At 41.2% G+C, this 144,179-nt stretch overlaps 1 long non-coding RNA gene across 1 annotated transcript; it reads right to left on the reverse strand.

Annotated features, from left to right (window-relative positions):
- Nucleotides 1–45,489: 45,489 nt before the first annotated feature.
- LOC146430854 (uncharacterized) lies at nucleotides 45,490–119,225 on the reverse strand. The gene is made up of 3 exons (XR_014855239.1): nucleotides 119,134–119,225; nucleotides 47,720–47,810; nucleotides 45,490–45,974 (listed from the first exon to the last, which is right to left on the reverse strand). It is a non-coding gene; the product is annotated as an uncharacterized LOC146430854 (long non-coding RNA).
- Nucleotides 119,226–144,179: the final 24,954 nt, after the last annotated feature.

The raw sequence follows: 144,179 nt of genomic DNA on the forward strand, positions 1-144,179 counted from the left end.
CTCCCTTTGCTTGAAATGTCCAAAATACAGACATTTACAGATAAACTGTTTGAACCTCTGCTCCCTGAAGGAAAGGAAAAGAAAACATAACTCACATTTAAGCCTTTTCTCTGGGATTAAATTACTTGCAACCTGCAAATGACTTTTAAGATAACTTCAATGTAGCCTGAATATGAAGTATTCAAACTTAATTATACGCACTGAAGAGCAAACAAAACTGTCTAAACAAAAGCTATCTCCCACGGTATCATTTCCCCGTTACTCACATTGAAGGGATATTGTTTTCTTTCAGCCATTGACTCTTGAGATACAAAATTTCTGGACCAAAGCATCCATGCCAGAGAGTGGATATTATTTGTGAACAAGCAACATATTTTTCACTTCATTGGTCAGACCTTTCCTATTACAGAAAGACATTATGATAGCTGCCCCAGTGGCAGGTCATACAGCTCACATAATTTTCAGTGTATGAACCCTGGGTCAGCTTCCTATGGAAGTGCTTTGTCCTCCCAAACACCACATGGACAAACAGAGTCACACACACAGAGACACATTCAGCAGCCTCAAGGCCACAGAGAAATCTGTCATTTCCCTTACAGCTATACCACTGATTTAGCAAAGAAAAAAGCTTTCAGAGGGCCCCACCAGGTCAGAACCAGCCTCTGGGCAGCTGTGGGCTTTCCCCTGCCTGCAGCCAATTTGGGAAAGTTGGAGGAGCAGCGGGTGCCTTTGCCTATTACCTGGGTCAGCAATGTGAAAGGTGTGTTCAAAACCCTTCTGGGGTTTCCACAGAACTTGAAAATTCTCCAGGGAGCAGAAAATTTCTGCCTTCTGGTGCCCTAGCATGTGCTGCTGGGAGTTTTTTTCTGCAAGCTTTTGGCCTATGGCCCACTTTCATTTTCCTTCTGTCTGAAGATATTTTATTTGAGTTTGCAAACAGCTCCTGCACACACTAAACTTTGAACAAGCTTATTATTTGAAAACTTTTTTCACCCAAGTTTCCTGCCCACACCTCCTGTGATCAGCACAGTCAGATGCCTTTTTTACAGTAAACTGCTGTTTTACAATAAACAAGCATCTTGGTGTAAAAAGAACTCCATAAAATTCATCCTATTAGATGCACCCCTCTGTACATGGTAATCCATTTTTGTTGTAATCAAGCACAATTTCTGGCTTTCCTAACACCACAGATCAGGCTCAGAAGCTGTTTGTCCTCGTGTTTGTGACCTAGAATGCAGCTCCCAAAACTATATGTTTTTATGCATATATTCTGTAATTTATGCTGATGGTGCAGGAAGCCAGAAGGATCCCCTTCCGTGCCTCAAAGTCATGCACCAAGTTTGTTTTCTCCACATCCCTGCCTGCTCCAAATACAAGGAAAGGTATCAGAAATGTTTGCTAATCAGTTTTTCCTGCAGTGCCTTTTCAGAACAAGTGATCCAGGACAGTTTTTGCCCATCTGGCTCTTCAAGAAAATGCCCTTCCTGGATGATGGCTAATTAGGCAACAGAATAGTTTATCCTCCTAATGAACTGATTTACTCAGCAAAGCAAACACTGTGCTGGTGTATTTACTCGTGGCATTTATGTAACTGTTTGCACATAGGTATTTCAGTGGCTGTGAAATAATTATGATATTGAATTAGCATAAACGTTGCATCTCTCAGCTCACGAAGCATCCCCTTTTGATTTCGGGGGCAAAAAGAAGTGGGAGGATGCTTAAACATTTGAGAATGAAACACACTCATTAACTGTAGCTCAGTTTATGAACTTCAGAGGTTAAGCATTAGCTACAAAAAATCTTTTAATCAAGATGGATCAAGCTTCTCCACTTAAACGCATTATCCAAATTTGCAGTCTTCTCTAGTTAATGAGTCAGTCTGAATTAGCCTTTCAAAAGAATTAAGGGAAAAGAATCAACACTTTGATGGTGTTTGAAGCACAAGTTGAAGTAATTGAATCAATGTGTTAAATCTTAGACGAGATCTTTTAATCTGTAAAACAGTGATCGAGAGCTATGTGACTGAAACCAGATGCAGTGGCTAATTCGGATGAATTATTCTGTGCAGGGAGGTCCCCCTCAATAGCAGCTTGCCTGAAAGCAGAATTTGCTTATATTCACCCCGCTTGGAAAGGAACAATTGGGGTTGAAAAGTGCCAGTTCTTGCTGTTACATTGCCCTGTGACTTTAAGGTAGATTTTTGTTTTTCAGGTCAAGGCTCATACCCGAATGTGTTGTGAAAACAAGACTTTGAGTGAGTCTCTTGGGAGTCCACCTGGAGGGATAATAAAACTTTTATCTTTCCAGGTCTCTGGGATGAGGTCAGTTAACAGATAGGCTCACTGCATTCACGTTGCAAACCTACTCTGAAGTTTAACCAGATCATTAATTTGGGAAATTCCTATAGCAGCACATGAGGAGAAATCCTGTCTCTTCAAAGAGACTATTTTAACATTTAATGGACAAGATCCCTCACAATTCTGAGATCCTGAATGTGTAGGTATATAAGGAACTATATGAGCATTTTTCCACCAGAATAACTTGTTAAAAGGAGAAGTCATCAGTCTCTCTGGGTCCTTGCATTAGTCCTTGTCCCCTGGCTGCCCACTCTGTGTGTGAAACTCCCTTTGAAGCAAAGAGCACATTACTTTTGTTAGAAATTTCATTAGCGGTCAGAGTCAATTTCTGTAATTAAGATGTGATGAAACAACCACCAACCAAGCATTTTTTTTCAATAGAGTATTAACTTCAAAGCTATTTATATGCTTAAATGTGACCCATAAAACCACCCATCCTTTGATGTTCTCCAACTGCAAGTGACTCTACTCAGTGACAAAGCTCAAAGGACAAACAAAAATGGGCATCAAAATCCAGCTCTGAAAGAAGTACAGCTGTGTTCAAGAAGGGATAACTGTTCTCTTTATGGCTGCTGATAGCTGCAGAAATGCACAGAACACTTCTGAACTAGGAGCTCCTTAAAAGCTGCGTGTTAAACCTGCCAGCTGGGGCTCTTACCCAAAATGAAATACAGAAAACAGTCGAGCACAAAGCTGGCCTGGGGTGTTTCAGCCACAGGAGGGGTGGAAGTGAAGCACCACCATGCTCAGCCCAGACCATGCTCAAGTCAAGTCCCTGCACACCTGGGACTGAAATCAGGAGCTGAGGGATGAGCCAGGGATGTGTGTGACATCAACACACTGAGCTTGTTTGATATTCATACAACAGTTTGCATTCATTTCCTCACTTGTTTTCCTTATTTTTTGCCCTCTTCTAAATTGTACCTAATCAGAATTCTGAACCTGAGCACCCAGGGGTGCCTGCCTGTGGCTGTGGAGCTCCTCACCCTCTGCCCAGAGACCTTTTGGGGATGCCTGCCCTACAAATGGGGATTTGCTGTCCCAGAGACACAGGTGAAGGACAACAGACAAAGCTTCAGGCACAGTTAAAAGCAGTTTTTCCTTCCAGCAGAGGGAAGGGATAAATAAAAAAGGGGGTGGCAAATGCCATGCAGAATAAAGAAGATCTGAAGAAAACACCACATAATGTAACCAGATTTTTGTGTGGGAGAAATAAGCATTGACAAAATTCACATGTCTGAAGGGAATTTAATTGAAAGATTAAACATAAGTCAATACTCAGAGGCCCAAAAGCCTCTGCTTTAATATCATGCTTTAAAAGCAGCAAGTCATGCCCTTGCTTAGAAGAGACTGTGTTTAAACACGTGCCTTGTACTGGCACAGCCTGATTAAACTGCTTATAAGAATCTGAGGCCTCATTAACTAAGAATTTTTAAAGTTTGTTTTTTATAAAAAGACAAAGTACATGTCAAAGCAGGTACAAGATGGTTATAGCCAATCTCTTTCCAGCAAACACAGATATGCTCCACTGATCACTGATATAAAAAAAATAAAGAAAATAGACTGCACTGGGTTTTAGAGGTGAGAAATGGAAAAGATCTATTGGGTCAGCTTGCCCAGCTCCCAGCTAAAGTACACAGCTTTTGCTGTGGATTGTTTACCCAGGTTTCTAGAAAACTTTCCCTTGGACTAAATAAAGTGTTGTGTAATGTTCTCAGTATTATCAATATCTTCCCTATGCTGAAATAGCTGGATGCATTTCTGTGTGTTTAAAATATTGTGTCCCTGGTAGATATGGGTATAAGGTTCCCACAGCTTAAGAGTCTAAAACCATCTCACATGGCTTCTTCTAAAAACTCAGCTGGCACTGACAGCCCTCCTTCCTCATCTCCTAGAGGAGAGGATTTCAGGGACATTTCGAGCTCGGCAGCTCAGAGAACCCCCAAGCAAGGCTGGGCCAGGGAACCAGCTATGGCTGGGGATGGACACCTGCAGCAGGGTGGTCACACCCCAGGACAGCCCCTTGTCCCCCTCTGGGCACAGGCAGGGACAAGTGCCACAGGCTCCAGGTACTACAGCAGCCTGAGAACAGCCCCAGAGCCAAACAAGGGGGAAATCAGGTGATTCAACCTTCACAGGCATGTCCACGGTCATTGCAGGAGCTTTGCTCAGCACAGCAAGGTACTGTTGAGAGAGAAAGAAACCCTCAAAATTAATATTAAATCTTACGGAGTTTTCTTTAAAGAAGCATTTTAATATTGTGCTTCAGAGTTAGCAAAAGTATTATAAACAATTGCTGAGCAAACTAGTGGTTTGATGCATGAGGCAGTTTCCAGCAGCCCTGGGTGCAGCCCCACCTGGCCCCAGAAGGTTCCAGGGAACAGTAAATCTGTAATTCCATTTGTTTCAGATTGCTTTCTTAATAAGGACAAGGAACGAGATCAAAGTTGCAAGGGTAAAGAGCTGAACTGTTAGCAAATGACTTCTGTAATTACATTAATGAAATGTCAGAGGATCCAGGTCTGGACATAATAAGAATATTGAAATTGAAATAATGCTTCAAGCTGTGAGGGTAACTAGAAAAGCAATGACATATTTTTGCAAATATTTTCTTTATCTGTAATGACAGAAAAATATTAACAAAACAATGTTGTCTCCATTTATTTTCTCCCTTAAACAAAACTGAATTGCAATGAAAGTTCATATTTCAGTTTTGTTGAGGTAAAACTAGTGGTAAATTGATATGAGTACAATTCTTACCTTTCTTTTGATGCCAGGAGACTTGTTTTTTAACAGTGAAAATCTAATATATTTGAGTAACTAATTTAGCAGGGAATTATTGCACTGCTGATTGAATATTTTTATAAGTAGCAGTTATTAGTTGTCTTGTGTCTGCTTTAAAACTGCCAAATTAATTTAACAGTAGATAAATAATGATACATAATTACAATACAAATATTACTGTGCAATGACACAAACACCTGTAAATCCTAGAAAGGATATTTATGTTGCTGAAATAAGTAATTTTAAGGGTGACTAACTTTACTCCTGGCCATGGAATTCGCCATCAGTAATGAGATTCTTACCAATTTTTACAATTTAAAAAACTCTCAGTAAAACATCCACAAAACCCCTCAGAATTTTACAGTCACTTCTCCTGAATTTTTGATTCTAAAAATAAAATCAATTTTGTCCACACCACAATTCAGACCTGAGAATTTCTGTATACCTGGAAAAAAAACCACAATTGTGTGATATAGTGGATAATTTTGGTCTATCATACCAAGCATCTATTAATAGCCCATAAAAAATAATCACAGAAAAATAGCTCCATGTTGCTGTTTTTCCTTATAAAGCAGCTAGGGCCATGTGGCAGCAGCTGATCCCCAGGGATGCAGCCTGCAGGCAGATAGATCCCTGCTGGAACAGTCTGGCACTGAGCAGCTGCTGCCTCCCTTCCCCTGCAGGATGAGCAGGCAGCCTGAGAGTCCCGGGCTGCTCTGGTCACTTGTTGGGGCCATTGCTCTGTCTCCACCTTTCCAACGTGACTCCTGCCCTGCCTGTGGCTCTGCTGAACACAAATCTGCATCTTGTGCTGCTCCAGGCACGCTGAATCCTCAGTGGGGTCCGGGGATGGGACAACCACTGGGGCTGTCCTGGGGGCTGGAGGATGCTCTGCAGTGCAAGGGTGCATGGCAATGAGATTTGGCACATTCCAGCTGCTGCTCACCCCTTCGTGGGGAGGTTCATGTCCCTGGCTGCCCTGTGAATGTGCACACAGAGAGGATTCCAGCCTCACCACCACAGCACAGCTCACAGGCAGCCCCAGAGCTCCTGGTTGCACTAGAGAGCTGCAGCTCCTTCACAGCTTCCCATCCCCTGGCACTCCTGCACGAAGGGAGACTCTCCCTGCCATTCCTTGGGGTGAGAGTGGCCAGCAGAGGAGCTGCAAAGGGAGCTCAGAGCAGCTTGCCTCACTAATCAGGGCATTTGAAAGCAGTGTCACAGTGGGAATAAAATCCTTGGACCAGAGCTAGGGAAGTGTTATCCCTGCCTGGCTGTCCTGAGAGCCCTAGGCCATGGCTTGGCAGAGGCTGGAGGTTCAGCATAGCTGCAGCCACAACCTTGCTGTGGAGCAAATGCTGGTGGTGGCAGGGCCAGCAGTGCTCTACAAATGCTGTCATCATGGCTCTGGGAAAGTTTTCTTCTTAATCATCTCAGTATCTACTAAAATGAGAATTGCCATGGCAATTAAGACTAATTAAAATAAATAATAAATTATAATTAAGAGACCAACATGATCTATTTCAATGAAATGAAATAGAAGGTTTTACTTATTACTCATTATGGCCTAGTTAAATATATTCATTTATCAGGAAATGCAAGACCCCTTGTTGCAGGAGGATAGCTACCTCACAAGTTTTATCTCCTTTCTCTCTGTCTTGAAAAGACAAATGCTGTTGTAGTCAATCTCTTCAAAAAAATGCTGAAGAAAAAGACAGGAATAATTAGATCTGATGGGGCTGTAAATATTTTTAGAGAAAAACAGAATCCCCTTCAGAAATCATCAAAGTAATTATTACACTACAGGAGCTCTAAGCTAGAGAACAAAGTATTGGAGGTTATTCTATTTTGGTCAGAAGTTGCTGCATAATCTGTTTCTTATTTTCCTTTATTAATGTTCTTTGCAGCATGGTATTAACCTCCACTAAACAGTCCCTTAGTCTGCTCTTTGCTGTTCAAAATAAACTGCACCTGTTTCTACTCACATATCACTGTCAGAGATTGTGTTGCCTTGATTACAGACAGACTTTTGGGTGCAGGAGCAGTGCCAGAACCACACTGACTTGGGCCACAGCATCCCAACAGTGCCACGGCCTCTGGCTTGCAACTCATCACACAGGGAAAGGCAAAGGAGCCATGGAATGAGCTTCACTCCCAAGTCAAGATCAAGAGATTTCAAGGATGCACAATTCACAAGAATACACTATTTTGATGTTATGAACTCTCTTACGAAATGTGTTTATAAAATACTGGCGAATATTCAGCATATTTCTGATATCAAGGACTTGAGGACAAAATTTTCAAACAGTTACCATATTCAGGAGCAGCCACCTTCAACCCAAATTTCCCAGAATCTTAGGATACAGCCATTGAAAAGTACCTTTCAAGTTCTAATGCATTTTGCCTCTCCCCTAATGGTCAAGTCTAGATAATATTTTGGGGCTTTTCTGATTTCATTCCCACTTGAGCTGAACAAACATGCCCAGACAGACCTATCTGTCTGAGTCCTTGCTCTGGTATCAAAGGGTCTGTCTGCCTGGGTTTATTGCAACAAATAAAAATCAATGCATTTTAAATGGAAAATCATTTCCACCTGAATTGCTGTAGATACAGATGTGGAAACAACATTAGTCACAGCTTGCTGAATGACAGGCATTTTTGCCTTACTGCTGTTTTGTGACTAACACTTCATGAGCAAACCACTGCTTTCATGCAAATAAAAAGCCTCAATCTCCCCAAGTACATGGAAACCATCAATGCAGAATGGGAATGACTCACATTAATGCACTGCATTTCATAACAGCCCTGTGAGATACAAAATTGTCAGATGATAAGGATGTGAGGCGTGGAGATTAAATGATTTAACTAACTCCTATAGACTGCTTTTTGACAGAGCCAGAAAATTAACTCAGAATTTCTCAGTCCCCGTACAATATTTTAATCTCAACATTAGTATTAGCAATATTAGAGTAACTTCTCTTCCCAGCTCAGTGATAGAGGATGCAACAGGCCATGAGGGATTGCTGCAGATATCAAATCCCCTCTCCAGGAAGGGCTTTGTGTCTTTTCTTTCAATCTGTGCACACACTGGACATAGCCAGACCAGGCACAGAAAGACAGAACAGCAATGTCAGGCCTCCAGCTCTTGGGCCAAGTGTTAAACAATTTTTAAAACGTAGATGAGGCTTTGGCTTTCCTTTGAGTCTGGCAGATGAGACTTTCACCAGCATAATGTCCCACAGGGTTAGACAGGGCCTTTCTTTGCCCTTCACCACAGAGGAACTTTCCAGCTGCTCTCTCCCTGCTCCCAGGAGGTCTCTGCCTGTCCCAGCCTCACCTTTCCCAGCTGTGCAGTGAATTTTGCGTGACACAGCTCTGTGGCTCAGACCATTTGCCTGCAATTCCCGGGGTCTGTGCTGTGTTTCTGGCTGCTTCACTGATTTTTCTGAGCCTTTCTTCCCTCCCTGTTATTTCTGGGGGGAGAAAAAGCCCCATTTCCCTGGTGTTCACAGTGGTGAAGGGTCTGGCAGTCCCTGCACAGCACTGAGCATGCAAAAGTTACCATGAAGAGCCCCTGACATGTTTGTTTTAAAAGCCAGTCATTTGGAAAAATAGATTGTGGTTTTTTTCAGCTGAAATAGTTCTAATTTATTTCTAGATTGGAGTAACAAATAAACAGAAATGAACCTGCCAGGTGCAATCTCTTCAAAAGAGGTTCAGAAGCTGGGTTTTAATTGTTTTAGCTCTTAAGCAAGCAACATTGACTACATAAAACTATAAATCACTGGATTTTAATGACTTATGTAATATTTTTCCACAATGCACACAGAAAAAGGCAACAGCTAAAATAACTTCAACTGTGGAGCAGCTATTTCTTCATCCCATTTATTTGCACTATTCAGCAAAATGAATAGAAGTTTCCAGACTACCTTGCTGATATCACATTCAAGTTTACTGAGCTTTCTGCCTTGAAAGGTGTATCAGATCAAGACATATTTGCAGAACCTTTGGAAAACAATGTCCTGGTTTCAGTACATCTACTGAACCTAGCAGTGGCTGATTGACTCCAAGAGGTGCAGCTCAATCTCACACTGATTTGATTAATGTTCAACTAGTACCAGTATTTATCAGCCAATACAAAGCCTGGGATTTTTTAAATTATTTTAACCAATGTCAAGATCTCAGTGTTTTGCAGCATTGCTGGCTGCAACATTTCCAGAGCTGCATTGGTAGTTTTTTTCTTTTTTTTCCTCAGGTAAATAATCTGGTTTGCTAAACCAGCCTGTTTAAAAGGAAGGTATTGATTCAAACTTTTTGATGGAAACGTTTCTGGGGAGAGTAAGGAAAAAAAAGAGACTCTGAATAAAATGTCTGACCCTCTTGAGTTGCAAAATGGGTGCTTTGACTAAATCCTGCTCCAAAAATATGTTTGAAAATGTGAGTGGAAAATGGTATGGAAATAGAAAAAGAAAAGTCTACCAAAAAAGTCACAAATTGAAATTGCCATTCTTCAGCCATCTCTGCTTCTGGAGGCTGTTATATGTGGACTAAAGAATGGCATTATGAATCATAAAGTTCTTAGAATAGAAATATCAAAGAATTCAGATCAAATAAGTGGTAAGTGCCCTCCAGTAAGATTAAATGAAATTCTCTTTTGACAATTACAGTTCAACAGCACAGCAGAAATTTTATGCAATTCTATAATAATTTGTAATTTTGCAGTAGATGGTTATCAAATAAATTTTTCTTCTGTAGACAAATTGACTTCAAAGAGATTGTTGCCAAAACACCTTTTTATTTCCTTTTATGTTCGATTATAAAGAATCCCAAAAGATCCATTCATTAGACTTAGTCAAATTGTTCAGTGTTGAAAAGGAATCAGGAAACAATTCTATAAAAGCTGAGATTAGTTATGACTAAAAATCTGAGCAGAAATTCAAAGTGATAAACCACTGGTGTGTCTTCCAACATGTATGAAACCTCCTATCTGAAGTGTCACAGCATTTTCAGTGATGCTGGTTTGAGAGCAAGCCTTACTTTTTCAAAGGCACACCTAAATACACTTATATAGAGCATATTTTAAGTAAGAAACATCTATGAATTAGCTGTAATACAATTTTCTATGCCATAATCTGTGTGTATGGAACAAGATTTTAAGCAAGATCTAAACAGTATTGTGTGGAGGAACTTTGTGGTATCCCAGCTTTGTGCCTTTATTCTTGGCTAAATCTGTTTGCATTAGTGGGGTTTGGCTTATTTGGTCTAAATAATTGGAATTTATAGAGGTACCTTTTGTACAACTCCTGGAGAAAAGCAATTAACTGACAGTAGATTAGGAGGTTTAGATGTTCAGCACCATCCATAGTCCCAGTGGAGAAGCAGTCTGCATTGCAAGGAAAGAAAATGTTACTAATTCAGGGAACCCATGCCAAAACCCGAGGTGCCTGCTTTTTGTACTGTCACAGGTGAGCAGACTTTGAATAACTTGAATTCATGCTTAGAAATCTGCTCCAGTACTTCCAGATCAGATGGCTGAAATAAAAATATTGTAATCAGCAGTAGGTTACAGTAAACTGCCTTTCGTTAGAATAGAGAGGGTACAAGTAAGTCAGATCTTGCACTGAAATGTCAAATGGCAGCTGACATCATTCACCATAGAATTGAAAGCTGCTCATAACACAGGAACAGAAATTTAATTTCAACCTATTTCAATGTAAATTGCTCTTTAAGGGTCATTATGGAAAATAATCTTTAGAAATGTGGTTCTAAACATGCCCAGAAACAGCTATTAGAGCCTTTGCAAATGACATCTTTATTTGATGAAGGGAAGTTTATATAACCTGATACAGAGCTGTTCACAGCCCTGGTAAAATTAATGCACAGGGGTGTAATTTTCAACTCAAAAGGTTTTTTAATTTGTGTATTATGCAGGGACAACAGTGGAGGATCTGCATAAGTTACTACTTTACCATCTGTAAATAAGGACTCAAAGCTACATCCTGTGCACACACCTCCTGCATAATCTGTGTGGAGGTCTGACTGATAAACAGTAACTCTTTTCTAAGGAGCCTTTGAAAGGGAGTTTTGTCTCTTCTCTATCGATCATATTCTCACACTTTTCAAATCTTCTTGTTTTTTAACTGAACTGCTAGAAGTTTTGCATGTCCACAATGTTTACATTATGGAGTATCTTCCCTTGTTATGACCACTCTGACTCAAGTTTGGCTGCGTCCCAGAAACAGAGCAAGCCTTTCTTGCTGCACAGGTAATTAGCAGCAGTCTAATTTCTCAGGAGAGAAATCTCATCTTGGTCAGCCCTGGGACCCATCAGAACATTTTCTCACTCCAGACACAGGCAAGCATGCAAGCCTAGAAGACAGCAGAGAAATGGCTGTCATATATTGTTCTCAAAACTTAGCAGGAAGCCCTTGTTTACCTCCCATAATTAACAGAGAAGAGCCCCTGGTGGCTCTATCACACTGCTGGCAGATAGAGAGAGGGAGGGGGAAAATAAATCTGCCCTGCGTGTGCTTGGCATTGTGCAATTCACAGCTGAAAGCCTGTGGCAGAGGCAGTAATGAACCGTTCAGGGCGCAAGCGAGAGCTAAATGAAACCCACTGCTGGTGGTTTTAACTTTCAGCGCGCAGAAAATGAGGACAGAAAAGACGACAGTCTATGTGACAGCCCCGAATCAGTTCGATCTGGCCAACAAGTAGGCTCCCTGGATGGAAGCCGCAGCTCCTTGCCAGTACTCGGAGTCCTTGGCACTGCTCTGGGCTGGGGGGGCACTGGGCACCCTCTGTGCCTGGGCTCGCTGCAGTGGCAGTGCAGAGAGCTTTGTCTGCAGGTCCTGCTGCATCCCAGCCCTGCATGGCAGCCCTGCTGCATGCCAGCCCTGCACAAACAGTCCAGCCCTGCACAAACAGCCCAGCCTGGCCCAGCTCCAGCCCTGCCTGGGTGCCCTGGGCATGGCTGTGTGATTTCAGCAGCCAGAGCTCCTTCCTCCCAGCCTCGTGGCCAGGGGAAGGCAGAGCAGTGCTGGCTGCCTTGGAGCAGATTGTGCTTCTGCAATGGCCACATGTACAAACACACTCTCAGGCTTGGTCTGGGGGCAGCAAGGGAGGTCCAGGTTTTGCCAAGATATCTGTGGCAAACCCAAACATTGTTTATTGAAAGGTTTCTCTCCTCTGAGAACTCTGATTTCTCATCCTGAATTGGAGTCCAGTTAAGAGTAATTTTACCATTCATTAGTGTTTGCATCAGCCGTTAATCTTTTGTGTGGCAGTTTGTCAGATGCTTTCAAATTAGTAATTTTTAAGTACCCATCATCTGCTCAGTTCCACTTCTCTGGCATAACTGCAGTTCAGGGATCAAATAACAGGAAATCAGGAAGGGCAAGGCTTGCGGTACTTGGAGATGAATATTGTTTTAGGGATGTTGTGCATATCCCCAGTCACTCAGATAACAAATGAAAGTCAGTTGCTGGAATGTTTGGAGCAGAAATCAGTCATGAATAACTGAAACACTGAAATAAAGATTTCACTGGTGCTATTTTCATTTGTCTGCTTCTTTTTTGAAAAATTAAAGGGAGGAAAGAACAAAGCAGGAAAGGGAATATTAATTTACAAGATCTCAGACTGTAGTGGAAAATTAGCTGAGAGGTGTGAAAGACTGATAACTTGTACAGCTCCAAGCACTCCAACTGAAACACAGAGAGCAACCCAAATACCCGTGCAGGAACAGCACATCCAGCAGCAAAGGGATCTGCAGTACAGCAACACAGATTATTCTCAGTGAAAACAGGGGAGGACAGAAAGAGCAAGAAGGATGAGAGGTAGAATAACATTCACCTCTCAGACTGTTTTCGTCAAATCTGAATTGCTAACACGGAGAGGGGAGTCATTCTGTGCTTCATTCATCACCATTCCTGCCATGCTCGTAACATGTTTTAACTGCTATTACAGTAATTGAATGAGTGAGGCTGTTTCCAAAACAGAGTTGATGTGTTGATGCAGGAAGTTGAACAGCAACGACCCAAGAGAGCACACAAGGAGCTGCAGTGAGGGAGCTCAGGGGCTCAGTCCATCCCATCCCATCCCATCCCATCCCAGTGGGCTCTCGGAGCTTCAGCTCCAGGGTTTCTTGTGCTGCATCTCCTTTGCTGGTTCTAAACACCTGGAAGCATCAGCTGTGCAGATAGGATCCTGGGGGGTTGTTTGGCTCATTTCTCTTTTTCCTTTTTTCTTCCTTTTTTTCATTCCCCCCTGGCCTGCTCCTCTCTCACAGACACTCTTCCATCCAGATGTCACACATGTGGCAGCTTTAGCCCCCCAGTGTTGGTACAGAAAGGAAGGGCAGCACTGGGAGCTTCTGCCACTGCTGCCACAACCTGAGCCAGTTTGCCCAGCACAAAGTTGAAAACAGACAAGAAGCTGAAGTTTATGGTTTGTGTGGGAGGCTTCTTGTTTGTTTGCTCTGTTGGTTTTTTTTCTTAATTGAAAGTGCTGCATGTGAAGCCACCAAAAAATAATGGAAACCTTTGAAATCTTTGCAATATTAAAGACATGAACTGAAGTCCTGGGGAATGCTCACAAGTTGTGCTGACATTACTTTGTGCACTGGTTTTCATCTGTTTACTGATGCTCTCTACTTTGTTGATGCCCTTTCCACAGTGTGATTCTGAACAGAGGAAATCTCCAAGCACCTCAGGGAAAAACTCTGAAGACTGTAGATTTCAAAAAGCTTTTTTAAAATCGCTCTTCCTCCCTCCCTCTCCCACCTTACCAAATGCTTTCTACGAGTCTATTAGCTTCATTAAAGAGTCAAAAGAAAATCCATCAGCACTCTAAGTGTTTTCTCTCTAGTGATTCTGAGACATTTATGGACTTGAAAGATGCACATTTAGGACACCCCAGATAGTGATAAGAATGTATAGACTTAACACTCTCCATATTTTTAACTTCATGAGTTAGAAAGATTTATCTATTAATTAGTTGATAACTATTAACTGGTCCTGCTAACACACAGTAATTTATACTCTTTTCCAAATCATCTTCAGTTTTAGCAAAGTATATAATAGCTAATACAGCACCTTCTGTGAGAGAAATGTCTTTAGTGCTGAGGATTATTGTGTCTCAGAAATGGTGCCTCATGCTACGTGCACAGAACCAGTGAGTGCTCTCCAAGCAGCCTGTTAGCTTTCAGCATTAAAACCTCCCAACTTCCAAAGATTAACTCTTCTCCAAAGGTGACTGTGCCACCTGTGAAGGGCAGCTGTGATTAAAGCACTAAACACTGCTTGTCTGTGTGAGCTGTGGGTAGGAGACCAGAGCACATGGGAGATTGATGGATATTTCTCATTTCTCGTGTGCCAGTTGCCAGGAGCAAGTAGGGTTCAAGGGAAAACACCCCTGGCCTTTGCCAGGCAAATGTAGGATGAAGTCTGCCAATGCTGAGCAGCTATTTCCAGACAACACAAGAGAGTTGTGCTTAGCTCTCTCACTTTTTGAATCAATGGATTTTACAGAGGTATGTGTGATCTAGTTCACAGAGTGGCTCTGGAGCAAATCAAACAATTATTTGATGCAGTGCTCACCAGGGAAATTGCTAGTCCATGGCTAGATGAAGACATTGAGGACACCTCTTGTTTGTCAGCTCTTCCATGTTTGATAATTTGGATTTTTGTTTGTTGGTTCAACTGTTTCCAGTTTCCATACGAAGTGCATGGCATCGAGCTGGGAACATGGGGAATTGGCTAAGCTCACTGACTGGCTAATGCATTTTCCCTCTTTGCACTCCCATAATTGCAGCCTGTGACATTTGCAGTCCCTTGGTAAATAATCTAGCATGCTCCACAACTTCCTCTTTAAGTACTATACTGAAGCATAAATGTAATATCTTCCATCCATATAAAGTCTGTCATTGAAGCAAATCCTATAATAGTTGAGAGATTTTACTAGGAGCACAGATTTCTTGACATTTACACCCTGTATGAGCAGCTTCACTTACATGGGTGTGCAGACACCTTTTAGGCTGTATTAACAGCACAAAGAGGGGCTTTGCAGGAGTGAGGAAACACACGTTAAGTGACAGGAATCCTCTTGGCAGCACAGCATCCTGCTATTGCCTGAAGTGGATTTCATGTGGTTAATCCATGGTAGGAATATTAATTTAAATGGTACTTTGAGGATTTGAACGACAGCAAAGTATCTTAATCACCTATTTGACACTGCGAGACGAATTCCCTGCTTGCACCTTTCCTGCTTCAGAGGGGCCACTGCAGCTCAGCCCCCCAGCTCCAGCAGGGCAGCCAGCACTGCCTTCTGCAGCCACACAGGCTGGTGGTCAACCAGTGACCTCTGCCAAACCTGTTTATCTTACCATTTCTGCCACGAATTGCCGCTTGAAGGGTTGCATCAAAGCAAATCCTCAAATGACATTAGCCTTGTGTCTATTTAAAGATTGAAACAGGAATAAACTTGTAGTGTCATGCACCAGTGACAAGGGCCAAGGTCATTTCAGAGGGAGCTGCTCTGAACATAGACATAGTTCTAATCTCAATTAACACTTATAGTGCATAACGTAATGATTAAAGTGCTGAAGTTTTATTGCAATCACTAGTATTGCAAGGAAAAAAAAATATCATTAAGCTCTTTGCTGTGACAAGTTGCTACAATCTTACCAGGAGAGAGTTTTAATCTTCTACCTGCAGTAGTAATCAGGGAGAAATTTCATTTTTTAAGATGAGCTTTCACCTCACTGAAAATGAATTTCAAAGCAGCTTTGCAAGTTCCACTGTTTTCCCTCGGTCCCTAAGTAGAGAGCAATTATTGATTGAACTAATTTCTTAGGAAGATAGGTCAAGTTTCAGGTTAAACTGCATCTTGTAAGAAATGTAGTGTCATGCAAAAGAAGAGACTGAGAGGGATTAGCAGTTTACAATTCACTTTCCTACAGGTACGTGTTCTGTGTCAGCACTTGCTCACCCTAAGTCAGTGTGGTTGGTGTGTAACAAACTGCATTTGGTTCCTTGCTGATTTAGAAAATATAAATAACACTTGGGAAACCACAGGCACTGGAGCCCCTGGAGCCTCTGAGCACATGCCTGAGGTCCTGCTCCACCTCCCTGTGTCCCACAGCCCCACCACTCATCACTCCATGGAAACCAGCAGCTTCACAGGCAAAACATTCTATTTCAACCTGTGTTTTTTCACTAAGTATATGAATGTGTTCTTATGACTGCAAAACATCTAGGTCTTGTTAGCTTTTCACGCACCATATTTACTTCTTGGCTTCTAAAGGCAGTGAGAGGAATTAATAAGAATCCTCTGACCAGTAGCATTATTGATAATGCTGGCAGCTGGTATAATAATCCGTGTGATATTCAGGGTTACAGCAAAGAGTGTGAAGACTTCAGTAGGGCTGTCCCTGGGCTGAAATGTGGAGGTCAAATACTAAGGCTGGGGAAAGGTTCCTTCTGTAGGTGTTTGTGTATAAAGTACTCCTTAAAAACAGCTTTTGATTTTTTGTTACTTTTTCAAAGTACGTTGTACCTATACTCTAAGGCTGAGAACACATCCAACCAAGAGCATCTATTTATACTGCTGAGGGGACAAATTCCAGTGAAAAGGGATCACTGTGGCTTTGGGGAAACTGGTTCTCTTAAAGCTTTCTCACAGCTCTGGAAAATTGCATCTCTTGGTTTTCATTACTGATCCTCAAAACAGTCTGGTCTCAAAAACAGGGATTTTGGAAGACATCCTTCTTCCTGGATGTACTGCATTCTCTTAGTTTTCTTTCTCGATTAACCATAATCCAGCAATATTAGGAGAAGATCTTCCTTGCTTATCTTCCAGCTGTGTGGCTCCTCTCAGAAGGATATTAAGAAAAATTGTCTGAAGAAGACAAGTTGCCTCACCCAGTGCCATTATCCCTCCAGAAGCCAAGATAATACCAGCATCAAGACAAAGCACTTGAAATTCAGGTGGCTGAATGGGAGCAGCAAATCAGCAGCTGTGGACAAGCACAGCTCCCTGAGAGAGAAAACCAGAGGGGCTGCAGGGAGGGTGTTTGAGCCAGAGGGACAGCAACACCTCCCACCTCCCTTTGGGCCAGGAATACAGCAGGGTCACCTCTGCCAGCTGCCAAAAACAAGGTGGGGAGGGCTGTAAGATATTTATGTACCTGAAGTCATGTTTCTTGTACTTGCTAGTCCCCAGTGTAGGGAGCTATAAAATATCAAAATATCAGAGCATCTACGAAAAGAGGATGTTGAGTCAGGCTCCAACCCATATTTGGGACTATTAAATTATGGAGTAGCACCGATGTTATCTGCTGACATTTCATTCAGCAGAAAAACTTACTTAAGGCAAGAAGCAATGCTGCAAAAGAAATTGAGGTCAGCGTGACTAGAGACCTGCAAGAGGAAAGTGTGGGTGCAGTGTGGGGTGCCAGCTTGCCGTGGGTCAGGTGTTGATGGAAGGCTCTGGTATCAGAGATAGCTCTGAATTTAAATGGAGTCCATCTGACAGGGTACAACAGCACCTGGAAAACCCAGCAAGGTGGGAACTGGGAGGCCCCGTCAGCCACACAAACTCCTCCAGCCACCTGCAGAGGGAACCTGGCAGTGTATTAATCTGCTGCACAGTCACATCCAGCCCACACAGAGCTGCTTTTTATAACCAGCTATAATCCAGGTCGCCCACTTCCTCCTAACAACCTCAGCTTTCTCTTTTTCTCTCTTTTCTCTTTTCGCTCTCCTGCTCCCGACCAGAATGTGCTGTATTGCCACAGACTCAGTTTGGAATCAAAGCAGAGGCCGTTCCTGCCACGTGCACAGAGGAGCTCCACAAAGACAGGGAGACCAGGGAGCCAAACTGATCTGACAACAAAGAGTAGCATCAGATCTAACAAGCCAGCGGGAATGGGAAGTGATCGGAGGGACAGACTTTAAAATGCTCTCTGCAGGTGTGAGTTAGACATGCTGCATGTTTTGACTCCTGAGGGTTGACACTACAAACATTTTGAATTATAGCCACTTTAACTGTCACAGGAATCTCTCAGCCTGAATCTGAGAATCCATGAATTAAGGATGCACACAGAATGAACTTTCAGAGACTTCTCTGCTCCTTAACTTTTAGCAATTAAACCTCCCAGACAATGAAAGATTATTTTGGATCTATTCTTTTACAGAGAATGTGATACAGCCGGGCAGGGAGGATAGAGGTTCCCTCAGCCCTCTGAAGTCTAAGGGACCTCAAAGTCCAGAGTTAATATTCCAGTCTAGTTTAATGCTGTGCCATGGAGGGTCACAGGCACAGCTGTAATCTTTCATCCTCTCCACTGTGTGTGTTGTACCACAGCCCCACGCTGAGTCCTTCTCACTGACAGGAGAGGATTTTATCACTGCTCTGCAGACCTTTGGCTGTGTTTTGTGCTTGTACAGAACAGGTTCCCCAGCACCTCACACCTCACACAGAGCTGCCCTTAATGCAAAGTGCCAGTTTAAGAGGTTGGTGCTTCTGTGCTCTCCATAGAAATTGCTTTGCCGCCTACACTCGCACTATAAACCTGGTTATTGTAACTCTCACAACTCGTACAAACAGCCAGTTACCCATAAGAAGAAAAATAATCACAATGAAGGGTTGATTCCTGCTGCTTTATAACCTAATTACAATTAATTTTTAAAATAGTTATTTACTTCTAACACCATTATTTCCCTTAAATCAGCATTTCTTGTAGTATCACATACAACAGATCTCAAATGTGAAGTGGAATATTATCTTCAGCTATAGAAACAGCAGCCTAAAAAAATCAAGCTCCTTAATAGACCAGGAATGGTGTACATGCTTATGGCAAAGACACCCAAGCAAGTAAGACACAGCATGCTTACAATGATACAAGAGTTCCATTTGCAGAAGTATAATTTCCTTTGATGACTTTTGCAGAGTTATTTCCTACCTTGCAAGTGATAAAAGCACATTTGAGACCTCCAAAATGTTGATGCTGTTTGCCATAAGGGAACAGATGAGCTGATTGGAAGCTTGCATGCTTTCAATTCCTAGCTGCAATACTATTGTATTATTAAAGAGTTGTTTGAGGTCTTTGTGCTTTTAAAAGAAAGAATATGAAGAGCCTTACTTATGACATGAAAGTTTTTGTTTCAAGCATTCCAATATTTATTCAATGAAGTTGAAAGGTAAATACTGAGTGGTGTTCCATGGTTTTCTCAGTTTAATACAAGGTGAAAAACCAGACTCATTGGGGAAATGGAAACCTCCTCACAATTAATATCCCTGACCCTTCTGTGGTGACTATCTTGCAATAAACCTGCTACTGACCCCGAAGTGAGCAGTGCTCAGTCTCTGTTTGAATTCTACAAGCCAATTTTCCACTTTCAATACTCTGTTGCTAATTTAATTCTTATCTAAGCTCACATAGTAGGATTATATGGATTATAGCTGTGAGAAAAATGTAGTTTCAAACCTGTGGAAAGGGGGAGTGATGGCAGGAGCCAAAACCCTCCAGAGAACTAAGGTTTGGTGTTACTTCAAGGGAAGGACTGGCACAAGAATATTTTCTTTATTCAAATAGTTTCTCCCATTCACTGTCAAAAGACTGATTTGGTTCAAATTCAAGTGGTTTTCACCATCAGAAATAACAGTAAAGTAAAACACACAGATTCCTCTGGTTTCTCAAGCCAGGCAGGGGCTTGACCACCTCTGCAGACCCTGCTCACACCCACCCTGCACTGTATTTGTGGCAAGGTGCAAGAAGAGCTTTTGCTCCCTATTTACACAGTTACTATTCTGAACCTTCCCATAAATCCTCAGGAAGGTTTTCATTATCCCAGCTCACACATGCACCAGCAGCCCATACCAGTCACTCCATTTATCTCTCAGTGTGCTGCCCTGTGTTGCCATGTTTTCCAGGAAAGGCCCAGTATATTCAGGAGTAGGTCTGACAACTCAAGTTTACCTGAACAAAATCTTTAATTCACTTTTGTACCTTGTCCTCATTAGCCTTTCCTCATCCTCCCAGCCAGAGCTGCCTCTGTATTCATTGCTGAATTTCCACAGCATTTCTGGATTTTCAGACTCATCCCCCCTTCCCTTCCCTGGTAATTATCACACCAATGTCAAACTAAGAGTCCAGTTTTCTGCATTTCCAGCTCCTAACCAGCTCCTTGCCACCTCATCTGTCTCTGAGCTCCTCCAAACCTGCAAGCCCTGCTACTCCTTTTCCAGTGCTGTTCCTGTTGAGTCTCACTCTGAGCCCTTGTAGAGCTCCCTCAGTCTGACCCTAGGTAGCTCCTCTTGTCACCTGATAATTATAAAAATTAAAAAACTGAGTCTTTATATTTCACATATTTAATTGCTGACTAATAGTCCATAAAAATTATTGTAAATATTTTAAATCAATTATTTTTCCTATTACATATACACACACTATTGTACTCAATTAATGCTAGAAAGAACGAAGTACGAAGAGATGATCTGCATGAAGGAGAGCACAACATAAAGAATTTATATTGGCAATGGGAGAGGTGACATCTTACTGGATGGGCAGATGAAGCTGGGAAAGGAACAGCCATTCTGAGCACACAGTGCCTCAACATACATCGAGTTTAACTTGATGAGGTTAAGCTGCCAAATCCCCTGCAAGGAAGGGCCAGGGAGAGGGAGGATGGGAAAACTGAGTAAAGAGAGAGCTGCAAATGTGTCCCTGTGCTGTTTCTGCATGGGGACTATTTATGGAGCTACATGAAGCATTGCTGAATGTAAATGTATCCTCCAAAAGGATCTATTAAAAGAATTTTATTTTGAATTCTAGCTCTTAGCAAAATGGTCGGAGTGTTGCGTTTCCAAGCAGACATTCAGCCTGTGGATAGTCAAGTTCTCCAGAAGTGCTGGTCCTTCCCAAGGCTCCCAGAGGAGCTCTTGGGGTCACCACCACTGCACTGCACCCAAGGAGGAGCTGTGGGATTTCCCAGCTCCCAGTGAAACCAGCCAGCCAGCTTTATGGCACATCTAACACAATCACTGCATGGTTAGCACTGACTGTTGTGATCCTGAAACCCCTTGAACACTTACAGACCTGTAAACCATGAGATTTTTCAGACAAGGGTGTATGATCACCTGCTGGGTGGTTCTGGCCCAAAAGCAGCTGGGGTCAGCAGGAGATACCCTTCTGGCCACAGCTCAATTGAATTACATCTCTTTCAAGTCAAATCAGGAAAATAAAATACCACCACATACTTTGCTTTATGCAGCTGGATTTTTTACTCCTGAGGCTCAGAAGGGTGAAAATCTTGCATCTCAAGGGCAGGGTTAGGTTCAGGACAGATGTGTGGGTGCTGTTCTGCCTGGCCATGACTCAACACATTGCCAACACCTTTCACCTATGCTCATGTAAATAAATAAGCACTGCAGGCATTTTCCTTTTGCAAAGGTGTATTAGTGAATTGGAAAGAGGCATTAAAATGGAAATCACAAATAGTTTTAACCTTTGGCCTTCTGTTGATGTGTGCTTCAACCATTGTTTTGTTTCCTATAAAAACTTGTGACTGTCATGACACCGATGGATGCAGATAGTTTTCTCTTTTTGAATTATACCACCTTGACCATACCTTGGTGCTCATAATCCCACTTTTCCCCCTGATATTAACACCATATCTCCCAGTTGACACAGTGAGAAGTAGGAAAAGTTGGCTTGGCAGGAGAAGACACAAAAAAATATGTTTGGATTAAAACACTGCCAGTAAATTACTATGGTTGAAGCAGGCTCAGATAACTCAGGAAACACCAAAAGAAAAACTGTCTTTAAAGTCAGTGAGCAAAGTTTGCAGCTACTGTTTATTACAAGAGGCCCACTCTCCCTGTGAGCCCCAGCCATGCCTGCTCTCAGCTCCACCTCTCCAGCACTGTATTTATCCAAGAGCATTCACTGCTCTGTGAAGAAACAGCTGTATTTGGGTCTTATCCGTATTGCAGCTATGCCTGGAGGGCTGGCAGAGGCACCGTGCCAAGGAAGAAGTCTCCTGGCCTGAGCTCTCAAGAGGATAAACGTGATGGAGGTGGATGGCAACCAAAATGGAATCAGTAAGTGAAAGAAGACTTTCCTGCTTTATGCTTCCTAGCAGGCCCATTCAGCACTTTCCTATTTCAGCTGCTTCTCAAGCTCATAATAAATGAGGTTTTAGTGAACTGAAAGCCTTTTATTTTGAGATGTGCTTCTCTCTTTTACACTATGTTGTCTGGGCTTTTGGCTAAGGTACAATTTAGGTAAAACAGATAAAATATTCATCTTTTAGGGCAGCATTTCTTCCCCTTTCGACCCTTCTCTTTCCCTACAGCTGTCTGTGCCTGCCATATAAATGCTCTCATCTCTATCCTAGTGATCTAAGACCATCCCTTCTCACACCTGAGCAGAACATTCTTAGCTGTAATTAATTTTACTCAATATTGTGCAAAACCATACATGCTGTTTCACTGTTTCTCCAGAACATACCTCACAGAGATGAGCATTCCTCCAGACTACATCAACCACTACACCTCCAATTCCACCTTTTTTAAGAAAGACAAAGTGCTGCTGCAGCAGCAGAGAATCAGCACTCCTGGGCCTAAAAGCAGAGTTTATTGCCAAAGCCAAGAGAGATCCTTTCTTCTGTGCAAACCAAAACAAGCACAAAATTCTCTGAGTGTCTCAGGCAGTGGGAAGCAAAGTCCTCACATGATGGGAGGAGCAGGACTTGTGGTGGGTACAGGAAATCCCATGGCATGCTCCTGACCCTCTACAGCACCATGCTTGATGCACAGATGGGGTCATACACCTTCTGTGCCTCAGGCTTCCTGCTGCACAGTTGGTTTTCATGGTTTTCACGCTGAGCCAGTGGTCAGGCAGGTGTTTGTGCCCAACTCTCAGCAAACAGCACATGAGGGTGATCTCTAACTCCGGGAAGAGCTCTTGCTTGTTGCCCCAGGGCAAAAGGCTGGGAAGGAGATTTCAGTTGTTTCCATGAGCTTCCATCACTGCCTCACAGTCTGCAGAACAGAGATCACCTCCACACTTTGGGACTGTTTGGAAGCTCTGGCAGACATGCCCCAGTGCTGGGACAGATAACCTTCACCTCACCTGAGGAGCCTCTCTGTAGCATGTGATTTATAACTTATCAGTGTCCCCAGACAGGAAGCACAGTGCAGCAAACTCCGAGATAAGCTTCCGCAGCCCATCTACTCTGCTTCAATCATTGCCTGGATTTATCATGGGGAGTTAAAGGATGGATAACTTGGTGACCTTTTCAATCTTGCCTCCTTGGCTAAGGTTGCCAATCACAAGGCATGCACTAACCAGAGCTCTAAGCCATACAAATCCAGAAAATCAATTTCTAATTATAAATCTGAAATTTGATTGTGCCTCGATTCCAGCTGAAAGGGGCACAGAAATGCACTTCTGAGAATATGGCACAGAGAGTACAGATTGCTTGGGAAGCCCTGTTCTGTGCAGCAAAGGGACAGCACCTCCTCAGTGCCATTGAATCTCACAGGGCACTGAAATACCTTTGCATTTCATGGTGCCTCTCCAGTGAGCTGGTCATTAATGTCCAGCAGGAAGACATGCTGACAGCATTCCATGAAAACTTCTCCATGAAATTAACCTTTCTATTCATCTAGGCTCTCCTTTTGCTGTCAGAGCCTCGAGAGTGACTTTGCAATAATGTTTATAACAACACTAATAGGCCTGTAATTTGAAAAGTGTGAGGACAACTTCTCAAACCTGATGAGGTAAATTGCATGATAAATGCCCACATGAGATACTTCTTTCAAGTTTTAAAACTTTACTCATCACTTGGTCTAAGTGTATTCTATAACCCCAAAACATAAAAGCCATCTGGTTTTGCTTCATTTGACTTGGGAGACCATAGAGTCATAAACAAGTAAGTGCAGAATTTTGCTATGGCCTTATTTAAATAGTGTTGTTATTTCATTCCACAATTTTCTCTTCAAATTGTCAAAAGAACTCCATTCTCAAAATATTTACAGAATAAATATATTCTCAAAATATATGCAAAATCTAATATTTACCACTACATTAACTACAGTTGTTAACATCAAGTGGAAATCAAATATGGGGAAGCTGAATGTGCCATTTTGCTATTGATTAAAATGATGAAGCCTAAAAATCCATTACTTTAACATTCAGGATATCAAAGCAGATAAACACTGGCAATAAAGTATTTGAGACTCACATGGAAAAAAATAAAAAACCTCAGTAAACAGACAGAAAATCACATTTGAGCAAGATGTAGACCAGTGGTTTATCTTTAGTCAATACACTTAAATCAGTGCTGCATCTTCTGAGAGCCACAAATGGGAGCAGTGTCCATCCACAGCACAGTGACTCACTGAAAAGGAGATTTGTTATAGATTACCCCATGTTTCTAAAGCCACCTGCTGAGTTTTGCTACCTCTACTGCTCATCCTTTTAATGACTAGACAAGTTGTGAGCGCAGCTCAGAGGGACAGCACTCGGGAAGGCAGAGCACAGCACATTCCTGGACTACAAACACCAGCCTCTCTTCCTCACTTAAATCCCACTAGCAGAAGATGATCTCCTGGCCAGGCCTGGCTTGCCAAGTGGCAAATGCAGTGGTGGTAGAGCTGGGCAGTGCTGCAGGTGCTGATCCATGGCCGGCACTGTCCGTTCCCATCAGCCAGCCCGCCGGAGCGCCGGGGAAAGGCAGGGATGGGGGAAGCTGTCAGCACAGATCACTGCCAGAGCCCTCAGCCTGACGAGATCCCCCCTGACATTGCCACGGGCAACCTGCCTCCATTTATAGCCAGCCGCACCGCCACAGCGCTGCTGATCACTTCGGAGTAAAAACTTTAAATGATTGAGCACTCCACTTGGAAAGAGAAGGCTTTTTGGTAGGTCGTTAATAATGCAGGGATTTAGACACTTTATTGTCTTAAGAGACGTGCTGGTTTGAACAGCATGGGGAGGGAGCTTTCCATGCCTCCCTTCTAGACTGACACGTCTGCCTTGGAGAGATGGAGATGCAGTGCTCTTCCCAAATGAGGTACAACTGTGACTCCTCACTGAGAAAGAAAAAGATGGATGTGATCCTAGGGGGTTCACTTTGCAGACTGCTGTGCTTTATTAGCTGCACACTGCTGTGAGATTGCACCTCAAAACATTAGGAGCTGTTTTCAGTGAAGCAGTTCAAATTACTTGAAGAATATCAAGTTAACAAATGCAAAATGACTGTTTACAAAGTTGGAAAAACACCCCTGAACTTTGGACAACTTTTGAGAAACAAAAAGCACGTTCTTGTTTCTGAAATATTAGGAAAATATCTTAATTTTTTATAAGTTATTTAAAGGTAGTTTCCTGACTGCCACTCTTACAGTACAGCAGAAAATGGTTGATTACAAACACAACTGCATCTGCTTGGCTCTATTTCATAAAAATATTAGAGAGAGAATCAATTATTTTCCTTGTACTGTAGTCATGGATGATATACCTAGAGGAAAATACACCTCTTTGTATAACAAAGGCATAAAACATGGCATATATAATTGCAATGAATACAAATAGATAGGAAAATTACTTTCTCTGACAAAATGCTGCATTTAGCTTAAGTAGAAAATGTGCAGCTCAGTATGAAGTCTCATTAATAATCTTCTAAATTTCTACTGGTCACAATTGAAAAGTAACTTTCACAGCGTTTCAAAAATTTCTTCTACATCCCCCTTGTAATAGCTTGAAGCAATCCCTCAACATGCTTTTGCCTTTCTGTAAAATATCATACAATTATAGAAGAAAAGGGCAATTTGGTGAATTATGCGATATTCCTCTATGACTAACACAGAAGATTTTTTTCAGTTTCCCTTTGCTTCTGTTTCTTTTAGGGAAAGGTATTTAAAGATAAAAAAAGAATTCCTCAGGAAAAGGGGCAAGAACAAAACCCAAGGACCTGAACGACAGCCTCGCTGTAGCAATAATTTAGCAGTAGCTGCACACAACCACCTCAGCAAACGCACATTCCAAGTATTAAAACAATAATGAGCAGGTTTTAAAGAGGTGGTTTTATGTCTATTCAATCTAATTATATGCTTCTCTCCTATCACCATATTCAGTAAACCAGCTAATTTCTTTCTATTTTTCCCCTCAGGCCATTAAAGCTTTCATATATAACACAAATCACTAAATCTTAGAGCAAATATTCTCTGATCAGTTAATTTAAGAGGAACAGGCTTCTTTTTCTCTCATGCCAGATCATTTGCTGACATTGAAGAATTCTGTCAGCTCTTGATGCGATGTGTATTTTCCAAGTGGGGAGAAGCCCATACAGATAGATGACCTAAAGAAAGGTATTCTTACTAAAAACTGTTAAATTTCAGAAGTAAATAGCATATTTTTATTGCAGTCATAGACCCTGACAGCTTAGCCAAGGCACAGGTGTACTGAATCATGAGAAAGGTCTCACAGCCTGCATGGAAAGAGCTGGTGAGAGGAAGATGGGAAAGGAGGGACTGTGAGATGCTGTGGCAGAAGCTGGAGCACACCTTGCCCAAAGCCTGGCAGAGCTCTGCAGCTCAGCCTCTGCTGCCTACAGCTTTGTGTCTAACATCTGCAGCGCATGGATTCTAGAAGAGACATGAATTACAAGTGTGGAGCTGGAAATTGCTCTCATTAGCTCTAATAGTTTACTTCCAGCAGCAGATATGCAATTGCAAAGTACAGATTGTTCCAGGAAGAGCACGTTCATTCACCAATGGCTGACAGAAAAGCTTTGTTTGCCGCCTCGCAGAAAGCTGCTACAGAATTACTGCAAATGTAAATATCTATTTTTGTTATCTCTGCTGGCATATGACTTGACATATGCATTTGGTGAAATGTTGTCCTCTTCCCATGCTTCTGGAAGCCACGTCCATCCCATCTGCTTCATTCCCAAATACTTAAATTCGCTTTGTCTTCAACATCAACAACTCAAAATAAATAACACATATCCTTTGTCTGTTGATATGGCTGTCAGCCATTTACTATTTCTTACTCCATCTGTGTCCTCCCAGCTGTTCAATCCCAGCACTTTTTCCCAACCATGCCATTCCTCAGTGGCACTGAGAGCACGGAACATGAACATGGAGCCCTTTCCTGCCACGTGCTAGGGCTGGGGCAGAGAGCACTGCTGTCACTGGCAGGGATCAGGGTTAGGGTTTCACAGGACATGGCACTGGACAGGCTGCATCCCAGACTGCTGATATATTTGATTCATGGCAGATGATGCTGACATTTGAAAAGCTGTGGTGAACCATCCTCAATGAAAAGCACAGGGAACTCCAGGTGGGGCAGTCTAACCTCACTTCTTTCACAAAACTCTGCAGCACACCCCCACAGAAACTACTGCCAAATATATGGAGGACAAGACACAGAGGAGAAACAGTTTGGATTTACCAAGAGGAAACTGTTCTTGCTCAGCTTGGCCAGCTATCATGGAACAACCCACTCTGAGGAGATCTGTGCATGCAATTTTCTTTAATCTTAGCAAAGGCTATGAAAAGATATCCCAAAGATCCCCTGTACTCAAAGAGGGCCAAGGAGACTGGATGGCCAGGCTACAGGCAGGCTGAAAACCAGTGGGACAGTTGGTGTCAAACAGCAGTGGCTGTTGGTTAACAGTGAATGTTTTCCTTTCCAGAGCAGAGCTGCTCAGGGCAGAGCAGCAGGGTGACACCCCCAGCAGGGTTGCAGGTGGCACTGAGCTGGGTGGGAGCACAGGAAGGCTGAGCTCCTGCTCACAGGGACCCCAAATGCTGCAGGAATGGGCTGAGAGGCACCTCAAGAAGCTCAGCAAACAGAAATCAGAAGTCCTGAGCCTGGGATGGAACAACCCCATGCAGAACAAGCTGGGATGGTCCTGCAGGAGAGGCTCTGGGGGCTGCTGCTGCCAACGAGCTGAGCAGGAACCAGAAAAGCCTTCTCTTCCAGTGTTCTCAATTTTTACAGCCATCAGCCTTTTGATATCACAATAACAGATTCATCTCGAAATTCTAAGACCTTTTAAAAAAAGAATTACATTAAAAGGAGCAGATGGTTTGAGTGGGGTTGTAAATAAGTGTATTATCTAAATGTGAGGATTCCATTTGGGATAACAGAAAAAGCTCAGAACAGTCACATAAAGAGGAAGTTTATTGTGCTAATAAGTTGTCATCTAGAGCAAAAAAGGAAAAAAAAAATCAAAACATCTGTTTGATTTTAAACAAAAGTCTTTTGGGAATAACACAATGGAATGCCATTAAAAATTGTATGGATTTTCAACTTCCAGTGGGAAAATAGAATTCCAAGAGCCCATAAAAAAGTGAGGAAATTTTAAGATTTTGCAGCCACTTGCATGTAGGTGAGGGATGGTAGGATAGATACACAGTTTCTAGTCCAATATTTCTCCATCTGTGATCCACAAAATACCAGAAAAGCCTATATAACACAGTTGTAAAAACAAATAAAACCTGGTTTATTCCACTCCACATGCAAAAATGCTATGAAATGAAAGGTGGTTAAAGAAATATAATGCTTAGGTATATAAGGTTCTGTTTCATCTGGTTGTAAATGAAAAATATTATAGCAATGCTGTTTTAGTTGATTCTCTCTTTTTTTTATTTTTCACCAGGTGTTTTTATGTGCTTGTTAAGACAAGTGTAAACCATCAAAGGGAGCTGGGTCAATTAACATATTGCTTAAAAGGCAGCTAAAATGTTTTTATTGCTTTGTCCTCTACTCAGAAAGATAAGAAATAAATGTGCACCCTAAAGGTCTTCCTGAAGGAGAATGGGAATGATGCAGGTGTGATAGAATTCTGAGTCTGTAGGAAAGAGAAATTTCAGCTTGAAAAGCTGAAATCTGACCGTTGCTGCAGCTACTGCAGGCTCTATTGTGCTTGAAAAGGCAGGAGAAACTCTGACTCTACCTAGAACTCTTGTGAAACAGCCTCAGATGCAGGCTCTGGGTACAACCAACAGCCAGGGAGCACAGGGCATTGATTTTAAAAGGAATTGAGCATCCAGAATTCTTGTCCATTCCAACCTCTTGGGAGTTTGGTATGTAGCCTACCCAGAACACCAAAAAGCCTTCATTTGGTATTTCCATACAAATGGCAATGAAAGACAGTGTGCCCAGTAAAGCACATGGATGTGGAGGATTGAGGAGTAGCAGTGCTGTGCATGAGTGAGAGCAAACTGGAAGGATCAGGACATCACCAATTTCCCAATGGAAAATTAACATTTTCTTCACTTGTTACAAAGCCTTGAAATTTTGACAAAAAGACTTGAAAGGAACTAAAAAACTTCCAAGTCGGTGATTGAAGTGACCTACTTGATATCGTTTACTCAAGGCCAAATTTTGCATGCATTATGCTTCTTAGTTAAATGATACATTTGCATGCATCTATTTTTGATAGTTCTCCTTCTGAAAGAGTTGGGGGAAATTAATAACTCCAGACAAACTCACTTCAAGCATTACAGGCTTCAGGGCTAGGAAATGATTGAGAGCAGAAAACTTCTGCTTTTGACAGGAGGCTCCTAGAAGGATTCTACCGTCCTTGGCTTTGAAAGAGAGAATATTTCAGAGCAAGAAAGGAACAGGCTGGGTTTGGGTTTTTTGTTTTAGTGGCAATATTAAAATAACAAAACTCCAGTACTGGTAATTCTCAAGTTTTTTGGCAAAATGGGATAAGTTAAGATTTCTTGTTGCATTAACATTCTTTCAAAGTTTAAAATTTTGTGTTTGTATTGATCCCAGTAGTATCTTTCCATTTCCCCTTTTGAAAATCAGGGTTGGTACATAAATGGAAAATAACATTCCAAAACAAAATTATTTGCTTTGCCAATGAACTGCTTTGGAAATCTGCAGGTTTTGTTCAAATTCTGGTTTTGTGGAAGCTCCTAGAGAAAGTCAAGCCAGATTAAACACATTTTTATCCCCTTGCCTGCAGTTATTTACTTTGTGAATGACAGGATTCTGCTAGCAGTGGCTCTTCAAGAGCCCATGATGGAAGATGCCCAGCCTGTCCTGCAGACCTTCCAGCTATCATTCCAGAAATCCACGTTTATCCCACAGTCTGAGTGGATATTTCTAATGCCCCTGGGGGTGTGAAGATAAATCCAGAGCTGAATATTTGGGGTGGGAGGGAGGAATTTTTCCATTCCATAAGTCTAGGGCTATAATTATTAATGCTTAGACTATTCTAGAAAACCAGATGAATCGTTTTTTGTTAGGCTATTATCAATAACTAATCTTCATCTTTTCAGGGAAAATCCCTCAGCTTTGGACATCATTGCTTATATAATCTCTTTAAATATTTATTCAGAATAAATAGGTTTTACATATCCCTACAGTGTCAATCTAAATATAATTTTGATTGACAGAGATACTTCAGCAAATTATACTGAGTTGAGCAGAAAACTACAATTACCCAGTTTTATTTGCTAATCACCACCCTATATTTATTGAAGTGGCTAGAAAGATTGGATCACTTGATCTCTTGCCTTCATAAAAATTGCTTTGAAACGCTGCCTTTGACTCCTTCAGTTATTTTTATTGCATATCACCAGCCTGGCCACTTTGATCATGGAAGAATGACAAGTTGTAATTATTGGTGTTTTTCTCTAAGGGCAGAACAATGGCCCTGGTAGCAGTAAATGCCCTGAGCCTCCTCTCTCTGCAGGCATTTTGGGGCTGTGCCTGGGGCCAGCTCTGCAGGACAATTTGGCCATCCTTGGGGTCTTTGAGAAGGACTGAGATCTTCCCACACCAGGGAGCTCTGCCAAGCTGCAAGGTATCTGTTCTCTTCAGAAATCCTTTAATTCTTCATATCCAAGAAAAAGAAATATCCCCGTCAGTTTTACCCATGGGTACATACTCAAGGAATAAAGGAAAAAAGGAATAAAGCTAAAATCTGACAGTGCAAGGTACATCACGTTCATTTATGATCCAGGCATGCATTTGAAAGTTTTATTGTTTCTCAAAATTTAGGTTGGAAAAAAAGTATTGCAGCAGCATATAAACAGATAATGAATATCAATAGATAATGAATATAGCTTGCTTGTTTTCTCAAGAATAAAATGACTTCACCTCTGAGTCAGGCTTGGTCTACCTGGTTTACTGATTTTAAGGCACTTTTAACACCTGGGCTTTGTCGTGGTGTGTATAAATAGTAAATGAAAGAGTCTTTTGTTCTGAAATTTATAGATGTTAATGGATAAATAAGTACATGGGAAACTTCACCAGGAAGACCACAGTAGGCATAAAATTATCAAAACTATTAGTTACACATTATCTCCTTGCTGTAGATATTTCCAAAAATTCTGTGAAATATTTCACTTCCTGAAGCTGCAAAGGAACAAGAGCAGAAATGAGAGATTGTGTTCCAGGCACAGAGTGACCTTTTCGAAAGGGAAAGCATATGTCCTCAAATTCAAGTTGTCTAGTCTTGCTGAAATTCCAGTTTTAAAGTCAGCTCCCAGGATGAATTATGTCTTCTGGTAAAATAGGAAACAGAAGTCTGACAGCTGACTGCAATCTTAAATTTTATGGAAAATAGCAGAGCACACTTATGGCCTAGGGTATCTTCAGCTTACAGCAAAACCCTTTTGGTGCAGGGCCAAGGCTTTCCCAGAAGAACAAAAATATCACAGGTCTGTTTTCATCTGAAATAAATGGAGTGGTTTGGAAATGTATGAAAAGTCCTAATGATACATTCAAAACACTTTTGGCCACAAACATTACTGAAATGTAAAGCTTGCTAGTGACTCTTTTCTCAGAGAAAGGCTCTTTCTTTTCATCTTTCCATCCATCCATCCATCCATCCATCCATCCATCCATCCATCCATCCATCCACCAGTTTGCAGTCCTAAAATATCATTGTAATACCAACGTGTTGTAGAATCATTAAACAAACACCAATTTTCTCCCATTTAGGCTTATCACTTAGGAAAACCTTCAGGAGTGGGGAAAAGAAAATAATTGCATTAACTTATCCAGAAATCCAAAAGTTACCTACAATAAGAAGCTTTTATTTGGCCCCACATTGTTTCTAAATCACATGCTGGGAGCTTCATCCATCTGACCAACCCATTGGAAGCTGTAACCACATTCTTATAGGGCATCAGTCCTTTCCCTGTCCAGCCTTGTAAGCCTTTCTTTCAGCTTTTAGGAATGTAGTTTTCTATTTGGCTTTATTACTTTTCCACCACATTAATAATTTCTGTTATTTTTGCAGTTTTGCAAGAAGTGTGGTGCGTTGGGAATACCAGGATGGGCAGGGAGAAAATGAAAAGGTTTGCAGAATTAAAGAGTTTCTGGAGTTTCAGAAGGTGCATTTTTAAACCTGTGAATTGTCCCTTAGTGCTGAAAGGGAAATTAAAAGAAACAGAGAAAGGGTGTCTAAAAAAGGCTATGGTTCTGTTTTGTGCCATGTGGGATTTAGCTGAACCCTTTTCTTGTCTCAGGAGAGTTGAAATGCAGATATTGCAAAAGGAATAGCAATGAACAGCCTTTGGTGTGTGCTATTGTGGTGTTTTGTCAGTAGAGCCAATTTAATGCTGTTAAAGTAGGTAGGAAAAACTGGGAATGGATAGTGACTTTCCCATTGCTAGCAATTTTCTCCTAAAAAGTTAGGCTTTAAAATATCACCAAAGCACCAAATCCCTGCTCCCTTTGCATGATGCCATTACCAGATGCTACTTTTCCCCTCTCTCAACCATTGCCTTTCTGCAAAGACGCTGCTGGAAAACTTAAAGGCTCCAGGAAGGGGGGGTGAAAGGCATTGGGAAAGTTCCTGAATGCCACAGCTTTATTCATGTCCTGCTGTGCCCACAGGGATAAAGGATAGTCTGAGCTTCCATCAGCACGGAGCATCTCGGTGCCTCAGCCCCAGGATGTGCTCAGCACAGGAAACCTGAGGCCACCAGGAGAGAGCAAGTGACAAATGCAGAAAAGGAGCAAACACCTTCGTTGTTTGAAAGGGGAAGATGAGAACACTGAACACCTAATGAGATTAAGGGTGAGGACGAATAGAACATAAAGGGTAAACTTTGCAGTCAAGCAAACAAATGAAATGCTGAAGGGCATTTCCATCCATGACAGACAGAGGAAGAGAGATCTGCTTGCATTGCTTTCATGGCACAGAAACCCTCTCAGCAGCCCCCAGGAAGAATGAATTCCTACTGGCACATGTACAATTAAGGGAAAATACCTGTACCTCCAATCTGTTCTAATCTTTATTAAAAGATCTAATACACAATCAGCAGCATTTCCTTTCCTGTAACTTTATTGAACTGTTACAAACAATAACAGGCAAATAACAAAAGTGAGCTGCTTATCTTGCTGCTTACAATCACATGGGAGTTATTGACCACATATTTTTGTGTCCTAGCATGACATAAATGTGGCTGTTTAAACGCTCACAGGTCATCAGCCACAGGCACAAAGTCAAACTTGCATGAGACAATTTAATTTTAGGCAGCTTGCTCTGATCATTTTTCTTCAACACAAAATTAGCTAAAGTGACCTTAACTGGGCTGATGTTAATCCCCTTGTGCAGAAGAACCTATACATAAGGGAAACACAGCTTAATATTTACAAGTGCTCTGAAGAAGACAAAAATGACCTTTCTTAATTAAATGTCATGACATGAAGGGTAATATTGGGATAGAATATACATCTAAATAAAGATCCTCATGTCTCTGGTAGAGTTTAATATTCTGGGCTCAATTCTCTGACTTAAAACTGGTGAAAAACCAGGATTTGCTGGTTTGAGACAAATGGAATTACCTTGTTTTATATCAGCAAATCCTGCACAAACCCAAGCTCTCTGATCCTAGACTTGCTGGGATAAGTACATTTAAAGAATTTATAAAGTTCTGTGGGGGAAAAAAAGTCTTTTCACAGACTTGTACTCGGTAGGAGGTGCAGCTCTATATTAACTTTCACTCAGGAACGCTTCATTATCCAAGATTATAAATTCATTTGACATAATGGAAGGACAGGATAAATTATTCAAAAAAGATGTAAATAGTTTATATGCCATCAGTAAATTCTCAAGGACAGGGAGATTTGAAATATTTTGTGGCATAAGGTTAATTACCTATCTGATGTGAATTCATACATAGATATTCTCATTTGAAGTATGATTATGCTTTTAAAATACACACAAAATATTATGGTCTGCTTATTGCGCTGTCTTAACTGAAACTTTAGTACAAGCAAGAGAATATACATTTCTCTGGCTATTTCTCCTGCTGGTAATGTTCAGGGCAAGCTGTGATTTCATTTGTTTCAGCCATGCTGGAACATTTTTAGTATTTACACTAGATTTCCTCCTTTTAAATTTGTTGCAAACAAGGGAAGATACAGAATGAAAGTACAAATCTCTAAACACAAAATATAAACTTAGAAAATGCAGAGGATGTTGAGGAGATGTGAATGAAAGAACAAAATGTTTCACGTGAAAACTTTTTTTAAAACCTTGCCTATGTAATAGTTCATTCTCTTTAGCTCTGTAGTAGGGACACAGGTAGTAAAATGCAGATGGAAGGACTGCTAATCAACATCATTCAGTAATTTACTCAAGCAATACTTGAGAAAAGGGCTAAGGTCCTGGTGTTGGACCAAAGAGGAGTTTGAGTGGAATGTCCCTGGCTCAGCCAGAACTGCCTTTGCTGTCATCCCCTGGAGGTGACCCTGCTCACCACAAACTGTGCAGAGAGAGGAACACACATGAATTTTATTGCACAGAGTGTGGAAAGGCAAGAGCCAATCCATGCAGTCAGCTGAAGGATTGCTCTCATCTGGACACCCCTGAGTTGGGAGGCAAACAGTCCTGTGGGTTTTCTGGAGACTTCAACCTGCAAGGAGGGAACGAGTTGCCTTTGGGGTGTAATTCAGCAGGAAAGCAGGCATTGCTTGAGCATTGGGAGAGGCCAAGAAGGGGTAAAAATGAGACTCTCATCTCTGCAATTTAGAAATCTGACCCATTAGCTATAGTTTCCTAGTCCTCTCCAGCATAAAAAAATTCCAATAGCGACAGGACAAAATATAAAAAGGGAACAAAATATCTCTAGTACTTAGAAAAGACACCAGTCATTGCTATTTTGTAACTACAAGCACTTGATTTTTTACAGACTGCATTTATGGAGTGAACTGACTATTTTTCCTCTCAGCCTCAGTGCATGCATGGAACAGCTCGAAGAAGCTGCATCACAGAGCTCTGAAATATACCTTAACACATAGGATGGATTTCTGACACTGCTCAAAACCTGACATAAATTTAGAAAAACTATTCTTGTTATATTACATGATCTCTACCAGCAAGGCTTTCAGAGCCGTGACATAAATTCTGAGCCAAAAATCACTTTACCCTTTAATAATTACTTTATCTACTGTGACTAATGCTGATTATTTTCCCAGTGCTTATATTTTGTTTCATTTTTACAGGATTTCTGCTCGGTGCTATTGAAGACTGTCCCAAATTCGTTCAATACTCCTAATTAATATTTGTGTTTCCAAGACATTCTGGTGTAATTACAGGAACATTAATCTGTCAGCAGTAATTTCAGAAAGGTTCACAGACTCTCTGCTCTCAGTGCACTTAATGGGGCCACTCTGCCAGAAGAAGCCAGCGGGAGAGATGGGTTCAAATTCAGACTCTTTTCTCCTCTCTGACAGAGAGCATGTTCCTGCCAAGCCAGTAGAATAGCAAAGGAGAATAAACAGCTTATTGAATCAATTCTCAGGGACAGGATGTAGGTCTGGTCCAAACTCCCCCAAATCAATGAAAAAAAATCAACTTTCCCCAGGCTCAGAGCCACCCAGAGCTGCTGGGCTTGTTCACAATGCCACAGCCAGGAGTGGCCAGCCCAGCAGAGCCTGGTCAGTCCTGGGGAAGGGCAGGGGGAAGGAGAAGGGGAAGGGGAAGGGGAAGGGGAAGGGGAAGGGGAAGGGGAAGGGGAAGGGGAAGGGGAAGGGGAAGGGGAAGGGGAAGGGGAAGGGCTCTTGTACTCTCAAGGCAAAAAGGTTCCTTTTTCACAGAAAACAGGCAAAAAGCTGTGGGGGAGGCAGTTTTCCTCTGTTGTACAGACTCCTTGAAAGATGGATTCTGTATTTGAATGCCTAATAACCACTCAAACACGGCTCAAAATTTGGGTGTTGGGAGTAAAGATCTAAACTTCTGTGAGTAGAGAGTTACAACACCGACCTGTAATCTGATATAATCTGATACTTGAGGCAAGTGACACCTGACCTCTAAGATTAGCAGGTATCAGGTTGATTAGGTTGACCCTTATTTACTTGTTTTAACCCCTGAGTATCATCCCTGTTTGTGATACAGCTGAGTGTGGGACCAGCTGCCATCCCAAAAGGGTGATAGTGACAAGGTCTGACCCACTGAGACACACAGCATCCTCCTCCTCTGTTCATTTAAGGCAGGATAAAGACTGACATCATCTCTGTTCAGGAAAACACCCTGAACATTTAAAGGGGGGCAATAGCTGAGTGCCGACTTGTATCAAAGCAATAGAGTACTGAGTTGTGCTCTGGATCCTTCCATACCCCTCTGGGATGCCTGCCTGAATCCCAGCTCATCCCTGGCAGGAATCCCTGATGCCCAGCCACCAGCTGAGCATGTTCCCCAGACAAGGGGGAATCCTTGTGCCATGGGCTTGTCTGGCAGAGCCCAGTGCAGCTCTGTTGACTTCAGCTACTTGGTTTTCTAAAGAGCTACACCAGTTTACAGCAGCTGAGGCTCTGACCTTTGAATTCTGACATCAGTTTAGTCTGCATCAGTGAATAGGTTATCTCCTTAATTTAAACCATTGCTGCATATGAAATTACTCAGTATAATTTGATGGTTGAGTAAAATTAATGAAAAATTTGTCTCGGTAAGGGCTTGCACAAAGTTGAACTTTGCAATATTAATCTTAGCAAATTAAGGCAGGAAAATGTGCTTTGTTAGCAAACGAGGATTTGTGTCACAAAGCGAGTGCTGAAGGAATTAAAAGACTCCCTGCCTAAATGGGATGGTGAATCAGTGGATTGTGTTCACGTTGGGGACCCTCACCTTGGGTCTGAGTATGAAAACTTGTGGGCTGCTTTCTTATGGTGAGCAGACAGGAGGGAACAGCCCAGAGTTCCAACCTCTGCAGCTCCCCCAGCAGCCTTGACCCCAAAGCTGCAGGAGAGGAGCTGCTGGTGAACCCAAAGCTGCTGCGCAAGGGGAGCTGTGGCTGTGCAGGCTTGGTTACACAAGGATGTCAAGGAATTCACAGTTATTTATTAAACCACAGCAGCAGACAAAATGTTACCTCTTGTATTACTGATACTGAATAATTTGTTTACTTATTGCCTGTTAATTAGGTGCCACTAATAAGTCGCTAAAGCGCTTTGATCCTAATTTGATGCAAGCTGTGTGAGCTGAGCAGGTTTTCTCCACAGCTCAGCACTGCAGCCAGACACAGCACCAGGCAGGTGGCCCCATGTCCCCTTTCCCTCTGACAGCTCCCCAGGGAGTCAGAAAAGAGACACTGACACATGGGCATGAGGGGACATCGTCTCAGGTGAAATTATTTCTGTGGGAGGCAATGATTTATGATGTTGGTGGAAGCTGTAGCACATGTGCTCTGAACTACTGGACAGGGTGGAGGCCAGGCTGGTTCCCACTCCTCCTTTGCCTTCCTTCATCCCATTAAAGATTATCTGGAATGCTGCCATCACCTCAGTTTTTGGCTCTGCTGTGGGATAACCATGCTCGATGAGGGAGGAGCAGAGCTCCTCCCAAGCACAGCTCCCAAGCACAGCTGAACCAGACTGCAAACCCCTTGCCTATCCACTGCCCCAAACAGAAAAATTTTGATTCACAAATGTGCAGATAAAAGTTGCCCCTAGGAGGATGCCTGTCCTGCAGCCATTTTGCTTCTGAGTGTGTTTGCTATAAATTATAAAGAGAGATCTGTGTGACCTCATGCATCAAGGGCAGGACCATAGTTTTCCTGCTGTTGTAATTCATCAGTACAGGATACTTTCAGGGGTTCATCACACATGCATTCCTATTCTATCAGACAGTTTTTGGATTCCCAACTGCTGTCACCATGCCTGAATGTGGAACAATCTCTGGACCAAAGGAGGAATCCATACAGCATTGTGAGATTTCCAGCAAAGTGCCTGGCTAGAGATATATGATCACAATATTGAAAGAAATTTATACGTATAATTTTATTGCAATCTCAGTGCCCTAAAGGTTGTTAAAGTCTACTTCTAAGAGAAGAGATACCTCTCTATAAACCTGAAAAGTTTGGGAGAACATGGTCCCTTGAAAATTTACCAAGGTTCACTGGATATGATTTAATGCTTGGCTGGTACCACTGTTACAAACATGAAAATAAAAATAATTTCAGAGAGAAAACAACTGGCTCTTTTTTCCATCTGGCAGGGTCCAATAGCATAGCAGAGGCTTTTTCAGGAGCTACGTTTAAACAAGAGTGAGTGCTCTGCCTAAAGCTTTACCTCAGCAGTGACTCACCAGGCAGGGCACCGACATTGCTAGATGTAAATCAACCCTTTGAGGTCAAACCCCTTGAATCCTTCAGTCTGGTTATCCCACAGCCTCTGCCTGAGGCATGTGTGGTTCAAGTGTGGTTTCTAGGTACAAACTCCAGGGAAGCTGCTGTGCCAGCTGGCCTGCAGTGCTGCTGAACACTTCTAAACCTTCCATTGCAAATATTCAGCCTGGAAAGCTCAGTCCCTGCCCTCCTGAAGGCTTGCCCTTCTCTCTGGGCAGAGGGTGGAATCATCACAGAATGCTATCTCTATTTAAAATCTGACTGCACTGACTTTCAACCAATTTGTGAAAGTTCATGGATTATCTGCAAAAGATTCAGGAATGTGAATTTAAGTAGGAATTGGTCATCTCATATTTCTGTAGGAAAAATTCTCAGATTAATGTAAACAATATTTTCTCTGTGAGAGACAGAAAGAATGAGAACTAGAAACAAGCCTTATTTTCTGTAATCTGACTCGGTGTTCAGTGTTCACAGAGCCCAATCACAGAAAGTAATCACCTCTGTGTGCCCCTGCAGTCTGCTGAGCCCAGGCACCTGCAGCTCTGCCCTGAAAAAACACTGCCCATTCCTCTCTGTCCTAATGCACAGAGCTGGGAATTGCACCCACATGTCAGAAACCCCAGAAGGGTCTGCAGCTGCTGAGAAACCCATTCCCCAATCCTCTGTAACAACATCCCATTTAAATGCAAAGTGCCTTCAGGGAATTCACTGCTCTCCTCCTCTCTCCCCCTTCCACCTCCCCAAGGATTTACAAGCTCTCCTGGCACTGCAGTCAGTAAACTGCTCCTACCTCTGTCTCTCCCTGCTCTGCCTGCCCTGGTGCTCAGCCTCAGGGGGCTTGAGGGATGGCAGGAATAATCTGATGCAGTCTCCAATAAAAGATTCAGATCCAGCCACAAGGCCTGTAAACAAATATCTGCAGAAGCTTTTATCTTCTGAACAAACTCTAGCTCACCCTCTCCTCCTTGGTAAGAAGAAGAGACTGTGAATTTAGAAAGTCTGTTATGTAAGGCTAATGATTTTCTTCACCACAGAAGCACCTCACAGCTGGATGCCACATCTGCCTGGGACTGAACATGCAGTGCAGGAGCACAGGGACCCTCTGCCTAACCTCAGGATCCTCCCTGGTTGAGATAAATGGCTTTGTGCTGCAGGAATCTCAAAATGTATTTATTCAGGTCTAGATAAAGCTTTAAATCTGTATGAAACAAGTTTAAGTCAGGACTCATCAGGAACTGTGATGCTTTATGAATGTGCAAAAGCCAGTGAACAATCAAATTAAGGAACAAAATGTTCTTTATTTGTGTCCTACCAGTGGTTCCTGCAAATAATCCCATTACAAGTTTCAAGGAATGTCAGCCTATGAAGCATAGACAGGTTATAAATTATTCCTACCTGAATGTAAATCTTACAGTGCACCAATTAAAATTATCTAAATATTTACTAGCAGGTTGCTACTGATTAAAGATCCTCATCTTTCCTGTATACTTCCATCACTACCACAGGATTATTAATCATTTCTCCTTAAGAAAAAAACAGTAATCTATAGTGTCATTCCACTGGTCTGTTGGAAATTCAGGATGAGCATGTGTTGCTTTTTCCATGCATGGATGATCTTTCAGATGCATAAATTAATAAAAAATTGTGACAGTGTAATGCATGCATATTGATAGGATGAATTTTTTATTATTTTCTTAATGTAAGTTTTTGTTTTCTTCTTGCTCTTATACTAGGGATAATTTCTGGAAAAATGTCTTAATTTTCTTTGTTGAACTGGGTAATGAATGTAGCAGAGCAGCTTGTATTACTTGTATTCAGAGCAAAACTTGCATACTGCAGAACAGATGGGTATTGTGAACTGTTATGATGGCAGAGTTTTAAATAATACATGAAGAATTTTTCTATCTCATTAAGTTTCCAGTTCCTTTAAGAAACATCTTTAAAACAAAAGCAAAATATTCCTAGTGGAAGCTGTTCTTGTTTTGTGTAACTCGATGTCTTTAGCTGTTATGAGGAGAAATATTGGTATCAGAACAAAGGCATCACAGCTTTAGCTCTGATTTACAGTTTCAGTGCTCATAGTTGTACAGCAAATGGACTCAGTTCTTGGTGCTTCTTCAAAACCACCAGGGCCAAACACAAATCTAAGGGAACAAATAAAAGGAAGGTGCTAAAAATACCTTCCCTTCTTCCACCCAACTTCCTAGGGTAGTTACAACAGGCTCCCACCTCCCCAAAAACAGCTCTCTCAATCTCTTTTTCTAGTCCTTCTATATTGCCAATTTTTTCTTCAATTTTCCTCCTATGGTTTCATTTTCGAGTGCATACCCCATTTATTAATCAGAAACCCTGTCTGTTTGTGTGTTTTCTGAATTCTCTAAAGAGAGAAATTGGTAAGCACAGAAATTTCTTATAAGTTTCCCTCACAGGCTGCACAAACAGTAGATTACTTAGCACAATTTTGAACAGAGAATGAGAAAAAGGCTGGTGCTAAAGAGGAAATAAAGTAAATTTTTCAAATTTTCACTTACAATGTTTATTTGCTATTAAAAGGTTGATAGGGTAAGATAGTTTCTGACTCCAGTAGTTTTGCTAACATTCAGAACATAAATTTTAGATTTACACCAATCGCAGTAATGAAGAAGATATGCCAGTTGTCAGAATTAATTTTCCCTTTGAATAAGTTAAGCTGGAATGCAATTTAAATGAGATGAGCCAGAACAGCAGACCAGCACATAAGGACTGTGGCCCAGTATACAAAGCAAACACATTATGAATCTGAGCAACAATACATTCATTTATCAAGACATTTACTGGGGGAGGGAGATGGAAATCTGGCAGGATAGAAAAGAGCCATCAGGATGGCCAGCCTGGTCCATCTCTGCATTCCCAAAAATACCCAATATTCCATTACAACAAGAGCAAGTTCTCCCTTTCTTGCCCCCTGTGCTTCCTTTGCTGTAAATGTGAGCTGAAGATAAGGCTCAATTGAATCCATAATTTTAACAGGAGCACATGCTTTAAACAGGTCAAGAAGTCCTGATCCTGTGAGGGTTTCTAGAAGTCTTAGTATCACACAACACTCTACTAGCTACCAGGGAGAAAAAGCAACTCTATCCCAAACAAAACCATGACAACGCTATAAATTAAAGGCACATGAAACTTGTCCATAGGCAGCCTAAATCTCCACACAGCTTTGAATCACCACCTGAACGATGCAAAACCAGATATTCTCCCTTCTTAAGAATTTGTGAGATAAAAAATATAATCACCTCTGTGGTCGTTAATTGCTGCTCAAGATTGTCTCATTCCCACAGGAAATACCAATACATTTTGGCTTAGAACTGAGTAATCTGACTGGATTTGTTTGCTTGCTTGTTTTAAATATGCCTACCATTACATCCCCAGTTAAACAGCCAGAGTTTCCTGCTTCTGCAATATTGATGAGCTGACTCAGGTGACACTGGTTTCCCAGTATCAGCAGTTTTGTCACAAAGTGGTTAGTTTTGCTTAGTCTTCACAGCTCTTTAGCAGCTTTTAGTTGTTTCTGCTTATATGTTCCCTGCTCTGACAGAGGACCCTTCTGTCAGCACTGATAAGTGAGCTGATGTTTTCTCTAGAATTCCTGAGCACTAATTCCCTCTCAAAATTACCCAGTACATCTTGCAAAAACCTCATCACTCAGCCACACAGCCACATTTGAAAGGCAAGGTAAAGGACAAGATGTAGAGGTAATTTGAAGCTCCCACCTTATGACTTCCCTTGGTTTTCTTGGGTTTTTTTTAGGGTCAGTGCTGACAGTAAATAGGATTAGTTAGAGCAGTTAGTGCAGCTGATAGAGTTTGGCTGCACATGAAGGTCTGTGGCATGTGGCCATTGCTTTTGGCAACACATGGATTATGGAATTGTGCATTCAACCCTTTCCTTCTCATGTCAGTGTTCTGCCAAGTCTCTCCGGGCTTATTCGTGCTTTTCAATAGCATCTGTACCTCCTACTTCCCATTAAAATACCCTAAACTGAAAGGCAATGAGATGTTCTCAGTATTTCCTAGTTTAGTCAAGAGCTTGGTTGAGTTTTATCAAAGTTATTAAGCAATTTATTTTGAGGGGTAAAAAACTGAGGGAATGCAGGAATAGTCACAATAGAATTACACACCTCAATTAACACTTAAAAATTGTCTATGGGGCACCAACAAGACATGATGTCTGCCAGCCATGGTGAATGCAGCAAACAGAGCAAATTTAGGCACAGTCAAGTGGGAAATGGCACTGTGGAGAAGAGTGATGAGACTGGGGAAGCTGTGGGAGACAACATGAGGCAGCTAACGAGGCAAAGAGGTGGCCCTGCTCTCCTCTCCTGCCTCTGGTGCCACTTGCATGAGCTTTCTTCTTCAGGCACTCTATCCCAACCTCGGGCAAGGGAGATCGCCCTCTCTTAATGGAGAGAGACTCCAAAAGTGAAGGGAGCTAAGACAGATGGAACAGACTATCAAACAGTAATTTACACCTTTCTTTCTCTTTATAAGCACCGAAGTATCCTTTCTTCTCCTTCCTTCATTTTTTCCCCTCATTTGAGCATGGATAATTCACCAAATCAGAATTAATTCTTTCTGCAGGTACTGCCCAGCTAATAACCAGGCAGCTCTTGGCAGCTCAGAGCACCTTGCTCCAGTTCTTTTCCAAGTGAGTGAACTTGCTGTCGTTCACTCTGTTGTGCTGGTTCCAGCTGGGATGGAGTGGCTGCTCCAGGGCTGTGTTTTGGGATTGTGCTGAGCACAGGTTGGTAATGCAGAGAGGTTTCTGTTATTGCTGAGCAGGGCTCACACAGAGCAAGGCCTTTCTGCTTTTTGCAGGACCACACTGGGGAGGAGAGTGGGGGTGCCTGGCAGGCTGGGAGGGGACACAGCCAGGACAGGTGACCCCAACTGACCCAAGGGATATTCCAGACCACATGGCATCCTGTTCAGTGTGTAAAGTGGGGGGAAGAAGGAGGAAGTGGGGGATGTTTGGACTGATGGAGCTCATCTTCCCAAGGAACAGTGATGGAGCCCTGCTCTCCTGGAGGTGCTGCACACCAGCCTGCCCATGGGAGGTATGGCTTAATTAATTGTTTTGCTTTGTTGGTGTGCATGGCTTCTGTGTTCCCTATTAAACTGTCATTATCCCAACCCATGAGTTCTCTTTTCCCCTTCCCATTCTCTCCCCAGTCCCACTGCTGGGGGAGTGAGCGAGGAGCTGCCTGGGGCTGGGCTGAAACCATGACATCTGGGAATAAAGAGCTGCACACAGTCTTTAAAACTCTTTTCTTGCAGTCTAGTCAAACTCCCCATATTTCCTGCTCTCCTGCTCTTTTCTAAGGAAAGCTGAGTAGGAAACAACCTTTGGAAGGAACTGCTCTTTACACAGGTCCTTCCTTCTTCCCAACAGAGCTCAGTGATTTTACTTCATGCAAAAGACTGGAAGCCAACTAAGAGTATTGCACTTCCCGTCCCTCCCCACCACCTTCCCCAAGAGTAATTTTAGTGGAGCTTTGATTGATGTCAGATGAAATTAACTGGAAACATTTAATGTGTTTAACATGTAAAGGCTTAGGGCTCTATTCACTCAGAGTTAGAGACTTTCTGTGCTTCATAAACTCAGAGGACACTGAAGCCTGAACTTCAGCTCTGCAGCCAGATGACTTATTAAACAGCACCTTGACTCCTGCCATCGTTGCTGCTTTTCACTTCATTATTAATAGAAGGAGGACTTGAACTGATGGCAGCAAGAATGGAATCAAAAGTCCTGTGGCAGAGATGCTGTTAATTTTAGTATTGTGTCCATCATTAAGCATCAGATTAAATCAAGCTGTATTTCCCTCAGCAGCTGTTGAAAATCCTCGTTTAACCAAGTGAAAAGGAATATTGTGCTTCAAATGGAAGGATGAATGAGGTTCCTGCTAACAAATAGCTTAGAGAGAAGGGCTCTGAATAGACAGGGAGGTTTCATGAGGCATCCACTCAAGAGTATAGGCTCAGGTTTCTTAAAACTAGAAAAGTCTTCAGTCATTTAAAAAATTTAAAATTGAATAATTTTTTGCTCCCTTCTCATACTTGTAGCTGCTCTTGGAGAAGAGAGGTTTATTTCTAAGTCCACAAGTTATATCAAGTTAGAAAGAATTTTTTTTTTTTAACACACACATCATTTTTGACCATCTATCAAAGGCAGATAAACCCCAATAAGGGATAAATATGAGAACTCTGGGACTGCTGAGGGATTCCTTAGCCCACCCCAGCTGAGCAATGGGAAGGTCTGTGAGTGTGCAAGGCAGTCTCTGCTCAGGGAATGCTCCATTGGAATTGGCTGGAACCAGAGCAGTGCACAGGTGTTGAGGACAGGTAGGATTTGAACATTACTCCCTTCAAGAGAATTCACTTGCACCTGCTTTTCTACTGGTATTCAGTATTATTTTATTGACGTGTAAACAAGTTTATCAACAGCAGAATTCTTTTCCTAGGTGATAAAGGGGCTTTGAAAGGCCTGTCTGTACAAATACCAGACATTATCCTTTCTACTCTCTATTCTTTGCCACTTCTAAATAATAATTGGCTTGTGTTATATATCACTCTGTGATTATTTACCCACTTATCTCTAGCACACACTTGACACGCCAAGCTCAGAGCAGCTGCGTTGTTAAAAAGTCATGTTTCAATGAGACAATTGCACTCTATTACTTAGTTATGGCTTACAAAGCTTGTCAGTAATTCTCCAAAACCCAGCTGCAGTCATGACTTCAGCAGCTTATTTGCTACAGCCATGGCACTAATGGAGCAGTGACCAGAGATTTTAATGCAGATTATTGGCTTGCTGAGCAATTTCCCCCCTCATAAGATCTTGATAAGAGTTCCACAACACATTCTTAGGATTATTACATAATTTAATTAGTGAACTCACATCCTCCATTCTACCAGAAGACTTCTCATCTTCATGGTTCCCTTTTACATCCCATTTTCTCCCAGAACTCAGCAAGGGTTGAGTTCCAGTCACCTTGCTCTGGAGTCAAGCAGCAAGTGGTGACAAGGCTGAAATGAGCCAGACTTTTCCTGCTCATGAAGGATTAAACCACTTGATGAAACTCTGCAAATACATTTATCTCAAACTGTCAGAGAGGAGGTAAGAATCCAGTTTGTCTGAAGCAGTTGAGATGCAGTCACAGGCCCTGCAAGCATTTTAAGTCTCCTCAATCTGAAATGAAAGAAATCCATAAACTACCAGGAAAGGCATGTATATAAACACAGACCACAAATTATATAAATTTTGTAAAAGTGAGCCTTTCCACTAATTTGATTTAAATCATCTTTCCAGAAATTAAGGTGGAAAACTAAGAGTAGCAGGGACCCATATATTCAAAGTGGGACTTTTAAACAACACATTTCATTTTAGTTTCATCCTTCTGCAGCAGTTTGGAAGTATGAGTATCACATATGCTTTCTGGTGAAAGTATATAGATATCTATATTTCTGGGTAAGGCCTAAAGTTATTTCTTAAAACACCTGTAAGATACCTTGGCTGTATTTTGTAATTACAGGTGAATAACCTTGAAAGGTTAATCAAAAAAAAGGTGTGTGAAGCCATGGAATATGGATATAGTTGTGCTGCCTGTGACAATTTATTTTTCTGCATTTTCACTGCAAAATAGTCAGTTAATGGGTATCAAGGACTCATGTCATGCAAATACAAGGTCAGATCCAATGAGTACCAGGCTGGTGATTCCAGGGCTGGATTGCTGCTATTTATTTCATAACAGCACAAAGAGCAAAAGTTCCTCTGCTGTGTCTGTCACCTCTGCAAGCTCCACAACACACTGCAGCCACAGCTGCTGCTCCTGTGCAGGAGGAGGAAATCAAACAGCCTGCACAGCTCATCACTGCTGTGTGTTTGAAGGGACTTGCAGAAAACCATCAGAACTAGCACATTTCTGGGGCTCTGAGCAAGGCCACTGAGCAGCCAGGTTATTTACAGTTATTGCTGGAGCTGTCTGCAGTCTGAGGCCACAAAGTCTGCCCATGAGCCACTCCTCAGGGTAAGTTCTTCTGTCATGGAGAGGCTTTGAAAGCATATCTGAATGTCTCCATGCACTAAATACTCAGCTATACAGTGTGATCCCCAGGTCATGCTCTAAAAAAGCACTGGTCAACATCTTGGGATAAGTTAATTTCAATATTTTTTAGATGAGTAAGGCAAAAATAAAGCAACTATGTGATGTATGACATTAGTTTGCGTCAAAAACCATGCATTGCTAAAAAATGTAAGGTCCTTTCCTGAAACAGCCAGAGAGAAACAGGAAGTTATTAGGTGTTTAAACATGAAAGACATAAATATTGATCTCATAGGTAAACTGCCAAAGGAAAGAGCAATCCATTTCCTTCAACATGCAGTTTTATGAGTTCCTAAGAAACAGGAAGACATGAAGCAAAAGTGGTAGTAAGATCAAGATGTAATGTTAGCTAGAGAATTATATCCCCTGTTTGTGTCCAGCATTTTAGAAGTCGTGTGCATACATGGAAACTCTGAAGCATCACTGGGTTTGCATTCCCCTTTTTCAAGAGCCTCCTATTCCCAAAAAAGGACTAGGAACTTTTCATAAAGGCAGGAAAACAAATATTAAGGGACTGAACTCCTAACTCCACAGAAGTCAGTGTCAACATTCCTATTCTCTTGAACCCACTTTTTATGTTTTTATTTTATTTTTTTTACTGGGTAGAAATAAGGCAGGAGTTCAGCCTGAGAATCTGATAGCAAGCATGATCAAAACCTCACTAAAAGGACAAACTGCCTAAACGATTGGGTAAAAATGATAAATCACTCTCCTTATAGACTTCAAACCTGAGCCTAACAGCCCATTAAAAACAGAGAGATGGCTGAGGTCACCACCCTGATGGTTTGCTGAAGAAACAAGGGTGAATGTCAGCAGCAGGATGAACACCCACCTCAAAAAGCTTCTCATCAGTATGTGCAGGAGCTGCTGACTCCATCAGGTCATGGGGCAGGGAACGTGGAGCAGTTTCCACCTCTCAGACTCTGCAGAGAGAAGCAGCATTCTAAATTCAGAGTCCTCTCCTTCACAAGCCCCAATTAGTCTGACAAGGCAGCATTTGGAGTCTCTCTGGAGCTGCAGTGTGCAAACCAGAGCAGGGTTTGGAGCATTATCAATTGTGATATATCAAAGGTGAAAACGCACCCAGAGCCAGGGCTTGCTGCATTTTCAGAGTGATTGAAGCTGATTTCAGGCAGCAGGGCTGTGCTGGAGCAGGGCTGGGCAGAGCTGCCTCCCCCAGGTGCCCAGGCTGGCACAGAGCCCCAGAGGCACTGCTCCCACCCCAGCAGGACAGCAGGGCATTTCCACTGCCATCTCCATCCCAGGAATCCAATCTTGGTCCCTACAGACTGGCTGCAGGGAAAGGCAATGCCAGGCCAGCAGCAACTGCCTGATCCTATTGCTTTGGGAGCAGTGAAGATTTACGGCATAGAGAGAAGCAGAGCTCTCCAAAGTGTCCTAAGAAGGCCTGAGGAGAGAAATTGGAAATGCACAGCTCTTCCTGAGGCAGCTAGGAGGCTCCAGGACACAGACATCAGATGAGATGGCAGTGCTGGAGGAGAAGCTCAAAGTAGATTGTGTTCAGAAAAAGAAATTTGTATTTGCTGTCTCCAGTTGCTGGGAGTGGAAAAATATCTATAGTCCTGTCTGTGACCCCAGTAACTCTTCTTTTTATCACAAGTTCCTGCTTTAAAAATGTAACAGAGACTACAAAATGTGGAGTTAAATACTTTGGGATTAGAGATACAATCTGAGAAGCAACAGTGAAATAGTTCATCCCACAAGAGATTTTACTCATCTCTTTCAGAGATAAGTACACAGGGAGCTGCCAAAATAAATTTGCCCTTGATATCTTCCTGGGTAACCTGAGAGGAAAATTAAATCCAGCATCTTTCCTGGACGTGACATTTATTTTGCTTAAGGAAAATCATGTTTATCAATTATGTGTAGCACTTCTGATTAACCATTAGGAGTTGGAGGAGAAAAACTTAAAAGGTTTGAAGGCTTAAAGTGATTATGGATATAGAACTTGTCCTGGTCTTGAGAGGGATAGTTAGTTGTTCTTCTTCTAAAAGCCAAGGCTTTTAGAAACTCTCACAGGATCAGGACTTTTTCTTGGCCTCTTAAAGGCTGTAATCCTGTCAAAATTATGAATCAGAGCTTTGTCTTTTTTTTTTTTTTTTAATTATACTTAGCATTTCACATATATGCAGTGTCCTACTGTCTCAATTTCTTTCCAAAATTATTTTTCAGATTTTCTTCCCTCAGTGAAAGAACTTCAAGTCGTCTGCCCTAACACATTTTTCAGGATTATCCCACAAAGCCTTGTCAATAAAGATCAACAATTGTTTACAGAATGCCCCCAGTTACCAACTAAGGACACAACCACAGTGACAATTCTGGGGCAGATGGTGTATGACAATCCCCACACACTTCTCTGCAAAAGAATCTTTCCTCAATGATCTGCTGCTTTTACTTCTTCAGGCACACAAGTCTGAAACACATGACATAACTTTTTGGTGTTTTGGTTTGTTTGTTTGTTTGTTTTAAAGATTTCTTAAATCAAGTGGAACTTTTGCTGCAAAAAAAAAAAAAACCAACAACAAACAACAACAAAAACAGACCTAAAGTGAATTTGCTGACTTTATGCTAAACTCCTTTTCCCTCCCAGTTTGAAGTGACCTTTGATGGAAACTAAAATGTGCAGGTGTCAAAGTGTATCAGTATCGTGTACCAGAGATGAGCACAACTGAGGGTTTTTTTGGCACTTTCTCCTTCCAATTTATTAAAGGTCGTGTCAGAATAAATTTATGTAAGCAAGGATCAGATTTTATTAGTAGAACATCATTAGCTTTTAATGAATAAGGGTAGTTTGGGAAAAGAGCTGATAACTAAGGTAACATTTGAGAGCTGAGCTGTTTCTCCTCTCTCCTTCCCCCCAGGTTTTAACCCTGCCAACAAGGGTGGAATCCAGCACTGAGAGCAGAGCTGCTGCTGTTAAAGCTGCAGAGCAGCCAAGCAGCTGACAATGCTCCAGTGTCTATCACTTTCCAGCACTGCAATATGTGCTAAGGCTCTTGCTTTAAAGGAACTTTGTGAGTGATGCAGATTTTTTCACTAAACAGAAGCCAATTAAACAGGGTCCAAAACTGCAGCCACTGATGGGGTTATAGGAACAGCTAGCAAAAAGGATGCCTCTACAGTGGATGAGGACAGACAGAACAAAGCTGGCCCCTGGTCCCAAAGTCTAAATTACAAACTCTTGGAATATCCCGGGGATTGTCCATCGGGAATGTAACTGATCCTCACCAGCAGAGAGAGATCTGAACTGACAAGGGAGCTCTCCAAGCTGTCACAAAGGACAGAGATGTTGCTGAGCTCTCCTCCCACAAGACCACTCTTGCCCCTTTCCAGCAGGCTTGTGGGGATTACTTTCTCCACCACAGCCAGTAATTTTGGTTCCTGCTTGCATTTCACCATCAGCCAGATTGGAATAAGAGAAGATGTGCCACAGTTACATAATCCAGCTTCAAAACCCAGTGCTGGATGATAACAGTGCATAGAGCAGCCTGACCCCAGCAAAAGGCATGGAAATGTTCCCCAGCAGGTTTCCTTTCTTTTTCTGGACACAGCACAGCAGAAGGACATTACCATTTGACAAGAGTGAATCCAGATTTTGGGTCTTGTTATTGGATTAGCAAAGCTGATACAGAGAGCCAAACCCATGCAATCTTATTCTGCTTTTCTGCTTTGGAACAGCTTTGTGTGCTTTACTTTAGACCAAATGCCCTCAGTGCCTCTGCAGACGACCCAGCAAAGCTGAAGGAAGCTCCATCATGCACCTGGTTTGGCCATTCTGGATCCTTATCAGGTTTGTAACCCCAAAAGATCTGGTAGTGCACAGATCATCCTCTTTTTACAACCCCCAAAACCCCTGCTGGAATTCAGGCACAGATCTGACAGTCCAATGGGGTAAATGCTAAAGGACCATTAGGTTTCCTGTCCCTAAACAGTATTGGCTACAGAGATAATTGATTTCTTGGTCTGGATCTCTCTGAGGTTTAGGGAAAACACTGCTAAGAATGATTTTCTTATCCTTTCCATTGGGGAAGCTTAAAATAAAGATTTCTAGAGAGCTAAGACACAGATATTGGCAAAATGCACCAGAAGCACATTAAAGATTTGGCTGACCTTAGCCAAGAAACCACCACACCCCCTGAGAGCAGGTAATTCCATCAAACCTGCAATAGGATCTTTGCTAGGCAACAGCTACCAGCACTCCTCAAGTGCACTGAGCCCCGGCTGAAAGCCAAATCAGCAAAGTTCTCATAAGGATGCAGTTGCTCAGTTTTCCCCAGAGTAGCCCTGCTTGTATTATAAACTAACAACAAGGATTTAGAAAAAAGTACATTTACATATTTTTTCCATTAAAGAGAGATGTTACTCGCACAAGGTTGGTATCTGCTTATAAAGTTGAAATTCCCTTGTGTGCACAAACAAATATCATTTGAGAGATTTGCAGAGTGGTGTGCAGTATGTGCCTATCAATTCCTGTTAATTTGAGGAGGCTGTTGATGAACTGAACAGCCACTTTCCTCTCACAAATGCCTGCAAAAACAGGAAAACAGTCTCAACTTTTTCACGTATGCCCACAAGATAAAAGATGATGAGAGGCTCAGTAACTCCAATCCCTGCTTTTTGAGCATGCAGAACACAAGCTAAACTGCACATAAGCACCAACTAAAGTGCCTCTTCCCCATCTCACATTTTTACAGTTCATTGGCATATAAAGTAGCATTCAAACAGCCTGAAACAATTCCATCTCTGCTGTAGTTACAGGATCCCACTAAAATTACAGGATTCCACCACTAGAAATGTCTTAACTGCTTCCATAGTTTTCTACAGAATGTCTCTCACGCCACCCTGCTTCTTGCCAGAGATGTGCCTGCTGCACACAGAGAAACATCCCCATCCCCAGCTGGCCATTTTTACACTGGTTAAGGGCACAGATTTATTTTATTTTATTTTAATGGGCAAACAGGATCCAGTGGACAGTTGGACTGCCCTGAGTTCGGCTGAGTGAGAGCAAACAGCTACAAGAAAGCCATGGCAAGTTCAGTTCCTACATATGAACACTCACTTCATCCTTACAGATATTTATCTCTCCAGATTGAGTCCATTTGGTATATTAGTCACAGCTTCCTCAGCCATGCTTCAAGCACAGCATAATATAGCATGAATCACTACTCTGAATAATCCAGAAGTATATTTCAAATATAACTTTTACCATGCTCCTTTTTTACTGATCTTTCTTTGATGGATCATAATGTGATCACTTTAAAAGTACTTCAAATAATAGCTGCACTTCAAAGGATTTTTTTTCTTTTATCTTATTTAAAACATTACATCAATTGTCATGTGTCATGATTCCACACAGCTATTATCATGCTGACGTTTAAATATTGTTTCCTTATGAATCTACCTGTTCAGTAACAGGTAGATTCTGTTGGATTCTTGTTGGATTCACCCCTTTAAACAGAAATATTTATTTCCTACAACAACAGACTCTCCCACTCTAGCATACTTTCTGCTTTTTATTCTCACAGCTGTGTCCTTCACTTTTATTACTAAATCCTGTGGACACCAGTGACAGTTTTATATGGCCTATATTTGAAAAAAACACCTGCAGGCCTCAATAGCATTGTCAGGAGTGCTGATTATCAGCCTTGCTAATGGAGATGTCATTCTGCAACCTCTGGTGCTGATGCTGCTGTGCTGCTACAAGGAATTCACTGCCAGGCTCCAGGTGATACAGCTTCCTTTTCCAGATCTGCCTCTCAAGTGTTGGCTGATTTGTGGGAAGCAGAAGTAATGCTGCCAGGTCAAACTCAAAGCAAAAGGACATTTAATTCTTCCCTCTGAACTCCTCTCCTCCCTAAACAAAACCTGCTGTTTTCACATCCTGGCATTATGTTAAGGCACAGGTTTTATTCTGCCTGATCTGAGGCAAAAAAACATGATGTGATGCTGGGCACACATGTATGTCCCATGGGCAGTACCAAAGATTTAAATTTCGATAAAAGAATTAAAAAATTCACTTTTTCCTCTCATTAGCAAGCACAGCTCATTCTCAGCCTTCTCTTGACAGTGACAAGTACCCTTTTTATGAATGATTTTCTGCCTCCATCCAGCCTTCACTCTTGGTGGAAGGCTACTCATCTGGAGCTCAGCCAAAAAACAGAGATGAGGGAAAGTAGTTTTTTCTACTTGCCTTAAGTAGTTCTACTTAGAAAGGATGACTTACTCCATGAAAAGCGGGATAAAGCCTGGAAAATAACCTTAAATTAAGAAAAAAAAAATCCAGCAACGAGCTTCAAAAGGCAAAACTTCCAAGTTAAAGCAGTGGCAAATAAAAATCACAGTTCATATTATGCCAGTGAGACCTTTCTGGCAAACAGCTGAGTACATCTGCACAGCACACAGCAAACTAATGACCTGTAAACGCAAACAGCAATGCCTTTAATTAAGGGTTTTTTACAATCCAGCTTGCTAATGCAGTGGTTGTAAACACCAACACCCTTGTTTAAAACTGCATTTGCTGTGTTACTTCTGTGGCATCATTTCAGACCTTTGGCAGCTTTGGGAGGTGGGTTACTCTGAGCTGTGTGCTCATTCCAGGGACAGCCTTTCTCCCAAGCAAAGCAGCTGCAGTGCATCTGCAAAATTCAGCTTGGCAATGTTAAAGAAAGAAGGTTAAAACGTGAAGTTTGCAAATACTAAACTCAGGGTTCAGTTTTATTATACATAAATATATGATACATTTCTGGTTTGCATTTGTTTGATTTTTTCTGCTAGTGGTTCCCCCCGTTTTTATTCTCCTAAAAATATCTTGTCAGTCCACAAAAATACCTACTTTTCTGCAAGTTCCACTACTCTTTATGTGGGAAATAAAGAATGTAAAGACAAGAGTTGAGGCACTATTTCATAGTCAATATACTTAACAAAAGTGTTAACACACTGCTCCCTTTAGTACTCAAAATTACACACAGTTGGTTTATTTATTTATCAATTAAAATTGCTGCATAAAAAAATCCCAACTAAATCATCAACAACAGCAAAATGAACAAACAAACCAAATAAATTTTTAAAAACCCACCACAAATACAACAACCCTTTCCTGCTTGGAAATCAAGTTATTTAGTGCCATCAAGGCACTGCATACACATTTGATGCTGACCTGGCCACGTGTCAACATTTCTTTGTGCATGATCCCTCTAAGCCACAACCATGTTATTATTAAAATAGAAGAAAGAAGTTCCCAGCATGCTATCTAAATCCTATAATTCCTGCAAGTCCACACAGTCCATTACAGCCACTGATCATGAGTGACTTTAGCTGTTTTCCAGGCTTGCAGTTTCTCTCCCTCTGTTGTTCTCCATCACAGACTGCCTCAGTAAGGAAGCTCTAAGTGAAAGAGAAAACAGAGGAGAAATCATGAGAGAAAAGAAAGAATTATTATACTGAGTTTCTTCAAGAAATGCAAAGGAATTCTGCTGTGATCCGACTCCCACAGCCCCTGCAGAAAGGCTGCTCTGACTCAGCTGCTCAGGGTGATTAGGAAGGATTAGGTTTTTCAGTGAGAATGGATCACCAGGTGGGATCTGTCCTTTCTGAGTGCTCTCAAAGGCCAAAGAGATCTTTCTTCTCATCAGCCCAGGGGCAGAACATGGTTGTGAGCACAGGATTTTAATTGTGTCCCCTTCCTCATTTTTGGGTCTCCAAAAGCTCAATGGCATTGCTGAAAATGCCCTATTTTAGACAGTATTTTTCCCCTCAGAAGAGCAGCTACCATCTAGACAGTGCATACAAAGGCTTGGTCCTAACAGCCAGGTTAATTTATTCATTAGCTACAATGAATTAGGAAGCAGTGCCTCTGGAAAGTATTCTATATGTTCTGCAGTAATTAAGGTTATTTTTAGGATAATGCTCTTACAAATTATCGAGTTCCTGGATACCTATGAGCAAAAACCCTGGCAAAGTTGCATTTGTTCTTTTAGCAAGAAAAGAAAGCATTAATAACTGACAAGGCTTTTTCTCTTTCCATGTACAGAGCCTTGAGTTTTTTCCCCCTTTTTCTAACATATTAAATTAATTGGTTGTCATACTGTTTCCTGCTTGTTTTGCATAACCAGTAAGTGGATTAGTCTTTTATCTCAGATACTAATAGGTTTCTTTTGGAAAAAAGGTGATTATTGCTGTGGTCACCACATGGTACCCCATTCTTAATCCCCTCCCTGGCAGTCTTTGATCCATGTACAGTTAAATATTTGTGTCCAGGACACATTGCTGTGCCTATCTCTAATTCTCTCTCCAGAAAACCACAGGCTTAACTGCTCTAGATGTTAATGTGCTTAGAATCAGGGAGCCAAAGAACATTCCTGCAGTCAGACTAGGGGACAAAGCAGGGATCAGAGGCACCTGAGCTTCCCATTATGTTTTGTTTTTGAAGAGGCAACAATCTATGAGTGCTCTAACAACACTGGCCAGCAGCCTCATCAATGTATGATCACAGCATTTTCCACTCCATTAAATAATTCTCATGTTCTGTGAGAAGCAAAGTAATGCATCACAAGTTTTAAGTAAAAATAAATCAATTACACATCCAGAACACCAGTGTTTTGAGCAAATACTCAGTGAGGATTTTTTTACAGAACAGGCTGCAACCCAGTGCTCTTTCCCATCATGATTTACTTCAGTCCACTCCAAGATTTTGAACAAAAAGCTAGGAAGTCCTAAAGACAGAATGACTTGAAATATCCTGATGAGTGCCTCAAGTGTACTTCAGTCTATTGGAACCCTTTTTCTCCAGAGTAATACACACTTTCTCTGATGAATGGAAAGAACATCTCAGTATAATTACTGAAAATGTGAGCTTTATGTTCCAGTGCAGAATCCTGGGTACTTTACATGAAATGCCAACAAATGTTTTATTCAAGTCACAACAGCAACACAACTCCAAAGAAAAGACACAGTGATAGCCTTGATTCCCTCTTGTCAGATCCATTCTGTGCTGCAGAGATGCCATCAGTTTCCAGATGGCATCACTGTATAGAACTGATATACACAAGAATTACTGTAGTAAAATGGCAAACAATCAGGTCTGATAAACTTGATATTTTGAGATGTTTCTAATTATCACAGGTAACAAGCTAAGGCCAGAATGATTCGTTTCAGCTAGGTTTTTCATAGAGTTCTTTGAATTACAGTAGTAGATGAGATCTGCTAAAGTTTTGTTCATCTTCTACTCAAGGAACTGCATGTCCCTAGGAGTCACATAAATGTGTGTCCTGAAAGGATAATCCTAAAATCATTCCTTTCCTTCTGCCACAAGTTAGAGCTGTGTATTACAGCAGCACTGTTTTTATTAATGAGCTGTATTTCGGGTCTCTTCTCAGATATGCTTTGCAGAGCAGCTATGTTTATGGCCTCTCCTGTGCAGCATAACTCAATATCCCTGCTATGTAGATAACTCAGATTTATGCCTCCATCCTATGAGACATTTCACAAGCACAGGCTTAGTGCTGTCAGGCAGCTTGATGGATGTTAAATCCCAAATTTACTCAAAGACATCCAGATAATGGCATGGCAATGTTGCTTCCAAATATAAATGCATCACCACTGTAGCGATGCATTCCCTGCTTCCCCACCCTCATCCTCTGCTGGGAGAGCACTCATACTGCTGGAGAGGCACAATCCATCAGCATCACCCTAACAGCACCCCCAGCACTGCATCACCACTCTCAGACTGGCACATCACTGAGCTCTGCCCAAAGGGAAGCTGTGCTTCATCCCTAGGTGTCAATGCACGCTGTGATCATTGAATGGAGTAAAAATAAAGACAGAAAAAAAGAAAAATAGTTGTTTTGCTTTGTTCTGATTTTAAGAGGGCTCAACAACCCTAGGAATTGATGGCTGCATGGCAATCACTTAACAGACTAACTTGATAAAATTTTATATGACAACATCCAGTAACACCAGCACCAGATCCCCAGACAAGAAGCAATCATTTTGGTAACTTTGCAGTCCTAGAACTCCTGAACTATCTGCCAGGTCAAACTAAAACATTTCAAAGGAACTCTGGAAGCATATGTAAAATAGTTTGTTCCATAACATCCCATCCTTGTTGTAACTACATGAAGCCTCTGTGCAGCAGACCAAGCAACAGGAGCTGGTGATGTGAAGGCAGGAAAAGGGCATTATAGCAGGAGGAGTTATAGCAGGAGGCAATATGTGGTGTCATGCTGAAAGTCTTTAAGGACTGGAAGCAGTGGGCAATACTGAGGAAGAGCTGTGCTGCCACAAGGAAAAGGATCCATTTAACTTCTCCTGCTTTTCCAAGATAATTTGTTCAGGCTTGGACCTGTTGAGCTAAGTCTTCAGGAGTGAAAGGGCCAGACTGCTAGACTGGCCTTCTTCTATTCTGCTTAGACACAGCTGAAATGCAAGGCCTTCAAATGAGTTCTGGACACTCCTACAAAACCCAAATCCCCACAGTTTTATGAGCAAGTGTCAAAGCTCTCAAACACAAACTTTACTGACCAGCTGAATATGAGGAAGCCAGTAGCAGGGAAGCACTGAATATTTCATCTTTCAATGGAGCATGCAGTCTCTGGGCAGAGAGTTTCTATGAGCTGAGCTGACCATATATTTATTATTTAATCATTCTTTGCCTGGAGCAGTCATTTCCCTTACAAAACTTTCCAACCATTCCAGTGTGGCTCAGATCTGGAGGTTAGAGCTCAGCTACTTCCCAATGAGAGGCTTCACAGAAGAAATCACACAATGCAGTGAGACTCAGGACTAGCAAGTGTGAGTGGATGTGTGGTTCTGGGGATAAATCATGAAAACAGCTGGGTAATTCCTTGTTAAAGTTGTTCTCGTGTAAACCTGACACCTAGACCTAAGTAAAAGAGCAGGAACATTACAATAACCACCTATAATACCATGATGGATGATGTTACTGCTGCCTGGAGACCTCAGCCTCTAAGCTAGATGTCCAAAGGTTAAAATCAGTTCCCTTTATAATAAAATATGAGACCTGCAGTAATGAGCAGTTTTCTTGGACTTTGAACACAAACTCTTATTTCCCATGATTTCCTACTCTCCTTTAGGTCTGATGAATTATGTATCCTTTTAGCCATTCTTGGTTTAGCAGAGGCATCAATAGGAGGTGAAATATGGGGAGAGATGGTCAATATTAGACAGACATATCAAAAGGGTCACTCCTCTGCAGGCTTCCTTTTGGAAAGCTGTTCAAAACAAGTTCTGAAAGAATAAGTGTGACAGGAGGAAGATGAAAGTCCAAATTAGCACAAATAGCTCTAAGCAGCATTGAAAAGTAGGGTACAAGGTGCACTGTCCAACAGAAATTCAGACCACAGAGAAATCCATGATAAATGATTCACGCACTGCAGAGTTGATAAATGACACAACAGAGCCATTTTAGTAACTGAATGGAGACATTCAGAGCTCAAATGAATGGGCTAAATTTGTGATTCTTTAACAGAACAAGATTTTACATAATTTTGCATGATTCCTCCTCACTTGAGTTGTGTGAACACAGAGTATTTCCCTATTCCTTAGGCAAACCTCTTAAACTGCATTACATTTATTCAGGAATCAACATGATTTCCCAATCCCTGCCATTGCCTCTTCTAGATCTGAACAGGGAAGAAGTCAAAGCAGCATTACAGAAGGTTTTAAACCAAAACAATGATGATCCTGACTCAGGGTCATCTGTCTCACTTCAGCTTTGTACACTTGTGTTTTGCCAAGTGCTGCACATCTATCCTATGACCAGAAATTGCTGATAATCTCATCCAGTTTAAGAGGTCAGCACATCATCACCTTGCCTTCTGACCCAGTCCAGCCACCCTTTAGTGTTGGTTCTAGAGATCCAAGGATTGATTTAAGCTCCTTCTCTCCCAAGGGCACTCAGCCCTACAGCAGTTCCTGGTGCCAGGGAAGGCTGAAGGAACCCCTTGGTGGCAGGTAAAGGTGATCCTTTGGATTATCTGGGCAGTGAGCAGGTGTCACACAACACACAGCTTTGTTCCTAGCTAAGACAAGTATCTAATTTGCTTTTAGGAAAGCAGGACCTTGGACTGGCTCAGAAAGAAAAAAGAAATCAAGCAGAGCCTCTCCTCTCAGGATCAATTTTTGATCCAGGCACTGACCCCTCTTCCAGCTGGAATAGCAGCAGTGCCCCCTCCTGCTCCCCTCTGTGCAGTTTGGTGACAGATACGTGACAGGAACCTTCCTCTGCTGGGAGGCAGATACTGCTCCAGCTGCACTCAATTCCTGTTTTGCCCACAGCCAGGAGAGCTGGCATTGTGATATTCTGTCTTCACAGAACATCAGGGCCCTAAATCTGAGCAGAAAAAGTTCTGAACAATGGTAAAACTGCTACTCCCTAAAAAAAAAAAATATCAATTATCCAAGACACAAAGAAGCTGCTTTTAGAACAAGCAGATTATTATGCTTCATCTTGTGACTTGAACAAAAGGAATATTGCAGCTTTAACCTTCTCTGCCCCCTGAAGCTGCTCGCTGATTTTCGTTCATCTTGGCTGCAAATTTCTCTCCCAAGTTCTATATCTTGACCAGTAAGACCCTCTTCACATCACTGCAGCCTGTTAAATAAACCATCTGATAGGTAACTCAGAGAAAGAGCAATCTGTGTGTACAGATGTGCAAAGTGTTAAAGGCAAGTTTCTTAAAGGTCCTGAACTTCCCAGAAAGTCCAAACTCCACATTGCCACAGTATTGCCATCATCCATGGGAGCTGTTTTGCCAGTGGTGCTTCCACAGGACATTTTTTCCCACTATTTAGGTTGTTAGAGTTGCTGCACTCTAGAGTGAAACTAATGCAGATAAGCTATTAACCACCAAGAAAGGACAAGGGGCAATTTTGGCAATATATTACTCCTGTCACCATCTGGAATGAAATTAATCCAGGATTACAAGATGACTAATAACACTGTGCAGTTCATTTTGCTGCTGGGTTATCCACTGTTTGCATGAAGAGGCACCTATAATTCATGGCCCAGCATCCTCCTGTGCATGCCAGATTTTGTACACAATATCAGTATGTAGCTTACAGTAAAACAGCCCTGCATTAGCCACTGGGATGTAAAATTGTATTTATCCCACTGCCAATATCCAAAAATAGTGGTTGACTGCTGCACAGCATTCTGGCCATGGCTTTGCTACATGTGACATAGCACTGAATTGAGTCTGGGGAAATAAGGGACTAATGGCATTAAGAAGAGCCTGACAGGCATTTATCATCTGGAGCAAAGTTGCTTCTTACTTTTTTGGGAGCCATAAGTGGGACTTGGAAAAGCTGGTTTTAGTTTTAGTGTGTTTAGTTTAGCATTCCTGCACACCCAGCAGCACAGGAAGGCATTTCAGCCATACAGGCTCTGTCCTGTGCATGAATAGTAAGAGAAATCATTCCCAATATCAACACAGTGTTGGGAAAATAAATATTTTGAGGTGGGATTGTGCTCCAATGCCAGAGCTCATGCAACAGCACCAGAGCTGAGGAGACAATGGGGTGTAAGGTTATTTAGGGAATTAACCATGGTCAAAAGCATGTTTGCAGGTCACTTTCCTTTCATCAGCCATTCCTCCTTCCCACTGCCCTGGCCTGCCCATCTCCCTGGGCAGGAATGTGCCAGCTGCTCTAGCACAGGGCTGGGAACAGCGTGTGCTGTTTGAGAACAGCAGGAACTACTTTGGAAACATGATGGATTTAGCAAAACAGGAATGCAGGATTTTTTACAGAAACAGGAGTTTATCACCAGTCCGTTTGCTTTAATGCAAAGTTTGCATGTGTGATATTACAATGCCAGTCTTAACAAGGTTTTTTTTTAATATTGAAAGACTCATCTTTAGGGCAAGAAAAATGAATAATCCCTACTGGAGGAGGACTTGTAGAGAAACAAGAATTTAAGACTTATATTGACTCCTCATGAATTCATACAAGGAAGGATGCACTGCCCTTCACTCTTGCTGCATAACATTTAGCACAAAGTCAGCCTACACCCTAATAAAGCAGCAGGTTATCCAGAAAATCCCAGTGGTTTTGCAGAGAGCAGGAAGAAGAGGAAAACAGAGAGACAAGTCTTAGTAAGCAAAGCCCTGGTATTCCTGACAGTACCCTGGACTCCAAGACAAGGCAGGGTTTTTATGTTACAGAAAAGCCAGAGATTCATCTGGTGCTATGCTAGGGAGGGTATTTTACTCTGTGAAATCTTCAAAGACTTTCAGAGATCTCTTTCTGCTCCTCCTAATGCCAGTGAAGCAGCACTAACTGATGGTCTCCACTCAAGTTTCCTCCCCAGACAGCATTACCACTCTGGGACTGAGCTTGCAAGGATTTCCCAGTCCTCACCCCAGGCCCTGTTCTGCAGCCATTTCCATCTGTAGCTCCTCGTGGCAAAGCAAAGCAGAGCACAGCTTGGCAAGAAAAGCAGAGACAACAGTGCAATCAATAAAGGTGATAAATTTGTATTTACTTATTGTAAGCAGTCATGCATTACTCCACACCTCATCCAAAACAAAGGCTGTTTCTTGCCACTATCTAAGAAAACCCAGTATGACTGTGACAGTACAAATAATTCTTTTTTATTTCACCGCGTCCTGAGCGCAGAGGAATTGAAAAAAAGAAAAGCAGTTTTACTTTAGAGAAACAATGGCAAGATTTATAAACAAAAGAAAATTAAAGGGATGTTTTACTAGTTAGAACATCACCGTTTTTACAGCTGTGACAAAGAACATAGCGCTTGTTCTGCAGCAAAGCTGGTGGTATTTGCTCACGGAAGGACAGCACACATTTTCAGCTCTGTGCTCTTTCAATATGTGGTTTTTTTTGTGGCAAGGAAAGTTTGTTCCTCCTTATTTCAAATGCTGAAGTATCTATTTCTTTAAATCTGTGCTCAAAGATTGTTGGCACTTCCTTAGAAGTGTTACCTCATGACAGATTGTCAAAAAAAGGTATCAATCCTCCTTACATAAATGGATGGTGAAATGCAAGCTCCGTTAAGAAAACACCTTCGGTATTTTATCAGTTCTTCGGCAGAGGAAGATACCTCCAAAATAGATCCCTGTCCTCCTACACAAAGAGAAGTCATTCCAGTACAGCTAAAAGGTGAATTTGACCTGGTTTGCCCAAAGAGAGAACTCCAAGAGTCCTTAGTTTTGATTAGTTTCTATATATTAAAATTGTATTTTTCCAGATTTCTTGGTTTGAACCTTCCTTTCCCTTATTACTCTTTAAACCTTAAAAACCAAAAGTGACAGGAAAATGTGCATCCCATGCCATGGATAATGTGGTGTTTTCCACAGCCTCCCTCAGCTGGAAACACTGAGGGACCAAGAATTCTCAAGCACTTTTATAATCAGTGCATTCCCTAAAATGATGTGTGTCTCTTGTTTCTATTCCACTATAACTGTTCCTCAAACAGCAACAGCTTTTCCTAAGACAGACATTTCAAGTATTAGAAATGAGCTACTGATCCCTCCCTGGTGTTAATATTTCAATGCTGGGAATGACTGTGGGACCAGAGCCTGGCTGTCTCTGCACTGCTGTCAGGCAGAGGGAAGGCACTGCAGGGGGATCAGTTCTGGCTGACAGACCCACCTTGCCTGCTGAAGAAATCTGTGTTTTCCTAAGGTGACTGATGGAAGTTGGGCTCTGCTATTTACTGTGTTCAGTGCCCCAAATTACTGCTCACTTCTGTAAACAGCAGCATATTTGTTATTAGCTTCAGATCAGCAGAACCTTTAAAACACATTATTTTTCATTTCAGTTATCAAAATATGTCTTAATACTAAACTAAAACCCTAGAAAATTAATGAAATATGTGCATTTTACCCATGCCTGTAGCTGAAAACAAAACCATTTTGAAAAATGGAGCCTTGAATGGAAAATAAAGCACAAAATATGCAACTGGCTTAAGGTATTGAATAAAAATAACACAAAACAGTTGCCAACAGAAGCTTCCTCCTGTGATCCTCAGTCACAATGTATTAGCAGAAGACAAAGTGATCTTTAGCAGGAAGAATGAAAGATGTGATCACAAACCTCAGGTGACCCTCCTGGTGTTGAGAGTGACAGACTGCAGCAGGGGCTGTGCTGAGGGAATGGCACAGCCAGGAAAACAAAGTTAGGAAGTTCATCGTCATTCCCACTGCAAAGTAAATTAATAACTACACGAGTGATAACACAACATGAACGAAGACATCAGATTGTTGCTAGCAGGTTTTCCATTAGGGGGAGAGGATGGATTTCTGTTGCTAAATTATGCTAATCCTTTTGCTAGTACATTGCTGGTGCTTTGTGTTTCGCTTCAATACTCAAAACTTGGAAAGAAGGTTAAATAAGGTTCCTTCTACAGAAAAAAATTAGTTAAAAAATTAGGAGACTTGAAGCACAAAAAAGGGAAAAAAAGTAGAAAACAGCCCCCAAACAGATGGAAGTCAAATATCTCCCTTTAGGGGTGAATGTTATTCCTGACAGTCCAAACTAAAGATTTCCTATGGTTTGTTTCAAGATGAGAAAAAATGTGTATATTTGGGATGGCAATATCAGAATGCTCTCAGCATTATTTTGGGAGACATTTATAGACTGTGATAGGTTTCCAGAAAGACAAAGTATTTTAGTAACATGTCTTTATATCTGTCATAAAGAATCTTTCACAAGGGCTGTTAAAAACCCCTGGCCAAGAAACAGTGCTAAGACTCCTTTTTATAATCTTCATTTGTTTGAATGATAAGATTTAATACACACACTTTGTAAAGTAACTTACAGCAAGAAGTGACCATGTCATACAATAATGAAGATGGGCAGAAAAACTCATTAAAATCACATCTTAACCATATGAAAATTATGATAACTTATGTACAGGCTAATTATTTAATAATGTACAGCTGTTAAATTAACTACTACTAATTACTATTAGAAATTACTACCAGAAGTTCATGGGGTTTTAGAAATGCAATATATTACTGTGGTGTAAGTGGAAAGTAGGAATACATGCCCAGTTTTGTCACTGATCTTAATTTGTGCCATTTTCTCTGTGAAGACATACGATCTCATTAAACATTCCACTATAAATAGTCTAACATTTGGTTTCCTCCAAGACGTCCATCTTTAACAGAAGAAAAACATAGTGTTTTAATTTAGGAAAACATTCAAGTGCATGCCTAATTTTTCCCCAGTCACAAAAATTCTCAGCTCCTGATTAACTTTGATTTAAGTGTGACAGATTCGTGCATTTAAAGAGAACTCCATGCCCAAGACTGTCCCAACAGGTTTCTGCTCTTTAATCACTCTGTGTTGCATCAGCCCTGGTTTCTCCCTCCTCTAATACCCAAAATCCTGAACAAAGGACTGAGTTTTGTCAGCTTTGGACAGAGCAGAAGGTGCAGTGCTCAGTCCTGTGAGCAGAGCAGTCTCAGACACCTCCTTTGGGCAGACCTAAACCCCAAATCAGGCGCCACATACCAACATTGTGAGAATCAGGAGCTCATCAGGAATATTTTCCTGAATATTGTCCTGCAGACAAATGCAGGACTGGGGTGTTGGGTAGCTGAAGAACTTGGACAAGAAGTTGGAGGCAGGGGTTTTCAAAGCCTGAGGGAGTTTTCACCTTCTTCTATAGAAATTTAGAGAGCAGGAAACTAAGAGCCTGCAGAAAGGTAAAAGCAGCCCTAGAGTTTCATCTGCAGGGAGCAGGAGAGTCCTGAGCTTGGTTTCTGCTGCTTTGGTTACTGCTTTGGTTTTCCATCCACCATGACTTCCTATAAAAAGAGTAAATAATATTGAAGTCTAAGGCCTGAAAAGATATTGTGTGACTCTTTCAGGACTGTTTAAAACATATTAAATAGTTTGCTAATAGGTGAAGAAATTCTACAAGAGCACTAATATTTTTGAAATGTTGATTAGCCAGGGAACTCCAGCCATGATTAATTTCCTAGTGTTTGATGACTCCCTCTCTGCTCTCTACTTTCCCCCAAAAAACATTTTGCTGTTCTTTTAGCACGCAGTGAGATTTCACAGAGAGCTTTTCATAAAACGAACCTACTCAAGGCTATTTTGTGAGAAGCATGACATTCATTTTGCATTTATGGTAATGTTTAAATAAATACTCTCTCCAAAGTGTTTTGCAAGGCCCTGGAGTGCTGCAGAGTGGAGAAATGGCTCCCAGTCATCTTCAGCACAGAAAGCAGATTAACGTGGCAGAGCAGCCAGGGAGGAACATGTGGAGAACTTACTGGAATGACAGTCCTGATGTGATAAAGATGCTAACAACAGCTAATAAAGAGGCCAAAATAAAAGGAGATCTAGAGGCAGAAGCTGCAAGAGCTGGGGTTTTACACCTGCTCTCTCTCTGCCTTTGAGTCTGTGCTACCACAGGTGTGCAAACCTGCACTGAGGGACAGGCTTGGCCAAGGGGGGAGGAAAAAACATTCCCAGAAGTAATTGTGAACAGTGAAATTAATCTGAGATTGAAACTAATTCTTAAAGGATTTGTTTAATCAAAACCAACAAAACTATGTCAGTGGCTCTCCTTCAGCTCATGGAGAGGATTGATGGGAATAGGGCTGGTGTGGTAATTAATGCAGTATCTCTCCATCTCCAAGGATGGTAGCCCTGCAAAACATTATTTATTTAATAAGAGAAATGAAATATTAATTTTCTCATCCTGGCAAAGCAAATATATCGAGCATTTTCTGTTGCATTTATACTGAGGTGAGCCAACAGGATTGGAGATTCAATTCTATTAAAAATAGATAAATATGAGATTTTCTTGTATATTTTGGAGAGTTGCACAAGGCTTAACAAGTACAGAGCAACACATTCCCTCTTATTGTATAAGAGAGAAAAGAGGGAGATGTGACACTTGCAACAGACTGGGAAAGAGATTCTCTGTGGATAAGGAGGGAGGGCTTTAGGGATTGATCAAAACCCACTTAGTCCATGAAATGAGGCCTCCATTTTGACACAAACCTCAAAAAGGGGAGCAATAGGTGGGATGTGATGAAAGGAATAAGAAGAGCATGACAACAATAAAATACTCAGTGCTAGTGAGAAAGATTGTAGTGCACCTCAGATAAGTTTTAAAGAAAGGAAAGTGATTCAAGAAAATTTAAATTTGGGATACAAGGCTTAGGAGAGGGGATATCAGAAAAAATAAAAATTAAAACATGAAAAGACTGCAGTTGTCAAAAAGAGATGCCAAAATTCGGGTCAGGATTTCAGAAGCATGAAAATGACAAATGTATGGATTTAAGGGGCCTGAAAGGCCAACCAGAGATTTAACACTTGGAGGAGAATGAAAAGAGATCTAACCATGCCAAGAGAAGAACCAAGACTGGCATTGTAATCAAAACTAAGGAAGTGAAAGCATGATGGACAATGCTTGAAGGACTGAGTCTGATGATGAGGTAGCACTTTAAAATGTCTGAAAAGCACCAGGAGTTACAGGTAGACAACAAAGTGGGGAAATAGATTCCAAGATGTGAAGTGGAGAGAGCAAACCCTCAAAAGAGAGATTTTCCAAGAGCTTTTCCTTTACCAAATTGCTGTCAGTAGTCAGCACACAGAGCTGGTAACAGTTGGAACTGCTGCATTTCCTGCATTTCCTGCACTGCACATCTGTGCCACTGCTGCTGTCAGTCACAGCATCCCCAGCTCCACCCTGGAGCCCCCAGGGATAGCAGAACAGGACAGGGTTTAGGGGAATATTCCCCCTTCCAGAGCTGCAGGAGAGACAGGTCTGTGGGCTCAGCCTGCATTTCTCACTCCACCACATTTAAGGCAGAGATTCCATTTCATTCTCAGTCACTCAAGCACCAGCAATTTACAGCGACACCGGACACCTTCTGGCTGCAGCTCCCAATTAATCTGAGGAGCTGGAGAGCTTGGCTGGGCTGCTGGTGTAAACAAGGCAGTTAGGAGCATGTCAGGCTTTGTTCAGCCAGGAATCACATCCTTGTTACGGCTGAAGCATCACACCTGCTTCTTTCAGCTTAGCTGACAAATTGCTGCTATGTAAATCTGCAGCTGAAATGTAAAACCAAGCCTCTCCTGAGGCTGGCTGACAACGTGTGAGAAAGGGAAATTGAAACAAAAAACTAACACAAGCAAACTTGTGGTCTCTCACATGGCAAGATATCCTTCCACCAGGGAATGTAGCTCTGTCCATGAGGCAGGATTGCTCACAAACACCGTGCAGGTCATGGATATCTGTATCCCAACACAGACTGAGAAGGTGTTGCTGTACACAGTCTTAGTAATTAGAAAAGCTGAAATAAAGGACATCATCAGTGCCTGCTCTGATTCCCCAGAGAAATGAGTTAGATAATCCCTGACAGTCATTAGAAACGTTGGACTTTCATTGCAGTCCTAGCCCCACTCAGCAAAGTGGCCTGTGCTGGTTAACCACACAGACAGGCTCTGGACACCTGCAGACGTGCAGCAGTGGCACTAATTCCCACAGGAACAGTGCTGCCCTTCTGAAAAGCCCACTCATCCCAGCAGGACCTCCCCGAGGCTGCCCTGGCATTCCTGCCCCACCTGAAGACACCAATGGGTCCCACAGTAGTGGCTGGGCTGTGACAACAGTGTCCCTTCCTTGCTGGGTGGCTCCTCAACCCCAGACACAGCTGAGGAAGATGCAGATCTGCTGCCTCTTGTACCAGGAGGTTTTAGCTCATCTCCCTAATCCCCCTGAGAGCTCTGGGGGTGCAGGAACAGATGGAAATCCTTAGAATTTATCAAAATACTTTTGAGTTCTTCAGGCATCAAAACAATTGAATACTGTGTGGGGTGTGACCCTGAGAGACCTTTCTCACCTGGTTCTGGCTGCAAGTCTCTGGCCAACTTCTGATGGTGTTTTACAACCTTAAAATTCTCTTCCTTACATCTGGTCTAAATGTAGCTTTGTCTGATTTTCTGTGACAGTTCCCATGTCCTCTAAGAGTGTTTGTGTCCTGTCTGGGTGATTACCTGAGCATGGGCACGACTCAGAGCTAAATCCTCCTTTGATATTCAACATCATACTCTGTTTCTTCTTACAGATTCTGTGCACACTATTAAACAATTTAAGGCACAATCAAGCAAACAACATTTGGTGGAGTTTAACATTCTACACTTTGTTAAAGTGCATTATGCTGAACAGGAGACAGTGGCTGAAAGCATCTAATGAAGGACTTTGAAACCAAGTATGGACAAAGACAGTGGCATACAAACTGCATTGCCAAAATCCTTACTGCTCCTTCTCATGCCAAAACCCTAGGAACTAACATTTTTTGAAATTTTGCAAATTATAAAACCCGAAGTCCTATATTTTCCCACTTATTTTAAAATGGATAGCTCTAAGAAGGCAGGCAGAGGGCAAGATGTACATGTTACATCTGATCAATCATCATTCTCAACTAAACATTATAGAACCTAACTTATCAGAATGAATACTTAAGAATTAAATAAGTAGTCAAGACACACAACTAAAAGAGTTGTAAGTATGACTATATTATACATACAGTTTTACTTTAAGATTAAAGTAGGATAAAGCACTTAATCCATCAAAATCAGATGAGAAAGGAGCTTCAGGTTCTATAATTCAGTGAGTTTCAAAAATAGAACTTAATTGTCTGAAATTGTGCTCTGATCCATATGCTTCCATGGACAAATGCAATTACTGCCTCTTGTAAACAAGTTAATTGATGTGAGAGAATATAGTTCAGAATATTTTGTATGTGAGCAACATTTCACAAAAAGCACAGAGACTTGAGCTATGATCAATAGTAATCATCACAGTCCCACTGGAAAAGATAAAACTAAGCTGCTCTGTTTGCATCAGCTGAGGGTCTGCCTCAGTTTTCCTTAAAATAATAAAAACCTGTCCTCTCACCTAGCAAAATAAATTAGCTGTTCGAGTTCTTGAAAAAAAATTCTCACTAACACAAAGGTAAAAAGCCTTTTTTTTCATATGAAGCAATCAAAAATCTTCAAGTAACTCCAAGATGTGAACTCTTACCAGTGATTGCTCAGTCATTACACAGACACCTCTCAGGACAGAAGCATCTGAAATAGCAGTGGTTATGTTGCCAATGAAATAAAAAATGCTAGTAATTCCTGATTTTTGCCATCAGACTCATAAATTAGTATGGCACAAAACCTTGTGATCAACCAGTCAGACATTTTCATGAAGAAAAGGTCATGGGGTTGCAGTTAATTCATTCGTCCTTGAACCACAGGGTGACAGTAGAAAAATACACAGTTTTGAAGATGTTTTAATCTGCTTACTGTATAATTTATCTTGTGTCTGTCTACTTCCTAAACCCAAGAGATGCATGCACTCATATGCCCCCATCTGATGTCACCTTTCCAATTGTATCAGCCAAATTTGTAATCTTACTGAATAAAATTCTTTCAACAAGGTTTGTTTTATTGCTATGAATTATAAAACTCAATAAATCAGCCTCCTCAAAGATCAAAAATAATTTCAAGCTAAGTTCCTCTTTCTTGTTAAAAATTAATTTTTTAATCACATTAATATGATACATTTATTTGTAATTTCTCGCCACTTAAAAATGTTGGCTTTCTCCAAAATGTGATTTGCTCAAAAGTGACACCCACACAACAGGTGGGAGGAAAGGCTAAAATTTTCTGTTTACAAACTGTCTTTGAACAGTCAATACACTTTACAAAATGTGTTTGGCACTGTTGAGTACAATGTATACACATTACAAAATGAGAACAACTTGTCAAGATTTTATGAAATTGCTTTCACATAAATTATTTGTCAATTTTCTTTTTCCTTGTGATGCCTGATTCAAACTATGCTGAAGCCATTAGAAAGGCACTGGCTCCCCTGAGTTTTGCAGCAGGTTGTAATCATTCAGCATATAGAGCTGGTTAAATAAATCACAAATATCTACAGTTGTTAAATTTTATGTTTTAATACCTAAACCCTTTGAGAAATACTGTTGTCCCTTCTTAATTCTGATCCTGTTTACTTGTAAAAAAAGCAGAAAACTAAAGAAGCATTGGACCAAAATGACATTTCTTTTGCTCTCTGGATACATCATGGAAGCTGGAGGAGACCTTCAAGGTCACCAACCCCAGCACCACCATAATCACCCCAAACCACATCCCCAAATACCACACCCAGAGGCCTCCTGAACCCTTCCAGAGACAGCGACCTCACCACCTCCCTGGCAGCTTATTCCAATGCCTGACCACTGTTTTAGTGAGAAAAATGTTTCAAATATCTAATCTGAACCTCACCTCTCTCACCCTTTCACTTGAGACAAGGCAGGAGACATCAACCCCACCTGGCTACACCCTCCTGTCAGGAGCTGCAGAGATAAGATCCCCTGAGCCTCCTTTTCTCCAGGCTGAGCACCCCCAGCTCCATCAGCCACTGCTCACAGATGTTTCCAGAGCCATCCCTGGCTCCACTCCCTTCTCAGGAGCTGCTCCAGCCCCTCAATGACTCTGTTGCACTGAAGGGCCACAGCTGGACACAGCACTCAAGCTGTGGCCTCAGCAGTGCCCAGCACAGGGGACAGTCACTGCCCTGCTCCTGCTGGCCACACTCCTCTTGATCCAGACCAGGATGCCCCTGGCCTTCTTGGCCACCTGGGCACACCCTGGCTCTTCACCTCCCTGCACCTCATGCAGCTGCCCTCAGCCCATCCATCCAGCCTGTCTCTGTAGAGAGAGACCAAATCTCATCTCACACCTGGTAAAATATGGGAGAGCAACAGCACTTCTTGGGTTTGCTGCCATGAAATACATCCCACTGATGGCTTCCTTGCCATTTCCTAATTGTGCTGAGCAGCAGAGCAGCCAGTTTGTAGGAACAGCTGCTTGCACATAATTTCAGAGGCTCGGGCACTCTGTGTTCAAAAAGACATTTCTGGCAGGCAGAGACAGCTCCCTCCCCCAGGCAGAAGGGCTCACCTTGCCTTCTCAAGGATGGCCAGGGGAGCTGCAATGGAAACAAGCACATTTAGGATCCTCTCTGAGCCCTCAGCAGCTTTCTGCTCCTGCCTTGTGGAAGGATTTTCCCGATGTCCTGCTGCTAACACAGAGCTGGCTGAAAAGAGAGCTGCTGTGCACTCACAAGCCTTTGTGAAGGAACAGCTTCCCAGGAACAAAACTGCTGCCTGGGACTATTTATACTTGCAATGGTCCAGGACTTTTAACTATTGCTGTGAAGAGCATCTATTCCATGTGAAACCTCACAGAAGGAGCCTGACATCTGATATAATTTCATACAGATAATGCAATACTCCCTCCTGCATACCCTGCCAAAATATTTGCAACCAAGTGCATTTGACTGAAAACTTGGCAGAGGCCTTCCATTAATTATTTTCAATTCACTGAATAGGTAGATTAGTCAGGGAAAGAGCACAATATATATGGGCAAATCGGTGAGCCAATCACTGGCAGATGCCCTGCCTCAGAATTGAAGTATTTTGACCTTTCAGGGCAGGTAGTTTAAGGAAAATGCAAGTTTAACAATAGTGCCTCACTTGTTAAGATCTTGCAATCAATACTGCACACGTGAAAAGCTCTCTCACAAATGAAGACTCTCAGCACAGTGAAATTACAAGCTTTTATGCAGAGGACTCTATTTGGCCACTGCAACTAAACACAATGTGTACTTTCGCATTAGATTGCAAAGGCAAAGTGAGCATCAGGGTATTCCTCCAAATCTGCAAAGAAAATCAGATGGGGAGGCTGCCAGGAAAGGCCTGGAGAAGACATCTCTTTATCTTTAAACATCCTGGACCTGCCTGGCCTCTGCCTGCCCCAAGGACAGACATTTGCTGGGGAAACTGGCAGGGAAGATCATTCCACCAGACCTTTGGACCTGACAAAGTCACAAGGGGGAAAATCCTACCTAACACCAATGTTAGCTCAAAATAAAATCCTTCCCACTGCTAAAACACACGTTGCACTTTCTAACAAGTGAAGAAATTTTTTTTTCATCCTAGATTTGCTCTGTTCCCAGCCAGAGAAATGTGTGTGACAAAAGCACAGCTCTGCTGTGGCTCCTTAGCATTCCCACATTTGCAGATGGATCTGTTTGCTCCCAGTGCTGCTCAGCTCATGCCACAGCTGCATTTTACTCGGTGCTGTGCTGGTAAAACTGCTGTTACAGCCATGAGATGAGCTTCAGCTTATGAAAGCAAGACTGTAGAGCAGAGTCTTATTTTATAGCACTGCAGTTAAAACAGCTGGGAAATTCAGGAACCTGATAATGGGACTGTCAAATGCTTTTCCACATTTCCCAATTTCCATGCCTCTGATGAAAAATATTCCCTCTGCCTTCACATCTCGCCTCTCTTATTCTTTTATCACTTTTCATAAATCACTCTTTCACTCTCTGGATGAATCAAACTTTTTTTGTCTAAGCACCTGAAAGGCTGTCATGGCCATCTAGAGCAGAAATGACAGCACAAATGCAGCCCAGGACATTGCAGAGACTGTTACATACTCAGCTGTAAGGCCCCTTCCAGCCCAGGCTGTTACATGATCTCTGCTCCTCTTGGATTTGTTTTACTCCTCATGGAACCTGAGAGAAAATTTGCTTTTAAAAGAAATTAAGCAGCTTGTTAAGATATAGTGATCAGCTTGGTTTAATCACATGACTGGCAAAATATGCACACTGTCTTTTAAATGATGGAAGCTCACCTTTAACTGGTCTACATTCAACAGCTAAAAATTAATTTTTTTCAAAATACTTTATAAAGCAAGAGTCAGAGTAAGTAGAGGATGTTATAGTTGATGTCAAAATAGCTTGAAACAACAAACTAAACTGTAAGATATTGCTCAGCACTCAAGCTTACAAAGGTATTTCACTATATACTAGTGGATTCTTACAAACTTGGACATTCTTTTCAAGAATTTTCCAGGAGATTTTCAAATGATGTTGGATAGGAACAAGTGCAGCTTATATTAATATACTTTGGCAATTCTGACAGCCAAATAGCCTTTCCTCATTTATTTTTCTTTTTATTGTTATTTTTAAAAATAGTTAATTACTATATTTTAGTTGTTTTTCTACTCTTATAATAGGAAGGTTAGATTCTCCATCACATAAAGAATGTTATGCAACACCTCCATGATGTCAAGTGGACCAAATGGATGTAAACACCCTTTAAAGAGGCCTCCCTGGCTGGTTTAGATCTCTGCAAAGCAGAACACCAGCCCCATTCTAACTGCAGCACAAAGGGAAATTTGGATGTGATGGAGATCATCTGACTACAGCTGCCAGAGCAGTTGTGTTGTATAATGCATGTGAGCACAGCTGCTTCCTGAGCCCAGGACAGATACACCCCACAGGGAAGGGCAGAGCTGCCTTCCCTCCTGCCTCCCAGCAAATCCCCCTGCATGGGTTACCTTCCTTGGGCCATTCCAGCACAGAACCTGCCCAGAGCTCAAGGCACCAGGGGCTGGTACCAAACCTTCCCTCCCTGAATGCTATTTTCCACAGCAGGCAGCAGGAATGCCGTTCACTCCATTCCTTGAGGCACCTTTCTGTGGAATAACTCAATTTCTCTGGGAGCTAATGGGGTACAGCCAGTCTGATTTGGAGAATTTGGGGTGCCCTTTGCCAGGCAGCCTCATGCCATGAGCCTGCAGGAAAGCTCTCACTCACACACAGGGAGAAAGCCATTGCTAATCTGCTTTTAACCAGGGAACACCACTTATTGAGTGAGCTCTGAAATTTAGTCAGGACCACTAGGATGATATCAAGACCTACCCAAGCACACTGAAATTTCAGTATCACTGGGTGCACATGGTATACACAGATTGATCAGCATCAGCCTTCTAAGGAGGGTTCAATTTAAGGTAGAAGAAACCACATAATAAGCAAGATTTTACCAACTTTCAAGATGTGATCACTCTAATCCTGTTGTGCTTCACATGTTTCCATTATGAAACCTACTTCAACATTTTGCTGTTCAGAATACACGTGAAAGGGGAGAAATGTTCCACTAAGCAAGATTTTATCATTGGATTTCAAAATTACAGTACAATAAATACAATTCTAAACCGAGTTTTCTTGTAATTCTCACAGGATTTCCTGCTTTCTCTGTGAGCATTCCCCAGCTCACATGATGACCATTTACCACACAAGTTCTTATATATTTGGGGATTGAACACAAAAGATCTCTGTGCCCAAAACTGAGAGTGAACAGCAGCACAACCCTTCAGCCTCTGGGGTGCTCAGCAAACTGAAAAGAGTGCAGCAAATTGGCTGCTTCTAGCATGAATCAGATGTTAATACTGAACTAAAACCAATTCTCTTGACTGAAGGCTGGACAACACATAGTGACAGTGAGGGGAGAAGAAGAAAGGTGGATTTCAAAGACAACCTCTGCTGTCAGAATCCAGAGGTTTCCTTCAGAGACAGGGGAATCTGAGAGAGCAAAGGTGGGTCAGTGATGTATGAAAGAAAAAGGGTTTGGCAGGACCTTCATTTCTGTTCTCACGCAAGGCTGGGAACTCTCAGGATTCTTTTTTTTTTCCTTACAAGGTGACTTTCTATAAATTATACACAAGATTCTCCCTCTGTGACCCGAGTATAAAAATACAAAGCTCCAATCAGATTTACATTCATTGGAGGATATCAGACTGCTTTGCTCCTTCAGGAACAATAATATCAACATAACCAAACCATTCTTCCAATCTGTTACCAACCAAAGGATTATTTACAGTTCAAGTCTTTGATTTTAACTTGTCTAGAACAATTTCCTTTCCATGTTCCATAAAGGTGAGAATAGAAGGTACATAAGATACAGGAAACTGAGATGAAAAACCTCCAGAGTGCTCTTTTCCACAGTGGATGTTGCCCTCTGGTCTGGTTGCTGGCAAGCTGTAATAATGTAACCTGACTCTCAACTATCCTGACCTGTGGCTATTGTCACATACTTTCCGAAATCATCCGCAAGATGCTGAATGAACTCGTCACAACTTATTTCTGTTATGCAACCACGTGAAGAACACAACTCTGTATCATGGTCTGATGGCCCAGAATAACTGCAGAAATGACTCAGTATCCAGGGAAAACTTTCAAGCTTGCAAAAACATGACATTTTCCTGGAAAGCAACTGTTAAACTCTGACTAATGCATTCTCCTCTTTTCTTCTTTTTTTTTTTTTTATTTTTAAATCTATCCATACAGGTTTTGAAGCTCTGAATGCCCCTGGGCACAGAGAACAACGTGAGGTGAAGAATAACAATGTCTGAGCAAGTGGGAACTCAGGCTGGACAGCACGGTGCTTGTGATATTTTGGGAACATTTTTAGGAAATACATTAATCCAAGGGCCTAGAGCCAGACATTTCCTTTTTGCCCAGGCAGCCCATATTGCCAGAGTACCTATTAGGTGTCCTGGAAAGACTGAGGCTTGGCCACCAAGGGATCTGCTTCTGCAAGCACAGCTCTTAGGTGGGTACAATGCCTGAAAAAAGGATTCCTAAAACAGAAGGCTAGACAAAACTAGGAGAATAAAAAGCAGATTGATTTATTAAAGACCTTTAAGGTACATTTAGGGCAGACAAAGCCTACTTGAGAGGTTACACTCAAAATGGACAGTGAGTCATGAGTTTTTCACATTTTATAAGTTCTGTCCATTAACATATTGAGCCTTAATCCTCCAATTACACCTTCAGGTGATGATGTTAACCACCCCATTCCTCTCCCCAGTTCACTGTTGTTTACATGTTTTGGGGCTCTGAGGCAGTAAATTGTCCTTGAATTTTCCACTGAGAGCAATTGTTTTGTCTAAAATGCTGGGAACAGAGGTTTTTAGCACTTTATATGGAGTCCAAAGCTACACACCCAAACTACAGATACATGAAAAATAGAAGCTAAAATCCTTAAGGCATCAGGTGGGATGAACCATCCTGCTGCCTGGTTTGAGTCCCACGTGCTCCTGGCCAAACTAGGGAGAGCAGCTCTGGGGACTTCAGGAATTATGTCCCTGATACAAACATAACAAAAGGAGAGATCTCCTCTCTTCTCCCTCCATTTCAGCTGGAAAGCCTCCTGACACCTCATCCAGAAATGTGCCTGGAGTGAACTAAAACCAGGTGAAAGTGGGCATTAAGTGTAACTAAATATTAAGAACCAGGCTGTGCTTCCCCACCATGTGAACAATTGGGGTTGATTACCCAAAAGAGTGAAAATGTGTATAATCCCCATCCAGAACTCATCTAGAACTTGCCCCTAGGAAAACAAATATGTGACAGAGAAAGTTTAATTGTGAAAACATTATGATATTTATCCCTCATTTTGTTTCAGGCTACTTCACCCTATTCCAGTGTCCTGTGTGAAACAATTCCCACATTCTAGGTACACATCATAGGAATGCCACAGAATTTACACAAGAAACTTTGATGAAGAGCTTAACACAAAATTGTAGCAGCTGAGCATGCTGCAGGATCCCAGACAGCCTGGAGGAAGGAATGAAAAATCCCATTTTGTTGGAAACAGCTTTTCACCTTGTACCAAAGAGGTGAGCAGGCTGAGAACAGAGGTGCACTACTCTGGTCTGTTTGCTGTGGAGAGAGCCTTGGGCAAACTCTTTTCCCCTCTCTCTTTCTCCATGTATGTTCCTGAGACACTTAAACAGGATCAGCATCACAGTGAGAGTTTCTGAGACTCGAAGAGTGATTGAAACATTCAAAAAACCACCACTGCTCCAGTCCTGACTTCCAGTACACCTCATGTGAAAATTAACACATATTATTTTCAAAGCCACAGAGTTGCTACAGACGATGTGTGTTGTGATAGAGAAGCAGGAATTTTAGCTGCCTGAGCCAGCAAGGGAAACTCTTTTCCCATTGACATGGCCTCCAGCTATGCATGGATGCAACACTTTGTTTTCTCCAGAGCAATGGTGACATTTTAGCTCATCTTTTGTGCTATAAATGGAATACTGGGATCTGCTGAAGGTTTGCTACCTGCAAGGCCATTTCCTGGTGCCTGAGTCATTAACTTCCTTGGGTGACATTGCCACATCTGTAACAAAAAGATGTAAAGTGCTGCTAATTTGCAAGGCTGCCCTAGTGCTGATATTTTAAACTGCTCAGGTGTGAGCAGCAAAGGTGTTTGAAATCTCTCCAGCAGCGTCAGCTCCCAGTGGGTGATGTTTGAAAAGCTTGTCTCTGAACTGGAGGAACATGGATGTGACAGATGGAGCACTCAGTGGGTCAGGGATTGGTTGCACACAGAGCTGTGGTCAGTGGCTGGATGTCTGTGGGGAAAGGAGCAACAAGTGGTGTTTCTCAGGGGTCAGTTCTGGGGCTGGCACTGTTCAGCATCTTTGTCCAAAAACACACAAGTTCTACTACACTGGTTTTACAACTATAGACATTAAATTATTAAAATCCGGACAAGAGACATGCAAGGCTGTCAAACCACTCAAGAAGAAGCTTTTTTCACGTTCAAATCTGTAGCTACATGTCCTCCATGCAGGCTGACAATCAATAAACATGAGAACAAGACATCAAGAAGTCTCTTGGGTAACACCTCATTACTCCAGTGCTCACCCCTTTGGCTGGGATGAAGAACACTCCTCTCCTAACTAATCCCAATTCTCTTCTTTCAAAATATAGAATGTAAATGAGTTTGGCTGCAGATAATATTTCTGTTATTAAAAACACCCTGAAAAGCTTCAGACCCTGTCTGGGAATTTAACTCATGGGGGCTTTGCTTAGCAGGATCTCCTTTTAGAGACCCTGCTGTGTGTAAAATGGCTGCAGAGTCCTCTCCAGGGACACTGATGGGGCTGCACGCTTCATCACAGGCTATTACACACTCAAATTCACTGGGCTGAACAGCTGTGGGCAATATATATAACTTCAAAACACCCATGAAGCTCTTCAATCTGTCTGCAATTATTCAACTGCAATTCTGAAGGCATTTGCTGACAGAAAATAAGAATTTGGTATGAAATCCTTTTCTTCTGTGCTGTTTCTACGGCTGTCCAGAGAGGCTGAAACAGAGGCTTTCAGTTTAACTTTTAAGACACAATTTTCTGGTGTAAATCAGCTGGCCTGCTCGAGTTGCAGCCTCCTGAGTCAGTTACCTGGGTAGAACATTTTATCTTCACAGAAATGGCCTCATTTATAATGGCCAAGACTTGTAGCAGTCTGTGCTGGGGTTACCAGTGGGAAAAGGCATTGCCAGGGGGATGCAGCCTCCCTGGAGCTGTTAATCTTCCTGCATTGGCCACACCAGCAAAGAGCCTCCTTCCCCTTCTGGAAAGCTGCTAAAATTATATGGAATAAATCCAGGCCTAGCATGTTTTCACTTGATTCTTTTCTGTAACAATGGGGCTCTTCACAGAAAATGAAATTTCATTTAAACATGGATTTTGGTGAAAGAGAATTTTTAAATTATAAGCATTTGAGTAAGTTTTAAATATTTTTCAGGATGTTTCGTTTTTTCCATGAAATTAATGTTATACTTCCTTGCATTTAATATCCATTGAATAGCTTAGACATTTTTAAATAGAAGGTGGAACATTATCTTTAAAACAGTCATAATTTCTTTCACAAAATCTGCTTGGTAAAATTAAAAAAAAAAAAAACCTAAAAGCCTGTGCTCTGTGCTCATCCTGGCTTTGGAACACAAAGTTCTCCAACTGTGGAATTTCCTAAAAGCCAAACAAGGGGAGTGCTGCCAAAATCTTCACTGCCTCCTTTGAAAACATATAGTTCATGCAGTTCAATAGATTTCCATCAATTTGATCAGCTAACATTGTCATCTAATTAATTCTAGACAAATTCATGTGCCTTCAACAGAGAACTGGCTGAAGATTGAGGCTTTCTTTAGTTAATATAAAGACAAACCAGTCTATGATAATGTTCCTTGGGGTAATAAATCCACAATGACCTTAACCATGATTTTTTCTGTCAGTTCAAAAACATAATCTTCATTCTTGGTTAGCCAGGTGATTTAGTGTGTTCTTCAACTGCCCAGCAACAGATTATTTCATTTCTGCCTTCCATTTGCTCTTCCAACATCGCTGATCCAGGTAATAAAGAATCAGGTTCACAGCTATTATCCCTGCTTAATCCTTCATAATTGTCTACATGTTAAATCAGGGATTTTATGCTGAATAGCATTTAACACAGTACCTTCTCTGTGTGCACCAGACAAACTAAAAAAAAAAAAAAAATCTGACCTTGGCTGACACACAAGCCATTTCAGATTCCAGTTCTCTACAAATACCACATTTAGAAGCATTAGGTAGATGCAGACAATGGCCCCTGTCCTGTGTAACTGCTGGTTTCCACAATGCATTCATGATACTTTTAAAAAAATGTACTGCCTCACAATGGGGAGAAAACCAGAAATGTCAGAAGTTGCCTGCAGAGGCTGTTTGCACACAGGCAGACCTGGTTTGCATACAGGTACCTTGTTTTGTCCTTCACTACTCAGCTAAATGATGTTCTGCTCTACTTGACCAATGCTCAATGCTGAAATCTCTTTTCTCCCAGAGGATGATTTTTTTTTTTTAAGCCTTGTTTTCACAGCTAGTCTGAAGGAATTGAACCCTAATATAAAAAGAAGGCAGGAGGGATAGCAGGTTTAGTCCAGGACTAAAGATATCCAATCATTTATTCCTCTCCATTGTCACAGATTCCTGCACATGATGGGATCACCCTGAGCCTGCCCTTCTCCAGGCTGGGCAGCCCCAGTTCTGCTCCAGACCCTAAAATCGCCCTGCAGATCCTTTATCATCCTTAACTATCTCAGAGATCCTTTACTGGACTCTCCAGTAACTCTGCATCTTGACTACATAATTTCAGTAATTATGAACTTTTTATTTCAGGCAGTCAGAGAATACAAGTGGAATAAGTGGCTGCTAACTCAGGAGCACAAAGTAAAACTAAAAAATAGACAAAGAAGAGATACAGACCAAGGTGAAGCAAATTTGTCAGGTGAGACCATCAGCTTTTGTTCTACCTTAACAAGAAACTTAACAGCACACAAAAAATTTTGCTTTAAGAGTGTCCTCCAGTGCCTGCTAGGAGTGACTATTGGAAGGTGACATTTTCTTTTTCTTGTGACTGGTTATGTGCCCTGGGAAATGTAAAAATATCACCAAGGTATGCATAAGAGAGGAGTTAATTAGTTTAACTTCCTGATGGGAATATATTAACAGTGTAATAAGATGCTCAAATACTCTTTTTATGATTGTCCCTGCCAAAATAGTTGTTGGAAAGCTTTTTTGTAATACAAAAACTTTCATCCTCCATATGGAGATCCAGATGCTGACTCTGATCTTTGCATGGCAGAGGTCACTGCAAACATTGAGCCTCTAAATCTCAGGAGTGGCACCTCTGAGGCTGTTACTGGGAGCATCCTGTGTCAGGATCAATATCTATAGACAGCTTTCTCATAAATTCCTCCACAAACCCAAAGGGAATAATTTCCCTGTATCTAAACAAAACCCTTTGAGAGGGAGAAAAAAATTTTATTTTTTTTTATTGTCATCCAGTGCTTTCATTTTTTAAACTCTTTTGTAGCCAAGTTCAAATGCAATTTGTCCTGCACAGTCATTGCCCCAAGTGGACAACATAATTAATCATCTATTCTTATGTACTTGTGACTTAAAATGACTTTTAGCTAAACACTCTTACCCTAACTCTCCCCTTGATTAAGCCTGAACCATATAAGCATGAATTTTATTACTGTGTCTCTCCTTCTGTCAGCCAGAATGTCACTTTGGAATTTAATCTAGTGAAAACAAAAATAATATGTTGTTTCCCCTGCTGTTCTAAAATATGCAACCTATTTTCCATTTGAAATAATTTTTTAATATATTTTCAGATAGCTGGGATGACCAGGATATTTTCTTACGAATTGCTTTCTAAAATTACACATAAAATACCTTCCCACTTACATACTGAATATGATGAATGTAGAATTATATTCCCTACAATAAAAACTTCAATCAACTTCTAGCTTCTTCATAACTGTCCAGACAAGAAAAATCTTCTAAAAAAGTCCCACTAACCTTAGGATCATCATTTAAGAGGACACTGTCTCCTAGGCTATTTATATTTGTATCTGCATCTGATAAAAATCTGTGGGTAGGACACACAGTCTACTTTCTATTTCCCTGCTTTATAAAGCCAAACAATCACATTTAGCTCTTTCTTTCTCTCCAAGAAATGCATTTCATAAACAAAGAAAAAACTAATACTTGAGCAGCATAGGCAGCACTGTGTTAAGGTATATTATTTCATATTTGCAAATAAGAAGGACTGTAAAACCTTCTTTCCTTCAGGTTACAAAGGACTGATGGCAAAATTCCAGTTATTTCAGGAGATCAAACATCCATTTTCAATGCCAGGGTTTTTTCACATTTCTGTAACATTGTCTGGGCTGATACAGCCACGTCATAAGTAATTGCTTGCATTAAACCATTATAAAAAGTTTGGAAGATACCAAGAAAATAAAAAATAAAAAAATGTTCTGGGAAAATAAAAAAAATCAAAATAAAGTAAAATCTAATAAAAAACCTTCTGTCACTGCACATCCCCAAGTCCCCATATTATTTTGCTGATTCATTTGTAAGATTATATATTAAACAGCCATCTTTTTGAAAGGCCTCTCTGGTGCAAAATAAATTAACTTGACACATAAATTGTTCTCATTTTGCAGCTTTTCAAAAGGATTAAATCTTGGTGCCAAAAGAAAAGCAAACATTGAAAAATACAGAAGAAAACAAAAAGGAACAACAGAATTACCCTGTGTGGGGAAGAGGGGGGAAGAGAATTACCCTGCTTTCCAACACCCACCAGTCCTAGGAGATGGGCCTAGGAACCAGGACCTTCAAGCAGACCCACATCTCATTTTGGGAAACGATTTTTTCAAGGTGAGCAGGTCTGTTTTAGAGATCACCCAGCTGAGGTACAGTTTACACAGACCTGGCACCACGTTTTTACCATAAACAGTAAAAACACTGTCTTGGGCTCCTTGGAAAATCTCTCCCTTTACTGTTCCACACAGAAGAAAGCTGTAAGATGAATTTCTGCTCATCTGGTCACTGTTTGGCTGCACTAGAAAATCAGACCTGGTGCCATAAGTGCAGGGAAAATCCTCAGCAGCAGCCTGGGTGTTCTGTTCTGCAGCTCCAGCCCTGCAGCTGCTCGTGCTGAGCAAGTGTCAGGATAACAACAGTGCTGCTGTGCCAGTGCTGCTCAGCCCCTGATGTTCTGTCCATTCCCTGGTGTTCTGCCCATCTCCTGGTGTTCTGCACTTCCCCTGATGTTCTGTCCATCTCCTGATGTTCTGCCCATCCCCTGATGTTCATCTCCCTGCTGAATCAGGGATGGTTACAGCTCAGTTACCACAGCCATGTCCTGGATTACCACCTTCCAGCACAAAGCCAGCTTGGTTTGAAATAATGAAATCACTTCTACATATTATTTATTGTGAAGGAAGAAGTTCCCTAAGTTCTTCAGGAACTTCTAGTCTTTACTATTTCTCTGACAGGTTTTGATCACTTTATCTTGCCAGAATGACACTCCCATTACTCCCAGGCTGTCTGGTTCTAATAACCAGGTAAGCTGTCAAGTCACATATTCTACATCTCCTACCATTGTGGTTCCAACAACTTTCACATATGCTCTGTTTCTTCCCATTCTATTCTGAAACACTGATATAATTAATACCTTTTCAAATAAATTCCTGTCTTGCTTAGGTTGATAAACATATTAATCTGTAAAACTGATGCACTTTAATATGAAGTCTTTATCTTTTCTTATTGATTATTAACCAATTACATGTTACCGACGCTTTTCCATTCTGAAAATATTTAAAAGATAAACAATAGCTGTTGTGACAGCCAACTTAACCATCTAGCACCATCTTGAGGTTAAACTGCTCTTGACATTCTAAAATAAATGGACATTCCTTGATCAGCTCACCAGAAGCTCTAGAGTGAGGCAGATACCTATTTTTTACTGACAAAAATTAAAAAAAAAAATCAGTTACAAGACAAACATCTTGTAGTTTTTTCTCTTTGCTTCCTTGTGTAGACTTTAAGATAATTCTGTTACTTCTGCTGGCAATTAAGCTTAAACTGGTACTCCAATGGAGGAGTAGAATACTGCACATTTTTATTTTGTAACTGCTCTGAGCATTGTACTGAGAAGTCAGCTAAGGAAAGTTCTAAAGTTTAGACTTTTATACTCAAGTTCTCCCACAAGTACTTTCCATTTTCACTGGGATTAATTCTAAAGTTTACTTCTAGACAAAAACATACCTTTATAAAATACCCTTATTCTAAAGGATACTGGTCCACCTGGACAAAATCATCTTCCAACTGAAAATATCTAGGAGTGACTGGATATGATATTTTGTCGAAGCCTAATGAAAATTAAGCTATTGAGTATTCACTGCTCATCCCATGTTTGAAGATAATCATAACACCAGAACATTGCTACAATTATGGCTTGAATGAAAAAGGGAGGAAGGCTGGGATCTTTTCAAGGAGCCAGGCAACAGTGAGGAAACTGTGCTGACTTTCTCCACACAGACTTGCCAAATTGAGACTTTCTAAAAATACATGTACAAGCATTCACATGTATGGAAATGAGAGCTGAGATGTACATTGGCTGTGTGTTTATCTCAGACAAATCTGATGGTGAGTCCTGTGCTGCTGGGCTGAACTCCTGATGAGACTCATGAGTCTGTCATGAGAATTGGAGTAAACACAGCCCAGGTTTATAAGCACCTCACAGCAGCAGCCACTTAAATAATCTTTACTGTGTCCAGTGCTGTGTTATCACATTTAGAGATGCAGTATTAAGGAATTGCAGAACTTTCAAGAGCTTATATTTTCAATTCAACTGAGGGTTCAGGAAAGATAGAGAATCCAAGCCAGTTTACCTTTAATAAGGAAACAGAAACTTTTAGGACTCAGAAGACTGTAAAAATATGTGATTTCCATAACACTAGATATCAGCACTTTGTGCACATTGCTATTTCAGCCTCAAAACCTGCCTGCAAATGCAGACTGACAGAAAAGTTAATGGATTTAAAGTTTCCCTGCCCTTCTCTAAGTGTCCACATGATGATGTTCAGTTCTTTAAGGGGTGACATTTCACTGTAAATGGAAATATCTCATCACATGTGAATCTGTGCATTCCCAACACAACACATCAAGCTTCTAATGCTGATTGCTGTACTTTCATTTCCTGCCTCATGGCTCTGGGAAAATGCCTTTCCTCTTGCAGTGACACACACAACTGGAGAGTTGATCTTGCTAAAACACTTGTGGTTTGGCTTACAGGTTTCTGTACAGTTTAACATGAATTATATCTGGACATTTTCCACAACAAAGATAATTGCCTTGTGAAAATCAATTACAGCCATTGCCAGCGTCAGAGGATTGATTTAAAATCAACGTTGATGGTAACCACTGCATTCCAGAAAGACAAATGCAAAGCAAATGCAAAGCAAAATGCACAGTAATCAATAACAGACATGGATATGCAGGAGACAGTCCCTTCTGGGGAATCCAGACCCTGGAGAGAGAGTGCAATTTTCCTGAGACAGCAGATGAGTAAGACAAGGAAAGCAGAAGAAAGAAAGTCTAACTGCTCTCCTGCCAGAGCTTGTGGAAGTTCCGTCAGGATTTGTGTCAGTGCTTTGAGGAAACTGAGCAGGGTGTCTCTCAGATCACAGCAAGAGATGCAATCCATAGGGAGAGCAAGGAAAACTTCCAAAGAAAATACAGCTCTGAGTACATATCTGGAAACTTGCAGGGGAAGTGACCGAGATGCTGCTCTTGTAAAGGGAAAATCCACCTCCTGGTTTGCCATAATCCCAGGACTGAGACCCCCAAGTGCAGTTAAAAAGCTCCCTTAGATGAGACAGCAAGAGGAACTGAATGGCATTGAAAGCCCTTTTTGATAGGTTTTGTCAAAATACCTGCAGCAGCACTTCAAACTTTGAAGTGAAAGTATACAGGGAAATTCCATGAAAGCTCTTCCCAAAGCAGCTGTTCAAAACGTTGTGGAAATGACAACCAAAAGGATAAACAGCCCAGCATTTTCAGGGACAGTAATTACCTCTCCTGCTAATTCAACTACAGTCACAGGGGGAATAAACAGGAATGTGAGGCACTCCTTGAGCCATTGTCAGGTCTAAAGCCCCAGAGTGAAAATGTCCATCTGAATCTCCACTTAGCCCATCTTGCAACATAAGCCTTGAAAGGCAGCACTGTGTAGGAACTACATCTATACCTGTCTCTGCCCTGATCTCCTCTTAACCCCCACACACCTCCCTGCTCCCTCACTCCCTTTTCTGTCACATCCATGGCTGCTGTTCATTTTTCAAGCAGCAGCTGTGTTTTGGTGCTTGACTGGGGAATGGGGAATCCAGGATCACACAGAAACTTTGACTATTTCATCATGAAACGCCAGATCCTGAGACTGGAGAAATCCTCATATAATGTCTGTCTGTGTGATTTCATCGCATCAATGATTTATAAATTATGGATGAAGGTGTTAGGGAGAGAGCAAGCACATACACTTGGAGACTAGGCCAAATTACAGTGTTGACACTTGTTCCTTATTGACATTTCTTGGTTATGTCCGTGCCAATCTAATTCTTTCCTAATTGATCCATTTAGACATTGAAAATTAAAATTACCTTTCCTGTGCCAATTGCTCTTGTTCTGTTATTCTATCTGACAACCAAAATGCTCAATATTTTAATTGCAAACAACTACTAATCAGTGTTGTTTTCTTTTATGAAGAAAACCATTTTCAAAGCAGCAAAATGTTGTCTGAGACAACAGAAATTTGGACCTCCCTGGTCAGCAGAGTAAAGTGTTATTTAGCCTTCACTGAGATGATTTATTTGATGCATATTATACTTGCTAAAAGGCAAATGCACTTTAATATTGCAGCTTGTCTCTGAACAGATCACCTCATTCTGCTGAAAGCTTCAGACCACCTATTTTTAGCAAAACAAAAGAAAATGTGCAGGTCAGATCAAGTGCAGGGAGCAAAAGGGCAGACATTTAAAGGAAGTTCCCAGGGTTAGGTACCCCTAGAACCTTCAGCCTGCTTTAAAGACTGCTGGAGCAGCAGCAGAGCTCTCCTGGGGGACAGTTCCTCACTGAGGTGATGTCCACTGCTGGCACTGAGTCAGGCAGATCTGCATCCTGGCAGGGCAGCCAAGGGCACATTCTGACACAGGGGCACTACTGAGGGAGCTGGGACTACAAAACAGCACTTTTTCTCTTCATTTTTCTCTGATAATCAGAGCTTGGCCACATCTGGAGCTGAGACACCAGGTGGGATGAACAACTGCTACCAGGGACTGAAGCAAAGTCACTGGCTGGACACCTGGTGTATTGAGCAGCTCAGGATCACACTGATCACCAGGATATTGGTTGGTTGGTGGCTTTTTAACAATATCCACCTTCAAAACCAAAGAGCAGGGGAACAAGTCTCATGGCTAGCACTGCAAGTTTCACCTGATTACCAGAAGAGCAGCAAGGTGAGTGCACCTCCTTCCTGTGTGTGGCACACTGTGCAGTACCCTGAGAGCTCAATAACAGCATTTCAATATCTGGGTCTCACAGTGACAGCTGAGAGAAATGAAGCACACATGGGATACACAGGTGGTCACATTAGGGGGTCTAACTGCTTTCCCTGTGACTTAAACTGTGATTCCTGATCTAAGAGGCTCTACTGACTGCTTCTCCACAATCAATTAGATCCTCACAGTAGCATGAAGACACAGAGATGTGTGGAATTAATTGGTTACATTTATGTATTAAAAAAAAAAATAAAAAAAGGGAGCTAGATCTAACTGCCTTGTCATCACACTTCTCAAGAAAACATTCCCATTACACTGAGGTCCCTCCTGAAAGCACTGCAGTGGCTGACATGTCTGAGAAAGCCCATTCATTTGGGAAGTGCACCCAGGAGCCCAATTAGAAAACCTGGGGCTCTCTGTGCACCTCTGTGCCTCCCAAGGCACAGCTACAGCTGGAACAACTCTTCCTGAGAGCAGCAAGTACACAGAAATCAGGCACACCCTGGTGTGAGGCAACCTCTCCACTCAGAGGCATTGTGGTCACTTGTCAGAGTTAGGCAGAAATTTTTGCGCTTATTCAGGGTCATGTCCTAAAACTTGCTGCAGAAATTAATATCCTGGGTCTGCTCTGAAGCCCATTAAATGTTACTGGGTCATTTCCATGGCTTTCAGCAGGCAGCAGCTCAGATCTTATTGCCATTTGGAGCAGCAGATGAAAGTTAGCTATTTTACACAATCTATAAATTAATGCCGTTTGTGGGATAACAGTCAGAGAGCCCAGACTGTGTTTTTAACATCAATATGAAAATCTCCTGCCCTGGCACCATTTTGGGACAGTGGCACAGAGCAGGGGGGAGAGACAACACACTTTTGAGAGGAATCTTTGTGAAAGACCTCTTCTCCACTCACCATCCCACACACCTGTGTTCAGCCCCACCTGGCTGATATTTAATTGGATTTCTGCAGCTAATGGGTACTTTTTTTGCTGGCATTGCACCTTTCCTCACTCCTGACTCTAACCTTCACCAGCTTCAGCTGCTGCCTGAGGTGAAGAGCAGGCAAGGTGAGGATCTGATCAGTGTTCCCAGAAGGAAACTCTCATTGTCACAGAGCAGCAAGCTGATCACACAGCCATTAACCTCTCTGCAAGCCCCGTGCCAATTACCTGCATGGCAAGAGATGGATCTCCTGTGCTAACAAAACACATCAGGCAACAAGCTCAGCCTCAGCAGAGCAAAGGCATACAAAGATGCTTTTCTCCTGCCAAGTGTTTTCAAAGCTCAACTTGAATCAAGTGACAAAGCAGTAGTTATTGTCCAACAGATTGCGTGGTTGCCATGCAAACGGAAAGTTTCGGCTCTCTCAGCTGTCATTAGGATGCTCACTGGCACACTGGATCTTGATAGTTCCAGAGTACAAAACAGGAACCCCAGTGGGACCATCTACCCAGTAATTTCCATGGAGCTGTGTAGGAGGCCAATATTTCCAGCAGACTCTGTGTATGTGTTCAGGGTAAATCTGGGAGCCTAATAAGCTGTAAAAATGTATATCATCTGTCCTTCACGGGCAAGACTAATATCCTATGATGATAATTTCTAAAATGGGTTATGAATGCTGAAATTGTAAATTGTTGTGGAAAGCAATAAAACCACTCAGAGCGAGCATATCAAATTAATGTGTGATAATCCCTCCCTTGCTGCAGCCAGATTTTATTTTTAAGTGGCATTTTAAAAATGTCTTCTGTGAAGAATAAAAACAGTAGGGATGTGATAATACCACACCAACTGAGGAAAAAAAAAAAAAAAAAAGAAACCCTGTCCAAATTTGCAAAACCAAAATCTGTTATTTTGAGACCAGGATGCATTTTTAAATGACAACATGCAGCAGAAAAAGAGAAAAGGCTATCCCTTGGAGCAGTGCTGTTCAGAACAGGTCTTAGATATCCTTCTGGCAACCCTGAAAGCCATCCCCATTCTTTACTGGCCTGGGGAGTGCAGCACCAACTGTGTTTCCATATGTAAACCATGCTGCTCTTCTAGGGAGAGAGGTCAGTAAGAGAAATACATATTCCTGAGCTTCAAATATCTCTACTGCCTTGGAAGATGGCACCACTTCTTGGCTGCAAAGTGATTTTTGAGAAGGACATAAATTCTTGTTTTCTCTGCAAACTGTCTAATAATTTGTTATCTATACTGGTTTTGTTTCAACAAGGTATAATGAGAGAGCTTTGAGAGCTTGAATTTCCTAATTCCAAGGGTGTTGTAAATAAAACAAAAATATGAGGAACTTGTGGGTGAGTGAGCAACCTGTACCTGGTTTAACTTAGAGTTTAATTTCCACCCAAATATCAGCAGGAAAGGATCAGACATATCTAACAGCCCGTACTGACCTGTGATGCCAAACAATATATCTCAGCTTTTAGGCTATGTGCTTCACTGCAGTTTGCCACTGAAAATTTGGCACATTTCGTGTTTGACATTTATTAGATATAACCTACTGTTCCTCATCCTCAAGTTCAAAAGACATTATGGAAAAATGTCTGAGAAAGATGTTGCATTATAGAACAACTGATTCTCTATCCTTTTCATGAGCAGAAACCAGATATTTCCTAAATATGTTCCTTGCAGCTGAGAAAACTGTGTAAAAAGATGGAATTACCTTTCTCTGGTTCACTGAAAAATAATATGAAAGGGATCTTGAATGCTCAGCATGGTAACAGATAAAGCATGAGATGGGATATAAATGACACTTTTTACAGACCATAAAACCAGAAAAAGTAAAGGATGCTTGGGTTCCTAATATCAATTTATAGTTTCTACCTAGAGAAAAATGTTGCGTTAACAAGCAGGCTACAATATGAAATGTGTGTCTTAAAAGACTGGTGATAGTGCAGAAGATAATTTCCTAAATCAAAAGGGTTTCATCCAGGCTGCTAGGAGATCTATATTACACTTTACCTTGAGAAATAAAGACTAATTCCTCCTAGAGCTAAAAACCTGATAGTTGAGGTAAAAGCAATCATCCTGTTGCTTTTCTTATGTGCAAGCAGAATAAAGCCTAAACCCCAGTGCTTGTCAAGAACCAATTCCAAGAAGCCAAAAACAATTACAGAACAGATTGATTGTTGATGTGAATTTAACAGAATAGCATGAGCTACAATGCCATTATTTTTCCAAGTGCTACAAAATAATAATCAAGGAAACCTACTCATTTCTAAAGCTTCATTGTAGAGACAAAAGAATCCATGAAGAAATAAGAAAGGAATAGTTAATAAATTACAAAAATAGGGCAGTTGAAGATAATACATTATAAATCAACAGGCAGAACTAGCAGAAAATTGAGACCAGAAGAATACAATTGCTAGCAAGCACAGTTAAGACCAACAGTTTTTTGAAATATGTAAAACAAAAAAATGAGCACTACCTTCTCACATGTCATTAAAATGTGCCCCATACAAACTAAATTCGGTTGCTTGCTTTTTAAAATCTTGATTTAAAAGGAAAAATGGAGGGGGAAATGAAGCAAAAAAAATCAATATATTAATTCTACTGCTATTTTAATTCTTTTTTTTTAAATGACAGATTATTACCATTATTGATTGTTGGTTTGTGTGCATTCTATGATATTACCCACTGCTACTACAACCACTTTTATCAGTCTAACAGCTTTGGAGCAAGAGGGAATTTATCTTTGGGAATTAGAGGCTGTCAGGGGCTGTGAGAGAGAAACTGTGAAAATAAAAGCAATCAGTAAAAAGCACATATTTACCAAGAAATGTAACTGTACAGTTGCCTCAGTGGTGTTATTGTTTTCTCTCAGGTAAATTGTTTTATGACAGGCAGTGAATTTTTTTTTTATTTCCAATCCTGTAAGCAAACATCAACTACAAATAAAATTGCCCCCAAGGAAAAGAAATCCAAAAATAACAAATTGAAATGAGATGGGACATGTGACAGAAAGCACTTCTCAGTGCAGGCTAGGCAATTATGGGATGGAAAACATAAAAAGTTACAGGAAAGGTATTTCCCTGTTTCCATATTTCCTGTTTTAGCTCATTAGTGTTTGAGCCTTTGGACTACTAAACTCAGTTAGCAGTAATTTAATTACCACCATATATTCTGAGGTGCAGAGCTCTCCACAGCAGACATGTTCTCCCCCAGAAGGCTCTCTGGAGACTTGGAGATGTATTTGCCATTATCAGTGGTGGGAATGGAATAACAGAGAAGAGCAGATGTTGCCTCAACTCCTCAATTTCAAACTGTCTGTAGCAAATCAACTTGCAACTTTGACAGTCAAATGACAAGCCACAAAGTTCTTTCTCACTAAGCTCCTAAGGTGGAAAAAAGCATTCATGTCTGGCAAAATATTTATGAGTGCAAGAATATCTGTATGTCCTTAGGAGACAGACAGATGTCACAGAGCCCTGGTGCTTCAGCTCTGTGATTGAATGGGATGCTTTTGAAAGATTCTTCCCCATGGGAGAGAAGGGATAATATCTAAATCACCAGATTTTGAGCTTCCAATAGTTTTTGGGCTAACTCAGTCCTAATCAGAGCTCTGGACTGCACACACTTTTTTTTCCCCCCCCCCAATGTAAAGGGCTTTGACCAATTCTACTAAAAGCTGTTATTAATTGTCCTGTACCTAACCAGTATAAAGGAAAGGAGTTTTTGTAGGTTTTCCTTCTATTATATTGGAAATGCTTCAATTTTAGTCATTTAAGAGAAAACATGAGATCTTTGCAAATGAACAAAGGTGTGGGAAAGGCTGAAAAAGCAACAACCACATTATCATTCACTAATTCATGGCATTGTCAGCAAGGGAGAAATACAAAACTTGCCAGGCCAGGAAATACTGCACAGTTGCAATTTTGGCAGCTCTCACTCTCCAGCTAAGCCTTCAAAGGAACAGAAGGTAAAACTATAGCAAAGCATGTGCAATTTATTGAAATGACAGAACTGGCAAACTCTCCTTCAGAGCAATGAGACAAAATATTCCAAACTGGGTGCAAACACATCAGGGGCAAATGGACCATTTCAGGCAGGGTGAGCAGAGCCTGAAGAGGCACAGCAAATGTAAACACCAGATACAAGAAGGTATGTGCTCCTGTAAGACTTAAAATACTCCTACAGACTCAGTCAGGACACATCTTCCCATTCCTTCACCAAAGGAGCCTCTTCCATTTCCCTTCAAGTTGAAAGCAGAGCAACTTCAGCCTAACTTTTGGTATTCAAATGAGGCAGCTTAGGCAGGAGCTCAGCCCTCCTTCTGCTCCCTCTGCATTAAAGTACAAACACAGGTGTCTCAAGAGGTGATTTACAGCATCAAGGCATCTCACTGCCTTGTGCTGAGGCATTCTCAGGGATTGTCATGCAAAGTCATAGCAGACACTCACATCTTGCTAACAAAGATTGCACAGTGGTGAAATAGAACTCTGGTGTGGTCTTGAGCCCAGTGTGCCATGTCCATCACTGCAGCTTTGGTGGGAATAAGGTGGAGTTTCCCTCCTTTGGAGCTCCTTAGGCCTTGGTCTGCTGAGCCACAGTCCCCAGGAGAAGCCTGCCCTGGAATTGCAGTGTTACATAATACAAAAGGCAGTCTGGGCTGGGCACAGGGGAATCCCAGCCCAGCAGAGAGGCAGAGCAGACAGCACTGCTTGGATTGATAAAGTGTCTCCAGACAGAGCTCTGCTGCAGGACATCAAACATCCTCGTGGAACCCACGGGGCTTGGGCTGCCTTCAGCAGCAGCAGTGAAGAGCTGCAGTGAAGAGCTGCAGTGAAGAGCTGCAGGCTCTGTCTCTGCAGAATAATAACTGGGGCTTGGTTTTGCTGCTGGGAGGCTCTTCTGATCTCCCTCTCAGACAGAAAAGTTAATTCTTGGAAGATGGAGCTCTTCTCAAAGTGCTTATTGTTCCTGTCACTGCACACAATCCCAGGGTGAACTCTGGGATGTTTCCTCACGCTTTAGAACTTTTCCTTTCAGCACAATGTAGGGGACATTTCTTACCCTCTCCTGGTTTAATAACTAACAGGATGATTTTTTTGTTGAAGTGCAAGATTTTCTCAGGGCAGCAACACGTTTAATAGACTCACTAATGGCACTGGAAAAGGCAAACAGGCTCTCAGACACACATGGAGATAAAAGGACTGCGAAAGGGTTTTGGTTTTCAGTGGGATTAGAACCACTTCTCCCTACAAGCTTTGTTTCTTTTCCAACCTTAAATCTTCTCAAATGCAACAATACTTCTGCATATTTATATTCAGGGTTTTAACTGCTAGGGTGGGTGGTTAATTTCTAATTTAATCAATTAAGTGTCTCTAAGGCGCTTCTGAAAATGTGGTTGGGTCTAAAACGTTTTATTATCATCATCTCACAGGATTTTTAAGATAAGCTAAACATATTAGATGCTTAAACTTCATTAGTTCCAACTTGCTCAGGCACTTTTTAAAATCCCATAAGATATTCACATCTATCATTAGATGAATAAATAATTTTTGACAAGCTATTCCTTAACTGTATTTGAAAATTACCATAGGAGTAATTTTAAGCACTGTGGATAAAAATAAATTTTTAAAAAACCTCAGAAAATTTGGCAATGTGGTGTTTCCCATCATATCTTGAACTATGCCTCTTTATAATGAACAAAAAAATGTTCGAGTGCAATAATAAAACAAAAATGCTCTGTTGGGAAAATAATGATAAAAAATAGTGAAGCTTTTAGATATGTCTAGAAATCTATGAATAAAAGGTGTTCAGAAGGAGGCACTCAGGTGTGCTCCCACATTTGTCAAGCATGGACACAATAAAGCTGATTTCTGCAGGCTGGACACAACCTGCTCAGAGGAAGGAATGTCATTCAGACTAGATGCAAATTTGCCCAGAGTGGCTCTATAAAGCTTCTTATCACTTTGAGTTGAATGGTTCTTCAGCATACAACACTGTATAATTTCTATTTTTCAGTCAGAACTGCCCTTAGCAAGAATGGATTGTGTGGCTAACTGTTCTAGGAGTGGCAAACAAGTATCTGGAAACATTTATTGCTCACTGGAGATAATTTTCCTGTTAAAACCAGCAGAAGTGGAAAATCTAAATCTCTATTTTCTTGTGGATTTGGATACAGACAGGGAAGAGAGGAAAAAATACATCATGGATTACCTAAAAATAATTAGACCACAGAAGCATAAACCTCTCTCTGGCCTTCACCATGTAATTTATGATCACATATGTGCAATCTCTAGAGGCTTAGCCCCACAGAAATTAATGTTAAGTGCCCACAGACAATCAGGTGCCCCAGATTTAATTACTGAGTTACATAAACATTGTAATTAATTATAGGAAGCAACAGAAAAATTGAGTAACTAGAAAAATTAGTGATATGTGCTGATTAGTAAAACCTAGAAAAAAAACCTGCTCCCTTCTTAATGAAACTCACCTCCAGCAAAATCCCCTTTGTCAGCAGGACTGCCAGAGCAGCCTGACAAACCCACTGAGCCACACTGGGCATTGCAGAAGATGCTCTTCAAGCAAACCTGCACCCTGCAAATGCTCTGCCCCACAGCAAGCCTGTGCCTTGAGTTATTTGTTTTATTATTTATGTTTATGATAGAATTGCTGGAGGTCTGAGCATGAGGTGGGACAAACTACAGCAGGGTTTGTGCAAACTCTGGAGAGTTACAACTGATAAATTGTCAAAGCAGTGACTTCACACTGAAGGGAAAATATTATGGATTCACACATTCTACCCTGTTAGTTCTGTTCACTCCATCCCTTATGCATTTTTTAAGTATCTTTTTTATATAAATCAGGACTCTCCACCATTTACATAGATCATGTCTGCTGTGGTCCAGTTCCAGCTGTGAGGACTACAGGCCTATTTTTCCGCAAAGTAAAAAAGAAATAATAAAAAAATTGAAATTTTCTCATTCTGTCCAATATATTCTCATGACATGGGTCTATAAAGAGTGTTCCAAACCCCACCTGTGAGCAGTCATTGCTGTCCTACTATGAAATGCTGTTCTCACAGGCAAACTGCTCTCTTTTCTTACACAACATCCTCCTCTGCTAACAGCATCGTAACAGAGGGACTTATTTATGTTTAAAACTTAGGTGATAAACACAAGAATAACTTCCAACCTAAATGTAGCAAAAAATAAAAAAATAAGACCTTTCCTCACATGCATGTAACCTTCCACACCACTTCTTTTTAGCTGCAAGGCAAAGACTGGGAACTAAACTTATTCAAAACCCTTAGTTCTGCTGGAAGTGGAAGATTAATTACTAGGAGGGATATTTTCTACAAACCTATCTTACACATAATTTATGTTTTATACAAATACAATAAAGGTTAACTTGGCCAAATGCGAAATAATATTGCTTTGGGTTTTCATTAGTGCTGCTTAAATAAAATTAATACTTTTTTTTAAGGTTTGTACTGGTAGCAAAAGCCACAAACCAGAATTACAATGGAGAGTCATGCAGCCAAACCAAAAAAAGTAAGGCTCCCCTGTAGTTTAACAAAACTGCACCACAGTCTATTAAAAACACTATTTTTTAAAAATTATTGGGCTGTGTTTGTATGAAAAAATCCATTCAACAGAGTCACTGTGGGTGTTAGTCACAAATTGTGCATAGGCATGTTCTGTTGTTAGGAAGAGGGGAAATCACCCATGGGGGTTGGAAGGAACAGAACACCCAAGGAGCAAGAGTTCAACCTGTGCCAGCTAAAACAGAATTACACAGAACTAAAACACCCTCCAGCCTCATCATCATGCTAAAGGAATTTCTAATTTGGACAGAACACAGCTGCTGCAAAGGCACCAGTGGGGGAAATGGCCATCAGTCACTGTCCTAAACTGGCCTTGTGGTCACCCAGTATGGACCAAAAGTGCTCACAGAAGTTCCCACATCTCAAAGTGTAACTGTCCATAATGACTGAGGGGGAAAAGGCACTGTAAAGATTCAAACATATGAAAAAATGGTAAAAGCCAGGAGTCATTTCAACAGCAGTAGAGCTTGGTGAATAGAGACATGATTCCTTGGACTCAATATGAAAAAAACAGGGAGAGATCTCACTGCTGTGTGGCTGTTCTGGGATCTATTTAGCATTTTGGAAATTCTCTAACCACATTTGTTTGTAATGAATACTTTTACGTTGGAAGGATGTGGCAGTTTTAAGTTACCCTGGAAAAGGCTGTAAAACTTTTAAAGTTAAGTTAAAGTTTTCGATAGTAAAACTTTAGCACAACTGAGACTGAGGCAGCTGTGGCAGCAGCAAGTACCATTTGAGTTTGGAACCTCACACATAAAAGTTACTTTGGCACCTAAAAATCCAGTCAGCTCTTCTTGTCCTTTTATTATATTATCTCTCCATGACCTTGACATGAGTGATTTTTTGCAATATAACAATGGTTTCATTTATTTGGCTCATTTAATAGGGAGCACTTAAGAACATATTCTTTCTCAGCATGTATCCTGAAGTATCTTCTGAATAATACCAAAGTGACTAGCACATTAGTAATATAAAATTAGCCTAATTTTGCCATGGTTAATTAGCACTACATTCTTAACTTATGCATATGGAAATATTCTTGACAATGTAGATGATTCTTTCTCAATTTTCACTGTCCTAATGATAAAAACAAGATAAATTTCCTGAGAGCAAAAAGACTCGATTCTTATTTGGTTTTGAGTTGCATAAAATGATACCAATCATTTCCACCTAAAGGCTTAGAAACTTAATTCCGACACTAAGCAAAGTGCCATTTTAAAATTTCAGGATTTGTTTCTTTGCTGTAAGGGGAATTAATACAGAAAAGTGCTAAGAACCAGGTATAAATATGGCAAAATGTTTATTCTCCACTGACAGTCTATCTCCTGTAAGATATTACAGTTGCTCAAAGAGGGAAGATGAATCATTCTTGCCGTTGCATTTATTTATATTAACTCATAAAGCTGTGATATGTAGTTTAAGGATAAAGCTATGCTAGAGTATTCATTTTCTTTGGTCCACTGGCCAAGGATAAATGGGGTGTAAATCTTTTGAATGCACAGAATCCCACAGCAGCTGAGGTTGGCCAGCTCCTCTGGGATCCACTGTCCCTCCACTCAAGCAAGGGCAGCTCAAGCAGCTTGCCCAGGGCCACATCCAGCCTGGCACTTTTAATAAAAGGAAATAGAAATCAAATTATGTCATCTGTATTTCCAGGTCGTTTGGTCTTTGAAAGATTAATCCATCTCTTGCAATATGAGTTCAATGGGAAATCTCCCAGTGCTGTAACTTTTCAATCTGCCTCACTCTGACGAACTTCAGCACTTGAATGTCAGGGTTTACTGGCAAACTTAGAATCCCTTTAATTTTGCTGCTGAAAATGGCTTGGTGTAGAGAACAGGGCTTTTACAATTGAAACTGTACAGTTAAAACATGAAAGAAAAGTCTCTCCAAGCATTTAAAGGTTGCTGTGTGACCAATTTTGGGCTGTCACTTTGGCTCTCTGTCACACAGCACTTTCCAGATTGGGCTTTGACAGGTGCAAAGGCAAGTTCCCTGGCTGGGGCAGAGCCAGCCTTGGCACATGCTGACAAAACAGGCCAGCTCAGTAATAACACAATTGTCTGGAGAAGATGAAAATAAAAAAACCCTGTGCATGTTTTTAATTGGTAGAGACTGACTGCCAAGTTCATAAATCAAAATTTAAGCTTATATATTGCAGAATCCCTCAATATCAGCTCTTTTTTTGCTTTCCTATTAGGCTTTGAACAAATTTTGGAGGGCAGCTGGGGCTATTAAACAGTTGATTGAACTGTTCTCTCTACTTTGAAAGTGTAGAACTCTTTTGTGAAATAGATACAGCAAAGGAAACAAATCAAGATGACAAATTCCAGTAATGATTTTAACTCATAATTTCATTAGCACTGTCAGCAGAGTCAGCACAAGCATCAAGAGATCTGTGTGTGCCACATTGTGCTGCACTAGTGAAATAAAACAGGCCAAATTCTGCTCCCAGCTTCTTCACATCTGGTGTGCATCTGATCAAATATGATTTGCACCAGTTTAGCTGATGGCAGGGTTTGGACCTGGATCAGCTGGCTTCAGAGCAGCTTTACCTGTCCTTTGTGCAGGCTGACCAAATCAGCAGGAAACAGGCACAGAACAGCTCCAGCAGGAATTGAGATGTCTCAGGCTGGCCAAGAAATCAAGCTTTGCCTAATTCTGATGCAAGGTCCTGTCTCAGACTCACACCTGCAGTTAAAACTGTAATTTGGTTTTCCTGCAGTTGGGGGTGAGGGGTGGGGCTATTAACGAGGAAATTTTACAATTTCCCGTATTTGAAATGCAAATATTCCACCCTCCCTTATTCCTTCCACCCTCAAAAACCACGCACATGTCTCATCTATTATACAAACAGAGAGGGACAGAAAAGTCATTTGTTGTTATAATCACATAAATGTGTCACTAGCTCTAAAGAATGCCTGACTGAAGGCCAACAATGCCTCTATTTCCCAGGATGATGAGGCACTTTCTTTTTAACAACTACTTTAAACTCTTTTGAAATGACTGAAATGATTACAATTCTGGCAACCACTCTGAAATTGCTTGCCATCAGAGTTTGACACGGGCACAATGGCTTTCATCCTCTCACAGTGTTTGAGATTATTCCCATACAGATGAGACGTTGCCTGGTTAATCACAGAACAGACTGAGCCAAGAGAGTGCAGGAGGGTTCCCTGGCACAGATAAATATAGAAGATGTGGCACAGTGTCACACACAGGTGTTTGGGGTCCTCTCTTCTCTCATAGCTGGGCTGTGGATCTGTTATCAGGCTGAGAGCTCTCAGGGACAGCAGCAGTCCTTATTTGTGTGCACATTGACACAAATGGGATGGCATCCTGTGCCATACAGCTTAGGTAGGAATGGGACTCATTTGCATTAAGATCACTTAGCAGTTGCAAGTTTTACTAAAGTGGATCCTTAAATAACAGCCCATCTGAATCTCATTCTAAAAACACATCCACGCTTGGGGAAGCCAAATCTGTCACTCCCCCAGCACTGGGGCTCAGCCATCATTCCTCCAGTGTCCCCAGAAGGCTACTGTCAGCCTGCCTGCCTACCCTGGAGGTGCTGCCCAGGTTTTACCTACTCACATTTGTCCCACAGGAGTGGAGGAGTCACTGAGGGCTGAGCTGCAGCTGCCTGTGGCACTCATTTCAGGCATAAGGCATTCATTTAACCATTTCAAATGTCTATTTGTCTTTCTATCCTGCAGTTGTGGAGGCAGAATTAGAAACTTGGACAGAAGGAGTCCTTGAAGACAAACAACATAAGTCTTCTGTTTCTCTTCTACTGAGAAGTCCCAGGAAAGAGCCAACATGAGCCATCAGGACAGCATTTGCTGTGCACAGCTTTTTGTTTTTGCCTCTGAAAGCTGTGATTCCAGCCTGAAGGAGTGGTAAGTTGTGACACCACTGCAAAAGGCCATGACTGGATGCAGACAACTGTGGAGAGCTGTGAGTATCACAATGTGATCCTAAAGTCCTTTTCTCTGTCACAGCAATCCTGCTGAGGTCACCTGAACTGGTGCTGCACAAGTGAGCAAGAACACAGAGACCTGGCTTTAACCTGAAAAGGCTCCAAGGATCATCTCTCTTTAGCTGATCCTGGATTTATCCTCCAGCCTTGGGGTGTGAGTCATTTGTGGCTTTGTTCTTACCAGGTCCTGCAGCCTCCCTTCAGCATGTGGTGACAACTTCACCTCGATGGAAGTTACCTCAGGGGTCACAGTGAGCTCTCTGTACCCCAATCTCATCCTCTGTAAGTTTAATGCAACCATACAATACAGCTCTTGGGAGAACAGAGATTTATGCAGTTAATATAAATGTATTTTGAAATAATCTACTGGAAAAAATAACACACAAAAGAGGAGCAGCAACAGCAGCAATAACACCAAATTTGAGGCTGTGAGGAGTCTGGAAAGGCATCTTTACACATTTATACTCTAAATAATTCAGAGCATTCTATCAGCAGCCCTTGGATGCAGCACCAGGACAATGGTTTGTTAACATCATTTCTCTACAAAAGTGCATTTTAATCTTATGAAAGTCTCAAGAGTGCTTTGGCAACATTTATCAACTGAAATCCCATTGAAAAAAAGTCATTATTTTCATTTCTTTGATTAATCTTTTTCGGCACATGGCTTCATGACAAAAGGGATTTTCCAAGACGAAGTTTAAAATTAAGAAGAGAAACAGCTACACTTTCAAATTCATATTTTATAAGTTTTCCCTTTCTAATTCATTCCCTTAAAGTGGTATTGATATTTATATACAGAAACTATAGTTTGAAGGAGAATGAACATACATGGAAAAGAAGGGATTGGAAAGTTAATTTGTGACTGATTTATGTGTCTCTTGATCAGGCAAGAAAAATTTAGTTTATCTGCAGGCATAATGCGTGTTCACTGTTAGACCCTATTGCACCAAGTTGTGAGAGACAATAACAAGAAACACGACTGGGTTTTTATATATTTTGGTCAACAAGAAAATGTCAGCAAGGCAGAGGTGCTAGCAGAGTTAGAAAGCATTGCAGTAGTGATCTGCAAGCCCACAAAATTCAAAGTGTTAGAGCAGAGTTAGTTACCTCCTTCACAAGCACTTCGTGGTCTAAATTGATTCCTTCTAACTCTATGGATTTCTTGAGTCAAGGTCAATGCTTTCATTCCCTAGCCAGGAATAGGCTAGACAATAAAAGTGGCATAAATTAATTCATCTATAAAAGATGTGTGTCATTGAGATTTGAGAAGAATAGAAGTGTCTTCAAAAAGTTGCTGAGTGCAAATATTATCTCCTCTGTTTACTCAGCTCTGCAGCTTGTGGAAACCTGGAGAAGCTGTCTGAAGGTCACATTCAGCTATTCCATGTTTCAGTCTTGGTGCAGGGTCCAGCTCTTATGGAAAATTCTGTGGGGACATTACTTAGCTGAAGTCTGATTTTCCCTCCCAGTTTCTGAGGTTGTGCTGGTAGGAAGGACCTGGCACTGAGCTACCAACTTCCACGATGGTCAGGAATGTCTGAGAATAGCTCCAGAAATACAAGAGGTGGCAGAAGACAGACTTGTTTATAGGCTGGTTACAAGGGACCACAAATAAGAAGCAGGAAAATTACATTTGTTAGCAGAGAATTCTGGAAGAAAAGGAACTGTAAGGATTAATCTCAAGATTCACACTTGTAAGGATGAATCTTTATCAATGCTTATCGCAGTGAAGGGCAGATGAGTCTGACAAATTGCACTGATTATATTTTCAGTATCTGAGCACACTGACATTTTACCTTCATTACTTCTCCATTATTCTATTTTGAGCTTCCCACAAGGTATCTCCAGGAGAGAACTGAGCTATAAAGCACAAAGACTAGTGTAAACTTACTTTTGTCGCTGAGAGAAAGAGTAAAGTAAAATCAGAAATAGAATGAACAAGGTGAGTGGGACTCCAGTTTACTTGATTTTCACTCAATTGGGATCCCAACTGGCTAAAAAGAAAAGAATTTCTGGTGATGCCTGTTTGAGGACTCAGTGATAAAAATTTATTTTTCCTGGATTTATTACCTCACCATGAAATTTCACACTATATTTTTCATAGTCAATCCTCTCTTAATGCAATGTAACATTTATCCATGCCCTGTAGCTTCCCCATATTCTTTACAAAGTGCCCCTTTGACCCCAGTAAAATACGTGAGCATTTTTACATCTCTCTGTATCAAGGTATCTTTTACATTAGCAATTAGGGAGCTTCAAAGGAACAATTTAACACCAACACGACCTCAAAAACACACCTAATTTTCTATTAACTGGAAGAACAGCTTTAGATTTGGTAGGACTTTGAAACCCTCAGTATTCTCAGAGCTGTCATAGACTGAAACAAGGCACCAGCTCAGTCTCCTCAGTGCTTGGATGGTTTTAGAGGTTGTGTGAGAGAATTCTGGTGTTCCAAGGGGACATTGATGGCTACTGGGGGCTGCAGGGACATCCCCTCCCCAAGATCCTCTCCACAGCCTCACTTATTTACATGTGCTCAGCAAAGGACTCTCAGAGAGCTTTGGTCACCTTACTGAAGTCACATAAATAACAAAAAACTCTGGGACTCAGAAGAAGCCATTTGAGAGCAAAATGTTTCCCCAGCAGTAAGGAGAAAAAGACCCTTTGTCTTTTAGAGTAGTTCCACTGGTTCTGTTCTGCTCCAAGCAGAAGAAAGCAGTTTTCCACTCTTGCTTTGCACACTGATGACAATGGACTGTGTTTAGTGTTTCTGAGGACCACAGAGTGTCCAAACCTCTGAGCAGATGCTGAGCAGCAGCAGAGCAGGAGAGGCATTGCTGCCCATGCCATCTGATCCCAGCAGAGCCTTTTCCCTATGTAAATCACCATGAATGATGCCAGGAAGCCCTGGGACACCTCACACCTGCAGTTAACACCTCCAGACACAAATTGAAAACGTGCTGAGAGGCACCAGCTCCCCCAGCTGCTTTCAGTCAGCTCCAAGTTCCTCTGCATCTGCTTGAGGAGCTGAGAACTTCCATGGGAGAGACAATGGCAGCTAAAGCACTCATAAAATAGGGACTAACATGGCACTGCAGCTTCCATCCCTAAAGCTTCCAGACTGCAGGAGAGCATTTTTCATCGCTGATGAGTTAATCAAGAAATGTGAAGGGAAATGATAGAGTTTTGTCAGTGGGTAGAAGACACTCCCAGTGATTTGCAAGGCTTTCTGCTAACAGGGTAGGTATAACTATGGTTTACAGTCAAGTGTTTCTATTTGCCTCCAGGCTATGGAGAAGGTTCACCTTTGTTTAAACTTGAAATAGATGAAATTTACCTTCTCCTTCATATTATAAAATGAAAGTAAGAAAGACACTTGCAATCCGAGGACAATGGGATGTTGGTTGTATGCCTTGGGTTTGAATTGTATACTCAAATAATTACATTTTATGGGAAGGGCACCAACTTCACACGGTTTTCCAGAGATGCTGGTAAGTATCTTTTAACTGTAACAAGGGATAAAAATTAATTTTAAATTCATAGGGGGTTCTTTTCAGCTTAAAGTATGTTCCACATAGCAAAATAATATAGCACATTATTTGCAACTGATTTATAATATTGTTTTTTACATAATGTTTACAGTATTCAATTTCAGCTTAGCTCTATTGATTAAAAAAAAAAAAAAAATCAGTATGTAGGAGAGCTTAGATTTGCCATGTAATTTTTAGTTTATAGTAACTTAAAGACCCAGTCTTATTCCACCAGATCATGCAGCTTTTACCCCTAAATTTCCTGAAACAGTCAGTTTTTGCAATAGCTGGATTTACATGTCACGGACTGTATTAAGAAGTGCCTCAGCAAGTTAAAACTATTAAATTGTGCAGTGCTTTTTGTGCATCCTTGCCCTGATCTGGGCTATTCAGCTACATTTCTGCTAAACAAGTCAAAGGAGAAGAATGCCTATATTATACAATAATTCTGCTGAATAGAGCTTTAATAAATTGCCTGGGCTTCTATTTTAATCAAGCATCATGCACACAGAGCAAAAAAGAATGTGTGGAACAGCCTCTGAACGATCTTGCTCTGTCTCTTTCTATAAAGAAAAATAGCAATTGATAAAAGTACCAGCCTGTTTGAAGATAATACAGATTTTCTCATATTCTGGAATGCTGAATAACATCAATAAGCAGCAAAACAGGGATTGGAATGTGTCAAGACATGATATTAATAGCAATTAATAATAATAACAATAATGATAAAAGCTGACACACTTTAACTTTGATCCCTTTCTCCTTACCAAAAGCAAATTTGTGTTGCACCACTGGAGTTTTTGGGTGTGTGATTTATGCAGGGTGAGGTTCACACTCAAGGAACAAAGAGTTTCCAAAGGCTGAAAACAAAGTGAAACAGTCTCTAGGAGGCCAAATCTACTGAAATCAGAAATGTGGTTCTGCTATTCATTTGTTGATACTCTATAATTTTCACATTAGAACAAAGGAATGCAGTCCTGAAGCTCAAAAAAAACCCCTCCAAAACAAAACAAAACAAAAAAAAAAACCAAAACAAAAAAAAAAAAAAGATAAAAAAGACCAAAAACCCTAGGCATTTCTACTGTTTTCATCACACGAGTTAGAAAACAAATAATCTTCCTAAGGGTGTGGTTAAAAGGCAATACAAGACACCTGAGCTGGAATTTTGCTTGATTTAGTGTGGGTTTCTCCATTACTTGTTTTCAGTATGAATTTGTTTTAGGCAATTTGTGTGATTGTGATTTTTGACTACAAAGAACCTCAGTGGTTTTCTTTGCTGTTATTCATTACCCTTTTTCTCATTGTTTTGAAAGCACTTCAGTGAAGATGCTGTTGAATCACTAAAAGAGGAGGAAGTCTTTAATGGCTCCATGAAGGTTTCAGAAAGAGAGCACATTAAAATATAATTTTTTTTTAAAATTAACTTATTTCACAACACTACCAGCAAATCAGATTGTCTGGGTTCCAATATTAATTTGAATGAGAAAATAATTAATTTATTTCAATATCCCACTAGGTCAGCTACAAAACATGTGACATGATGACCTCTAGAAGCAGAAGATGGATATTTCTTTCCGTATCATTTATTTCTATTTGCTCACGAGTGCATCCTTAATGAACACATCTACCAAGAGCATTCAGAGGGAAGTCAAGGTGAGAGCAACCAGGAAATGAAACCACTCCATCTCCTTCAGTTTAACATCTAGGGAAATAACCTCACACGAGCATTCACTCCTGCAGAGTGATGGAGCAGAGAAATGGGAGCAGCCCAGGAGCCCTGAGAGCAGCTGAGAAGAGCTGATGCTCACAAAATGTACAAGAACTTGGTGTTAAAAGCCAAAATGGTAGGGAGAGGTTTGAGACAATGCCAGACAAGGAGCAATAAGAACATTGGGAAAATACAGAAGATTCTCCAGGCAGAAATTATTCTTTCTCCTCTCACTGGCATGGTTGTACAAGGAGTGTCCAGCAAGAATTCTCAAACTGCCACGAGACCTTCCCTCCACCCACCTTTTCCCTTCTCCATACACTTCTTTATACTCTGCTTTTTCAGTGTTAGTCTCATTTTAACAACATTATCTCTGCCTCCTCCAGCTCATCACTTTATCTCCATTTACCCACCAGGCCTGGGGTGTCTCTGGTGTGACATGGAGCTACTTCTGTGAGCCATGGAACTGATTTTTAATTTGCTTTCCCATAATACCTGGCAAAACAGAGTTCAGCCAATTTGGGTACATGATATTATGGAAAAGCTTTTGAGTCCTCTGCAAAACATGAATCACAATCAAATGAAATGCAGAGGGATACTGGACAGGGAGCAGATGTTCTGTTCACATCAAGTGAGGAATCTGTCACAGTCTGGAGGGAAAGCAGAAACTTGTAAGCTCCTTAATTTGTTCTTTCCACACATCTTATTAAGTCTAAATTCAATTTGGAAATCTTATTTTAAGTCCTTTGCAGTTCTTATCTATCAAGCTAAAAATAAAAAATTAACATAATTCAAAAATTTTAACAAGAAGCTGCACTTACTAAACTCAGTTTTCCCTTCCAACGCAACTCCTTTATGCCATTCTGTCACCTCAGTATTTTCAAAATCCCCACACTCCTGCTGAAGGTTTGAGGCACAGAAATGAGTGTCACTGAAGTATTTTCACTTGAGCTATTCTTAAATTCTAGCAATCTCTATCAGAGCATCTCCTGGTCTCTTCTAGCTAAAGGTGTTCAGTAAGGAGTGAGAACAGGATGGGAATTAATGGGAGAGACTGGCTCACTGCAGGAAGCCAGAAAGGTGCTTCACTGACTCTCTCTGTAAACTTTTCATTGCACAAAATGCCAAGAGCTCTTGGAGCTTGGAAAGTTAAATAAATTTATTTACAGAGCAGTTCCTACAGGCTAACACCATGCTTCCAGTGCAGAACAGTGTGACACAACTAGAACTAACTGACACAAAATTGCATGTCTGGCCTAAACCCAGAATATTTATGGGTGAAATATGATTCAACACAAGTCTTACAAGCTGGAGCAAGGGCATTGAACAAGAACTAAGGTGAATGCCAAACACACGTATAACAATCCAGCTGCCCAACATCTCTTTATAGGAAGAAAAATATTCTTATTTCTACTTCATCAAGCTCTCACAGGCTTGGGAAAGGAAGCTTTCAGCTTCTGTTGCAAAGGTTTTGAGAAGGATCATCTCGGTATACTTGTGAATGACAGACAACCTTTAATTTCTCAGGTAGGAGACTCTCCTGTGGTATTTTATTTGCCTATCTCCAACCCTTTATTAAAAATAGACCGTGCTTAAAACACAAAGCAAACAGATAAGGAAAACTATTCTCTACCCTATCATCTTTTATGAAAAGAAACCCAAAGAAAATAGGAAAATTCCTATGGTAGAGCGAGCTGCTTGTTTTAATGACACTGGAAAGATTATGCAGGAGTAATGTGAAAATTCACTTTACTTTGGATTATTTAAGAAATGATAGCTATTCTGTTATGTATTTGCCAAGTCCTCTGGAGGTGAGATTTAGACCTAGCATTGATTTTGTGCAGGATAAGACAAAAGGTTTCTGTCCCAGGAACGCAGAGCTAACACATCAAAGTAAAGAACAGCAGTTAATCTATTTCAGCTTCATCCCCAGTTCCCCATTTCAGGTCCTGATATACCTCTGTAATTACAACTAACTGTGGAACTCAATGGGGAAAAATGCACAATGGAATCTGAGCAAGATTTGAGTGGTTCTAAGGGGGATAAGGCTTGTGAACATTATATTCAATCCAGCTTTTTTTAAATTCTGTTTTGGACAAAATATCTCCCAATATCATACAATGTGCAGGAAACACAGTAATTCTGAAATAAATATGTACAGCAACTACTAAAAATTAAAGGTGTGCTTTGTTTGCTTGCATTTTGTCACAGAAAACTGTCCCAGGGTACGGCAGAGAAAATGAAAAACTCAACGTTTTGAATGAAAAATGAAAAACTCAAAGGAGATCCCCGAAAGCCATGGGGGGAGTTTGCTCACTGGTGATTATTAAAGGCAAAGGAGCAGATGCAACCTGGCTCAGAAATCCTCCAGTTACTGACTGGTAGAGCAAGGGAGAGTGCAGCAAGGAAAGCACAAGTAACTTTTGCTTTACATTTTTCTGCTCTTTCCCATAAGTATCTACTGCTGCTGCCACTGCCAGAGCTTCAACTGTGCACAAAGGACACCAAAAAATGTAATTTGTCATGTTTTATTAGATCTAATTTTTAGTCAATCTGATTGTAACACAGCAATTTGGTCTAACCTAGTTTCTCCTTTCATTAGAGGGAGAGCTGGTGAACATATTTTTTATGAAGATTGGACCTTTCATAAAGCTGAAAAGTTTTCAGCAGTGTTGGTTTCTTCCATGCTGTTTCAGAAGAAACCATTTATTTTTTGTCTTTTTGTTCTTATATATTTCCTCTGTTCCTTTCTGGCACAGAATAAAAGAGAAAAAATTTAATTATAGGGGTTTTTTTTTCCTCTTTCTTTTTCTTCTGACTTAGTAAAATTTTGAAAAGCTAAGCTTTCAAGTTAGTGGAGAGTAAAAATAAAAACCTACTTCCTCCAACTGGAGTAATCCCAAATTTTAATATTATTATTTTAATATCAGAGGACAAAAAGTTTTTAAAAAATAATATCTGAAACCTGTTTTCCATTTTTAGCCATTTCTGGGCCCAAGATACCCCAAGCACAAATTTTGATGGAGCTTTGCAGTTTGCTGAAGCAGAATATTTTCCTCTCATCATGTCCATATTCCAGTAAGCATTGTACCAAAGGCAGCTTCAGTCACAGAGATTTCACAAGCAAGATTAGATACAATTAAACACATTTCTAAGCAATAACAAGTAAGCAGATTGCATTCATTCTTGTCCTTTGTAAGAATCATAATACTAAAATATACCTTTTCACAGCATGTGCATTAAAAACTCTTTTAACTTATCAGCATTAGCAATCTCCCAACTGTTGTAGGAATTTCCTTCCACTTTGTGCTTATGCAAGTTCCATCTCCTAATAATTTCGTTTTCTATTTAAATAAATATAATTTTATATCCTCAATAAAAACCAAATTATGTAAAATGTCATCCTTTCCAAACAAAACCCTGGCATCCTAAGGAAACCCTGACATTCATCAGCCACAGAAAACCTGGGTTTAGGACTGGAAGCTTTCTAAAACTAAGGAAAGCTTTTGTCCTAGAGAAGTGTACAATTTCTACACGTGTGGGTGGATTTCTGTGATGTGTTTAACCAGACTAGAAGCAAACCTAGTGCCTTGGCAAGGTATGAATATAATAAATGCTGTTCATCACTTACAGACTGAGTTAGACAAGTTTAGTTCAGCTGCAGAGCCTCTGCTTTCAGGAGGTTTTTCCAGGATTAATTTTGCTCCAGTGGAATCCAAACCATGGCTCAGCAGCATTAAATTATTACTGCTCTGGTCACTTTATTAATGGGGAGAACATCTGGCTTTCAAATAATGCAAGAGAATTGGTTTCTCCTGATTTATAGCCCACTGGAGTACTTTTAATTGGACTTTCCTGTTTTCCTGGACCATGACTAGTCCTTTCTTAACTGTTTGCTTTTTCCTAAGAAGTGGAGCCGTGAGAAAAATTATTTTAATGATAATGTGGGCAGAAAAAAGCTCCTTGGCAGATTTCAAATACTATTAATTATAGTCCCTTCTGGAAATACCTTGCCAGATGCTTGGAAAATAACACCCATGGACACCTTAAATCTGGAATCTGTGATTTTTTACCCAGAAATATTGCCTTTAGAGGAGAAAAGAAGAAAAAAAACTGCTGTGAGCTTTTCAGGTTACTTGCCATTTTCCAACCTGTGGATTAATCCTTTGTGTGTTAGTGCTGGAATTGGGCTCATTCAGGTCATTTTCCCTTTTCAAAGTGGATACACACATATGGACCTGAAAAACATCTGCTATCTCCACTCTCCACACAGTTATTTTCTGGTTTTCCTGTCAGATCACACTGTGTAGAAAATTCACTTTCCTGCATGCAATCCTGACTTCAAGGGATATTAAAAATGATGCCAGTTGGACCCTCTAACATTGAAGCAGTTAAGAGGTCTCTGCAAGAGTTATTTAGGAAACAGAAAGGAGATTAAAAGCCTTTTAAATAATGGAAGCCTTCAAAGGGCATCACTTATTCCTATAAATAATTTAACATATATATTCTGTGATTAAGTAGAGACAAAAGGCCTAGCAAATTCCACAAGCAGTGCCCAGCATCCTGACTCTCCCACGGGGACTCCAAGCAAACACATTTATTGACAATGTAAATGCAGATGATGTCAGAAAGCACCACTGCCTTCAGCGCTGCTGAAAACTCAGCAAACTGGTTTTGCTCTCAGGACTGGGAGAACTCTGCCCACAAACCAAGAGGTGCTGAGCCAAAGGGCTGAGGTTTTCCATCCCCACACCAAGAGATCAGGAGAGAAGCTGGATGAAAGCAAGAGCCAAGATTTGCCCTCCATGGTGCAGGCAATGAGGATAATCCTACATTTCACATCAGGGTAGTAATTCCCCATTCTGAGGGGAAAAAAGGAGAAAAAAGAGGAGGATTTGTGAAAAAAAAGAGGAAAAAAAATGGGAAAAAAGAAGAGGATTTGTAAACAAGCAGCTGGTGCTTGAATGAGTGGATATAATATTTCTTTTTCACCTTTAACAAAACCAATATATAAGAGATGCAAGAGAAAGATGTATACTTTATGTTTTCACTTAAAAACAAGTGAGATTCTTAAAATGCTTTTTTAAAATCATCACATATGCCACTTGTTTTAGCTTATTGAATGCATTTCCTTCTCCTCTTTATACTAAGCAAAAGAAAAAAAACAGCAGTTAATGAACTTTAAAGTTGGAGCTTAACTGCTTTGGAAAAAAAAAAGTTGGAGGGTTCAATGATGAACTTGGCAAAAGTTTGGACCTTTGTGCCAAAGGCCCACAGAGCAGAGAGGAAGCTCTGTCACAAGCAATTTGCCAAGAAAAGCTTTCTGCTGGAGTAAATCCCTCCTCGTGGCTTTGCAAAACCCTTCCTTCATGGTGGAACAGCTTCAGTGAGTCAGGGCTGATTTCAATGTGGCATCTGTCTCTCTGCTCCTGCCCGGCTTGGGAGATGTTGGATTTCCTTCAACCAACTCAGAAATGCTGTTCCTCCCTTCTTCCATCCCCCAAATCACATCCAGTCCCTAATTTGGGTTCTATTGCACCAGTCACTGCCATTATCTATAGACTGGGAAACAACCAGGGCTGGAGCTGCTCCCTTCCCAAAGATCCCATGAATTCACCCCTTCCATGAATCCTATATGGAACCCTAACCTCATCCTCCTCCTGTCCTTAAACTGAAATGTAATGTTTCTCCAAACTGACACAAAGAATAAATATGTATTTGCCAAATTTAAAAAATATGTCCTCAATGAAAGAGATAAGAGTATAAAAAGCTTCCCAAAGAGCACCAACCCATGAATTCACCTCTTCCATGAATCCTGTAGGAAACCCTAATCCCATCCTCCTCACGTCCTCAGGGCTGTCTCATCACCCCTTGGGGCTGGCCAATGTCCCCCCAAATGGGAACTAAAAAATGCTCAAGATTTCCTGGTGCCAGAGAAGGGTAATGTTCTTAACCATGATAAAATCATGTAGGAGGAGAAATCCTGACAGTGTGAGAAATTCCTGCTCTAAATTTGTCATTCCTGTTCTCTTCATCCTAAAATTCAGCACCGTATATTAGGAAGGCAGATCCTAATATTCTTCTCTCACCAAAAAAAAAAAAAAAAATAAAATCAAAACCAAACTTGGAAATAATGAGAAAACTAACCAATCCACATCAGTATCTGTCAGCAGTGGCCTTTTTTAAAAAATAGTAGCAAAAAAGTTATTTTGACCAAAACCCACTATTCACCTTCATTTGAAGTGGTTTGGTGTCACTGGAAATGACAGCTCTGCTCAGCATCACTGTGTTCTCTGTTAGTCACCACTCTCCAGGCTTTACTACATCCTCTCCTCTATTGGCTCGTGGCCATCTCAAATGTTGTCCTTGAGTAACAATTTTCTGCTTTCCCATGGTTTCCCCTCAAGCACAGTGAAGAGTTTCGTGGCATTAAGTGTGCAGAGATTTATCTGCACAATCCCCATTGATACTATGTGAGGAGAAAAGTCAAAACTGAAGTCAAAACCCTAAACACATGATATTAATGTTTTTCTGACATTTATAATTAAAAGAACTGTTTGGGGAGCAAGGGGTGTTTTTACCAGAACATTCCCCACAACTGGCAAAGGGAAGTTCCATGTGTGCATAATGCCCTTTGTTTCTAATATAAAGGTTTGGTGGGGGGGTTAAAAAATTACATTGTCAGATTTAAGCATGAGTTCTACAGAAATTTATTCTCATTTAGGGAAAAAAAAGCATTCTAAAATGAGTTTCTTACTGAATTAGATATGTATATTTACAAAAACACTTTAAAATAATAATCTGGAAGAATTCTGAGGTTATTCCAAAGATGCCACTTTTTTACCATCAGAGAAACTGAGTCTCAGTAATGAAATTTCTTAAGGATTCCCCACATCTATCATACAGCAACTGTACAGGGAGGAATCTGGGCTCTACTGAGGCTTGGAAATATTAATGAAAATTTCCAGAATGCAAAACTAATTTTTTTTTGCTAAATATGTGGAGTGCTGGAAATCAGTAGGTACCTCCCATTTGACTCCAAACCTGCAAACATAAATAACACCTCCGCTAATCTTTTAAAATATCGTCCTAGAAGAAAACCTGCATTTATTCCTAATATATTGTAAAGATTTTTAATCATACCTTTACCTGTCATAATTACAAAGCCTCATTATATGATTATACAGGTTCCTATTCATTATGAAAATGCAATTAAGGAAATCAAAGAAGAAAAACACCACATGCACCTTCCAAAACTCTGGGAAATAATTTCTGAGAAAGCCCAACTGCTCTGGTTTCACTTGCCTGAGCAGTGAAACAGAACCACAGCACAGAAACACAAGGTTTAGGAAAAAAAGGCATTGGGTGTGACAGCATCTCTGTGGCTCTCTGTGCACCTAGTGCAATTAAACAGAACATCATTCCATCCTTCTCTTGCACGCCTGCTTGGTGCTATCCTGATAAATTGTTTCCTTTAGCACATTTATCAGGTGCTTTTCCTGCCTTAATGAAGATTTGGTGGAGATGGGCAAACCAATTTCTCTGGACAATAACAGCAACGCCTGTAGAAACACACCATCACTCGCTCAGTTATCCAAAAGATTTTCATTCCACTTCTGGAAAAAAAACTTTTGTCTTCCAACGCTGAGCTTTCAATTTTGGCAACAGCCAGGCTTGTTTCTCCTACAGTGCTATTCCTCTGCTCCTAATGGAATATTGATCTTCCTAAGGAAGTGTAAAGCAATCAATACACTACAAAGACGAGAAACAGGGAAGAAAAAACATCTCCTTATTCTCTTCATACGTAATTGGAACAAAGGGAAGTAGACTGAAACCAACAAACCTGAACGTTTTGGATGCTAAAGATAATTGGTGAGGTTGTCACTCTAAAGCAAAGTTTTGGCAGATATTGGATTCACAAGCTTAAGCTCCTGGGCTGTGGGACTGACTGAATAGAGCCAAGACTTTAATCTGTGCTGTGGTGTTTCTGGCATGCACTTATGAGCTTCCTTTGGCTTATTTTGGTCATAAAAATAAAGAAGTACAGAGTGTGCATCCACCAGGAATTGGGAGGTGTTTCTGTGCAGGTAGAAACAGCCTCCAGTAGGTACCAGATAGAGTTAGGAGGGGTTAATTTGGCCACACCAGCTTTTATCTCTGTCTTTAAATAAGAGGGAAACCTTAGGAAGACAAAATAAGAAGTGGAAGGGAACGATGGGGAAAAGGCTTCCCTAAGTGCAATCCTATACTATGGATAAGAGCTACCACCTTGAAATGAATCCTTCTCCTCTTTCTGTCCATGTGGGCCAGAGCAGCACAGAAATGATCCTTTATTCTAAACTGAGGCAGCTTTTCTGTCTGACCAGGCCATTGCCAAAGTAATTTGTCTGCACTAGAAAATGACCAGGGATGGTTCATTTGGGATTGGATGCACTTGCTGGGAGTCCTCAGTTCCCTTAGATTTCTAAATCAACAAGAGTTCCACAAGGTTTTCTGAGTGTTTGCAAATCCAGGGTGAGCACTGAGATCTCTCCCTGCTCTTTGCACAGTTCCTGTGCTCCTCAAGGTAAAGATTCTTTGTCCAAAATGTTGTGCATGTAAGGGAGACACACAAAACACTGTGTACACTCAATAACTCAGAGAGAGAGGAATTCCCACATTGAGTTCAAGTATTACTGGTGGCTCTTTTAGGATTCTCCATAAATTATCCTTTCTTGTAAGCAGCCCTTACCTAATGTTTGAGCAATGTCAGTTTAGCTGAAGTGGAAGATTTAAACACCAAGGGAAATACACAGCAAGTAGAATGGATACAAAATGAATCATTAGTCAAGAGTATTAGAATGTATTCATAATTTAAATGTTTTCAAAATGTTACCACTAAGTAGACTTAAGAAATTACTCAAGCCAACCAAAAGTGAAATGTAATGTTTCTCTGAGTTGATCCAAGTAATAAATATGTATTTACCAAATTTAAAGTCCTCCATGAAAGAGATAAAAGTGGAGTATGAAAGAGATAAAAGTGGAGTATGAAAAGTTCCAAAAAATATTATTTAGCAACACATACAACAGCTGGAGCAAGTTCTGAATTATCTCCTGGAGCACAAAGATTTCCTATTCATGCAAAACGATAAGGACTAACCCCATTTTTGGAGCTCTAACAGGTGAGAATCAGGCTCATAAAAATTCAAATGGAAAACAAATTTCACAATACCTGTACTACAAAACATAATCCTGATATTAACAGGAGATATTTTTTCCCCCTTATGTGTGGAAAAGAAACTGGGAATGAGGATTAAATCATGTAAGGAAATGCAGAGATTAAGGGAAAAAGAAAAGCTTTTCATTGAATTCATGTCACGCTGTCCCAGGGAGAAAAGAATGGAAACCAGCAGCTGTAGAACATCTACAATAAAGGTGACAATATTTTTATTACACCTTGTTTTGCCTTGCTCTAACTATTGCCATAATCCATGTGCACTCATTCCCTCAGAGATCAATGAGCCCAAAGTTTCAGGCTAATTACAGAAGCTGAAATCAGCCCTTCCTGCACAGAATAACATTTTAAAATAAAATAAACCCCAACTAGACTCTTGTTCCCTCCACTTTCTGCACATTACCCTATTATTCTAATAGATATCCCAGAGTTTGTGTCCTACTAGTAAAAGGGATGAGAGATCATTTTCATACACAGCAGCTGAATGATTTACAGCATAAGCTAGAGCAAAGAGATCACCTTATCTCCATCTTTCAAAAGATGCTGAGTGTAGAAGTGACTGAAATTAATTTCTGATTTTTTGCTTCTAATCAGATGACTGCAAATCATCACAAATCCTCCCAGTCTCCAGGGTATTTCTGATATGGCAAATATGATTTTAAAATTCTTTGATGAGAAGAGGCAGCAAGAGCTGTTTCAAATTGCCTTTTAATTCTTCTATATATCTATGAATGGGGAATAAGCTGAAGGAATCTCAAAAATACAAAAGAGAAAAAATTCCACTGAGCGCTTGCCTTGGGATTCTATCTTGCTATCATTTTATGTATGCTGAATTGATATTATAGGTTTCCACAGAAATTAGATCCATTTGATAAAGAGGCAAAGAAAACTATTCAAGAGCAGTGAAGAAATAGAAGGTGAAAAGCGAGAAGAATGAGTATTTCTCAGTAATGGAAATGCTGGCAAGAAGTGGAAATAGTGTTCTGAGCCCCCATCCAGGAAAGAAGAGACACATGGTTAATTTTAATTTTAACCTCATTTAGAGCATGTGATTCACTGCCCCATTTACTTCAAAATTAAAATTAAGCATGTGCTTAAGTGCTTTGCTGGACTGAGGCCATAAAGGAGAGTACATTGGTCATGAATCTGTATGCCATAGGTTGATTTGGAACTGAAAAGTCAAAGCTTTAAAATAAGACCTGAAATGCTTTACTTTGCTTATTTTTAGTGCAGGAATGCATTGGCAGCATGGAAATCTGCAGCAGTCACGCAGTCCTTTTGAGAGAGGAATGCAAAATAAACAGAAATTCCCTGAAAACTTAGCAGGAGAAATTTATATAGAAAATTCCCAGGACTCAGAGAAAAAACAGCAGCTTTAGAAGATTGCCCACAGTGTCCTGTGTGTCTGTGTGCCCTGTGGCCACCAGCCCTGGGTGCTTCCCCATCCCACAGCCCACTGTTCAGTCTGTGCTGCAGTGACACCCAGCTGGGGAAAAAGCTGCTGTGGACATCCCCATGCAGCAGCTTTGGCACACTTTCAGCTGATTTCCCTCCTGGTTATCCCTTAGCCACAGCCTGAGGAGAGGGATAATCCCTGGGCATGCTCAGGGAATGTCATTTCTAACGTCACCTCTCCAGCACCAGAGCCAAATGCCTTTCATAGCCCAATAAATTCCCCAGGGGCAGGCAGGGAAGAAAGGGAGCCACAGTTCTGCCTTTTCCTTACTCTCAGTGATTTGTTACCTGGGAGTGCAGAACAGAGCAGGCACAGCAGGAATTAAGTGCAGTGAACTTGTCTGCCACTGCCCTGGCTCCCCAGAAACTCTCTTTCCTTGCACTCTATTTTATTTTCGTGCTAGCATCTCTTATGGTTCAGAGCAGATTTCTGGATTACAATAAGCAGAACAGAGGCAAGACATTCCTACTCAGAAATCATCAGGAATCTCACGCAAACACCCTTGCCTGACCTACAGCTTCAGTTTCTCTTGCTGAGGTGTCCTGTTTGAAATGTTCCTTAGGCCACAAACAGGGGTCCATCCACCCTGGTATTCAGGGTTCCCATCTGCCAGGAGTGCTTTAAAACCCCAGGGCAGGATCTGTGTGGGTCTCAGCAGGCCAAGAGCTTCCAGCTGGTGCTGCTTTGCGAAGGTTTGCTTTCGCTATCCGTTAATAGTTCTGGAAGTTTTGGATAAATTTAATTTTCATAGCTTGAAAACTTACTTCCAGCCCTTTTTTTTTTAGGACATACTCTGTCTTCATGAAAAATTCTCCTAAAATTTTTGGCAGTCCCCAAATTATATATTTCAGCTTGAGAGAAAGTAAGACTTCCTCATTCCAGAGGACATTAGCCTTTCAGATAAAACACTTCACAGGACTCCCTGCTGCACTCAGGGATTCCACCATTCTGGCAAAAAAGACTCCTTGGTTAAAACCCCTTCCTCCTTGGAATTTTTGCAAGATATTTTCCAATGAACAAATGTCCCTTATAGAGCACTGCTTCCTTCTAATTTACTCTTTCTCCATAACCATGTTTCTGTTCATCTGCTTCCCTCTTTCTACCTCTTTTCTGTGCTCTGCTTTCCTGCCTTCCCTCTCCTCCCAGCTGCACCATTCCATGGAAGCACTGAAATGGATGCACAAGGAGAGGCCCACTGAAGCTCCCAGCCCCTTTAAATATCTCTGTGCCCTAATTTCTTATCCTCCAGGACTATTGTAAAATTCCAAATGGGTTTTGGAAGCACCTGTTGAGATCCCAAAGAAACAGTAGGAACTCTTCTTCAATATCCAGACATTTCTCTAAGGACTTAATGAACTGAAAACTTGCACTGCTAATGAGAATTGCTGCTTTCAATTCCATTTTCACCAAATATGATTAGTTTATGAGAAAGCTGTGTGAGAAACCAAACTTTTCAGTTTTTAATCATGTGGTTTACCCTTTCCACTATATGAAGTATGGAAATTGAGTCTTGTGTGGTCCAGGCTTTATTTTAAATGTACAACAGAACAACATATCCTTGTGCAAATTATGAAACAAAAACCATGAGGGACCTGTCCTTTGGCAGGCTCATTCCTTTTAAAATTGTGTTTCCTGTTTTGGAGACTGCCTGGATCTGGTCATCAGAGGAATAAATCTCCACAGCCTGCAGAAGTAAATGCCACACTCTTGGCTTAGACTCACCTGATCATTTGGCTCTCAGCAGCTGCTCACCATTAGCTCATAGAGCCAGACATACACAGAATGGTTTTGCTCAGAAAGGACCTTAAAGATCATCTCATTCCCCCCCTGCCATGAGCAGATACACCTTCCACCATCCCAGAGTGCTCCAAGCCCCATCCAACCTGCCCTTGGACACTGCCACGGATCCAGGGGCAGCCACAGCTTCTCTGGGCACCCTGTGCCAGGGCCTCACCACCTGCTCATTAAAAGAATTTTTTCTTAATATCTAATCCAAACCTCCTCTCTTTCAGTTGGAAAGATACACTCCTTCCACCTGATACACAGCCTTACTTCCCATGTCTTGGAAAACAATGTGATTGAGCAGTTTCCCAAAGGTTTGACAAGGTTAAGAAAGGAAATTGTGAACTCGGCATAAAAGGCCTTTAATATCACACCCTTTTAACCTACAATTTCCTTTAAACAAGAAGACCTCCTAAGTCTGTGTAGTATTAGCTGATTCAAATACACATATGCTAGTTTTGTAATCTGCAAACATGAATAAATATTCAATGTATACTCAGAAAACACAATTGCATAGCTAATATAAGTCCCATTTATGGTTTGGCCACTGGCATAGAAGCAGCAGAGAGAAGCAAATGACATGCAAAATAATGCTGGGGGCAAAGCAAACTTGAACAACTGAAAAGGGATAAAGAAAGAGGTAATTATCTAAATGGAACATAACAGCCATTAGTCAAACATTCACAGCTTGATCTAAGCCCCACTGAAGTTAACAGACAGGTCCCCCTTGACTTCAGCAAGTTTTGAATTAAGATTTTAAACATTAAGAAGAGTATTTGATGAGATTTATGGGGTTTAACTTTTTTTTTTAAGCATTTCACACTCAAACTCTGCAGTAGAAAGGCCATGAAATAGCAGCTTCTCTTCATTAAGCAGACAATGAAGTAGTTGGCTTCAGATGGGCAACTGATATTTAGCAGTTATTTCAGACATATCTGGCTGTAAATGAGTACCATCTCTGCGGCTTTGGGTTCCAATTCCTTGGAAAACTGTCACAGAACTTTCACACAAAGCCCAAAGTGTGGCAATTTAAGTGATAGCTGAGAAGCTTTTCTAGACACCTCCCAGAAGGGTATACTTTGGAATGTAGAGAAATGCCCTGATTTGCTGAAATTACAATTCCCTTCACACTAAGATGAGTAAATAAAAGCTTGTGATTGCTGACTGTGCTTTGGATGCAATGGGTGACCTGCAATGGTTCTGCCCAGTCTTTAGCTGAACCTTGGGTCTCTCACAGCTCCAGGGGTGTCTCTGCAAGGCTGTGTGCATTGAGAAGAAGTGGAGAATATTCAGAGCAGGTCCCTGGAGACTGAATCACCTGGAGCATTCACCAGGTACTTCCAGGCTGAGCCAGATGGCTGCACTGCACTTTACAGTGAAAAACCTTATGTTTTATTTTAGCAACATTTATAGCAGGGACAATTGATCTATAGGGGGAAAGAAAAAAACCACTTTAAAAGAGTTCTAATTACATGCAGCCCTGTCATGTTGCTAAATGAGGCCCACTGCTGTTTTATGAATAATTCGCAGGATTCATTGTCAGTAAATTATATTAGGAATTGGGAATAGGCTCTGAACTGCAATGCAGCAGGTTTTTCCTTCCCTCCTGCCTCCTTGTAATACATTCAGAGTATTTGCTATAACTACAGAACATAATTGCAATTATACTCAAAGACAAGGAACTATAACATACAAACAACAGTGTTGCATTTCCCACCAGATTGTGATTTATACTTAAACAATAGAAGTAGCTGAGTAACCAAGAATGGAGACTCTTTCCAATCAATGAACCAAACAACACGGTTTACCGTGTTCCCAATTACACAAGGTGGTAAATGGGAATGTCAAAGTTTCCTTTAAACACTTTTAGGTTGATGCCAGAAAGCCTCTAAGTGTTTATTTTTCTTTGAATTCAGTTTCACAGCATCTGTAGCACATCCTGGGAGACAAGTCGCCCAAAATCCAACACAACCACAGAAGAGAATTTCTGTAAGACACATCTAAGGAGGAAAACCCCAGAACTGAAGATAATGAGTTGGACTTGATGATCCTGATGGGGCTCTTCCAACTCAGAAAATTCTAGGAATTTGTTTATGGAAAGGAAAAGTCCTCAGATAGTGTGTTCACCAAAGTCCCACCCTGTTGCATAAAGCAAGGATTATACATATGCACACTCTTTTTTCTAGAGCCATTTCTGCAGAAACCATTCTAAGCTGCCAGAGACTACAATAGGGTGAATTCAAAGGTTGGACAAAATAATCACCAAAACTGAAGAAAGCTCTTAGCTCTTGCATTTATAGAACAGTTAGGGCAAACCTGGAATCTGGTCATAACATTACCTCCCTTTACTTTCCCTTTTCCTTTTTTCTTGTTTTTGTCTTTTGAAATCTGTGCAGAGATAAAAAGCAGACATTACCTTGTCTGCTGGACTTCAGAAGCAGCTTTGAATTTTCAGTGGTGTGCCTGTTTAGCAGCACATCCCATTTGTGCTGAAGAGCCCTTTACAATGGCAGCTCTGTGCTAAATTACCTGGGAATGCTCTGATCACCTGTTGCTGCTTTCCTTGATTGTCAGTAGCCTGCTGCTCCAGCCCATCAGCACAGCTCCACTGCTCTCTCAAGGCTGTTATTCTCACAGAGCTGTTTTTCTTCTCTGCAGACTATTCAGACTAAACCAGGCAATTCTTTATGCATAAAGTTCTCTGTGAGGATGCATAGCAAAAATCATGGCTTTTATATGATTAATAGAGCTGTCAGGACCTGTTTGAGATTTAACTTCCTTATTGTGAAAGTTTAACTTACTAGTTTCAGAATAAAAACCTACATAAATCACAATGTTGTGGCAGTTGAAAGCAGGGTTGAAGTCATGTGGATTCATAGGAGCTGAGGCAAAGTATAGCCATAAAGAGTCTTTATTATACTGAAGCACCATGAAAATCACAGTATTTGATATCATATATATAACCAGTGTTGGAATTTTTTAATGCCAGCTAAGCAATTTGAATCATTAATCCAGTTTAAAAAAATGTGGAACCAATGTGCCTAAATTCTCTGAGCACCACAGAAGTCTCTGCCTTCATGTATATTGATCTGCTTGCAAATTAAGCAAATAATCTGAAATTTTATCAGACTTCACAATGACTATTTAATATTTAAACTACATGCATTACTTCAAAGCAGTATAAACGGATATGATACTTTGCAAAATATTCTAAACATCTAAAGAGGCTCATCTTCCTGGCACCCAGCATAATGCCCCTCACTATCCAATTAAAAATGACAATGAAAACCAAGGCCATCTCCCAGAAACACTTATTTCAGTGCAGACAGTTCAATCAAGACTTACAGAGACATCACTGGACAGGAGGTAAAGGCTATATCTGAGTGAGATTTGGAAAGGAATTCACAGCGTACCCAAAATGTGTATCTGGGCTCTACTCAAGGAACAGGAGAAAGCCTGGATTGCTTATTAACTGATGAAGGAAGTTCAGAGTTAGCCTACCTCTCATGCTTGTTTTGAGTTGTAAAATCAGTGTGAATTTTTCCTGTAAATGCTTTTCTAGATATTGGAAACACCAGTGGTGGTAGTAGGACTGGAATAAATGCCTCTCTGACTTGCCCTAGCTCTCAGACTGTTTCTCCCTCCTCCTCAAGGCCAAATTCTTTGGTTTTACCTCGGGATAATTCAGACCAAGCTCTCCATCTGGATGGCACCAACTGTGCCAGGAGAGGCAGGGCTGAGCTGAGCTAAGGAGCTGCCTGTGCTCAGCCCTCCCAGCCACTTCTGCAGCCTCTCCCTGAGGAGAACTGCCTGGAGGTTCATCCCAAGTGCTTCCCAAGCTCCTTCCTGCAGGAATCCCTGCCAGTGCCACCCTCAGCCTCACCTGCTCCTGGGTGCACCTCCTTCCTCACCAGGAGAGGCTGATGAGTTATCTGCCAAATCCACATGTTCCTCTCCTGATCCCTGTCCTGATCCAGCATTTAGGCACACCCTACATCAAAACACAGGCACTGGCTCGATTGAAAAACTGATGTGTGTATGCAAAAAGCTGCCTGCAAGCGGATTGCCCGTGCTGCCTGCTTCCTCTTCCTAATTGCTGCACTGTCTGACAGTGGTGCTTGTGCCGAATACCAATAAGAAATTCACCTGATTTAAACCCCAGCCAGTAATTTTTAGATCATTAAAAATCCTATTCAATCTTTTTTCTGTGTCTTAAGCAGGTTGTTTTGCCCAGAGGTGTTCTGTGAGTCATCAGGCTATACAACTCTACCTACATTTCCAAACACATTCTCAAATACAAAAGCATGGGAAATCAGCAGTTCTGCCAAGGCTAAGTTTTTTAAATTTTCTAATAATTTTTTCTATTTTTCCTAATTTTTTTCTATTTATTCTTCTATTAAACATTTAGGGTAACCTTCCTGGCATATTTTGGGGGCAGCTCTCCACTACTGGGCTAGAACTAGAAGCTTTCCTCTCTTTCATATTAAGGAGATAAATATATTAATGAAACATTTAGCTTTAACATGCAGTTGTTAGAATTCTCTGCATAAGCAAGATTCAGATAATTGAAACTGCATAATAACATTCAGCTTAATGAAATGTTGATGTTATAACTATAGAAAAACACTGCAGAGTACCCATATGACAACATTGAATAATCTCATATAGTAGCATTAAAAAACATCCACTTGATTAGAGGCCAGGAAATAATTTCCTTGGAAACAAATTCTGTGCTCAAGAGGCTGCTTCTGCTGGTGGTTAATGAAACTGCTGCATGAACAACTGCCCACAGAACAGCACAGCACTAAGATTTATGTGTTTTTGCCAAGTACTGAGAAAGTCAGTGATGCCCAGCATAACTCAGTCTGAGTCAGCATTCCTCTGTCCTCCTGGGAGATGGCAGCCCTCAGCCTGAGCTGTGCCAGAACCCTCACACCAGCAGGGTTTGTACCACAGCTCTGTTTCTTACCACAGCACAGCCATGTGCTCAGCCAGGCTCCAAGCTGCACACTTTATTTTTACGGTGCAAGAGGCAATTCTGTCCTGGAGTTCATCACGTGAGCAGAGGGTGAGAGGAGAAACAGGCAGAGAGATGGAGGAAGCTGCTTTCAGGAGCAGCACTGAGTTCAGGCCACCTTTGCCCTGTCCCCTGCACTCCCTGCTGCTCCCTGCCACCAGCACCAGGCAGGCAGGGCAGGCACAGGGTTGTCACCTTAGGATGGAAATGCCATGTTTCTCCAGCTCGTTTAAATAACAAGGACTTCTAAATGTCTTCTTTCTTATCTTCTTTCCTCCATAAATCAAGAACTTCTCTAAGTTTAGGGTTGTTACTGCTACAGAGCTAATCTCTAAGAACTGTGAAACCAAATAGCTACGACACAAAGCAGAAATTATATGCAACCTTTGTCTAATCATTAATTTACTCCAGCCTTCTGGTCAAACCTCCTGCTAGGATAACAACAGACAATTTGGAGGAAGAATTGACTCCCACACAGCCAGGATGTAGGTAAGATCTCATCAGAGCTTTCACAGAGCCCCAGAAAAGCGTAAAAAAATGAAACAAAGTACTCAAGATGGCTTGTTCCTGCATATTGGCCTTATTAACATGTAGGCACATATTCTCTCAGGCGGGTAGTTTATACAGAGGTTCATTATCTTACACAGTGCTCATAACTCCTTCCACTTTAATCTTGGCCTCTAAAAGCAGCTCCTCAGTGTTGATTCTAAAGCAGACATAAAAGTGTGTAGTGGGTATTTTTAAAATGTTTTTAAAACAGCCACTAGCTTGACTTTCAAAGGGCTGGAATAAATTCAAGTCTGTTCTGCACAAAAACAACTCTCTGGAAATCAGTGGAATTGCATCCACTGAAGACATGGGTGATGTCCTCAAACCTCAGCCTTGAAGTGCAATTGCATCAGAAAGAGAGGGCGGCCAGAAAAATTATAAGAACCCAATTCTATTTCAGAAAAGCTGGGGTAAGCCAGGGTTTGCTTTCTATCAAGTCCTGTGCTGTAATAGCCATTCTCATTAGACAGCTCCATGTGGGCAGATAAAACCCACATTTCTTGACCAGTTGTGGCACTCTGTGCCATCCAAGCAGTTGGCCATCTGTCGTACAGCATTTGAGCAGATCCACTGCTACACCACATACATCTTAGAACTGGGGGAAATAAATCCTGACACCAGCATGGAGCAGTGTTCTAATGCTGTTTGAAATAGTGAAGGGAGAAAAATTATGTAAGAAAAACCAACTCAGCCAAACTGCTCTTTCTCCTTCTGAAAAAGTGCTGGAGTCTATACATGAGGTAGGCCTTTTTCAGAAAGGACTTTCAAAACCAAGTCAGACTGGCTTATGGGGGAAATGTGGTTCTGAGCAAAACAAAATACATAAATAGATTGGCTAGATTTGAGAGAGTAAGGCAATAAATCAAATCCCCATAAATAGCACTCAGCGTCACATACCATACAAAGTCACCTAAAGCAGTGCAGAAAGAAAAACCTTTGGAAAGCACAAAACCCAGAAACCAGACAATTTCAAGAGGGCAAACAGTGCATAATTTATAAGATAGGTGAAACTGCAGTGGTAGCAACAAAGAAGTGAAAAATAGAAAACTCAAGTTTTTCCCTTCAAAGTTTTCCCACAAAGTACAGTAACTGTGCTGTCATCAGAGGCTTGGAGGACACAAACAGGACAAGTGCTCAGCCCTCTGTCCTACTGAGAAAAGCTTCTGGGAAAGCTCACTGCTGTAAGCACAACAGCAATGTCCAGTCCAGAAAACCACTCTCCACCAAAGGTCCTTCAGTCACCATCAATCCTGACATTAGCAATGTCCTATTGTCCTCATCTATCTCAAGATGTTGCATACAATTTTGCAAAAACATGGGCAAAAAGTGTTGCTGGTTTTGAAAACAGCTGAATGCATCTCACATATTTTAGCTACATCTTGTTCCCATTTGCTCACAGCAACACACGTGACAAGTAGAAGGCACAACAAATCCAACCATTCCCTCTTGGTTTTATCCTTTTCCCTGTGCACACAGTTCCCCTCCCTGCACAAATGCTGCCTTCCAGTCTAGGGTGCAATTATTTGAAACCTCTTGCCCTGGTTGAGCTGTAGCTCTGGCCATTTTCAGCCTACTTTGTCTGAGTGTTTGGCATGGCTTTGAGACAGCAGTAAGACAGGGATGTGAGGCAATCAGCTCAGCCTGACCCCCACAGCCAGGGGGGCAATGGGAGGAAATGGAATCAGAAAGTTCATGGTTGGAGATAAAGACAGGAAGAACACTTAACAACTGTCATGGGTGAAACAAACTCTGCTTGGGGAAAATCATTATTCAAAGCCAGCACAAAGGCAGAGCTCCCAGCCCACCACTCCCCACAGCTCTGCCTGTTTCCAGGATGGGGACTCAAAAAGCAAAATCATTTTCCTAGGCAAATAATCCATGGCACAAATCTGCAAAAATTGTCATCTTAACGCTTACTGGATTTCATGGTTTTTATTGTAGGCACAATACAAGAGAGACAGAACATTCTTCAGGAGTCCAGAAGAGAAGTTCTTGCCCTTTCCACCTCCATTTAATAACATTCAGTGTTAGCTTGACACTGAAAAGGCCAACTGAGCTGTGCACAGCAATTGCACAGTTAACTAAGTGTTAGTTTTCTTTACAGGACACCTCTTGAGCTTATCATCTCGAGGGGAAAAAAGAGCTTTTATTATTATGGGGAAATGGTGCTGGCTGGCTATGTAGCAATCACTGCCAGTGTGAAAAATAGTAGGAAGCCAAAGGCTATATTATCAACAGTGTATAGAAGGGACAAAAGTACAACCACAGCCTTGCTTGAACTGCTGCTAGTGTCTGTTCCTGGGAGAAGATGGAGCCTGAGGTTTAACCATGGGTTTGTATGATTACCTCAACTTTTTCTTGCTTTTATAGCACAATACAATTCAAAGAGGTTATCATGAGAAGCCCCAAGTGAAGCTTTGCTGTATTTGCAAAGAAAGCAAAGTGGGCCCTGGCAGTGCTGGGTTTGGTGCTCTGAGTGTCCCTCTCAGGGTCAGGATTTCCTCCTTGCCCTTCTCCCATGTGTGCCTCAGCTCCTTGCAGCATTTAAAGCAGAGAGCAAGATTACAGCTTACAGGACTGCAGGAAGAGAGGTTTAGCTCAGTGTCACTGATAATTCCCATCACAATTACTGCCAGCATGAGAGGGAATAACAAACACCACTCAGCTTTTATGTCCTGTCTCTGATGACTGTGAGCTTTAGGGGTCTGAATGTGTCACGTACCCTCCATGTGAACACCTTAATTTGACCTTTCAGCATTTTCTATTTCAGGCACCTTTCCTTTCTTGCCCTGTACCTCTGCAGACTGTGATGGCTGTATTTTAGGAGACACTATGAAAAGGCCAGCTAGTTTTAGTAGCTTTGGTTATAAGCAGGACAATTTCTCCTGGACGGTGTGGTTCCTCCTGTGAACCTGGCTGAGTCACTCTGTTCCCAGCAGTGATGTATTTGCTCACTTTCCTCCAGAGGAGGGGACACTGAGGAATTAAAAGGAACAGAACTAATATCTACAGCCAGTGCCACTCCCCGGGTTTTCACCCACCCTGCCCTGGGTGCTGAGCCAGCTTTGGCCACAGGAGCCACTGCTGCCAGCCCAGATGGAGCCAGGGCCTGAGAGGATGGCATTGCAAAGGGACTGGCTGTGAGCTGAATGGGAAAACAGCCTGCCAGGCTGGCCCTGCTGCCATCAACCTCCCTCTGAGGACAAGTGGCAGCAGTCTATATAACAGTCAGGGAAAATTAAGAGGCAAACAACTGCCTGCAAACCTTGTTTCCTGATGTGTCACCATCAGGCAGCCTGCACTGCTGGGAAAGGCTGTTTGAAACTCAACCAAGAAGAAAGCTGTTGTCACTGGCTTTAGTATTTTGGCTTAGCTTTGAATTAGGAGTCAAGGAAGTGAGGGCAGAATATTCAAGAAAAGAGCTTCTAAATGAGACACTTGTCAAACTAAGTTAATTTCTAACCTACCCATTTTGACAGCATCTCCTTAATCACAAACAGAACAAGGAGATGATCAGTGCCACTGAATTAACTTCTAATTTCTTCTGAAATATTTAACATAGCATTGTATAATTCTGGCTGATAAAATATGACCATGACGAAGCCTTTTGGAATACTGTGTTTCTATGTTGAGAAGCCTTAGACAAAGTATTTTGCCATGAAATATTTGTGGTGTCCTGCAGGGCTGTGAGGTGGAGTTATTGCTGCTCCGAGACAGAAAACACACAGGACAGAAAGCAGCACAGCAGCATCTCAGTTAAATGCATAAAGCTTCGAAATTCTGAATGGTGCCATAAATTTGTCAGTGTAGGAATTACTGCATCATGGGGTCTCTGTGCCTGTGGAGCTCACCTGTGTGAGACAGTTTGCCCTATCCTGGTCACAGCACAGAGTGACAGGGATTATTAGGGCTCAGTGATCCTCTGGGAAACACACAGCACCTGATGATGAGGGATCTTGATGGAAGATGGAAGAAATAATATTATGTCATGTAGGAGGTGCATGAAATAGAGCTGTAAGGGTTTGTATCTTTTCTGTGTTGTTTACTTTTGTTTCCAGTACCTTGAAGTATTGTTGAATTGATCAGACCTTAACTTATTCACCTTCTGTATCTTAATTGCATCCTCACTGAGGATAGGTGCCAAAAAGCAGTAGCAGAATATGTGAACTGTTCAGGTTTGACAGAGTTTCAGGATTAGTTTGGGGGTGCATGTCAGCCCACACATCTGAATTTGCTTGTCAAGCTCAAGGTAAGAATTTTGAAAACTTTTCATAGATTTAGCTGCAGATGTTTTACAGACTGTTGAAGTACTGTCTGACAGCTAGATACTTGGGACAGATCCTGTAAAAACAATACCTGGAGCACACCCACACAGGTGCAGCCTCCCACATTCATTCCAGAATAACATTTCCTTTTCCCAGATGAGTCTCCCATCTCTTTTGGTAGAGACCCTTTGCACAGGTAACAGGAGAACCAAACACAGGGACTGAGGTGCTTTGAGGACTGGACTGATAACCAGGCACAGGGCTGGGATTTAATAAAGGAAGGCTTTGACAGCAAAGAACAATCTGAACAGGCAAGACAAAAGGGTGGGAAAAGAGAAATGCATAAAATCTTTAACAGCAGAGAAAGGAAGGCTGCTGTGTAGCCTCAAGGTTTAAACACTGCCTGAGAAATCAGTCTCTTTGCTTCAATCCATTAGCAGTGTGTTTCAAAGGACAGAATAGCTTCTGACCATCAAAAGCTTTGCCAGCCAGCAGTGAAAAGCCCATTCTGCACATTCTTGCACCATGAAAGAAAATGTGGAGGGAAGGAAAAAACCTTGCTGACAGCTGTGTGTTGTCAAATCTAAAATACATTTAGTCTCTGACCATAAATTTATCCAATACTTACATGACAGTATGCCTACCCTGATAATTGACCTTAATTCCTTGTACAAACCTTTTTGAATCTTCATTATATTTATGTATTCGTTTGCACATCTTTAAGTAACTGCCCAGGGCATGGGGGAAATGTGCTGCAATGTGAGCAGGGAGAACCTGCTTGGGAACCCCCCAGCAGCACTGAGAGAGGTGCAGATGATCTGATACAAGGAGGCATTTTAAGTCACCCTTTTCTGAGGGATACTCAACAGAACTGTCTATTAATACAAAGACCTTAATGTAATCCTACAAACACTATGTTTTCCTGATGGCTTTTATGCGTGGTAAGAAAATTGATAATGACCCTGTGGGGAAGAATAGCAAAAGAGATGTTGTCTTAGAGAAATACCTGGAGAGCAAGTAATGCCACTTTTACAGTGCAATTTGAGATGTCTGTAGAGAGCAATTTGGTTCTTTCAGTGTTTCAGGCTGCTGTCCCTCAGAATGGCATAACTGCATCAGCAGGCTGAGGAAAATCTGTATCCTACTGGCCAAAGCAAGTTCATATATCAAAGACATCCCAGACTAATTTTTAATCCATAAAAACAAAATTACAACCCTGTAATTACCCCTATCTCCCTGTCACAATGAAAGAGCAAACATTCCTGAGCCGAGTATCTATATTTTGGGGCTGCTGCTGGTTTCTGCTGCACAAAGTGGGGAGCAGAGCACCTCCACTCCAGGGCATTCCAAAAGCACCAGGACATGCCTGTGGCACTGCTGAAGCTGCAATCAGGAGCTGAGTTCACCAAATGGGTCCCTTTGTGCCCCAAGATCAGAAGCAGAGTCATTCAGAGGAGTGCAGATCTGCAGCCTGTGCTCCTCTGTGCCCAGAGACAGAGCCTGGATGTCACAGTCTTGGAGAAGGAGGGGACATTGTCACACATGGAGGACAGTGGTGGCTCCACTGCTTCTTGAGTTCTCTCTGCCTCTCAGGCTGTTTCTGTCCAAAGAAAACTCTGATAGTTTTGCAATATGGATCCCAAAGCCATCTTTCTTGTGAGCACTTCAAATTAAGCAGATTGTACTACATTACGTACATGTAATTTTGCTATTATCTTATCTTATTTTCAAGAGCCCTAATTGTGCCCTTGGCATGCTGTGCAGTTGCCTGCAGGTCCTGAAGGCAGTGCAGTCATTTCAGTTTTTGGGTTGTGTGTCTCTTCTTCAGCATTGCTGCATGACACAGGGAAGGTCTCTCTCAACAACTCATCTCCAACTCCCTCAAAAATTTGCATGTGGACTTCAAGGCCCATGAGGGTGAGGATGCAAAATGCCCATGTAACCAGCCTGGAACAGCCTGGCCATACAGACTGTCCTCTAGCACAGCCTGCACCAAGAGTGGGTTTGGATTTAGAGTTTGGAGAACTTCCTTCATATTAAAAAGGAAAGAAAAAACTAACAAGACCTCATGAAACAGGTACAGAGGTGCTAAGTAAGATGGGAATGAAACTGGGAGGTACATGAGGGTAAAAAAGGAGAAGGGGACTGGAAGAGAGGTACTGATGTGCTCCCCCGATTTTTAGGGGCTTTAAGGCACGTTAAAAGCAAAACAAACAGGAGTGATTTTCTCTGTAATTGACCTTTTAGTCACAGGGACTCCAGGTATTCTCAGGAAAGGATCTACCGGTATGACTCACAGAAAAAGGGAATCTAAATCAGGAGAGCAAAACGTGGAAACAACACAGCCAAGACAAAGTGTACTTCTGAAGGACAGCATCTATTTTCTAATTTTTGCAGCCTGCACCTCTCCAAGGCCTGGCTTGGTTTCCTTTGCTTCCTTTTCTCTTTCCACCACCACTTCCAAAATTGTTTATAAGCTCAGCTCCAGCTCGCAGTGCATGGGAAGTGAATGCAAATCATAGAACACTTTCTGAGGCTTGTTACTGACAGCTTGTGGGACAGAAACGGCTGAGGCATCCTGGCAGGTTGGTTTGTTTGCTGCAAGTGGGTTTCACTCCCATCAGACTCCAGCCCAGCTGTGGATACTCACACATCTGGGGCTACAAACTCCACCACGCTCTGATCAGACCCATTTATGATAAGCTATAAAAATTTCATCTAGCAATTCTTACATCAAGCCCTGAATCCTATTTAAGCAAAAGTGTGTTCTCTACACGAGGGTTGATGCATCAGTACTGACACCATGGAGCTCTGCCTGAAGTACTTCTGATTCCCTTTATAAATTCTACGTTTCACATCATGGAGGCAACCATGACAACAAACCCACTGAAAAAGGAAACTATTTTCTGTCACTAAAGAGAATTATCATTACATCTCACTCTAAGATTTGATGTAGGACTAATGGCAAGGCACTGTGGAAAACTTACATCAAAGCTGTCCCTCAAAATTCTTTTTTTTCCTACCCTGAGAAAAATTGAGCTTTAAATTCATAGTAGGTGTTTTTTCAAAAGACATAAAATGAATACACCATGCCAATGACTACTTTGTCTACTTTATATTTTTACAGCCCTCACTAGATTTCATCAATTAAAAACTAGCATTATATTTCTTATTAATTCATATAGGGCTTGCAATGAAAATAAATTTGATAAAAGACTTATTTAATTCTTTTTCACGCTGCAATGTCATTGATGGGATTATGGCTTTGTCTTTTAACTGAGTTTCATAACTGTCATTTTAGCCTCTTCCTTCACATCACAAACTGGCCTGTAGTCATGGCACTTTCAAGGTGATACTTCAGGGTTTCCCAATTTCTTAGATCATCTCTCTTCTTCAGCTACAAGCTAATGGTTTATTTCAGGAATATGACAAGCCAGATAATCACAGATTTACAAGGGAAGGCAAGAACATTTTTGGAAGAAAAACAGAGCCTTAGGAAATGGAAAGAGATCAGGAGAGAAAATATCAAGTCATTATAGGAAAAAAACAGGGATTTGATCACAGCCTTCCAAGGCAAGAACAAGGTTGCCTGGAAAAGAATATCACTCTATGGGGGAAAAAACCCAAACAATTCTCCTGGGGGAAATGAAATGTTTAATGAAATGCTATAAAAATTTTGTTAGTGTTAATAATTCTCCTTCATTAAAAATCAGTGAAAATGGTGAATAATAGTCCATTGCCTTTAGACTGAGAAAAAAGTCAACTCCAAAAACTTTTGGATTTATGATTGCTGTTTCACAGGAGGTGGTCTGGGGCACTGTCTGTGCATGAGGTGTGCACATGTACAAACCTTGTTTCTCAAAGAGGGGCACAGGGATGAAACCCAGCAAATGCTGGGAGACTGAAAAGGAAGTGCTTAGAAATAATCATTATTTCACTTCTCAGAGTACTATAACAGTATTCATTCTCCAGAAGTTATCAAAATACTCATTTGTACATTGCAATTCATTTTTTCCAAGGAAATTACAGAAATTAGGTCCACGAATCCATATGCTTACTACATTTTTACAGTTCCCAGGTCTAAGTAAATATTTTAGAATAAATGAAATGGGGAGAGAGGAGGAGAAAAAATGCAATGGATAAAAGGGGCAAATCAGTCTGGTGAGCACAAAAAGGACAGACAGAAGCCATTTCTGTGGTGTGGCTGAGCTGAATGCAGAGGGTGTTTGACCTCTGCAGTGCCTGGATGCTCACAGCCTCCCCCAGCCACACTGCATATTCCCTGAAATCACATCTATCCTTTCAAGAAAGCAACACTGGATTTCCCCTTCCTCATACTCCACCTGGGCTCTGCTAACAAAGCATTAATGCTGAACTTTGCAGAGAAATCATCCCAGATGCACAACAAACCATTTTCTCCCTGTATTCACTGTGTGTCTCTCTGAGACAATTCCACAAGCTGTTGCTCTCAGTGAGGGATAAAGCAGTGCTTTTCAGTGTTTGTTCTCTCGCAGCAGCCTGAGGTGCTGCAGATGCCAAACCTAATGACACAACCCAGAACATGCTCTGAAACCTCTGCACTGAGCAGCTGCCAAAGCAGCAACGTTGGGATCAGCAGGTCTTTGATGGACACGGAAATATTCTGCATTAATATGCTGTGGAATATTTTGAAACCAACGTAAGAATCATTAAATACTTCAGGCTGAGACCTTTGGAGGTGGTCTGGCCCAATCCCATGCTTAAAGCAGGGCTGATTTCAAAGTGAGATTTACCCTAGAATTAGAGACACAACACCACAGGAAGGATTTCAAAGCACTAAAAAGAAGATTCTCCAGATCATCATACACAGTTCATGAGTTTTTGATTGTGCTGAAACTCACCCCATGTACGTGCACTGCAAACAATGTGAGCACACTGGTTCGTTTCCTTTCCAGTCTTTCTCCCTTTTCTTCAGGAAAATAAAAGTGACTTACATTGACTTCACAACCTTAATGGATTTCTTCAATCTTCTGGGAGAGAGACAGAGAAATTAATTCCTGAAGGTTCACATAAGAAAGATGAAGTTTGATCAACAGTTTGATGAGTTGTGAATGAGAAGCAAAATAGAATTAATGAAAGAAAAAAAGATTGTCCCCAGATACACAGGAGACTATGGACAATGCTGTGAAGACTTGTGTTCTGTGGGAGTAAGATTAAGATATAAAAGGAATACAGAGAAAGATATAAAAATTATATACCCAGAATGGGTCAATAGTGCATAACCATAGAAAATGTTAAGACTTAAGCAGTTTTTAAGACAGTGAGAACATAAAATACAGGGAATTAATGGATTACAATGAAAAGAAAGGTCAGTCTGGTTCACTTCAAAGCAAAAAGGAAAAAGCATTTTTTAAAAAAATCCTCATTTAGCACTTTGGGCAATTCAAACATCAAAGAAAAACAGGAAGGCAACCACCACAACAGCTGAGAACAACCAAGAGGAGAAATTTTATAGCTAGACATGACATAATCATATAGGAAGAACTTTTACTCCTGGACAGCTCAGCTCAAGGAATATCATTTGGAAAACTTCTTCAGCAAATCAGTAACTGGTGGTGTAACAAAGTCTCCCTTTAGAGAGGAATTCAGGCTTGAACTTCTTTCAGATTTTGCTTCAAGAGTTTTCTGTTAATAGGGAAAAAGAATGAATTCATGAAGTGTGATCACTCATGATGCCATGTCCCTTCCACATGACAATTCCTCAGCTGTTACCTATCCTGACACCTACTCGAGCAAATGCAAATTCCTGAAATCATTCTGAAATACAGCATCTCATAATCAAAACTGCATTTCAGTGGAGGCTGGTCTGTATAAGAAATTGAACTGCTGTTCACTCAACAATGTGAATTTTCAAAATCAGTCCAGAAGTGACTTAGGGAGAGATTCATCATTGGAGAATCTGCCTGTTTCACATATTTCTTGATCATGAGGACATCATTAACATGATTAAAGAAAATCTTTCCCTCCCTCAAATCTATTTAGCGGAAAATTTCTCATACTAGTCCAACAGCTACACAGCCTGCACTCCTCAGTAAGGACATGGCTCTAACCCTCAGCTTCTGACTGCAGCTTTTGCAGAATATCAACCAAAACCAATGCAAACTATCCTGTTTTCAGATCCTAAATTATTTACTACGTGGACAAGAAGAATAAAGCCCAAAGGAATGTGATAGCAGTGGGTGTTTTCATCAATGCTGCTCAGGAGCAAGGAGAGCAGATGTGATGTCTGATGGAGGAAGATGGTTTGATGGAGAGAGCCATGAGCTAGACAGGAATGAGGAGCCACAGACATGGCCAGATGTAAACAAGGCTGCAGGAATTGCCCTACAGAGCAGTAATACACCAAAGAAAAAAGGACATTTAGTAAATGATACACAGGACGTGACTTCTGATTTGACAGGCAATCAGGAAACAAAACAATTTCATTTTTCAGACGTTGTGAGTCAAGCTGAGGACTGTGAACTCATCTGTGTAGGAGAGGAAGCTGAGAGAGGAGCTGGGGGACGAGTGGGATCACTGCTTTGCTTTGGGAACTGCCTTCTGGATATTCCAGGCTGACACATTTTGTTTTGACACGTTCTGTCATTTTTTGTCACTTGTATCATGTTAGATTGTCTCCTGGACTGTAATTAAGTTTGACAGAGGAAAACAGACCAGCTGAGACTTAACATGATGTGGCAGCTAATAGATATGCATATTTGTCAATGGTTTTGCTAAATAAACCCCCCCTGACAATAGACTCTGGAAAGGACAAAGGAAAAAAAGATAAGTTCTCTTCAATGTAGAAACAGTAAGTAACTGAAGTTGTTGGGACTCTCAAGAGAGTCTCCATGTTTTCATACACAAAGAAGGCCATGAGCTCTTCCTAACTGTACTCTATAGACTTAATTCGTTGCTCCCATGGAAGAGAAAAAGGTAAGTAAAGCTGAAGAGTCTCAGTGCCTTCCCCTCCCACACACCCATGTCCCTGTCCTGCAGCACCAGGAGCCCATGAGCTGTGTAAGAATTTCCCTTCTGCACTTCCCAGCAGGGGAACCTCTCCTGCCACTGCCTCTCTGTGCATTAAGGACTGCCCATCCAGCTTCACCTGATCCCCTGAGGGGATCTCCTGCCCCAGGAACTGCTCCAGAACAGACACCAGGGTGCAGGGGCAGCTGCTCTGGATGCTCTGTTGTGCACAGGTGAGAGCTGTGCTGCTCAGCTCAGCTCCACCTCAGGAGCTGCAGGAGGTCCTTGCAGGGGCAGTGGGTCAGGAGAACTGTGCTCTTCTGCATCCCAGCAGGGCTGGAGGCTCAGCAAGGCACACAGAAACAGGTCTCAAAACACAGACTGAGAGATGTATTCCCGCTCTGGGGAGAACAGGGAGGAATCACGAGTAGCATCACTGTTCAGCTCAGGAATTCAGAGAGAATGGTCCACAGAAAGCTCAGCTGCAGTAGTTTGGCTCAGCTCCACATGGTTAATTTGCTCAGTCCCAGAGGAAATCTTGCTCCATGCCGTTCTAGGAAACTGAACAATTTCTCTAAGTGTGCTCAGAAACATTTCTCACTTAAGCAGGACACTAATTAAATCTAGCACACAACCTATTAACTGTAAGTGGGAGGGACATTCAAAAAAAAAAAAGGAAAGCCATGCTGACCACTGAGATGGCCCCACAGTGATCTGACATCATCAAGAGTCAGAGACATTTCTTCAGCTCTTCCTTGCTTCTTCTAGGAACTGATTATGTAGATGTTGTAAAGAAAAGGTATCTTTTCCAGTGAAAATAGATTTTTCCTTATCTTAACGGATTAATTCTTTAATCTCTCTCAACTCTTGACCTCCATTCAGGTTTGCATGTTCTTAAGTGGTGCACAGAGCAGCTGGATACAGAAAATATCAGGGGGTTAATAGGGAATCCTTAAAGGGTGTGTTTGGGTCACAGTGCATAAATAGTGCAGTTGAGGGTGGAAATCACACCAACCTGTTTGCCTGAAACTTTTATATAACACTGGACAGATTCCAAAATCATTTTATATCAGGTTTTATCATTACACCATCATCATACGGTGTAATGATAAAACCTTGTTGATATAATATTATAACATTATAAGAACCAGCACTGGGCACATCCTATAAGAAGCTGAGGTGTTCCTAGAAGACGCTGAACATTCTGAGCTCTGACTCCAGTGGGAACTCTCTAGAGATGGTGTTTGGTCCTGCACTCTACAAAAGCCAGAATCTCAAGTGACAGTATCGTAATTTTATACAGCTTCATTTCTGCTATGTAATTAAATTGGTACAGTTTAAGTTGCAAAACAGTTTAAAATGAGCTGCAGTGAATCTTGCTATAAACATTTGTGCTTCAGTACTAATTGTTGCCATTATAAATACTGCACACATCCTTCTCCTCCGTGTAACTCCAGGGAATACATGCAGTCACCCTAGGGATAAATTGTATTTCACTGCTTTTGCACTGTCAAAGAAACCCCATTTATTACTGTGACCGTTGTAAAAATGATCTGATCTGCATCATTGCTGTCTTGCAGCAAAAAGGAACAGAGTGAATGTGGCCCAGGTGAGATGTGGTCACATCAGCACAGCAAAACCCTTGTCCAGGCATCATTCCACCCTGGGGATACAAGGCATGGACTTCACAGCTCCCATCTCCTCCTGGAACAAATCTGTCCATGAGTGGGAATCTGACACAGAGTAGAGCTTATTTTAAAAGCTGTTTGTCTGACACCCAACAGAGCTGTTTAAAATTTGTTATTGGGATGTGTAAAAAAGCACTGTGCCTTATCCCACACTGAGCTGTACTTACAGATGATCTCTATGTAATTCACCGTAAAGTTAGGCTATAAAGTGTTTCCTTTGGTTATTTTCTGCTCTTTCACATTGTGCCTCCTCTGAGCAGCTCAGCACAGATCTGTGCTGCTCTGGATATTGAACAAACCTTGAAACCTTCTGGCTTCAATATTCTGCTTTCCCTGATCTCTGTTTCTAGCATTTCCTTATTACTTGACACACTGTTCTTGGTTTCTAAACACTTCCTTCTCTCTCCCTCTTCCCACAAATTTTTTGCCTGTTTATTCCTTTGTATCTTTTCCTCTTGAGCTCCACCTCACCCTGTGCCTATTCAGGGCTTGGCACTGTATTTTTCCTCTTCTAATTCCTTGACTAGAGTTTGGTTGTTGTACTATGTGAAAGAAAATTCTTTAATAAAGACCTAAAACTACAAATAAAGACTGAAGAAGTCTCACAGATAAGATTTTGTTCTTCCCATACACGTATTTTAAAGCTGATAGATGTTTGTTCTGCTCGATTTCTGTGAGATGAACACATTGTAGTTGTCAAAGATAAGGAATTGTATTGTGGGAAATGAGATGCTGGAAGGTCAGAGGAAGAGTTCTTGAGCTCTGGCACTTAAAAAAAATTAAAAAATAAAAAAGAAGGCAAAGGCAACTTCAAAGGAATAAACTGGGATGTTGCAACTGGGTGTAGACCAAACTAACAGTGAGCTTTATTTTGGTTTGATGGCTCATTCCCAGTCCAAGATCTGGACAAATGCTTGCTTTTCTGAGGACCTTATTTCAGAGCTTAAACCAAGAAGGAAATGGCCCTTCCTCTTTCCTGAGTTTTCTGAGCTTCCCCTCACTCCTCGGGGAATTCTTCCAGCACATGGGGAACACAGCCTTCCTCGCTAGAGATAACTGAATAATTCAACAACTTTGTTGATTAGTAGTCATTCTCCTGAACTTTTCAAATTGCCAAAGTGTCTCTTAATGCATTCATGGAGGAGCCAAGGCTTTGGAAGTAATCAGCCTCTTCAAATGAATTCTCAAAATGAGGTTCCTCTCATCACAGCTGTGGAGAGCAGAAAGTACCAAACTTTGGTTTCACCTTTTCACCTGCATAAAATCCCTTCTACATCAGCTCCAAACAGCCCTTGGCTCTTTCCATCCCATTTTGAGCCAAAAAGCTTTCACTCCAGTTTTTCCCTTTAATTTTGATTTCGGTAAAAACATCAGGACACTACATTTTGAAAAATGCCTTTTGAATTTGCTTTCTATGTTCTGAAATTCATAGTTCCCCCATGGCACTACCTTAGAGAGCTATGGTAGAAATTCCAACCGTGAGGAAAATAGGGGAACACAAGCAACAGAAGTCACAATTACAGCTTCATGTCCATCACAGACCACAGGCTGTGACATATCACACAAGCCAGTTAATCAAATTTGGTGCTGATTATTTTTTGTTATGTATCATACTATCCCTTTGCCATTAACAAAAGACATTTCACTATAGGATGTTGAAAACAATCTAACTTCTAATTTCTGTTGCAACTGTCTTCTACCACAAATTTAGAATTGTCTTTCTTTTGTATTATTCTACTAAGAAGCAAAAACAAAACAGGGTTGTTTTTTTTTTCTGGATTGTATAAACATGTCATGTTACTCCTATTTATTTAATTTGATCAAAATATTTTGAAGCTAACTTTCAGTCAAACACAGCTTAAACCCTGTCATGTTTCTATCATCTTAAGACAAGTTTGAGAGCAATGATGTGCATAACTAATAACATAATAAAACAAAAATATTTGAGAATTTGCCATAAAAAGAGGTGGCAAGCATGAAGTGCAGAGACAGAAGCAGCAGACCTGACTGAAGCCCTCAGCTGGGGAGAAATCTGGACTTTTTCTCTCTTGCCCAAGAGTTCAGACAAGTGGAGTGCTATCCTGTTTTCTGCACTCCCAGCAAAGGATGTTTTCACCTCACCTTTACCCAATCACTGCAGCATTAAATGAGCCATGAAAGAAGCTGAGCTCAGTGCTTACACCCCAGGCAGATCTTAGCAACAACTGCATGGATTGACCCAACTGTACAGATTAATTTCTCTTTGGATCTTCAGGCTCTCCTTTCTCTGTCCCTTTGGGACAATTCAGAGCTGGCAGAGACCTCCAGCAGTGCCTTGCACACTGATCCTGAAAACAGCAAGTGAGACCTCCTAATGTGCTGGGAATTTGGCAAGAATTGAGAACTTGAGACTGAAGTTTCAAAAGAGTTCACTTCAGAGCAAACCTGCTATAGACACTGAATTTATTCAAAGTTCTGGTTTAGAGAGAAGCTTATGCAAGTAATCTGCATATAAAGCAAGTGTCATGTGAGCTGTAAGATTTGTGTTTAGGGCTCTGTATGGATATATATGGGTATATGGTACACCTCCCCAAAATTCTGTCTGCTCATTTCTTTACAAATGATAAGAAATGATAATAAGAAGTGTTAGGGTAGACTGTGAGGCAGTTTGTGGATTTTACCCCAAGATTAGAGTTTAGCCAGCTAAACACAGGGCTTATCACCATTCTCCTTTCAGTGCCTACCTTGCAGGTGGGCCACTGCAAAATTATGCTTAGCTTTACATTTTCTTTTGCCAGGACAACCCGTGAGAAATGAACACAGGCAAGTCACTACTTTTACTGAGGCAAAACAAAATTTATGCAATCAAGCAATCTGTGGTAGAACCTGTAGGGTAGTTTTGACAAAACAGAGTAGTTTTGTCTCTGGAGAACAATTCTTCCACAAAGACACAAATACATATTCTCAATTACCTTTCTGAAATGAGCACATTTTATTTATTGATGGATGCTTCGTTCCTTTGCAGCTGCAAACCTTCTGCAAGACACTGGGCCAGGTGTAGCCCTGCCTTCCTTCCTTGAGATTCCAGCAAGAGGCTAAATGAGTCCATCCTGACCACCACGTGCTTGCCAAGCAATTCACCCTTATTTACTGAGGTACACAGTGACTTACTGCATCTCCAGAGAAAATTACCACTCATTACCTCATGCATCAGATTATAGCTAAATTATTGTTCTCATAGAACAAGGCTCATGTTTTATTCAAATTCCAACCAGTGCATTAACTCTGCCACTCAGCCAAGATTACAGCTAAAAATAGAGAGCACATGTCCTACTTCAGAATATGTTTAACGTTACTACCACCAGCATCTCAGATTTCACATGTGCTCAGGCTTTGACCTTCAGGAGAACTTGAAGGGTGAAAGTCAGTAGTCTTTAATCACCCTAAGAGTGAAAGAAAGCCTGCAGCCCCTGGCCAATGGCACCAGCTGGCATGTGCAGCTTTCCATGATATAACATGCACTCCTTCTCTGAAGGTAAGAGTTGTATTTATTTGGGTTGTTTGAGTTCTTAGGAATAATGTAGCACACAGATGGGAATAAACATATTCCACAAGTAGCCAGGTTGAAATTAGAATAAGGATATTCTAAACTTTTACAGATTCACAGTAAAAAATTGCACTTGAGCTGTATCCATTCTTCACCCTTGATCTGCCAGAAAAATCACACTTCAGGTACTGGGAGTCTACCCAGAAAGAACTAAGGGAATATTAACCTTTCTCCCTCTTGGGTACAGCCAGTGGTGCTGCAAGCACTAAAATTTAGCCATACATTGGTCTCCCTCCTCATTTGTTCCTGTTTCACTCAAATCAGCTCTGAAGGCTTCAGAGCAGGAGGATCCCAACCCTCCTCTCGATGGCCTTTATCAGACTGATGCCATTCCTGCTGGAAGAGCTGCCCTGTGCTCCCTCTGCCAGCCCACCCAGCACAAAGCCATTCCCACTCATCTTCCAGCCTCAATTCTGAACCACAGCACCATTAAAACAGGGCTAAACCAGAGACAGGCAAAGTGCAGGAATGGATGTTTTTGTCAACCACTCACTTCTGACAGGAAGAAAAATTTTCTTAACTCCTTGTTTTTTCTACCATCATCCAAATCACAGCCGTTTTTGGCACATGTACAATTCCATTTTGACACTGAGTGCATGTCAGAAATACAGTCATTTGTGATTTAAAATACAGGTTTTTTTATTCCCTATTGAAAGACTTTTCTCTTAGGCTTTCTGTGCTCTAAAGACTGGGAACATAAATGACCTGCAAAGTGCCCTAAATTGGCTTTATATAAATAAGAATTAAGCCTGGAGCATTTAAAATAAACGCTCATCTAGAAATGGTTCTACATTCATTCATCAGCCTCTTCAGCCTCCAGTTTAGACACATTAGAGGTGCTCTTCTGAAGATGAAACTGGCCTGTAATCTGTTTATAATCCCTTTTACGTTTCTTTTGTGCTCATTTTACTTTTTCATTCTACTTCCTTGGTATTCTGAAAATTAAGGGGCCAGAATTAATGAGGCCTGTCCCACAGTGCTTCAAAAGGTTCCAAAGCCAACACCTCCTGCCAAGGTTAAAGATGAAAAGTGAAAACAACTCCATTGTATTTTTACCTTCAGAGCCTTTTCCTGCCTGCCTGAGTTGCTGTAGTTCCCTGCTGTATAACAAGGCACTTGCTGCATTTTTATTACAAAACTCAAGCTTTGTTATCTGTAATTCCATACTTTTTAATCCACTATTTAGGTAACAGAGAAATAAAAGCAAGAAGAAGCACATATAATATTAATGTTGCCCTCTCAAGCAGTTATTTCAATGGGAACCAGTTAATTGAGCACTTTTTAATATTCTGTAAGGCAGCTGGACTCCAAGGCTGTGCATGCATTGGTTCTGGGATGTGTCTGCATTTTCCTCCTGCAGTCTGGAGGCACACACATTTCTCTGGGGGAGGGAAGGACTCACCCTGGTCATTTCAGCTCACATTCTATGTATTCTGCATGCTTCCTGATGAATAAATTAAGAAGGTCACTTCCTGAGCCAGGACTTATGGCCAAGAGCAAATCCATTCTGGCTTGTGACAGACAAAAAGGGAGGTTATTATAATTTACTGCAAATGACAAATGCAGAGTTTCCAACTGGAAAATCTCTTCAAATTTTCATGATGCCACACAGGGGCAGCCTTTTTCTCCTCTATGGCAGCTCCTTTCCTAGAATCTTATTCCATCTCTGGTGGAGGTTTTCTCCAGCTTCCACAAACGCATAGTAGTAAAGCAAAAGCCTGATTTAATTTAGGGTTTATTGAATGATAAAACCAATTCCCTAACTCTTAATATTGTCAAAGAGCTGAAGAGAGAATTGAAAGCTACAGCTGACATTTATTTCTGTGTATAAAGCCTCACACAGTGGTTCCTGGTGATGTGAACTACAATCTCTGGAAGAACATGTTTTGCACAAAGGGTGTTGAGACAGGTTAACCTGCACACAGCTCTTGCTCATCCAAGAGCTTTTTGAGTGGATGGTTTATTGGTTTGTTCTGATTTTTCTGAGCAAAAAAACAGGCCAAAAAAAAAGGTCTTTCAAAAATCAAGGTTACTTCTAGACAGGACAAAGGGTTGTTTAAAAGCAGTTACCTTGGGGGAAGTAGGAGTCGTTATCAATAGTGAAATAACTGTTCTAGAAAGACCCAGGTGCATTTGATCTCCATGCTCAATGCTGGCATTGCAGGTATGAAACTCCACATTTTGGTTACTCTGAATTCAGTGCAGCCATCCTGACAAATGCAGCTCAGGTAGTGCCACAAAATAAATGCTAACCATGACTTATGGTATATCTGAAAACTCCATAGTCCACAAACCTTTAGTATCTTTCACCTGCCCTAGAAAAATCCATTCTTGTATTGATTTATTGATATATAAATTCAAAAAGTGGATTTTTTTCATAAATATCTCTTACATTAAATGTTCCACCACCTTAAAAGGCTAAAGTGTCACCAAGAAATTAGCAGGAAGCAGCTGTTCATGCACCAGCAATAAAGAGGAGAGCCTTTTCCCCTTTCCAGGACAGACAAGCAGACTAACTGATAAATACTTCAGAAATTAATTGCACAATTCATCATGTGGGAAGCAGGGAGCTCAAAGCAGGATCTTGCCCAGGTAGAGTGTTCAGCAGACCTTTAAATGGCACTGATGGAATGGCTGATTGCCAAGGGGCAGGGAGAGCTCCCTTGGTGGGAAACAGCAGCCCAAAGACCCATTGTCATCTGCTCTCCTGCTGCCTCTTTTATTGGCATCACTACTCTGAAATTCCATCGCGCTTGTTGTGCCCAGGAATAAACACTTCAAATGCTTGAATTAAAAATCTCCTTTGCAGTCCATTTCCTCAGTCACTCAGGCCAAGCCTGAACAGGAACTTTTCCAAGAAGCAGGCACAGTGTGAGGAGCAGAGGCTGGGCAGGACAGCCCATTCCATGGCCAATATCAGGAATAAAATCCTGCCTCTAGCTCTCCCAGAGCCCAGCTAAAATTCCAGATCTCTCTGATTTGCCACTGTTTTTTCCATCATTCATGAGACACAGGAGAATGGCAAAGTACAGCTGGGGGGTTCTCTCATTTCCTATATGGTTCCTGGATGAGGAAAAAATTGTATTTTTGTTTGTCCTGAAGTGCTGACCTTGACACCTAAAAATGAACAAGGCATGAGAAATACAGCTAAATATAAGCAAATATTTATCCTTCTATCCTGAGCCACATGAAACATGGCTTTGGGACCAACCAGACCTCATGCGCACAAAAACAAATTAATAATGGGGTTTGAAATTATATTCACCTCTGCAGAGCTGCTCAGAGGAGTAAAGTTCACTGTACTCTGTGTTCATAGCATTTATACTCCCAGTAACAGTGCACTCACCTTCAAAATATATGTATATTGATAACTTTGAAGTGTCAAGGAGGATTATACTGAGGGATTCATTTTAGAGTTTCTCTCCTAATTTTCTATTAAATATCTTTATAAATTGAGCAAAACTGGTGCATTCCAACGTTTCATGCTGATCTATGTCAAATGCCTACCTAAGGAAAAGGATAGCACCCTAGAACTGCCTGCTCCTTCCTCACTTACAGAGGGAATCCTGCTTAGAGAAAATTAGCTGAGACAAATCCTTTTCCAGCTGACTGAGAGCACAAGATTCAGCAGAAGTCAATGGACTCTGCTCTCACTCATTAATTTTTTTTAATAGGCAGCAGGAAATAAGTATCATTGGGATAGCAAACATATATATATATATATGTTTTATTATGAAGGTTAATAATTACGTCTGCTTTAAATATATATCAAAATTAATTAAACAAAATATTTACACGAGAAAACAGAGATTAGTCCCCAGCAGCACTATTAAATCTTTTATTTAGAGAAAGAAAAGACAGCTCTGCACCTGTGAGCCTGGCTGCCTGCTCCCAGCAGGGCAACAGCCACATTTATTTGTGAGCAGTGCTCTCTAAGCAAGCAGGATGCCTCCAAGATGAAAGCTGCTCTACAGGTACAAGGTGACATTATTGCAACATTCATCATCCACTGAAATTTGAGCCCTAATTATCCTTTAAATTACACAGCATCTAGAGGCACAGGCACAGCTAGCATGAGTTATTTGCAGAGTTGTATTGTGACTATATATTACAAGGCATCATCCGAGCTGCAACCAACGGGATGGGAATGGAGAAATCCTCTATCATCTTGCCATGCACTAATTTGTTACCTGAAAGATAGATCTGTGCTCCATTGTCCTGGGAAGTGGACAGGATGTAAATTCTTGGACACTGCTAAGCAGATTTTTATGTGATCATGAAGTAAATGTGAAATTCTGCACTCGGGGAGGAGCTGCACTCTCTTGCACTACAGTCATGCTACAAAATATTTTTATTGCAACTACTCTTGCTCCAACAGGCTCCAGCTGCTGGGAAAGGCTCCCCAGAGCAGTCTGTGGCCAGAGCTGGGCAGGGAATTGCTGAGTCCTCCCCCTGCTCTGCAGAGCCCAGGAGCAGCAGGGCAGGATGGCACTGAGCTCTCCTGTACCCCTCAGCCCCCCAGGGACAGCAGATGTCCATGTGACAATGCCCAGGCTCTGGAGAAGGACTCACTAAAGAAAGAGATGCTGGAACAGCAGCTGTCTTTTCAGGAGACACAAGCTGGTGCCAGATTTCCCAAAAGCCACCAAGGGGTGTGGGTAAGAGGAGCAGACAGTCTGGAGTCAGTGGGATGTGTTTGTCCTGAGCCAGGGGCTGAAAGTCACTGTCATTGCCAAGGCTCTGGACAAGAGTTGTGCCTCACCCCACAGCACCACCTCTCTCTGATGGGAGTGGAGATCATCAAGCCCAGGAATGAGTTCTGACTTTGAAGATTCTATTTTTCTAGCTGCAACAACAGCAGGTTTATTTTGCAGCAAGAGTGTAACTGCTTATTCACAGCCACAGAGTGTCTACTATTACTGCCTTTGTCACATAAAAAGTGTAAACATTAACACTCTGCTGAAGTCCTGATTTTCATAATTCAGTACAAGATTTACAAGCCCAAGACCAGCAGACATTAAAAAATATCCTGCACAAGATCTGTCTCTCCTCAGTTCTCCCTCTACGACCCAAAATATACATTACTGCTTTTATCACACAGTTAAATTAGCACCACAAAGTTTTATAGCTGGTTCCAGTGACATTTTAAAATATTTTTAGTAGTATGGTAAATAATTGAAAGCTGTGCTTATTATATGGCTTTTTACAGAGTCTTTATCATTGCAGTGATTTACCATTTGAAGCTTTATAGCAACAATATACAGAGCAGTGTAGGTCCCGTGGTACTCACAATATTTACTCCACAAGAGCCACTGGCTTAGCTGGATAGCAGAGTTTAAACTGGGAGGAGAGATTTGTAAGGAACAGAAA

The sequence above is a fragment of the Lichenostomus cassidix genome, chromosome 14, assembly GCF_008360975.1.
Source record: "Lichenostomus cassidix isolate B80296 chromosome 14, HeHo_3.0, whole genome shotgun sequence".
NCBI lineage: Eukaryota > Metazoa > Chordata > Aves > Passeriformes > Meliphagidae > Lichenostomus > Lichenostomus cassidix.